General features: G+C 36.4%; 4 protein-coding genes across 6 annotated transcripts; 2 read left to right on the top strand and 2 right to left on the bottom strand.

The window, feature by feature from the left end:
• Window positions 1-410: 410 nt before the first annotated feature.
• ddb1 (damage specific DNA binding protein 1) lies at window positions 411-47,556 on the bottom strand. Its single transcript, XM_005805537.3, has 27 exons — window positions 47,386-47,556; window positions 45,061-45,209; window positions 44,707-44,823; window positions 44,336-44,557; window positions 43,176-43,290; window positions 41,963-42,060; window positions 37,272-37,430; window positions 35,645-35,728; window positions 34,923-35,039; window positions 31,824-31,926; window positions 31,063-31,138; window positions 30,856-30,964; window positions 26,067-26,245; window positions 23,837-24,000; window positions 21,918-22,025; window positions 19,326-19,533; window positions 18,964-19,059; window positions 18,655-18,766; window positions 16,831-16,954; window positions 14,327-14,491; window positions 13,705-13,799; window positions 10,019-10,189; window positions 8,475-8,584; window positions 7,644-7,813; window positions 3,620-3,722; window positions 3,023-3,146; window positions 411-997 (listed from the first exon to the last, which is right to left on the bottom strand). Exons 1-27 carry the CDS (start codon window positions 47,444-47,446, stop codon window positions 914-916), a joined length of 3,423 nt encoding a protein of 1,140 aa, XP_005805594.1. The 5' UTR covers window positions 47,447-47,556; the 3' UTR covers window positions 411-913.
• A 715-nt stretch (window positions 47,557-48,271) lies between these two features.
• Window positions 48,272-59,601, top strand: cfap70 (cilia and flagella associated protein 70). Of its 3 annotated transcripts, none has more exons than XM_023331908.1 (26): window positions 48,272-48,411; window positions 48,544-48,730; window positions 48,847-48,942; window positions 49,103-49,188; window positions 49,577-49,768; window positions 49,903-50,085; window positions 50,249-50,343; window positions 50,699-50,771; window positions 50,914-51,051; window positions 51,471-51,620; window positions 51,738-51,824; window positions 52,002-52,093; window positions 53,043-53,103; window positions 53,211-53,393; window positions 53,529-53,660; window positions 53,737-53,865; window positions 53,973-54,106; window positions 54,315-54,430; window positions 55,258-55,440; window positions 55,535-55,674; window positions 55,954-56,106; window positions 57,000-57,161; window positions 57,329-57,418; window positions 57,700-57,801; window positions 58,216-58,263; window positions 58,645-59,601. In XM_023331908.1, exons 1-26 carry the CDS (start codon window positions 48,331-48,333, stop codon window positions 58,762-58,764), a joined length of 3,213 nt encoding a protein of 1,070 aa, XP_023187676.1. In that variant the 5' UTR covers window positions 48,272-48,330; the 3' UTR covers window positions 58,765-59,601. The 3 variants fall into 3 exon arrangements, with proteins under 3 accessions (XP_023187676.1, XP_014326690.1, XP_023187677.1); XM_014471204.2 differs by having other exon boundaries at window positions 51,735-51,824; window positions 58,645-59,600; XM_023331909.1 differs by lacking the exon at window positions 51,471-51,620 and having other exon boundaries at window positions 51,735-51,824; window positions 58,645-59,600.
• On the bottom strand, window positions 59,593-63,515 carry LOC102222702 (transmembrane protein 138-like). The gene is made up of 5 exons (XM_005805536.2): window positions 63,438-63,515; window positions 61,842-62,393; window positions 61,531-61,702; window positions 61,145-61,220; window positions 59,593-59,712 (listed from the first exon to the last, which is right to left on the bottom strand). Exons 2-5 carry the CDS (start codon window positions 61,967-61,969, stop codon window positions 59,600-59,602), a joined length of 489 nt encoding a protein of 162 aa, XP_005805593.1. The 5' UTR covers window positions 61,970-62,393; window positions 63,438-63,515; the 3' UTR covers window positions 59,593-59,599.
• A 947-nt stretch (window positions 63,516-64,462) lies between these two features.
• Window positions 64,463-83,366, top strand: cd151 (CD151 molecule (Raph blood group)). The gene is made up of 8 exons (XM_014471206.2): window positions 64,463-64,640; window positions 68,134-68,218; window positions 70,758-70,949; window positions 77,953-78,027; window positions 80,227-80,334; window positions 81,683-81,841; window positions 82,020-82,106; window positions 82,192-83,366. Exons 2-8 carry the CDS (start codon window positions 68,135-68,137, stop codon window positions 82,249-82,251), a joined length of 765 nt encoding a protein of 254 aa, XP_014326692.1. The 5' UTR covers window positions 64,463-64,640; window position 68,134; the 3' UTR covers window positions 82,252-83,366.
• The last annotated feature ends 38,530 nt before the right edge of the window (window positions 83,367-121,896 follow it).

The following is a 121,896-nucleotide window of genomic DNA, read 5'->3' as shown; positions in this document are numbered from 1 at the left end:
GAAATGCTAAACCCAACAGCACTAAATCAGTTTAATCAATTCTTCGAATTCTTTGTGTATCTTCGAATATTAAGCCTGAATCACACAAAAGGCTTACTGATTTCATTTGGCTTGTTGATTGGACCTGCTAATATTTATTTAAATCTTTATTAGCCCAAATTTCAGGGCCATATATTTGAATGTAAACCTTTGATTTGAACTGTATGTTTTAAATCTTTATTTAGCTGATCATAAAATATTTGATTCTGTCTATAAGCAATATTATATTAATTTTATAGGAGACATTTCAATAACCTTAAGTACAGCAACTAATAATTTTGGAAATTAATTCAGAAGTGTCTGTTTGTGGTCTGATAAAACACAGCAAACAATGACGATTAATCTAGAACAGATCAAAGACCGAGACACAGAACAATACTAAAGCAAGGTTTATTAGAATAAACAAAGAAAACATCACAAAGACAAAATATCTAAAAATCTATCAATTTCCTCATTTTATTTCTTATACAGTGTGTTTATTTCAGACTTCAATAGCAAACAGCCGATAATGTGAGGTGAAGAGGATTGAGAAATCTTTAACCTATCAGAAACTGCCACAATTATCTGGGAGCATGGATGTGTCGAGGAAAGCTTCAGGTTGTTCCTTTTTATAGCTACATCCCATCACACACGCACACGCGCACACACGCCAACACAAACACACGTTCAAACTCACTCAGACCAAGGTCGTCACTTTGGCCGGTAAGCATTTCACCTGAAGAGCCCCACACTCGTCACGTAGCACCCTTCAGGTTCTGAACAGCCGACAGCTCACCGAAAGGTCAAAACACTCACACACACTGTTTATAATTATTTACACATCTGTAAAGCCCAAAGCGTTTTAGCCCCCACTCCCTCAGAACGGTGAAGGGAGCTAGTGGATCCTCGTCAGCTCCTCTACGATCTTAATCACCTCATCCACTGTGGCTTCACGCTTCATGCCGCTGCCGTCATCGATCTGAAAATGAAAGACAACGAGCGGTGAGCTGAGACGAGTCCCCGCTTACGAGTAGATGCACGAGCAGCAACCGACTACGTCCAAAAATATATCACTTAAATGAAATGTTATGCTCCTTTCCATTGTTTTTAGAGCTTTATTTCTGATGTTTTGAAGTGAACACCTAAACGCTGGGAATCTTTTATGTTGCCCACACAGACAACATACTGCAGCTTTTTCCCTCTGGTTTATTTTTTATTAATCGCACCAAAAGGTAAATATAAAGACTTTTCCACAGAGACAGGAACTATTTATAATTTAAGCACTGAACAGTTTTGATGATTTAAAAAAAAAAAACAATTCGAAGTCTGCTCCATTTAAATGTAACCTCCTTATAGCTGTAAACTGATGTCAATCTGGATTTGTCTGTTAACTTAACCATGAAAATAAAGAGATTTCACTCCAGATTTTACACAATTGCAGTTAAACTAAAACATAAATACTTAAAATATGCATATATTCAGTTTCTCTGTGATGCAAATTAGCTACTGCAGCTGTGTTTAAAGCAATGTTCCACTTTAATTTTGTGGGAGGAAAAAACTAACATTTTATTGCTATTATCAGCTGTTCTTCACAAGAAAACTTAACAGATATTTTTAAGGCAAAATAATTTAAATATGTCCTTCAAGGTTCAAATAGAGAGCAAAAATGGTGCATCCTGGATTTAAAAAAGAAAGGTAGAAGGCAAGTCTTACTAGTCCAATGAACAAGATTTACGTACCGCCTCAATAAAAGCAGGAGCTATCAATTGTGTGGATGTTCCATAAAATTCAGCAGAGGAAAGCCTTCTCTTTCTCAAAAAAAATATGCCTGCAGAACCTTTCATAATAATAGTTAGAAATGGAACCAGAACCATGATGATCATGGACTTGTTATGTCACTCCATTATGTGGCAAAACATCTGCTGACCACATGCCCAAATATTGTAAAATCCAACATGAGGCTAACTAGTAGCAACAGTTTGGGTAAATTAGGACATGAACCAGGACAATGTTTCAAACAGGGTGTTGCAGTGGCCCAGTTAAAGTCCAGACCCCCACCGACTGACTGAAATGGGACATTAAGAGAACTGTCCAGACATTACAAACTTCCAACTTGTAAGTTTGTAAATAATTTGAAATATTTTGTTTTGTAATTTCTGCTCTGATTTCTGATTCATACAAAAGTTCTCCTTTATTTACCAACTTGTCTGTCAATTTAAAAAAGGTTTTATTGCAACTCTTTAAGTTAGAATCGACAAATTTAAGAACTATGTTTTTAAAAGCCAAGCTAACTCATCCACTGGCAAAAATTCCAATTTTCTTCCCATTTCAAGATAAGAGAAGGAACCAAGAGAGAAACAGAAGCTTCAGGGAGCAGACTTCAAGAAAAGGAAATAAATGGCGATCCATTTCCTAAATTTGATCTAAATTGTTTCTTCTCTGTGGCTTTGGGTTTAGTAGTGTGTAAACAAAACAATTTGGTTTGTGAATGCCAGTGTCCAGACAGCAGAGTCCACTTCAGCATGTCACATATCAGGGAAGGACAGCTGAGGCCAAAATGACTGGAGGTCTTTACCACTAAAGTGAGACTCAACAGTCAAATCTTCCCCCAGACAGTTTAAGAGAAAAAAGCACACATACACAGAGACAGAAAAAAAGAAAAACATCCAAGCAAAAAAAAATAATCCTCTTTGTGGATGATTGACTGTCAGTCAGCTTGACAGACAGATAAATAAATACCCTTGGGAGATAAATATCCCCTGATAAAAATTATATCGCTATAAACAGGGGACGGGAAGTTCATCCCCAAGAAACTTTTTAAACATTGAATACAATTTTATAGAACTACGCTTGATTATTGCTGGAATGTTCTTAATTGGCTTTCCGCCGACCAAACGAACAAACAAACCAAAGAACATTTGAAAAGTAAAAAGCAAATGTACATGTTAGAAACATGATGCGAAGTGCAGGTGATTTGAATTGAAAGAGGAGAAACTGCGCCCACCAGTAGAGTGCTGACGACCTCCTGCATCTTTGCCCGACTGAGATCCAGGAAGCTTTCAATCAGGTCCCCGTCGATGAAGCCTGTGCCCTGCTCCGTCTTGCGCTCCGTATGGAAAGACCTCCAGGTGTCACTTGGTTAAGGATAAATCATTACCAGGCAGCCGTTTCAGCCCGAGGTCAGCCCTTTGGGTGTGACCATGCTAACTTTACCTCAGGCAGATTTAATAAATATCCAACAGATGATAACGTGTTCAATGCACCAGATAGATGATAATCATAGAGGCCCTCTTGAGGCCCATATTTTATAAAGAAAGAGTGAGCAGAGGGCCTTTGAGTATTAAATAAAATAATGATTAAATAAAACCACAGGGTAGCAGAGTAAATTTTCTCTAAAAAAAGAAATTTGTTTATGCTGCAGAATGGAAACTAATTATTTGAGCATTAAAAATGTATCAATTGATTGTAAAGTCAGATAAAAACATCATTATTGCTTTGTTGTTCTTTTTCAGGGCCGTCACCAGCGCAACCCCGGCCAGTCCAGGTCACCTGATCTGTGGTCACAGATGGCTACTGTACACAGGAGTTCAGGAAAGGATATAAGCTGTGCTCGATCTTGCCCACGCTTTTGATGACTTTGGTGAGGCGGTTCTGTAGGTCAAGCAGGAGGCTGTACCAGCCCTCGGACAGAGACGTTACCAGACCTAAAAAAAAAAAAAAGCACACAGATAATCTTTTATAAAGGTGTGAAAGAGCTGTTCACCTCATACTCTGTCATCAGCCAAGGGGAAGAGGGAAATGTCATGTCTGCATTCATTAACAGTTTTTTTTTTTTTAAGGTTTTGTTGGCTCTAGTGGCCTTTATTTGAAAGTACAGTAGTCCAACAGGGAACGAGGTAATGAGAGAAGGGGAAGACATGCGGTTAGCGTCACCAGACCGGGAATCACACCAACGACTAGCGACCACCGCCACGAGGACTAAACCCTCAATATGTGGTCGAGCTTTGCCCCTGCGCCACCACTTCACCCACATTCATTAACAGTTTTAAAGCTGCAGTAGGTAACTTTTGTGAAAAATATGCTGTTCTCTTTTTTTTTAATAAATTTGTTAAAACGGTTACCATGTTGTGAGAGTACGAGACAAATAAATTGTGAAAAACAAGCTCCTCTAACACCTCTCTGTGGTGCCATCTGCAAAACTAAACCACTCCCTGTCAGAAACAACCAATCAGAGACAGGAGGAGGGTCTTAGCACTGTCAATCTTACTTATGTACAAGCTGCTCACACCTTCATCCCTTTCTCTCTGCTAGTTATTTCTCCGCCATTAGCACAGCTGCAGCACAGATACGAGTTTGATTGACAGCACTAAGACACGCCTCCTGGCTCTGATTAATTGTTTTTGATCAGGAACGGTACATTTCTGCAGATGGCTATAAGACCCCTTGGAGGAGCTGAAGGAACTAGATTTTTAATAGATTATCTATTGTACTGTTAGAGCATAGTGACAGTTTAAAAAAAAATATGTATAAAAACAATTTCAAAAAAGTTACATAATGAAGCTTTAAGGCTTGTGCAAGTGTCCCTCATATGTTTTAGAAATGCACTCACCTCGATTTCCATTATAAACTTTAAAGATCTACCTGGTAAATGTTTGTTGAACAAAACCTTACCAATAGACATTTTATCTTTTTTTTTTTTTTTTTTGCTTTTGAGTACATTTTTTAAATTATTTTAAAAAGCTGGATTTTTTTTCTTTTTTAAAACAAAATTTCCATTAAATAAGGTTTATCAACTGATTGCAAACACTAGCAAGTAGCTGTTAAGCTGCAGAGTTTGTTTTTCTACATGACACCATGAGCGGGGTTTAGGAAAACGACAAAGCAACAATTATAACAAATTAAACTAATTATTATTTAACAGCTGGGGTTTTAAAGGCCAAATCCTATTCAATACACATATCACTTATTTGTCAAATATCTATGTTGGAACTAAATTTTTGTAATTTTACTGTTCTTGTTTTTTTCAGCCTTCTAAAATCAGGGCTATTAATTATAGACAAAAGAACAGTAACTTTAGGATACAATTTCTTAAGAGCTTTAAACTGGTGGTAATACTTTCAGATGTACATTAAGTGAAAAAATTGGAAACAAAACCTGGGGAACTGTTTGAGAAGACAAGAGATTTCCACACAACCCCAGTTCATTTGAGGCTTTGATGCTCCCATAATTACACTGGTATTAAACTGCCTAATGACACGCGAAGGGGGGGTAACCCTGGCAGCTGTTTATCTGTCAGCATCTCAGCAGTGGATGGAAACATGAATGTCTTGCTTGCCTGGAAGTTCAACGCAGTTCAAGTGAGCAGAAACGTAATGTATCCACATTATTTGTTTGCCATCTTTTTTGTCTGAACCAGTTAGTGACTAAATAAGAGGATTTAAAAAGACATCCTGTCTGTGAAAAAAATGACTGTAAACTGACTGCAAAAATTCAGAAAACAACATGATCCGCCAAGTTATTTGAATTTTCTCTGTTGTTTTGAAGACATAAAAATACATTTATGATAGATTTTTTTTAAAGATACGATCAAATAATTTGGCATGAGAATGAATTTCTGAGTCAACACGCAATCTCTGATTGTGATCATCTTTAGACTGCCATATCGGAGTTTGTACAAAAAATAGTCTTTGAAAAGTTTGGATGCATATTGGCTGTTATTCTCTTTTAGGGGAAATAATCCCATCGCCTTGCAGCTTTCTCTAAGAAACATATCATACATCACAGCATCTCGCCGAGCGATAAGACCAGCAGTGGCGTTTTATCTTCATTACACGCTAAAGCTCATTTTAGTTTGAGGGTTAGGGAGAAAAAGTTCTCACAGCGAAGGGCGACAGTGGTTTTCATTTCCTGTGAAACTTTCCTCTGAGACGTTTTAGAGAATCACAGGAGGTGCAGAGGTGAAATAATGTGCTGTGTTTTGGTGCTGTGGGAGTGCTGCTGTGTCCAAATGACGAGCACTCCCTGTTTTTCATCTCCCCGTCATCACTGCCAGGCTGAAAGTTACTGGTTTCAATCCAAGTAATGAGAGGTGAAAACGTGTCAACTGACAGTGATGAAGGTTTTACGTCATTGCTTGCTTGAAGGAAAAGGATTTGAGGGATCTTTGTGTATCCAATTAGTCTTGATACCTCTCTGCAGCCTAAGGCAAATGAATTCCCATTATTCACAAAGTATGTTAAGAGTTGGATTTTATTGTTAAATTTCAAGACCTAAACACTGGCTTCTAAAAGATTGTGAATAGGTTTTCTGCTGCCAGAAAATGAAAAATATCTGCCAGCAGAAGCAAATAAAGTTCAGCGATGTTTGGGATTCATCCTGAGCAGCACGGGCAGAGTCTTAGGAAAGAAATAAAGCCGGGGAGTTTACGGCTCTGCAAACTAAATCCTGCTCATATCCACTGAATCAAGACAGGAGTGAGCTGAAGTCTCAACAGTGAATGTCACAGCATAAAATCGATAGCTGCTTGTATGTGGAGACACCACTGGCAGAGGGAAAACAAATTTAAACATTTGTTTGGGAAATCTTTCATTGACCTAAACAATGCTGGGAAAAACAGCATTGTTCCATGCACGGAAACAAAATAAGGAACTGGAGTTGATATGGCTCAAATTTATGACCCGAGCTGGACCCAGAACCAAAAGGATCTTAGTGTATGGGAGAGTTATCATTACAATGCAGAGAGACATTTTTATGTCCTGCGCCACCAAATAAAAACCATCTCGAGTCGTAAAGCATGTTCCTTTTCCTTATGATGAAAGTTCATGAGCGGAATATGAACCCTTTTTAATATAAAGAAAACTTATATTTTATTGCTTATGGTTTCTTTGGAATGATCAAAAATAAACAAATCTATGTCATGACATGGTATAATGTCATATGCAGTACTACTACTAAAGCGCTTTGAGTGGTCAAAAATGACTGGAAAAGCGCTATATAAGTTCAGTCCATTTACCATTTACTGTACTACAATACTATGGTATGCTTCATTATTTCACTTATAGTTTTGGCCAATACAGTGTTGTGCTACATATTATAAACTACTATACTGTGCAACATTATACTACACTATGTTCAGCTGTACTAGCAATACTATACTGTGCCATACTGCAACATACTACACTCTCCCCTGCACATTTTAACTGTACACTGCATTGTACTATGCTACACAGTTCTGGGATACATTTTACTTGTGCAATACTGTTACGATCTTCTACAATATACAATATACATTTTGTGGAAAATCTATGGATTTACAATAGATCTCTGCATTTGATTTGGACAATTCTTAATGAATACCCTTCAGACCCAAACAAGAATGAGTCGCTGCAAACAGGCCAAAGAGCTGCATGCAAGCAGCCTAATGTCAGCGGTTGCATGCCTCTGATCTAGTGTAAAAATTGTGATTAAAGTCAGGTAATCCTGAAATTAGATGCTTGCAAAAACCATTAAACATGCTAACAGGGTGCTCTCAGCAAGAAAGAAAATGCTTGAATATTTTTAAAACATCCTAGAAAAAGAAAAGAAAAAAAGAAAAAAAAAAGGTTTGTTCAGATTAAGGCGCTTACCGATCATGCCGTTAACGGTGCCGAAGAGTACGGATCCCTGGGTGGGTGTGGAGCTCTCCCCCAGGTTTTGTAGCACCAGTGAGCCATGGCAAAAGACATTTACAAACTCGCCTAGGTGAAAGACCCCGACCTCCTGAAGATGCTGGCGCTCCTCGTCGGTGGTGGCCGCACTGAGTGTGGCAAGGACAAACGGAGAGAGAACAAACATAAAGACACAATAATGTCAAGGTCATGACTGGAACTTGTTGGGGGGTCAAACCATCGATCAATCAAAAGGAAAACAAGACGGGCAGAGACATGAGAAGTGTTGGAAAAGGTCAGCACATGATAGAGAGGTAATGGCTAAAAGTCTGAGAAACAGTGAAAAGAGCAACAGTAACAGAGACGTGCTGCACAAATAAAGGTCAAAAGCATTGAGAGGTCCACTCTGACATATTAGATGGATAATGAGTGAAGGCATGGATGTAACACAAGATCCTTCAGACCTCATCTTTCTTCCTTTTCCTTAACGTCAACATTCAGTGAAATTGCAACAGAGGGAAAAAGCAAGAGAGTGGCTAAAAGCTTGGCTGCAAGATGAATCATAATTTCCAGTACTAATGCAAGGACAATGCTGCAGTTCATACCAATGATGTTGGTCTAAAAGCTATCATGGGACTGTGTGTGTGAAAGGAACAGCATCCTAATGACAGCATCAGTCTCAGCGAGAAGGTATTGGGCAAAGACGATTTAGGGGCATTTCTGATCCGCAAGAGCAGCTATGTTGGAATATAATGATGATAAGAAAATGATCATTGAACTACATGCAGGGAGAGGCTTTGCCGTTCTCACCTATCTTTTTGGCAGACGAACAAGTTAAAGGCGTTCTCTGCTCCCAGGAAGTTGTCATCGTCTAGAATTTCCACGGCACTCATCCAGTTTGGATTAAAATCACGGGCAATCTGTGGAAAATATATGAAAAAAGACATAAATATGCAGGTTTGTCTTAAGAAATATACCTTTTAAGCAAAGATAAGCCAATGCTAAACAAGAGTAAACTCTCATCAAAACCCCTAATTGTTGCTGATTATTAACTTTTGACTTCTGATTTATACTAGAATTTGCTTTTATGTCTATTGGGGCTGAAACAATTAATCTGATTAATTGCGCTGAATTGATTATTGAAATAATTGTCAACTAATTTAGAAATTGGTTAATTGACAACTGGATTATAAAGACTCAAAAAGGCAATTTTGATGAAAGAACAAAGTCAGAGCAGTAATTAAGCCAAAAGTGTACAAAACATATTTGAGTAGAACATGTTTGTAAACATGTTCTACTCAGAATCCATCAAGTGGCATAGTTTTAGCTTCAAATTCTTTAATAATAATAGTAATAAAACATCCTATTAAGCACCTTGTTTCCCTCCATATTTAGCAATTATTCTAAAAAAATAGTCAGCAGATTAGCCCTACACTGTACTGATACCAAGTCAAGCAGAAAGGGCTGATTTTTTTTAATAGTAGGTTTTTAGCTGCAGATGTTTCCTTTGCTACAAATGATCAACCATACACTAAAGGAATGTTATGTTATTGCATTATAGGCACAAAAAAAAAAATCGCTTATTTTCATATTTCAGGAAGGTATTGAATAATTTGTTTATTTGCATCTTTTAATATTCCACAAAAAAGGATTAAGTAATTCATAAAAAAATCTACAGAATGTGCGATTAGTCAATTAATCGTCAGAATAATTGATAAATTAATTGATTACTGAAATCATCAGTTGCAACCCTAATTTCTATTTCTGTTTTTATATTGCAATTTTTTAGGAGAGCCAATCAATTAAATAAAAAATATAGCCAGGCAAAACTGTTGCTTTCTCTGTGCAAATTATAATGAACTCCTTTAATACTGAAGAGAGGAAATCTGACACATAATCAATAGATTTTAAGCAAAGACCTGCTCTATAATTGCGCAGGAAGCCTGTGATGGACACACTATATCTGAGGAGACAGAACGCTCTTTCATCGTTCTCCCTAATGAGTTTGTAATGTGTCCAGTTTGTTTGATTTGTACAAAAGCTCAACTGTAAACTGACAACTTTAGTTAGTTTCTAATGATTTGTTTCTCAATTTTGCAGAAAAGGTGCAAAAGAGTCAATTGACAATGTGGAATAAAAAAAACTAATTAAAATGTTTTACTCATATAATCTGCACAACAAAAATTAAGAGTTAAGGTAAGAAATCTACACCGGAGCAGAAGTTAGTTCATAGAATAAAGCACTATGGGTTGAAAGTGAAAACTGCTTTGTGATTTTGTATCAAAGCAGCAACACGCAGTCTTCAATTTCCCCACCTTTTCCAAGTCTTCCAGCAATTTCTCCTCACATCTCACCTCTTCAAAGTTGCCCTCCATGGGTTTGTACGCCAGCAGCAGGACAGACCTCATCAGGTCTCCCACCAGGATGAAATCCCCTTTGGTCTTCAGGTATAGCGCCATGATGTTGTTATAGTGGTTGCACTCGGTCCTCAGCTCCTTCTCGGCCGTCCACTCGTACAGACGGACCTGAAAAAGAAAGGCAGCTCTCATTTTAACCGTTATTGTAGTAGTTATTCTTGTAGGATATTATTAACTTTATGTATATTTCAGTTTCACACTGATTAATGTGTCTGAATCTGAGGTCAATGTCTGCTTTATAAATGAACTTTTACTAGTTAATGAACATGTCATGCTGTGTCAGAAATTGATGGGAGAGCCAGGGGTGTGTCTCAACTAAGTGTTTTCACTGCATTACTGTTCGTTTTATGACACCAACTGTCATTTTCATATTAAATGCAATTCTTAATAAATTAGATCAAGCAAAAGGTAACATCATAACTGTGCCCATCATATATGACTATTGTGAAAAGCACCATGTTTCCTTAAAAAAGTTCATGACCAATAATTTTAGAAATTGAAAAATACATTTTGGAACTAGGAATGGCAAATATTCAATTTATTATTCACTGGTGTAAAAAAAATACACCAAGATTTAGTTACTATAATGGCAATTAAAAATGCTTTAATTATATTTGCAAGCACAAACAACTGATCTTTTAGACATTTACTTTTGCTGTTTTAGTCGCTTTTAGTTTTATTACAGCACAAATAAATGCTGCGCTTGAGTATTAAAATGTCCCTCAAGGCAAAGTGTTGTGTATATCAATGCTTAAGTTGTGATGTAGGGGCCAATTAGACACTAGTTCAGCATAATTTGAGAGGAATCCTTGATTGAGAGGCTCAGACTATGTGCAGTGAGCCAAAAAGAGATGAAATACCAAACAAAAACAATATTAATATTAATATTAAACAATAAGCATAATAAATTCTTAAACCATTAGTGCTCACCCACATATGAAAAAACAGAAAAAAAATAAATAAATAAATAAATAAAAGGGGAGTGTAATCTATATTTTGTGGAGAATAGAATGAAAAAGTCATTGGATAAATCAACCAGGCTTCAATTAAAGCACAATATTCTGTCATTTTTTATAAACTCGTCATTTTTAACAGTATTCTTTGATTGTCTTCTAATCCCCGAAACCAAAATTGAAACATTTACTTCTCCAACTTCACTACAGTTTGTGTTTTTTTTGTTAGGTCTTTCTTGTGCTGTAAACATCTGGGAGGAGATTCAAGTGACAGACTGAAACATTGAGTTTTTTTTCCCCCTTTATCAGACAATTAAAATTAAGACGTATGAGAATTCATGAGTGTTTGTACATAAGCCTCAAAACTCTCAAACCTTTTAAGCAACTTATTTGTTCTTCCATGATCCATTTATGGTCTATGTTTCAAATTCAATAGTCACCAAACTAAAATACAAAACTGTGGAGACCAGAATCCACTTATTTATTTCTCTTTAAGTCAGGGGTCCCCAAACTTTCTCCTGTGAGGGCCACATAACTTGTCCCTTCTCTGATGGGGGCCCGGGGTCAGTTTGTAACAGAAAAAGTGTGACGATTGTAAGAGTGCTAAACATAAAAATGTATTGTTTTTCAGAAAGCACAATCAAATAACCTTTTCTGGATTCTTCAGAGAACAAAAGTCAGGAAATAACACTATTTATGAAATAAATAATAACCAAATAACACTGGGTTCTCCACATAAAAAAAAGGGTTAGGGTCAATTATATGCATGTATAAAATAGTTACTAACTAGTAGTTAATAATAAATAAAGTTCATTATTAAGGAACATTTATTTTATTGCAAAAGTCCAGCTTATCAAATAAAAATGCACATATATGAAAATACTCTGGTATTGTTCAGGGGGCCGGACCAAATGTGGAGGCGGGCCGCATCTGGCCCGCGGGCCGTAGTTTGGGGACCACTGCTTTAAGTGGACAATAATAGTGTATTTATGGACAGCTAATTCGGTAAAACAGTTTCTTTCACATGTTCAGCAAAGGCAGAGTAGGAAAGAAAAGCAGTCGGAAGTGAGAGACTTTGAGCTCCAGAAATGTGAAATCCATGACAATTGTATTCTTGATATCTCTAGATAAAGCTCCCTTTCATGTTTTTAATCCCTTTAATCTATCTGTAGCTGATCATGGATGAGTGTGGTATTATGGGGCAGCAGGGGAAGACAATTTGTTTCACACTATGTCAGGTGATTTCATTCCAATACACATGGGATGGATTTATTTAGACATGGCAAAATATAATAAATAGAACAGTGCTTTTCTGCTTTGAGAGATCATGTGCCTCTTAAAATAAATCTAGGAGAAAAGAAACAGGTCACCTGGAGCTGAACCCACAAACGCACAGCAGAAGGAAAACAGCAAATAGTTTGTTGATGCAACTTTTTTTTCTATTTTTTATCTTAATTAGGTCAAAAATAACAGGATGTAAAATGTTAAGCTTTATAACCTCTACAACAGGTCAATGAACATTTAAGACAATTTAGGTGGAAGTTTGTAGACAGTTTCAAAGATAGAACCAGATGGTCCACTCTGGAGCTCCAGATTGAGCTAAAATTAGACAAAAGATTTAAGAGAAACTTAAAAAGCACAAAATATTTACAACTTTTCATTTTCAATTGTGTTCAGGCTCAAAGCTGACAGTAGTTCTTTTTATTTCTACTAACAGTGAGAAATGTGAATGAACAAAGGCAGAAAACTAAGACAAAATCATTGAAAAGTGATATTTGCTTTTGGAAACAACTTCAGGCATCAACTTATGTCCTTTCAAGACATTGTGTCAGTAACATTCCCAGCTCCAACTGCGTTCATAAAGTGAAGACTTGTATGGCGATTTATCTAGTGAGCAGGAGGACAAATGTTTTCTGAGCGCAGTAGCTGGGAACATAACAAATTAGGACGCCAGTGTTATATTTTGCTGTATTTCACCCTGGGTGGAAAATTATCAATTTTGGAGAAGAAATTGTTAAATGAAAACACTTAAAATTCTGGCAGTGTTTAGATAAACAGCTCTAGCTGTCAAAACATTAATGTTCATATACAACCAGATCGCAGCTGCAGTCAAACACTCTTAATCTGGCTAAGAGATGAGAAAAAAAACCCAACAAGATGCAGCAGAAGGAAAGTGGGTTTTGATTTAAAGCAACTTCTGGTATTTTGTAATGAAATGTAAGGCACAGCCTTGATAAATGTTTTGTTCACCTCCTTGCATACTTGATATTCCTGGCAAAAGTATTTATGGAATCCAATTTCTGTGTGGCCATTAAGTGACCGCAGATGCATTTGACATTTTCCTGTTAAAGAAAAGTCTTCTTAAATTAAGAAATGAACCTCATCCTAGATCTAAAAATAGTCCAAAGGACACTGCAAACCCACATGACAAGCCATCATACAAAGATGGTACTAATTTTTATCTTTGTAAGTGAAGCCTTAAAGCGGATAACTTAGTTACCTGCCGTAGAAAACATCGGACATGCTGATTCTAATTTACAGAAAATTTTAGGCTGTAAAATATTAGATTTCCCTTTAAAATATTTTTGTATTCTATTTTAGACTTTAAAATATTGTTAAAACAATATGTGGAGGAAAAATCTTTAGCGAGAGCTCTGTACCATCACTTACTGTGCTATTTATGCTGGCCAGTAGTTTTCCATTGAACTCCACCATAGAATAGACAGCTCCTTTCACTTCCTTCTCAGCCACGGTTTGCAGCTTCCCTGCAGGAAAGATCAGTCAGTCAGTGTTCATTCAGTGAGCTTTCAAAGTGCCACACATGCAACGCTGAGTTAAATTAGCACCTACAAGGTCCTAGAGAGAACAACTGGGAAAGAGATGTGAGAAAAATTTGAAATTGAGACAGTGCTGCATTCAGAATATAAGGCGAGGGTAAAAATCAAGAGCTGGACTAGGATAAACGACATACAAGCAACGCATTTTGTCAGGAACAGTGTGTGAAAGATAAAAAAAAAACAGTGCTGGTGAGAGGGGGGAATGTTTGAGAGGAAGTGATAAGAAAATGATTGAGTGAGAAGGGAAACAGGAGCCCAGTAGGACACAGTGTTCTTCCCTAAAATACAATATAGAGTGCAGGGAGGAGAAAATGAAACGGGATGAAGAATGGAGAGAACAAAGCAGGCTGATCTGGGTGAGAGGACAAACATGAAAAGATGAGAAGAATCAAAGAGCGCATTCGGGCTTGTTTGCTGAAACCGTAGAAAAAGCTAAGGGAAGCTCGGGTACTGACCGTCGGTGTAATGGAAGACAATGATTCGACCCTGCTTGGGCTCGGGCTCCTCTGGGTAAACCATGGCCGTGCCGACGATGAAGTAAACAGATGGGTCTTTTCCCAGACGACATGACACAATGCTGAGAGAATACTCGCTGGGGAGGAACTGATGGGCATGAAGGACTGGCACAAACACAAAACAGGAAAAAACAGGGCAGAGTGTGAGAACAGATCGAAACTTCTTTATGAAGCTACTTAAAAAGACTAATATTGTGTCATGAATTATCCATGTTAACTGTAGTGACATACAGTATTTGATCACTAAAAATCAAAAAAGGCATTTTCTGGATTATTGTGACATATTTGTGTTTTCATACGAATAGAAATGTGGCCTCAGCCAAAACGAAGGACCACCTGCTCATGCGATTCCACAAAACAAACACGAAACAAGCAAAACATGAGTGGTCCTTGGTTACAGGTCACTGCACAAGAGCCTTGAATAAAAACTGCTAAACTACCTCATTAAATGCTGGAAAGCCTCCATTCAATAAAAGAAAAAAAACAGATTTCATTTAATGGTATGTCAAGTTCAGAGATTTTATTTGAAAGCCATATCACCCTTTCCTACCAATAACCCTTAACCCTCTATGGCATGGCGTTGCCCTCAGGCAACAAACCACATAGCTGTACCTCACATTGCTCCTTTATTTTATTTTTTGGGGGGCATGATTTTTGACATATTTTTGTCCAAAAAATAGTTCTTTTATGAATATAGTTTTTGTTTGATTTGTATTTCATTTCTCATAATCAGTGTAGACAATCTTGGTGTTCTAGACCAATGTTACCCTGAGGCAACAAACCCAAATCTGGTTCCAGGAGGTGTCAGAGTCCGATTTTATGATTGACATGTAATTAGGGACCACCAAGCTCCCAAAGAATGCAGGAAAATATTTCTTCCCCACAAAAATAAAAAGTCATGCCATAGAGGGTTAAAGTTTGTTTTTTTAAATCACATTAGAATCAGAACTCAAAATGTATTTTATTGGCATTTATGTAACACACCAACAACATGCATAATTGGGACGTTAAGCAAAAATAATGGGGACATACTTTTCAAAAGATAGAACTACACACCAGTGACTTTTAAAGGCTTTTGGCTACTGTGTGTTTATTTAGGGGTGTCAGGGTAACAGAGATTAATAAGCACACACCACAGAGATTTATATTTGGAAAATAAGTTGAATATCACATAATTTTGCACCAAACATAAATTTATGAACTACTTTGTGTTGTTCAATCACATAAAACCACTCAAAAATATATTAATGTTTGTGATTATGATGCAACAAAATGTGAAAATGTTAAGAGGCTATAATCTTGGTGTCCAACACAGTGAACAACAAGATGCCAAAGTGCCGTTGAAACAGTCAATTATTTTTTTTCAATTGGTCAGTAACACAAAAAATATTAAATTATAGACTATAATCAAGGTCAAAACAAACAAAATGTTTATGGGAAAGGAAGGATTTCTGTTTATTCATTAACCGTAAGCTGTCAATGTTCATTTACCATCACAAAATAAAAAAAAGAATCCTACAGCACACCTAATTTTATCTTCTTATATGGTCAGGTTGCCCTCTTTATGTGATGAGTTTATCTACAAAGTCCCATAAAGAAATGACTCCAGGAGAAGGAAAATCGCTTCAGAGCTACTTATTTAACTAAATTCATATTGAGGATCCCAGAAGAGATGTGCCTCATAGTTTCTGTCAGAGAAGATTTGGTGTCGGGTGCATTGATTTACTTATTATGCAAAGACAAATGCATCTTCGTTTATCAATATGTTCTCTGAGATATTATTTATCAATCTCTCCTTCACTTCTCTCCACCTGAGAGGCGTTTTAATAGCTTCATAGCTGTTTTCTAATGAAGATTGGCCAATAACACGCTGAAGTAAAAGATATATGAAGCGGCTCAAGAATCAAAATTGATGTCCTCTGCATTCGAATGCATCTCACATCAACAGTGTAGTCAGCTGCAGATACATTGTGCTGAAACAGTTTCTTATTTACATATTGTTAACAGGTGAAATACACTAATTTATGAGGGTAGGGCATCAACCAGCCTTTTAAAAGGAAGTCTTGGTGCAGAAATAAAATCTGCAATGCAAAACAGAAAGGAGTAGGAAGCAGTCACCTCCACTTGGCTTCCCTATAAAACGTGTTCATCATTAATTTAGAAACCGCATACAGATATATGCGTACTTTTCATTCCTGGTATTAAAGACTGAATAAAGAATCAACACCAAACTGTAGTAAGTGGTAAAAATAACCTAAGCATTTTAAATGTAAGAGATTAAATAAGGAAAATTTAGTTGATTAAAACTGCACAGTCCTTATGAGATCAGGAAAATTTAGTTTAGATCAACTATTCCTCCAAGCTGAGAGCATTTAGCCACTAGACGATTTGCTTGGATGCAGCAGCTCAGAGTTCAAATGGAAATGCAGCCTCGGCTGTCTCACCTTCAAAGGTGTGTTGATCCACGACGAGCAGACTGTGAACCTCAACCTCCTCACCAAAGGAGGTCTCATGTGGAGAAGTGCTGCTGGGGAAGAGTTTGCTGGAGCTCACGCTGCTGGAGAGCGCCTGTAGACGTACGAGACGGGATGCAGAGAGAGAAGTGAGGGCAAAGACAAATGTGATACATGACAAAAAAAAAGAACCCGCACAATACACAATGTGTCTGCGTGGGAAGCGCCAACAGCAGAGTCGGCACCATCTGCAGCAGCAGATGTGCGGCATCGAAAATCAGGTAAACATCATTCTGGTCATCAGATGTGAGAGGCTCGGCGGCGGTAAACACAAACAAATGAAAGTACACACCTGTCCCCTTTGGAGAATCTATAGATATGAGCAGGACAGGTAGCACATGCGCATGGCTGAGAGGACTTTTTAATTAACTCTCCAGCTAATCTGATTGCTTCGAAATGCTGGCAAATAATGATTTAAATTAAAATATTTAAAGTTGACTTAATTAGGGAAAAATGCTTTCATAGATGGCTCTGTCCGTATTGCGCTACGTTCTTACTAAAAAATGGTTTGAGGTACATCTGGCACAAAAACAGCAATTCTGTTTCTCACATAAGGAAGATTTAGACAGACTGCTTGCTTTTTTTTCATCTGCCAAAGTATATTTGGCATGTCATTTAGACGGAAGATTTATCTACTAAACCATATGCACATATTTTTCAACTTGATTATAAAAAATCAAGTCTGCTCCAAATAAAAATAGGAAATTATGCTTAATTAATGGGAATAAACCACTGAGCTAAAATATGATACTTTATAATTAAGGGTATTTTCAGGATGAATCAGGAAAAGTATTTAGCATACACAAAACAGTAAATTTATTTTCATAAATCATTCTCACAACAAACTGTGAACTTCGGCCTATTTTAATTTGCACGGATGGAGCCCTGTCTCCAAGACAAACTTGTCACAAAAAAAAAAACAACACAATTTGACTGACTCTCCTTAATGATGTTAAATGCCATTTTTAAGGGTTCTTTGGCAGGCACTGAGGCTGCTATGTGATAATTATGAACATGACCTTCATTATGGAGTGCTTACCAAATAATATTCTGATAATGCTGTAATTCAGAACTAACAACATGGGCTTCAGACTAGGAAAGTTGTCTCTTTTCCAGCCTGAACAATTGGTAGAATTATTGCTCCCATTACCTTTGTGTACTCTGCTTTTTTCCCACCATGGAAGGTTTATTTCAGCAGCTCCAGCTGTGTTTGCTCCTGTCTTCATCTGAACTGAGCCACTAAACTTGACTTATTCTTCTTTCCAACAAAAAAGTACAACAGGACCAACAATTCTCATCTTAGCTAGGCTTTTTTGAGGTTACGATCTTTGAGTAATCTTTATTTCCCCACAGTAGAAGGTTGTCTTTATTCTGGCTGTAATCGGTGACAAAATTATTGCAGCAAATTATTTCTGACACAGAAATCCTCATCTAAGTTCATCAATAGCAAAGCCGATATTACCTTAACATATTCTTCTTTTTTACCTGTATAAAATTCTATTTTTCCATCACTGCTCTATTTAGCTATTCCTGAACATAATCTCTGCTACAGTTATTGCTGGCAATAATTTTGTGTACTCTGTTTTATTCTCCATATTTATTAATACCAATTTTTTAAAATCTATTTTATCTGTATTTAACTCGTATATAAAAAAACAAACAAAATGTATTATGAGACATAAAGTGCATTCAAGTTTTTTCAAGTCAGCCGGATTGCTTATATGAGAGAGCAAAATCAGTCCCATGATGCAGTACCTGTGTGCTTGCACTAGGTCGTACAGCAGACGTTGTGCCGCTAACATCCTGGATCTCCACCCGGCTGGACAGAACCCCGAAACATTGCGAAACCTCCTGGTAACAGATCCGCCTGATAGTGAGATGGAGACAAGAAATTAGCATAAATATAAGCTAAAGTAGAATAGACAATAAATTGAGCAGATTTTGCCATTAACAAGGCTGAAAAAATACACCTACTACAAATGAGAACATATTTTGTCATAAAAGCTGTTAAGCATTTATTTTGAGGGTTTTTTTTTCAACTTATTGTTTGAATAGACAACTGACCTTGGAGACTCGTAGAGGGGAACTGTGCGAATATGGAGTTTTTGAATTTCGTCAATGGTGCCGATGGTCAGTGTGCTGTTGTTAGCCAAAGCCAGACTAAAGAAATCACAAAAAGAGAAGCACCAACAAAAATAGAAATTTACAGGGGAGAAAAGAAAAAAAAGCAAAAAAAAAAAAAAAAAAGAGGATAACTGTTGCGTGTCCTACAAATCCAAACAGACGGACTGTATAGGTCAATGCAGTCTCCAGAAAACACATGCAGAAAGCTGCGTATGCTAAAACAAAGTGCTCATATAGATCACTCTAAAAACAAACAGGAAGGAGAGAAAACACTGTTATAGCGAAAAAGTTTCCCTGCTGACCTGTCTGGGTAGCCCTCAGAGTTGAGTGGGCACATGTAATTGACTTCCTTCAGATTTACGTTGGAAAACACCAGCTTGTGGTTGGACGAGTAGATAACAGTGGGCCGGTCGGAGCAGGCGAAGACGTTTGAGGTGGACAGCGATCTGAAGGTCCGCAGCACGGTGGGCTGCGTGCCAAGAGTGACCTTCTTACGCTCGCTGAGGGCCCCTGGGAAAACAGAATGAGGTCAAGGCGTATATTTAACTCTAGGTGGAAAGGTGGCTGTTCTAGTTGTTGTTAAGGTCGGAGGAACAATTTGCAGTAATGTTTGTCCTTGTGTGCTCAGCGAGCCCTGAGCTTTGTTTAGAGCCACCTGCCTTTACTGGTTTTATCTCGTTTTTAATTCGAGTGCAGTAAAGGCATATATAGCATACTCAGCATAGGGCCTGGCTCTGTCTTTTGATGTTCTGGTCTTCTCTCCCCTCTAACTAACATACTATGTCTGTGATCCTGTGATCTGAGCAAACCAAAGTTAATGAGTACATTTATATGCACACTCATACTGCAGTTTCTGCCTTGGTTTTATTCAATTTAGAGCAAGAAGTTTACATGAAGAGTGATGTGATTATTTTCAAATCCCTGTGTACGTTCCTGCAGCATTACCCCAGTCCTGAGTTGGGGTTTGAACAGGAGTTTCTTACCGTCTGCAAACAATCAGAGGAAAAATGTCTACTCATTGTTTACTTGGCTGAAAGAAAACTCATCTGCAACTCTGGTATTTGATTGGTTGTCAACAACAATTCCAAAGTTGCAGCACTTTTCTTTAGTCATGAGGCAGAATGGTATTTCAGACAGATGATATGACAATACAAAGTCATCTTGTGCACTGAGGAAATTATGTTATAATCTGTAATGACAATAAGATGCAGCTCTAATGGACTACATTTTAACACTTGACTGCACTTTGAAATCTCATCACTTGTTAATGTCCTGAAGGGTAAATAAAGTTGGATGCAACTTATGTACCATTTAATGTGCAAATAATGAAACAAGAACACACAATTAATCTGGTTTACCCTGAGAAGTTCATAACAGTTCTCATAATTAGAAAAAAAAATAGGAGAATTTTTGTAATTCTCATAATTAGAAAAAAAAGCAGCCAATCGAGTGTATTCAAACAACTCAAAATTAATTTACAGCTGGTGAAATCTGTGGTAAAATGTCTTTTTGTTGACAATTGTCCTATTATATGCAGTTAAGTGGGTACTTTGACAGGATGAAACCGTTTTACTGGCATCTATTGGCTTCCGAGAGCCACAATAGAAGAGTGAAATGCATCTTACTGAACAATATATTTACCTACAGGCAGCTTACAGTTAGCTGAAATAAAAACAAACAAAAAAAATAGGGTGGACCAATAAAAAATGTTTATACCTCTGTCCAAATTAAAGGAAGATTGAAAACTGCTCTTGTACCTTAACAAGCTACTCGTTACAGTTTTAATTAGATGAGATGTGCTTCGTCGTCATGAAAACAAACACTAAGGTCAAAACTGAATGTTTTAAACTGTGACTTTCATGAAGAATTTAAGAAACATGCTTTCTAAAACCTTCACACTGAGAGAGTCGTGTCCTCCAGCTGCTAAGCAACAAATATGATGCAGTTAGGGAACTGGCTCGAGGATTTAAGCCTGAACACTAAAATGTACTAAAACTGGCCTTGAATGCTATGAATTCTTAATAATGCTGCTCCTCTGTTACTCGGTGTGTAAAATATAAAATGTTCTTCTAACACATTTCCTGCAAAATCTACAAAGATGATGCAGAGTGGAAACTGGAAAAAAATTAAGTTAAAAATATGAAAATGAGTTTAGGGTTTTCTATTTCAACATCTTCTCCTGCTGCACAACATTTATGAATTATTTACATTTATCAATGCCATGGATCTTATTCTCCACATTTTATCTATATATTGAAAGTATTCCTGGTTTAATGCTTTTGTATTAAACCTTTAGTGCATTGGGCCACTGAGTTAATGCTGCCATTGACAGCGTAATATTTAGAGCTGCAACAAACGATTACTTTATTAATAAATTATATCAATTATTCTGATGATGAATTGGATTAGACAACTGGCACATTCAGCAGACTTTTTATTTAATTATTTAAGCCTTTTTATACATTACTGGAAATACATAAAACAATGCAAATTAACATTGCCTTTTTTGAGTCTGTCTGCTTTAGTTAATGACTGATTACTAAATTAGTTGACTATTATCTAAATAATGGAATAATCTGATTAATCCTTTCAATCCTAGTAATATTTGTTTTCCATTGAAAGCACTCCTGGCTCAGAGCTATAATTAATTATTTATAATCAGATATAAAGTTCACATTTTCATCTTATACAGTGCATTGGGATGACGTCTGTTGGTAACCAGCTTACAGATACTGAAGTTCTTGGATTTCTAAAGCCTTTAGAGTTATTTTGTGATAAAAGCTTCACTGGTAGTCCTACAGTTCTGATTGAAATAATATTCCTACAAGCAGATCGATCTAAAAATGCAACATTCTCAGATATAATGGGCAGAGACTTTGTGTTGGTGAACCTACCAGTCTGTAGGTCAAGACCAAAGTAGAAGAGTGCTCCATCTCCCAGGGCACACAGCAGGTAGTAGCTGCCTTCAAAGGTGGTCATTAGGATGGAGCGAGGGATGATCTCTGAGGACATAAACAAGGCGCTCATTTAGTTTTCTTCTGCAGGGAATAGTTACATCATCATGCCGCTAAATGACTGCCACACAGTCTTTGTGAGAAGAATTTTATAGGGTTTCTTTATAATTATATACTGCAGGATAAACTTTCTTCTTTCACTTTGTAATGTTTTCTCTGACTCAAAGCCTTTTTACATCTGTGGAACGTTCTCTAAAAAGTAGCAGTTGCATCATTAACTTTGAAATTAAGAAATTTGATCATTCTAAAGAAATTATGTAGCAGACCAGAAAACAATATCATCAAACAAGAGAAGAAAAAAAACATTCAATGGTAACAAAACCAGCAAAGAGTAAAGATGGGCAAAGTGTTTGAGAAACAGTTCTCCGCCTTCAGTAAAATAATAAAAAGGTCAACTTTCAAAGTGTTACATAAACTTTCTACTTCAAGTTTTCCAGTCCAAGTCCTGCAGACAGGCTACAGGATACCCTTCTTAAAGAGAGAGAAAAAAATTCAGACAAGTTTAAAAGGCTTAAAGATTAAACAACTGCCAGTCAAATACAGATGGAGAAACTGCAGCAGCATAGAGGGAAAGCAGGAGAGCATTGCAACAGAAAGGTAGAATCCATACAGCATCCCTCCAGCATGTTTTAAAACCCATTCTGTCCAGCTAGTGAAATTTTGAAACAAATTGAGTGATAAGCTAAAAACACAAGCATTTTGTTTTCTTCTTTTTTAATTACCTCTAAAACTGAAGTGATTAAAAAAAATCCTTCTTAAGCAAACTAAAAATGGTTTGAATCACAAATAGCTGCACGAGCAGGCTGCAGTGTCTGTCCTAAGGTTTACTTTAACATTTATCTTTAAAATGAAGGGTATAAAGTCTGCCTCACAAGATGCTGCCCACATCCTGAAAGGCAAATAAATCCTCACGAGCAGACAGAGAGTCTCCTCCCTGAGGCTGACAGAACAGCTCGCTCCTATAGAGCTGCAGCCAAAATCATTCAACCTCACACAGCAAATAAGGTTTATTGGGAAAAGTCTAAATTATTCAAGATTTTTTAAATATACATATTACAAAATAACTGTAAAAATAGTTAAATATTACAAGAAGGTTTATCAAAACCAAACCCAAGTCATCATTTGGCTTTTAATGATGACTGAAATCCCAACATTATTCATAAGATCACATATAAGACGTGTTTCATGGGATTGAGATCAGGACTTTAAGATGGCTACTCCAGAAGATTAAGACTTTGTTATTCTAAAGCCACTCTGTAGCTGTGATCTGGCAGTTCTTCTTCATGAAATGTAAACAGAAATAGGATGAGACTTTAGAAGTTGAAGGATTTCTCTTTGCAAAATACCAAAAGCTATTTTTCTCATTTTTTATTTTTCTCCCTTTTTTGATTTGCATTAGACTTCACCTGCACATTCACACCTCCCCAAATGAACCAAACTTTCTAGTTTCAGTTTCATTAAAGCAGACTAAATAGGCCTGGTGTGGACACACCCTTAATGTCAGACTAAGATAAAGAAAAAAAGGTTAGTCTTCTTACATAATACATGTAAACATTTCTGTATATATGTGTATGTAAAAACATGACATAATAATCACACAAATATGATATTGGTTTGTTTTACAAACCTTTAGGTGTTAATATCCATGTTGTTTACCCTTGGATCTCTGATTTTGCAGAACTAAGCACTAAACTATGCAACATAATACACCCAGCTTCATTTGACAACATCTCCACCTGCCCTCATGTCAGACTGATTTCCCTTTTTCCAGTACGCTCAGCTCTATTTTCCCCTCTCACCTCCGCCCAGCATTTCCTTGTGCAGAGCTGTGAAACAGGGCAGTTTGAGCACACGTGCAGAGATATCGGTCCATAGTCCCACAGCGCAGAGCGTGGACTCGTTGCCACCCTCCCCGAGAGGTGTGATGTCCAGGCAGGCCACCTCATGCTCCATCGCTATGGTGCTGAGGAGTAGGAGGAGGAAATGAGAAAATCATAAGCTTGCTTCCACGCAGGTTCCATGGAGGAGTGTGTGTCCATGACAGCAGACAGAGATGCATAGAGATAGTTGGGGATAACTGTGTTAATGACACTGAGCAAGACTTTCGACACATTTTTTATCTCATGTGAGCTGGAATTTGTTAAATATTCAAACAATCAGATGTTCAGTCATACATTAAGGTTGGATTAAAAATTTAGGACAATGTAATTGTCTGTTTAATAACATTTCCAACTAATTTTTTTTTAGTTTTTCTCCAAAATGATACCGTAGGTATTAATATCTCAAACTAGAGGTACTTTTACAAAGAGACAAAAACACTGGACATACTGGTACAAACCAATAAAACATCTGTAATGTTACAATCTGCCCTATCTCACTATAAATTATCCAAATGATTCCTATAAGCAATGTAAAGATAATGAATATTTTCAATTTGCTGAGTACATGCGCTTCAATTGCTTCTGACAGGAGAGTCTTCAACATGTGATTAAGCAAACTAGGCCTGTGTAACATTCAAACTAGTTTGTGCCCCAGAGCAAACCAGCACGTTATTGATGCAATCCAAACACTTCTTCATAGCCCTGACGAGTCTCTTTTATCATTTTATTACTTACAAGCACTCAAACAGGAAACCAAACATTGTGCTTCAAGCGGCCCTGTTGGCCCTTTTACAAGCTGTTTCTCTCTCAAAGACAGGGAACAGAAAAAAAAAAAAAATACATTTTGTATTTTCTGTTTATTGGAAAGAAAAAGCAAAGATAAACATTTATAATGCACCATGATGGTAAAGCGTGGTCTGAAACACCTTGAAGCTGCACTCAGATAAAAACAACATCACGGCGTGCCTGAGGACCTCTTACCAGACCTTCAGGCTAACACAAAACCTCAGTCTTCAAACTGAAGGCAGGAAACTGATGGATAATGACACAATAACAACGAGTTTAAAAACATTTAACGTTAAAGAGCTACTTTGATGCATTTAATAAATAAACACCAATTCATTCCTTTTTTACAGCGGGAAGCTATTTCTACAAAAGGTATACCACAGAGCACAGTGTGTTCTCATTATACACTGCATACTAATGGATGTACAAGCATCACTCCCACCATCACATATTATGATTATGATTGTATCAGTCATACCATAGCTGATACAAGATTCATGCTTTTATTTGAGGCATTGGTTACAAATTTAGACATTAAAAGATTCAGCTTTTTTTTCCTAATAACACATCTGAAAACACATAAAATCTGCAGCAAGTTATTTGATCGAGCTAATAGTTCGGAATTACCAGATTAGAGACAAACAATGATTTGAACTAAATGTCAATGAAGCAAATCAGTAAAAAAAATTGTTTTTTCTTTGCAAATTGGATTAAAGCCACATATTTTCAACTAAAAATCTTCCATCACAATATTTATTAAAGATTTAGAAAGTATAAAGATTAGCAGATAAAGCTGTTCACTTGTTCATCATTTTATTTAATAAGAAAACATCTTGACATGAATTTTCTAGGAATAATTAACAGTCTGCAATCTGTGGTATTAACTTGTTTTCTTAATATTAGTTTACACAAACAGCAAGAAGATGAAAATAAATATTGGAACACTTTTACTTATTGGACTGATACCAATATGTTAAAAAATGACTAACATAGGTCAAAACAGATGTTAATGCTGACGAATTGTGTATTTCTATTTAAAAATAAATACATAAATAAAATAACTCCTCCAATGTGATTGCATTAAAAAAAGTCAGCAAAGAAGAAAAGACAGTGAAGGCAGCGATGTGAAGACAAATCTTTGATGGCAGATGATGCCAAACAGGATGGTACAACCAGTTTTTGAGATAAATCACTATTTCACACAGTGCCAGGTTAGCATAGTTACCCATTATCCATTGCTAAGTAAAAATTCATATTTAAGACAAATTTTTGAATTTGCTCGAGCTATCTTTGAAATTAAAATTGTTTTGATGATCTGAGACCTTCAGCTGCATGTCGTAAGTGATTCCCCAAGTATTCCTACCTGATCTGTTTGAGTTCTCCAGCGAGGATCTGCAGGTAGTACAGGGCTCGTCCCACAGCAAGCACCACTTGTGTGTGATTGCAGGCAGCTACGCTGATATTCTTGCCCTGCGGCTCTTTCCATTCACTAACCAAGGCCTTGCTGTCCTGGACCACCAAGCGCACAGAGCCTGATGTGATCTGAAGGGACACCGAGACCTTTTAGGAACAGTAACTTGGCAGGAAAGAAAATTTAAGAGGAAATAAAGAGCAAAGCTTTTCTTGTGGAACTTAAGAATGAAATCTTTAAAAAGGAGAAAAAAAAATTAATAGAGTTGGACAGAGCAAAAATAAACAGCTTTCTATTGATTGTCAAAGGAGATACTGAAACAATGTTTTAACAGAATTACCTGTATAGCAGATACACACTGAATGTTGAAAACAAGTTAGAAGGAGAGTACAAACACACTGTTGTCTGATTTAATAGGAACTATCAGAATGTGCTGTCCTTTATTGGAAAATTAGGCACTTAAATCTGACAGTTCATCAAAAATGGCTTTTATTAGACTGCTAATAAAAGCAGTCTAATAAAAGACTGTAATGTTGTGTCTTTTTATATGAAATATATGATAAGGAAATACTCATCTTTGTTTTTTTTTAACAAACATGTTTATCAGTTGTTTATTTTCCCTCCAACTGTATCTGTAAAAGCTTGAGAATACAATGTCTGAGGCTAAAGCAAAACACATTTATTATTCTTAACTGTAATGATTTAAAAAGAGCCATGCAGCAATGAAGAGACAAAAACAAAAGAAAAGGAGCTACAGAGACCTCATTATTAGACTGCAGCAGGTACAGTGAGGAGTGGAACTATAAATGGAGATGTTGCGCTTTTTGAAAGGCCCATATTACGGTTGTGTAATGAGATGTGAAAGTAGCATATATTTGATACAGGATGCTAAATAGAATCCTTGAAATCAGCTGCAGAAGACGGAGAACAAAATGGTTAGGGTTCTAAGGTTTGTTTTACTTTCCATGCAAAAATGAAAGAGCTTGTTTTAATTTCTATGAATGTTTAAGCTATCATATTTTTTTTATTCATGTGATCTTTATATCCTGATGGTGTGTATCAGTATAGTCGCTAAATAAATTTGGAGTTTTATATTAAGCAAAATTGGTGCCCTTATGAGGGTGTTTTAACACAATCCTGCTTTAAGCTACAAACTTTCATCTCCAGGCTCACATACTGAAAATAAAATGCTACACAAGCTATTTCTACATTGTACACTACTTTGCTTTTTTTATTTATTAATAAATTTTTTACCATAACTTTTTAATTGGTAGAATGCATTAAATATGGCTGATTTTGCTGATATAAGGTAACAAACAATTTTGGGCAAGATTTGCCCTCGAGAACATTGAAAACAACATATTGGGCAATCTCCAACACTGTAATTAAGTGCCTTGCCAAAGAAATAACAACCTTTGATTTATTTTATTGGGAATTTTTCATGTTGCATATGAAATTTGCATTTTAATGTGATATGCCCAATCTAAGTAGCATATAATTAAAGTGGAACCATGATGAATGGTGGAATTGTATTCAGTTCCCCTAGAGTCACTACTTGGTAGACTCAATTTTCTCCTCATTCTTTGAAATGAATTCTTTCTTAACCTGAGATAGACTGGATGGACAGCTTTTATGAAAAGCAATTTACAAACCCGATAGTTTTGTATTTAGTTCTGGAGATTGACTAGGTCATTCTAACTTTCAACTATTCTCTTGTTTACACCAGGGATGGCCAACTTCAGTCCTCAATAGACATGGTCCTATATGTTTTAGATAGGTCCCCGTCGCCCAACACAGTAGAATCTATGGTTGATATACTTCCTCTGTATTTTATCAAGTTCTGCAGAGGCTTCATAATGAACCATTCATTTCACTCAAGTGTATGAAACCAGGGGTGAATCTAAATCACCCGATTTGCACCATTCCTTTGTGACTCTGGCTTTGTGGTTGCCGTCCTCCTGCAGAAAGAGCAGTTAGGCCAGGGACATTTTTCAACAACTTATTGCTTAATGTAGATGAATATGCTTTCATGATGCTGTTTGTTCTCTTACGTTTTATAATAAACCTTTACAGACCAGCTGTTTTCATACCAACACTAATTAGACAACTTATGAAGGGAAATAGTTGCTCCCTATTTGTGGAGGCTGAACATTTATATTCAGCCTCTTTATGTTGAGGCTGAATATAAATGTATATTTGTTATATGTTAATTTGTGAGAACAGCTTCATACCACTTATAATCGTCTTAACTTCACAAATATGAGGTATTTAGAGATGATTTATCAAAGATTTATGAAAGCTAGAACGTTACAAAACACAAAAAAGTTAAAGGAGTATGAATAGTTTTGCAAGAATAATGCTATAGTGATGATACTAATGGTTTATATCAAACTACCATCCTCCAAATCTCCTAAGAGAAAACAATGCAACCCAAGTTAGCAATGATGATAAAATGCCAAACGCAAAAGACTAGAGTCTTTGACAAACAAAAATGTGATGCTTTTCATCTGGAACAAAATAAATATGCAGCAAAACATCACGATAGAAATATATGTTGTCTCACAAGCGCGACACATATCTCATAGTTGTTGCATTTATGACCAGTTCTGCTGTTAGATCCACATTAACTTGTCTGAGCTCTGATTTGTCCCCTTTGAGGGGAGTACGTAGTCTTTTCTTGATACTCAGCAATGTTTAGAAGCTGCGTCTTTACATTCTGGGTGTTACAGAACATGCTGAGGAAGAAGGCACATTCAGCCTGCTTGAACCTGTTTACCAGAATAAACTGCACACCGTTTTTACAGCGAGGTTAATTAAAACAGCAAAGCTGGTGCAGGATGATGGACCAAAATAATGAGTTGCACCGATGCTAAAAGGCTGAAAAGGCCTGTAGAGTCAGGCATTATGCACATCATGCATTATAAACAATGCTTTCATGTTACATGAAATCATTTTATTTATAGTGTGGGGGACCAGTTGCTGGGGACTTTAGATCAAGGACCCCCCCTTCCATTAAAATGATTCTATTCTTGTTCCTATGAATATTTTGCTTTGTTTTATCATTAAAAAGCACTGTGATTCATTGTCCATGTGAAGCTGTACATTCATATAGATGTTGATAACTATTCTGGCTGAGAGTGAAAGGAGTTTAGAAAAGCATCACTTTGAACAGGCGCTTAGGGCAGCTTTGGGTCCTAAGTGCTTGCTGTGTTGAAGAAGCCAAGTAGTAGATAGCAGCCTGAGTGTGACGCACGTTGGATTATGGATGTTGTTCGTGTTTCGAGAAAAAAAGGAAAGTAAAGGAAATTTACAACAACCGCATGTCTCGACATCACTTTTGTTTGAGTGTGCAACAATAGTTCATACAAAAGTACTGCTGTGCACACAGATTTTTATGTACTTATATATTTAAAAAGACAAATTTCTGCACCCTGTTGCGGTTGATTCATTATATTGCTGTAAACAAACTACTACACAAGTTTTCTGTTATTGTCAATGTGACAGCTAAAGGAAAAACAAAATATTTCTCATTCTGAAACTTTAAAGATGAATTTAAATGAAAATAAACTATCAAAATAGTTTACATTAGCCCTGAAGGACAGAGGTGTGAAACCACTTTTAATACCTGAATAATATAAATAACTACTTTCATTGCGAGGTAGTAGAAATCTTAACATTTTAGAATATTAAAGCATGAGCAGAGCTGTCACAAGGGCCTAAATATTTATTTGTTAGAATGGCCTGCAGGAATAATCTTCATTAAAAAAAATACAGGTTTAAAGTTGAATTTAAATGAGGCACAATATTTATTACAGGCAAGTATAAAATGCATGAAATCTTTTTGCTGCCCTTATACTTTGGACTATCCAAACAAATCACTTAAAAATCTGATTCAGCATAGTGTTCATAAAATAATCAAAGATCACAATTAAATATACATATTTACAAATTAATTCTGGATTTTTGGGACAATTAAGTCGATTTTAAGTTGGAATGAGTAAAGATTGCAAATAAGATCAACAAACTTAAATTTAAATATTTTTAGATAGTCAAAAATAGACTTTAATAGACAAACAAAAAAGAATCAGATATATACACGAGTCATTCCTTGATGACATATCACTTTGTGGTTCTAATCTTAAAGTCACATACTGCCTGGAGAAACTGAGTGGAAAATGGTTTTGGGATCGGATTTTAAATAAACTGCAGTAATAATCCACAGATCTTTAATAATTAAAGCCTCGTAGGAACAGTAACCACAGAGATGCTTTCACTAAGGCTTAATATTGATGGGATCAGCAATCTTAATGGTTGTTGTAATTTATATCGGAGGATATAAAGATCCAAAGTGCTTTGGCACAACTTCACCAACTTTTACTGCATGGAGAGAGAAAGAAACCTGGTGATGCAACTCCTGCAACACCTGAAGTACTAAGAAATCCAGTTATTACCATTGGAGTTTGAGCTTCTGCCTTTAAAAAATAGCATTGATCCATTAATGAAGTTATTTCAGTTTTTATTTAAATATTCCAGAATATAAACTGTAAAATATTCCAACCTTATCAGCTCATATCTCTTAAAGATGCTTTAATGAGTCTTACTACCTCGGCCTCAACGAAAACACTGAAATCAGAAGGCTCTGCTTCATTTGTTTAACTATCCAGACTAAGTTTGACTGATTCTATTTATGTATTTGAATGCAAACAATGTAGGACTTTAAAATTCAGGATGGGTTACAAACCTGAATGAGTTGTTTGTGTGCAACATTTCCACAATAAAATGTCTGCTGGTTGTCCACAAAACCTGGCAGCTCGGTTTCCTCAACTTCCTCTCCGCTTAGCATCAACACTCTGGGAGGAAAAGAGGAGAAAAAAGTAACAATATACTAGATTTCTGCAATCAAACTTTATGCCATAAATATCCAGCAGGTTGCATAGTAGACCCTCACCTCGTCTGACCCACGAAAGACAGTACCAACATATCATCTGTCTCCCGGCCTGCCTCAGAGCGAAGTGGCCACAAACCTGGAGGGGAAGGATTCAAGGATAAAATGTAATTACAGCACCATTCTGCAGTGATCGAACTCAATCTTTAACTATTCTATCTGTTGGATGCAAACATTTTTGAAGATGAATCGGCTGCAGATTCTTCTCATAGAGCAAATCGATAGGCAAGTAAATAATTGCCCCTCCTGGCAAAACAAGGGGGCAGACCAGCAGCCGGGACTTTCGGGGCAGCTGGTGTCAATAAACAGCTGAAGCCTAACAAGTGCAGGCAGACCTTTTAGTGGCCTGTGTGTCTTGTTTAGGCATCAAACAAATCCTTAGAGAGGAACCTAATTTTGCAGGATTAAAAAGGTTGTTAAAACCCGACAGCATTTCTCCACTTGACAGTTTCCCCACAGCGGACGCCGGAGAGTTCTTCGGTTCACTAAATGGAAACAAATGTCGCCAAAACTTGACACTGGCAACTTTCCTGGCGCTTTGAAAGCAACATGCCAAGACCTATGACATGCTTGCCATCTGCTCGGTCTCGGGTGCCAGGCTTGGATGAGCAAACAGCTGGCACCTTGGCTGATGGGGCAAACAGATGTGCAGGTTGAAGTACCTCTACTGGCGAGTCAGCGAAGGATTAAGGGCTTGATAAAGTCAGAACCTTAGAGGGAGCTGCTGTATGAGACAGAGGATTCAACAAACAGGAGACACAAACCTTTGATTCCTGGCAGGTCGATGCTGGCATGCTCATGAATCCCAATGCCATTGCGGATGATCCGCAGAGAACCCTCCTTGAACGCTCCAGAGCATGTCACCAGCTGGAAACAATAGAGAGAGAGATAAAGTCACAGAATAACACCAGCTTGAGTTCTCCATTCTTAAATTCTAATGAAATCCATTCACTTTTTATGATAAAAGTGAAGATCGAAGGCTTTAATAACTGAGAATTAACTTAAAATGTGAGTGCTTGGTGACATTAGAAAGAAAGGCAAGTTAATGGATCAAATCACAAGCAATTAACTTCAACTTTAGTTAAAGTGAAAAATATTTCGGAAGCTGAAAGTCATTATTCTTTTTTCAGAAGATCTTAGTATTTTAAAATAATGATCTGTTTTTAATAAACAATAGGTCATTTCATGTGATTAGGAGCAGCTTACATTATATAAAGTAGTGATAGATTTTAAGTGTTTAATGATGCTACAACTTCAGCTAAACAAAAATGCCACAATTTAGTTTCTGAGAAAATGTAAATTTTACATTAGACCAATAAAAAACATTTTAAAAGATAAATGTGGTCATGTTATGACCCCATAATGTCAAAAATGCATTTCTTGGGCTGCTAGTCAGATGTCCAAAGTCCTCTTTTTGCATTTAATTTGGAAATTAAGGCCTGAGTGTTTAGAGGAAGAGTAGAGAGTCACACAATCCAAGTTTTGGATTGTGTTTGAGGTCCAATGTGAAGCTTCTGATGATTTAGGGATCCATGCCATCTGTTGATGTTGGTTGACTGTGATTTGTCACATCTAACGAACACCAGGAAGTTTCAACCGTCCCTCTGATGAAAAGCTTTATGTAGTAGGAGTTGGCACTTGCCCATGCTGACAAAATGTCAGAGAAACACTCTCCATCAGATTAGTGTCATATATAAAACACTTGGTTGAGAATTCATCATCATTGTCTTTTTCTTGGGTTTATTGGCAGTTGACAAACAACTATTTGGTGTGTATTACCTACTCCAACTGGTGAGGGATAAGAGTTAGAGTGGTAATATAGTTCAGGTGTACTTAAAATGATTATGATTATGTCAGTTTCTACAACAAAGGGGAGAATTATTTATGCTTGTATACTTCAATTTTAATACAGAACTCCATATTGAGCACAGATATTATTATAGTATTGTTTCATTTTCAGATATTTTACTGCTCAGAATTTTTTATGTATACACTATTAAAGTAATGTGTACCACCATACTGTTAAGATCTGCAGGAAAACTTTAAGAACTAAATAATATTTTGATTATTAATTGGTAATCCAATGAATTATTTGTATGCTACTTATTACTAAATCAATACTGAAGTATTTAAAGCAATTTTGAAACAGAATTGTAATCAAAATAATTAAAATTGAATTGTGAGGTTTTTAACAATACTCAACCCTTTGTGTAAGCCATGATTGTTAAAATCCCACAGAGAATCTACATAATATGAGTTTAAGTTTTTAAATTTATTTTTTAAAATAAAATACTTTTATGAGGAGATTCTATATAATTGACAAAATCTTCAAAATTTTGCACTGAAACAAATTAAAATGCAACATGTTGCTCCAGATGCATATCCCGGTAGAAGAGCCGTCACCTATCTGCATTTCAGCAGCTCTGTGCTGAATCAGTTCACTGCAAAGCTTCTGAGACCGTCATTAAGAAACATGACAGCATTATGATCCAACACCACAGAGGTTAATAAATCTGCTTTTCTGTGCAGCCTGACTGCAGTGCGCCTGAATGTTATTTATTCATCTAGTCATGGTACACTAACAAGATTAACACCAGGCTCACATAATCTCACCCTGTACCACCTGCCACCCAACAGTTTCATCTTGATGCAAATAGTCATGATGGATCTGGCAGCCCCCCCAAACATGTTCTCAAATGCCCTGACATAGTCAAATTTACTCTCAGGCGATGCCCAGGGCTCTGATAATCTTCTCAATTTTTTATTTCGCAAAAGCCAAATATTAAGCTGCACATCTGTGCCCATAATATTCTGCTGGGACTACACGTTGAGCTGCTATGCTTTTTTTTTTCTAAGAGAGGTCAAACTGCATTTTGTCTGGGAAATTGTGCCTCAGTCCTCTGCGTCTGTTTTTTCTCCCCATTAACAGTCTTGGAATGCGTGTGCATCAATTAACTGGGTAAAATGCTCAATGGATTTGCAGCAAATGGCAAATTAAAACAATTGGGATTAGATTTAGTTCTGGACCTCAACAGAATGAAATGAGACAGACAGTGTGTATGGATGAAAGCGGTACGTGGCTGATGGCGCACTCGTCTCTGCCCAGAGACTGCTGCCTTTGGAAGCGGATCCAGTGCCCTGAAGCCTGGAGTCGAACCCTGCCAACAAAACCTTCTGCACAGCATCTCTGTTTCCCTTTTCCCTATATTCCACTGCTTCACCAAGTCTACACAAAGTAAGACAAATGATCAAATAAGAAGCCTGTTTTTGCAAAACTATGAAATCTTGATGGGAATATATTATGGTCACGCCAAAGGCTCACACAATTCTTTAGTTTGTGGTTGCATATAAAGAATGGACTGGATTTTTGATGTAGCAAAAAAAGTGCAGACAAAAAAACATATGCCTGCATTTTAAATGTGACATTAAAATTCAATCCGGGTTAGCCTGGCTTATTTTCACAAAACACACGTTTGACATTTACTCAAGGTAAACCGAAATGGGGAATGGTTAGAATACATGCAGATGACTAATATGAGGTCTTTAAAGTTACAAAGAGTATTGGAAATACCGAAGGAAAAGATCTAAACAACAATCTACCTTTTGCAAATTGAACATGAAGAGCAATTGAGGTTTGTGTACTCGAGAAGCATTTTAACATTGAAAATAACCGCAATCCAAGGAAATAATAGCTGACCCAGCTTGGATGCCACAACACTAGATGAATATTAATGCAGTGCACCAAAATCAAGACACAAGACCCTGAAGGAGATGAGAACAAGGGAAGTTACAAAGTCTTGACTTTAAGATGAAAGAAACACAAAGACAGAATGAACCAAAATAAAGAAGATCTGGACATTTACCTGGCCCTGACCCTGTCTCTCCAGGTCCACCACACACATATCCACAATGGGCCCCAGGTTGGTGAACGTCTCCATTACTGTGACATAGGAGCCCTGCTCATTGCTGTCCACGTTAAGCTGCAGGAAACAAACAGTTCTCTTTACAAGCAGGACCAGAGGATAAATGGTGTCATTTTTTACTGTGGTTTTACAGACATCCAGTTGGCAACACTGGATGTCTGAAAATAAAATATAGCAAACTTCAAATGAAAGACTAAAGGTGTCAATGTTTAAACAAGGCATAAAATCCAAAAATATACTAAATATATATTTTAAAGTTTTCAAGGACTGATCTGGGATCTAAGGACTGGTCTGGGATCTAAGAGTTGGGGGATTTGGTCTGGGCCAACCTGTGTGTAGGCGAGATTAAAGCTGTGAATTGTGGGTTCGTGTTCAGACTTTATGCAACTTTATCTGTGCTGCTTTTGTCCGGTTTAAACACATTAAACTTCAATGGACATTTAAACCAGACAAATTGAAATTTATTGAACTCTATATTGTCTTATGTATTTGTTTATATTTTTGTGGCATGCAATGAATGCAGAATTTAGATAAGAAAATAACTGAACCAAAAAATTGCTTCTGATTTTGGTGGGAAATTTGATTCATTAGCGGCCTTAACCCCAATGTTTCGATAAACTTAGCGATGGATGAAAACCAGACTTTGTTTTCTTCCTGCTTACCTTCACAAGTTGGGAGTCTCCCAATCTGGATCCAACAAACACCACACCATTGTCCAGGTAGGTCAAACACTCAGCTATAGAGGTCTGCCAGCAATGAGAGATATACATACAATTCTATGTTAGGTCAAGCCAAAACTATAGTACTCATAAGTTTTGCTTTCCACAATTTCATTGTCAAAACTACAAAATAAATAAAAATCACTTTACATTCAATTCAATAATACCTTATTTATCCAAATGGAAACTAAATGTTGTCCTTACTCCTAACATCCAAGTATCTTCAGACTTCACTCATTCTGGATGGTGATGCTTTAGTCGAGAAGGATTTCCAGTAGTTGTCAGTCTTGCAATAAATCTGGACAAGCCTCTGACTGACGACTGTTGTTGTATGACAATCTCAAGACTGTACTGACATCCTAACAGCTCAATTTTCAAGCAATAGATAATATTTCACAGTAACTTTTAGTGAATGACACCATCACTAAAAGACATACAGTAGTTAGCAGCACTGCTAATCCACCTCATTTGCTTTCAGCGCTCCTCTTTAAATTTTTCTCTGGTTGTATGATTAGAAAGTCGGGCCGAATGAGACATTGGAGTTGGGGATATGATAGCTCATTATGTTCAATGAAAAAGATGGATGAAAACCAGTTTTAACTTCATGTGTTATAAATAAGAATACACCTGAAGCATCTTAATTTTAAATTTATAAGAAATGGGCTTATATAGAAAAACTGAAAAATGTTTGTAGAAAAGAACTTCTATCCAACTAGCCAACATAAAGGTGAGTTCAGTTAATGTATACAAAAACCTGTCTGCTGTAATTAGAATATGAACTTAAGTGCAAGTTAACTGTTTACCTAATGTAGAATTAGAAAAACAATTAGGATGTTCATTTCATTTTCTGGCATGAGAAAAATAAAAAAAAAACAGAACTGGTTTTGCAGTTTGTTTGGCAAACTCATTTACTGAGCATAAAACATGCATGATGTTATTGATGCAAAAATATCTGAAGACTTTTCTGTTCGACATTCCAATCAAAAGCTGCTCATGTCTGTCCAATCTAGCTTACAGTTCTACGTTTTGTTTTTTTTGTTTTTTGGAAAAGCAATCCATCTCTTGCTGAACACTCAGTCTGCTTGATTGCTTCTGCATCACTCAGAACAAGAAACGAGGGTTTTCGTCTCTCCAAACTCACAAGAAGGTCATTGCAAGAAGAGTGCTACACATTAAAAGCTGTATATTTCAAACCTGGGATGAGCTTTGAGCACGATATTAAAATAGTCATTGTCTAAAACCTCCCTTAAGTGATAATTGACAGTTTGGTAAAAGACACACGGAGCAGGCTTATTTTTTCCCCCTCATCTTCCGTATACCCAGCTAATGGCACACCCATTAGCTGCTCATACGGCTAATACCATTAAAGAGTCAATCGTAACAAAATCCGGGTAGATAAATAGTTGGAATAAAACCCAGAAGAGGAAAAACAAAAATCAACAAGCAAGATAATGGATGACCGAAACAGCTAGAGAAGCAAATGGGAGAAATGCCAGAGGACAGTCAGGTGGATAAACAGAGTGAAGACAAACTGAGATAAGGAGGCAGGGTGGAGAAGATAAATGAGCACCTCTCCCAGAAGCTCTACATGCAGGTCCTTCAGAGCCACGGTGCCGTCCATTAGCTCCTCCTTCTCCAGGAGCAGCATGAACAGACGACCCTCCATGTCTCCCAGCAGGTAGCGCGACCCATTGGGGTCCACCCGGTTGTGGCAAACAATGGTACTTTGCTGCAAGGAAAAGAGCAGAATTCAAAGAAATATTTCAAAAAGAAAATGAAGGGTTCATAGTTGTTTTAAGGAAAATGAATGAATTCACATTAAGTTAATCTGTAAAGGGCCAAAATTATATATAAAAAAGAGCATAAAAGATTGCTTCAGGGTTCATCTTCGAAGCCACATTTATAGGCAGTACTGTAAAAATGCATAAAAAGCCTCAATTCAAGTTCTTTCATTGTAGTAGGATAATCTCAGAATGCCAAATTTAGAAAAATGTGATCTTTAACTTGAGTTCATTTGTAGAGCAGGCCATGCCTTTCAAATCAAGTTTATTTGTAAAGCACGTTTCAGCAACAATACAATACATTAACCAACTATGATACATGAAACAAACATAACATTTTGAGATATACCATCATCAAAATAATATATATCAAATATAATTATCAATTTTTCAGCTATTATAAATTAAAACACTAAGCAGGTGAATTTTTAGCCTTGTTTTAAAAGATTGAACTTTGGGGGAGCCCACCAGTGATTTATGTTTTAAGTAAGGATAGAAACATGCTAACAGCTGTCACAAGTAATACTGGTCTGAGGACTAGTATTTATCCTTTCATATCCAACATTGAGGAGGATAGCAAGGGTTAACAATCCTCCATGCTCACTGTTACCAAACAACAGCAAGGAGGAGCATCCTCAGGTCACCATGTCTCCATAACAACCATTAGATGGTGTCTACATGGAAAGATTAATCATCTTATTACAAAGAATTCTGACACAAAAGAGCATTTTGAGTCATGCCCTCTGAAACAGAAATCATTTCCATATATGGGTGATGACAATAACTATAGTTACAAACGTGTCTTAGGTTTATTAACCGGATGGTAAAAATTTTCCAAACGCTCTTTACTCTGTAAATTATTGTGAAATCCCACATGTGTTTTGTTTTTTGCTCTGGGTCAACAGAATTAATTTTGATACATATCAGGAACAGCAACACAAGCTCACAACATTATTATTGTAATCAGCATTATTATCATGGTTACAGGTGGTTTTGGTGTGGATGGGTCTTTAGATACCAAATCTGTTTTCTCAACAGTCACACCACACAGAGAGCACAGAGGAGGAATTTTAAATAGTTTTTACCTCGGCCAGCTTTGGGATTGTTTGGAACTAGTGTCGAAACTGACAGGAACAAAACATAGGGAGTGGTTTGTTTGTGTTCAGCGGGACATGACTGCACACAGATACTAAAGACTCTGCCAGCCTTTCTGACAGCACTTCAGATACTCTTTCTTTAGCGCTGCTAAAGCAAAAGACTACTCCATGAGGCCAACGTACTACAATGTAACAACAGTCTCCTTTTTTTAATGAAACCATTTCTATTTTAGAAATACTTCTTTCTTTTGTAATAATCTAAATTCCCTTAGGGAATCACCAAAGTACATTGTAGTTAAACTGTTTTTTCTTAAATACTAGCTGTATCAGATTTTATACTTTAGTTTTAAAAATAGTTTTAAATTCAAATTGGAGTACAAGAAAGAAAGCGACCAGTTCAGAACTGCACAACTGTAAAGAAAATGAAGAAACAGTAATAGTTATTTAAATACTGCCAACCACATACAGAATTTGAATACAAATGTACTCAATTATAGAACTTCCTCTACTGATCTGATAGTTTTATCAATTCAAAATATTCCTAAAAACTCTGTAGAGGACTTGTTCATCTGATTCAATGTTGAATCCCTTTCTAAGAGAGAAACAACTTTTCCATTGTGGTCATCCTCTCACCATCTTTAAAACTACAACATTTGGCTTGTTGACAACAGCATGAGACATTTTAAAGACCCCAAAATACCTTTAGTGCCCTCTGCAGGACAAGGTATGCAATACTACTGCACATAAAGAGAGGTGCATTTCTACCAATTAGAATATTAACACAATGTTAATAAATTACAAGCAGTTCAAATCAAAGTGGTACTTGTGCTCATACTGTGCGTGCTTTACACACTCAATGACATATTTTAGGCATCTGGTTGTATTATCTTTTAAGATCATGGGATCAAGCAAATAAAAATCCAACATTTAGTTTAAATATTACATGAGGCTAATCAAAAGCTTTTTGGTTGTTGTTTTTTTTAAATGATGTCCATGTATTGTACAGTATATACTCAGTACTTGGTCAGGGCACATTTTGTATGAATTACATCCTCAATGCAGATGCAGGTATGGATGTGATCAGTCTGCAGCACTGCTGAGGTGTTAAGAAATGGTTGCTTGAAACAGCTTACAGCTTGAAACAGCTTGAAAGAGTGTTAGCAGGGGGCTAGCATAAAGTGCTCTAAAATGTCCTGGTAGATGGATTTTCTCACTTTCAACTTGACAGAACACAGTGGACCAACACCAGACATGGCCTGCCTTCCAAATCAAATCATTACCAAATTTCCACTCCTTTTCTTCCTAACCCTGACAAGACGCTTCTACACATCTCTTCTGCAACTCCAGTTGCAGTCAGTCCTTGTTTACTTCCACAAATTCTTGAATTCACCATATTTTTTTGTCCCAGTTGTGTGTGCATCTTTTTTTTTTCTACAACACTTTTCCTTCCACTCAACTTTTTATTGTTAGGCTTATAAGTTTAACTTATTGAATTAAAGTACTAAAATTTATTGATATCAAAATCATATCATATATAGCAATGTTTTTGCTCAAGAAAGCATTTGAGAATGCTGAAAAAATGTACTTAAAATTTTATTAAAATCTACAGTGGTCCCAAAGAGGATTTTGAAACAAATTTAAATTTCCCTTACAAAAACAATAATGACAGATTGCTCCACTTTTCAGAAGAGGATATTGCTGTTTCACTCTCTGCTGTCCAAGCCGAGACAATTTCTCCTTTACCTGCATGTAGAATTGTTAACTTACTATGCTGAAACGTACTGTTTCGACATGAGCGTCAGAGGTTTTCAAACCTTTGATGCACATCTTGGCTGAATCAAAGTTAAACGCCTCATGTATAATTGACTGCATCATGTAAATTTGGCAGACATTCCTTCTCCGTTTTCACCTTGGGGCTCCAGGACAACATTTTATAATTACCTGGCAAGAAGTGTAGTTTCAGTCAACTCCAATGATTACAAAAAAAAAAAACATTCACACCTTTTCAACATTTAAAAATAAACTGACAAGTCAAATTTACCCCTAAACCTCCTGCAACACACCTGCAAAATGAAGCTCTGTCAACACGTGTAGCAGCTGGAAAATCCCAGCGGCTGCTGGATGCTTTTAAAGATAGAAAATGCCAGCAGGATGCCAATTTGAGATCATGAAAGAACAGATGGATCAGATGGGTCTGAAGCATCAGTCCTGCCCCCCTGCCCCCTTTTGTTCCTGCTGAAACCTTCCTAAAAAAACGTTTAAATACCAGACCAAAAAAAACCCCAAAAAGTTAAAAAAAATAAACAAAAAAACCCACTCTAAATAGCTGCTTTGTGTGTTTAAATTACATTTCTTGACACATTATGATAAAATAAACAAGCAGATCCCTGAAATAATTCCTGTAAGCTGCTGAGACAAGAAGCAATTTTTTTTCTCAAAATGTCAAATGTGAGAATCACAGAAAGGCTGGCGCTGCATGAATAAGCCTTCAAAGAGGCACAAACGCCCTCCACTCCTAAGTCAGACTGATAAGTTACTAAGCAGCAGAGCCAAAGGCCTCGACACAAAGACACAGGAGGATAACAGCTGCGTAACTCCAAATTAGAGGCTTCTACATCAGAAGAATTTAAATGTTCTTTCCAAAATTTATGAAATCCTGGCACTCCAGCACACAAAGAGAACAGCCTCTAATTATAGAAGCAAGCGGCTGCTGAAGAGCTCCTCTGGGCATTGAGAATGTGTTCCGAGTGCTATAGACTGCAAGTAAATCTTAAGAACACTAAAACCAGTGCGGGAAGTGGAAGTTATCTGTAAGGAACTGCCTCTGGATGGAATTTAACACCAATTACCATATTCTTAATGAGTAAACATATTCACTACAGGCAAAGACACAAGAATATGTCCAAATGATACACAAACACATCAGATAATTCTGATAGATACAGTTTCCCACTATAAGCTATGAACATATGAATCAGTTATACAAAGACAATACAACAGATTTCAGACATGTTTTTGCCTTGGATGTAATATCAACCCTATTTTTATTAATAAAGTGTAGCTAAGGTTTCAGTCAGCATAACTGATTATGCCTTAGAGGAATCAAATAACTAAAATTATATTTCAAGTATCAAACAGCTTCCTCTGCAGATGGATTTAATAAGATTTTATTTTGTTTTTCCTCCAGTCTGCAGGAAGAAAACACAACACTGCTCCCAGTACTGTGAAACTCTGTTATTTTTTATTTAATTTCTATTATAAAATGTCACCTAGAGTCATTTATTTATCTGGTAGTGCAGAGCAGAAAAAAAGTCAGATGTAAAACATTTAGCAGGTTTATAATGAACAGTTTGATGAAAACAGAACATTTTGATGCTTTCTACCTTGATTGTTGGTGGGGCAATGGCCAGGTATTTGTCCCCATTGTGGTAGGTGATTGACTCTTGTCCTATGATTATAGCGCCACCAAATGGCTCCGGCACTAAAACACAAGCACAAACAGTAAAGGAATTATTGCTAAATTCCAGCATTTGCACAGAATTTTTCATAAAAAATTTAGAACGTTTCCAAACGCAGATGTTCTGTTTTTTTTTTTTGTCAATTTGCAGCCCATTTATGATTATATTTAGAACACAAACACCTAGGATTTTAACATGTAAACTGCAAATGCCATAATCCCCCACCCCAGAACTTTAAATAAAGAAAGAAATAAATGAGACTGGAAGTAACGTGTCTTACTTTACTTAAGCATCTGCAAACACATGAACGCACTTGGTTATAAGGCAGTTTCACCCAAATGAAAAATAGAAATACACAAATGACAATAGTCTGAGTTGCTCATAATTCAATTTGGTTTCCTTCCAAAAGGACTACAAAGCACATAAGAAATAAATGTGCTGCACAGTCACTGATCACAATTTATGCATCAAAACATGATTCTCTGACCATTATCTGATTTATATTAACTTCACAAAAGTGCATTAAAGTACAGATTGTTGATTCATGTATTTATTAAGTAAAATGTTTTAGACTGTGATTAGGGATGCTCCATCAGATTTTTTGCCACTGATTCTGATCACCCATGACTGCCGATAACTGCCGATCATCTGGATTGGTTGTTAATTTTTTGCATTGGGTATAAATGCTACTGTGTGATCTGGCACTAAAAAATGATCTGGTAATAAATTCAACTAATTTAGACATAAATGTGCAAAATATTTGTACAGAATACACCAGATGTTAAGTTAAAAGGACAACTGAAAAACCTGCAATCAGTAAAATTGTATTTTAACAATAAGCTTCTCAGTACCATAAATTATACATGAGTCAAATAAATCGCGTAACACTGCCTATATCAAATAATGTCAAGAAAAATTAAAACATTCATTCACAGTCAAATGCAGGTTGCATCACAATAAACAATCCTGAGTTACTGAATCAAAACTTCCTGAGAGCATGGCTAGGTGATTAATGCTGGTTCTGATTGGATGTTTCTAACTTCGTTTCATTTGGATAGAATTTTTTGTTTTAATGATTTAAGCTTGAAGAAAATGAAACATGAAATCAAGCCAACTGACACTTGCAGTTCTGATTTACCTGGAATAACCATGGATGCTTCAGCCTCGACATTCTCCTGTTTCCAGGGGCCCTTGTTGAACTCCTTCTCTCTCAGAGAAACTTCGTACGTCTTTACATGACGTCCTTGAGGGTCCTAAGACAAACAGGAATGGTTAGACTAAAGTAGGACACAAAAAGTTCATGCCACTAAACTGATGATTAAAGCAGTCAATATTGTCCAGTAAATGTTTAAGCAAATGGAAACATTGTTCAAGTTGTAGTTTCAAAATGAAGGAAGGAGGTTTGAGATTGGGGACAAAGTCTGGAAATAAAAATATTTTGACATGCTCCTTTTTCTGTTTCTATCCTAATCCAGGCATAAAAAAGACTTAAACAAATTGTTTTCCACACTGTGTAGGAAGCCTGAGCTACTGCTTGGAGCTGCAGCCTTTAAAATATTTCACCACTTAGAACATCACTATAAATAGTAAGCACAGTTAGGTTTCTGGAGGTTGATATCTTGTTATTTTACACGTGAAGAGAGAACAGTAATTTGTCGTGTTAAACTATTACTATCTTTTCACACTTGAAATATCACCACCTAAATCTGTGATGACTATTACACTAATTCAAGGAGTACAAAAACATAGTAACATTTCCAATCAGCTGACATAAACTAAGAATCACTAGAATGACAATAATTCTGAAGTCTATTGTGACTATGGTGATAATTTCATTCATACGTTCATGTACTGTCTGATACCAAAACAAACCACTGTGACCCCTGCAGACCTGACATTCCAGGTGCTTGCAGCAAATCGATCCACTTCCTGGTAATGCTGTCCAACTTCTGCTGTTGCTGTTTTGTCTTGCTGTTAGACGCTTTGGCAACCGACAAACACTTATAATAAACAAATACCCGTATCTATTGTGTAACCTATTCTTATCTGAAGAGTCTTTTTTTTTTTTACCCCTCCAGGGGGTCTTTTGTGGGCTCCAGTGTCCCTTATATGACAGTGGGCTGACAGGAAACGGGGAAGGAGAGGGGGGAAGACATGCGGTAAATATCATCGGGTCCGGAAGTCGAACCTGTGACGGCCGCGTCGAGGACTCAAGGCCTCCAAATATGGGTCGCGCTAACCACTACACCACCGCGGCACACCCTGGAGAGTCTTTTTTTAAGTTGAACCTCACAGTACCTGGTAGATGAAGCAGACGGTTGGAGCCTGGCAGCCATACAGGAAGTGAACATCGATGACCTGCAGCTCCTCCAGCCGGATGTTGAACGCCTTTAGCTCTCGGTTGTCCCGGTCCAACGGGATCACCTTGAACAATCCGTCGTACAACCTCAGACCGATCATGCGGCATTCTGGGTCAACAATCCCAATAATCCCTGTTTCTGATGGACGTCCAATGCGATCCTGAAGAAAAGGTGTGGAAATGATTGAGGTTGGGCAAAAATATTTTAAATTTGGCAACTGCTACTAAATAGCAAAGCTTGTAAACTTTCCCCAATGTAAACACTTCAAACCCCCCAAAAACACCAGAGTACTTTTAAGGCGTTACCCACCTGGACGTTGCCATGGGCACGGGTGATGATGTCAATACTCTCCCCGTTCTGTTTGTATTCCAGGATACATGCATTGTACTTGGATGTGAGAATGAACAGCAGGTCTTTGCTCTCACCCTGGCAAAAAAGCAAAAAATATTCAGCATTTTATTAACACGGTTTGGTACAATATAAACACGAAATAAGATAACATGAGCTGTTGCAGAATTTCTGAAAATAGACAAATGGAAAAGCCAACTTAGAAATTACTTTTAAAAGCCTATGAACTTGCTTTCCTTTGTCTTTTTAATAGATAAATGAATGTAACCGAGAAAAGAAAACTTTAAATGACTTATGCATTTATGTAATTCCAACCTTTGGACGGAAGAGCTCCATGACAGCAATTTTGCCATACATGCCAACTTCCTTGACAGGTCTAAGTCCCTCAGCTGTGACCACATAGATCTCCAAACGTGTGTTTTTAGCGATGAGCAAATTAAGGTCCTCAGCAGAGGTGAAGTGACCTGCAAAAAACATTGCAACATTTACAAGACGGATATTACATTTTGTTCAGCAGAGAAAAGCGGTAAAAAGTTTTTGACACAGTTATCTGTCAAAAACTGATGGTCTCTCTTTCACAGCTCTGGTTGAGAATTTTAGCTATATAGAATAGAATAGAATAGAATAGAATAGAATAGAATAGAATAGAATAGAATAGAAGTACTTTATTCATCCCAGCAGGGAAATTACTTCGCAGTTACAGCATAGAGACAAGACACAATAACAACCACCACTGAGTAGTAGTTATAGATAAAATAAAAAATAAAAATAAAATATAAAATGCTATTAATATAAGAAACAACTTAAGAGCAGTCCTTGCAAAGATTAAAAAAATGCAGATATGTATATGTAAATATATGTACAGCAAGTGTGCCACAGTGCAGTTGTGCAAAATCGGACTGATCAGTGCAGAACAATGATTTAGCTTTTATTGTACAGTGAGATGGCATGTGGCAGGAAGGATTTCCTGTATCTGCCCCTACGACAGCGGAGCTGGAGCAGCCTATGTGAGAAGGTGCTCCGCTGTCTGTCCACTATGTGGTGGAGAGGGTGCTGTTTATTGTCCATAATAGACAGAACCTTCTTCAGTGTCCTCCTCTCCACCACAGTTTCCAGGGACTCCAGCCTTAGTCCCAGTACAGAGCCAGTTTTCCTGATGATTTTGTCCAGTCTATTAGAGTCACATTTTAAATGAATGAATTCATTATAAATGAAAACAACCAAAAATAAGGCTGTGCAATTTTAGAAAAACATATAACTGCAATACTTTTGCCTACCAATGCAATACCAATATCTATTATAATAACATCAATTTTTCCTTAACTAAACTGTGCCTACAAAGTTTTATGAGCTTCAATTTCACAGCCACTACAAATAGTGGTTGTGAAATTGATTTGATCTACCAATCTTTTATTTGTAGATTAAATATTTGTAGATAGTTGGCCATCAGTTTTTGACAGATAATATTTGATCTACAAATATAGATCAGTTGTGGGCATCCAGAGCAGTAAGAGTCAATCCCAATAGCTTGATATATCCCTATTGTGCAGTATTTGCATTCAAGACATTTGAAACAATATGAAAAAGAAGACACTGCAATAACTACTGAATTGATATATTGAGCAGGTCTATCAAGACTGCAGATAAATTTCATAACAAAACTCACACTAAGGAATAAATGTCTCAGCAGAACACTTTAACTTCTACCTGAGTGAAGCTCCAAGAAGGAGCTAAAAGAAACCCCTAAACCCCATGGTTTAGGGGTTTGTCTAAACATGGAAATATAATTTAGAGGCAATTTTACATAATGAACATATTGTATAAGTGTAAAAGCAAACCATAGTACTTCATTCACAGAGAAAAGAGAAAATTTTAAAAAAGGTGTCAGGAGAGATCAGAACCCGAAGACCTTCTGGCAGATATATGTTTTCTTAGTACTATATGCAGTCCCAAATACCACTCAGACATTAAAATACAGTGTGAAAACGTGTAGTTTTACTCTGGGCTTCCATCTGACTTCCGTATTTACTTCCTAATAAAATAAGCGCATAATTTTATAATGTAAATGTAGATTGTTTTTCTTGCTCTAGTACACAAATTTCTCATTACTTTGTTAATAATTTCTCATAGAGTAACTGCGTAAACCGAGTCATTATCTAATGTTTAGTTGAAAGTAAAAGAAATCATGCAAAGTTCTAAAAAAATAAATCGCAAAATGTGAGATTATGTTTGATGGAACGTAATTTCGAGCATTGTTTCGACTTTCTTATAGCCTATTTTAAGACAAATGAGATTCCCAAGTGTTATCAGAGTTATGTTTAGAAGATCGGAGCGGTTATGTGCAATTTATTTATATGCTGGGTAAGTCGCTTTTTATTTGCTGTTATATAAAAACAGCTAGCCAAAAATAATAACCACGATGTAATTCATCGTATTTGCGTTGCAGAAAGAATTACAGATAGCCGTGCCGTACACTGCATATAAAGCACTCAGCCTAATATGACAGGTAAACATTTGAGCTAAAAACCAGAAGCTAAGTGCTACAACAGGCCTGTGTGGAGCGCCATGGCTGCAGCGCGGGAGCTCAATTTGCCCGCAGGTTGCCAACGTCCCAGTCCTGCACGGATCAGTCATATTTACCTGTGATGCAGGCGTTCACTGCCGTGGGCTTCTGCGCTGTTACCACGTAGTTATAAGACATCTTGAGAGAAACGGACAACAAACACCGTTGAAGTGTTTAAATCTCACACGAGTGACAAAATCATTGATAATAAAACTTCCGGAAACAGTTGGGGAAGTCGTTTAGGTTAACGACGTGCACTAATCCAAAGTTGGAGCGCCCCCTAAGCACTGGAGGGTGTTTTACACGGTATGTTTGAGATATTGGTGCACTTGTCACTCAAAATCCAAAAATGCTTAGGTTTGCCTTACTCTACACAGATATTATTTAACATGGTTGGTTCTTAGGCACAGAAGATCATTTCTAGGACGCTGTGTAACGAAAACTTTGTATGCTTTTTTTTTCTTTGTTTATTTTGGTATTGTTTTGATTTATCCAATAAATCACTGCAATTTACCAAGACATGTAAAGTCGACTAATTGTATGCAAATGCTCAAAGTATTTTATTTTATTTTTTTATTTGAGGGAAATATACGCGGTAATGCTTTTTGAATTTAGTCGGATTGAGAAACAGTGACACCTGCTGTCACGTTAGCTTAATTACAAAATCTAAGATGGCAAAACTCTTTGTAGCTTTTAGTAAAAGTAGTAAAAGTAGTTTTACTAATACTTTTTCTCTAAAATGAAAAAAAAAATTACAACAATCCCTTTTTGTCTTTCTATTTGAGGAAAAAGTACCATTGCCCCAAGATGATCAGTAAAAATATAGGCTATTAACGACTTTGTAAACTGTTGTAGTCCACTTTCACACCTTGTGATTTTCACCTCACAACATCGTTGTGTGATAACCGAGGCTCTTTGAACCCACCATTGGCTGAATCACTGTTGCCATGGACACGTGTTTATTCGGCCTGCGATAGAACTTAACTGAAAGCGTTAGCTTGTTAACTTTATCTCCGTTAAAAATGTCAACAGTATGCACATCTGAAGAGACGATAAAAACAATTGTGTCGATACAGATAACTGCAAAATGTGGACGTAACATAGTAAGTTCGTTGAACTTTGGTTAAATTGTAGTCACAACTATCTATCTGTCTGTCTGTCCGTACGTCTTGCTCGACTGCCCAAACGGCAGGAATATTCTTAAACGCTATGTTATATGTTGATTTTGTTTTCAGCAAGGGAAGAAGGGGGACAATTTGCAGAGTTTCCTGCAGGTTTCGGTGGAAGAGGTGAACCTGGGGGAGTCAGAAAAGAAACATTCCAACCCTGCGAAACACACTATTGATTACGACTTTACCTGCAGCTATACCCCACCAAATGACGCCCAGGCTTTCAGTGAAATTCTCCAGAAAGCAATCACATGTAAGCTTAATGTATCAAATATACCACCTAATGTCATCCATGTGCCTCATCATCAGTAGTGTTTAATTCGTTTTATGTGCAATTACAAGTGCAATAGTTTTATATTTTGTGATCAGTTACACTGGTGGAGGTCCTGCATGAGGGGAAAAAAGGTGAGCTGAAGACAGCGATACTGGGCCAAGCTGTGGTGGACTTCTTCCCTCTACTGCAAGGTACAGTTTCTCCTCTAAGAAATTTTTAAACATTTCTGCTCTGGTATGTCAAAAGAGTGAGGCTTCCTTTGAACCAGATGTAGGTGGAATAAACAGAAACTGATTTTGAAGAATGAGGAGGGAGGACTTCCAAGGTTTTAATGACTCTGTTGTCCTTCAGGTCAGTGCACCTTTTTAAGTACAGTTCCAGTCAATCCAATGGTCCATCCTGCGATTAAAGAATCTCGACAGGGCATCCACCGTAAGGTTAGTTACTCACTCAACAATTATACTGACGACACAGAAACCTGTTTGCAGTTTAATCACACTCATAATATTGTTGTCATTTAAGATGTCAGCAGATAATTTAACATGCATTAGGTCACTAAGACATTTCAATCTTTACATTGTCCCACATTTATTTAAGCAAAAATACAAATTCTGTATTCAATAGATTTTTTAATTCTTCCTTTTATATGTATAGTACATCATGACTTGAGTAGTATTGTATGTCTTCAGTATTTGATAAAGTGTTGTTAAATATTTTGTTTAGGGTGGACTTCAAATCTCAGGATATAAATTCAATCGTATTTTACTTTCTAAATATGTCTATAAATGCTAAACAGTGGTTGCTGCATCATTTTATTCCATTTAGCAACCAACCCTGGATGTTTGTGTCAGCGTGTCGGAACCACTGCTCACTGAAGCCGAATTGTCAACCTGTATCATCATGAAGGTAACTGTGGAAACAGCGTATTCATTGCCTGACACATGGACGCTGCCGTCTGGCTCAGCTCACAGCCCCTTCGCATACTTCGCTGCCCTGGAGGTTCCTCTAACTGCAGAAGTGAGTTCTACTTTTGTATCCTAATACGTTGTGTTACAGCTATTCCATTAAAAATGTACAAAATGACAAATCTATATGGTTCTGTGATGATGAATTTTAAAATATGGGAATATTTCCCTCTCTCTGTGTCTTAGCATGATCAAGTACTGATGTTTTCTGAAGGCCATCTGAAGCCAGGGGGGCAGAGGGAGGGCAAATGCCGTCGGAAAAGGAGGCCCCTTCAGACTTTATTGGTACCAGGGAATCAGTTTTTACCTGGGTCATTTTGCCAACCAGAGCCCATTGATCATGAGGATGGAGAGCTAACTGGTTTAGAGGTAACAACAGACACAAGTTCCACGTGTGACTTGAAATAGCATTTTTTCATTTGAATTTTCATTTACTAGTACCTTTAAACAATTGTAGAAACAAGCTTAGCTATGGCCATCAGAGTAAGGTTTGAACACACAAGGAAATTTGAAGACCTGAATTTTTATACAGGACCAGCCATTTCGTGATGAGGCAGAAATTACAAAGAACAGAGTGAGCTGGGACACAGAGATTCGATGCTTCCTGGATTCCAGTGGAGCTTCCAGGTCAGCTGGACATTCAACTTTTTTTTTGCAAAGTGAAAGTCAGTAATGAGACATTTTAACCCTTAATTGGTTTAAAATCCTAATACATTTGTCCTTATCCTTAAGAACAAAAGAGATAATCTCTCCCCCAAACTAAAGTAAACTTAGGTTTTTAACAAAATTCAGTTTCTAGAAAACAGTAAATTTTGCTCCATGATTCAAATGGAGAAAAAATAGTGCTACATTGTGAACAAATTAAGAAATTAATGTCTTATATTCTGAAACAAGCTCATTGGAATACACCTGTTTAGGTTGAGATAAATTTTAAAACATTTATTTCAAACTACTGAAAATGGTATTTTGATTATATTTGTAGATTGAAAGAAAAAATCACAGAGAGCCGACTGTGGCCAGTGGAATTAATGAGGACTTTGGTTCCACTATCAAGGGTAAAAAAATATTTTCCATTTGCTATTGATATTTTAGTACTGCTAAAGAGATATCTGTTTGGGGCAAACAAAGTGGCAGAGGTTCAGTTAATCATACTACTGCTGAACTGCAGATGAATGTTTTAATTGTCTCTGTTTGTAGTTAGGTGATGAGAACCCAGAGATCCCCTTCCATGGTTTGGCATTTGTTGACATGGGGCGGTTGTTGTACCCTGGAGTCTCCCGCATCAGAGGAGCATACACTGTTCATCCTTTCTATGAGAGTGAACTTCTGAACAAGGTCTCAAAAACACTGTCAAAGTAGTCATTTTTTTTGTTTTTTCATCTGTATAGCTTCTAGTGCTGGAACTTATATTGTCTATAAAGCATTATATTTCCATATATATGCAAGCCAAATCTTTCAGCAAGTGGTGCCAAGATTGTGGATTAATCTTCCTCCAAAGATACATTTAATTGACTCTGTGAATTCAAAAAGAACTTGTAAACTTTCTTACTTAAATTTTGCTTAATATTTATTTTCTCTGTGTTTTATCTTACGTTTAAAAATGGGTGTTTAATATCAATAGTTATTTTCACTTTGTCATAGTTTTGTCTGTGAAATGGGCTTACTAAAAACGTTACTTTCTTATTTACATTTATTTCTGGTTTCTTCTTTTACTTCTTGTTAAGATGAACTTAGTGTTGATTTTAAACTTATAGGCCAAGCGGAAAACCAGTGTGTTAAAGGAGCAGGCTAAAATAGCAACTATCCAGGCCAAATCTCGAGTAAGCTTAGCAGTAGCAACTCCCAAAAAAGGAACAAAGAACTATGATGCAGGCAGCAAGGGAGTCAAGGACCAGTCTAAAAAGGTCAGAAATGTGTTGATTGTCAAGGATGAATTATTACTGCAAAGTTAAATTTACATTTGCAATGAGAAATGTTTTGTTGTACATGTAACAATGTGAAGTTTTTTAATATGGCAGCAGAGTGTCCTTCCATCCAAGGCCACCATATCTGATGAAACTCCTGAAAGTGGGTTTGAGCCTGAGACAAAAGTCAATGTAGAAGGAAATGTAAGTTTCTGATGAAGCCAGCTTGGTGCTCCAGCAGCACTGACAAAAACATGATGTTATTAAGTATGCTGTGCTACACACTTTGATTTTAGTTGCAGCTTAGAGCAGCAGAGAAACATTCAAACTTTTGCTTTGTGGATTTTTACTTTAGTCTTTTATCTTTGTTGTCATTGACAGATGTACTTGGAAGCCAGAACATATGTTATTATTGAGATGTCCTTGAATAGACCACTGGTACCAAAACCATCCCCTGAGGAACTGGCTCGAAGGTAATATGCATTAACACAGTTAAGTACTGCAATTAATCCCCATGTCAGTAAGCTCATCTCTTGTGAAAAGTTTACACCTTAACACACATTAAATAAGAAAAGTTTAATAACTTCTAAGGTTCAGAAGATTTTCATTTTCTTGAGACAGTCACAGTAATTGTGTAATAATGTGGGTCACTTTTATACTTTATTTCTGCATAAAGAAAAAAAACCTCATACTTTATTTGATGAGTCAGAATTTGCTATTATTATTTACTTTCTTCATTTTGTTTTGTCAAAAAATGTGAGCTAGCTTATATGTTTTCTCAAAATATAGAAGCACACAAGTAAAGACACACAAGTTGACTGGACAACCATCTTTTATGTATTCAAAAATGGAAGTAATAAAAGATGTGCCATATTTCAAAAAACATAATAATGATTACAATTCATCTGAACAAAGAAACCAAATAATTTAATAAAAACTCATTCACCACATGGAGAAAAAAAATCACTGCAATAGTAATATGTTTATTTCTGTTCCTTTCCCCCCATCTCTCTCAGTATATTCTCACTTATACAGAGATCATAATTACTCAGACAGCTGCTGTAATTGTGTATTTGCACATGAGGAATCACTTTTACCTGTCATGGCTCATCCGGTTACCATGGAAATGAAGATTTTACGAATGTGTAATGCAGAAAGAAGTCCAAGTGGTAATACTGAAAGACTATGCATTAGTTCTACTGTCAAAACATTAAAAAAATATCCATCATGACACCTTTGAGGATCATTGGCGTAATCTAATGAGTTACCAACAACTCTGGTAATGATAGAGTCAATTTGGTTGCATGTTGGTTATGCAATTAGAGGAAACATCTGGTAAGATGTCGGTTTACTTCCTTATCTGTCTTTCTTTTTGTTCATTTCTGAATATGAACTTAAAAGAAGTGTTTCCAAATCCTGCAGGGTGAAGGCACTGATCCCCCCCAAACCCAAACGTCCAGCTGGTCCTAGCAGAGCAGAAAAGGTGAGAAACCCAGATACATTTCATTAAAAATATGCCTACAGTATGCCTTGCAGTCAGGAAAGGTTTCTCATTCTCAGATTTCTTGTCTCTGATGTGTGCTCTTGTAGGCCGTGGTGGACTTTCACACCCAAGTAGGCAATGCAGTGGCTGCTGTCTCTGAACAGTTTGCCGAATTATTTGGAGCAAATAGCGAGCTGCAGGAAAGCCTTAGCAAAGAGCAAATTTTGGCTGAGGTGATGGGAGGTCTTAATGTCTCTGGAAGATACTTCACCTTCAAAGAGCAGATCAAGGTTTGAAGTTTAAAATGATTTTTTGGGCTGAATCTATGATATATGTATTAATAAAATGTTTTTGTTTTGTTATTTTTGTGAAGGATCTTCATTCATCAAATTCAATAAATATATTTGTGTGTTTATGGCTTATAGCTAGCAGTGGTAAAGATTGTACGTGACAAAATGCAGCGGTCCAAGCCTCTCACTGATCCTCAAGAGGTGAAAGAATTTGTCAGCAAGCTTTATGTCTACCTAGTGGATGAAATGCATGTGGCTCTCAACAAGGTATTACCATCGCCATCATTTGTTTAAGGATATTGTTTGGATTTTTTAGTGATCTTTATCTTCATCTCCTCTGCAGATTTATTCCAGTGATGTGGCAGAAGACTGCACTGATGGAATTAAGTTGGAATCTAGTCAGCTGAGACATTTTGCTAAAGAGGCACAACTTACAAGCAATTATCAACAGGCGGTTCAGTACTACCAAGAGGTACAAAACTAGGGAAAAATATATCTATGATATTAGACACAGCAGTGAAGGAAGCTGATGAATCTGACTGGCAGAGTAACTGGCATCTGTGTTTTTTTTACTGGAAGTTAGTGGTGAGGCACCCTGATGAACCTTTGTACAAGTTTGAGTGGGGAAGCCTGTACATGTTGATCGGGGACTACATGAAAGCTAAAGAGTGTTACCATGATGCTGTATCCACCCAGCAAACACATCAGCCCAGGTTAGAAGTGCTTCATTTATGCTGCAGATTATGAATTTATCTAAGCAAAATTACGTTTTAATTAGTTAGGTTTGTATAGTTAGTAATATGTGTAAATGTTTCTCTCTTTGATGATCAAGTCTTAAAAAAACTGCAGAAAATCATCAACCTTTGTTGTTGCTGTATAGTTGGTAGAATAGTTTGTTTCTGTTTTTGCTTATTTGTCCAGCTTGATGATGTGTGGGGTTGTGGCAGTGTTGTTTGAACGTTACAATGAAGCTCTGACCTTCTTGGAGCGAGCCACCAGCCTAGAACCACCCAGTGTGGAGGCCTGGACACTGATGGGTCAGTTCACAATCAGGATTCTTCACCAATGTGGGGACCATTGGTGCTCATATTTTCCACAGTGGGGTGAAGTCTAGTGATCTACAACAATATTTGAATGATCTGTGCTCTGTCTGCTATTTTCTTAAATGCATTTGCTTAGACCTATATACTTACATTGATAGTAGAAAGTAGAGGTTTTTATTTGTTTTTGTGATAAATTCCTAAAGATTTGAACTTTCCAATGGAAGCATTGCTTATTGGTTGAGATAAATGTATTGTCTTTAAGTCAGTGCACTGTAGAGTCAAAGTGAAAAAAGTGGCAGACCTTTGTACCACTGTTATATGTTATGGAGGATCTACATACAATACAGACCAAAAGTTTGGACACACTTTCTCATTGAATTCAATGTACATCAGGATGTACATCAGGATGTTTGCAAAAATATAGGACATTTTAATAAAAATGTTGCAGTTTTTATGTTCAGTGTGAGATTATACTACTGAAATAAAACATTTAGATATGTAGAATGTTGAGGGTACTCTACAACAATTATATTTTGAAATTAAGCAATTCTTACACAGAAGATGCATACAATTTCTACATGACAATGTTTACAGAAATGCTGCAAACAACAGCTCAAATAAATTACAATGACACACAGATTTTAAAATCAGCAACATTGAGGTGTACAGTCCAGAAATTACAAATGTCTAGTGCAAATATCATTCTTAAGAAAATTATATCCATCTTTACTTAACTTTTAACAAATCGAAATTAAAAGCAGGGGTAATGTACACACTGTAAATATTGAAACTTTACATTTCTGTTGGGATCTGCCTTCTAGGTTTGCTCCATTTAAGTCTAAACGAAGCCTTCCTGCCTGAAAGAGCATTTCTAGAGGCCAAAAAGATTCTTGGGGAAGAGGAAGCAAACAGGGCACATGCAGATGACAACACTGAGGAAGTGAAGGCCCAGCAGGATGAGCATGAGACAGATAATCCTGCACCACCTCCAATGGCTGAGCACGGTGAGGTGTAACATTACAGCAAGCATCCAGGCACAAGGTAAAATATAAGCCACACATAACAGCGGATTTAAGACTAATGGCGTTTTTCTGACAGACCCTGAGTTCCCAGACCACGACATGGAGGAAAGCGGAGAGACCTCATCTCATAGTGACAGATCAGCAACTCCAACTAAACTCACTTCTTCCATTTTCACACAAACAGTGAAGTTCTTGTTGCAGAACAATGCCCTACAGGTATTCATACCTGTTTGATTTAGCAGTGTATGATCCCACACCTAGAGGGTCCAATTGTTTAAATACCGTCAAATCATTTGTCCTCTCTGAGTCATAGCAGTAACAGTGTTTGTGTTGTGTTGAAACATAATGGAAAGTCCAAAAAATTAGATTGATATATTATTCTATTGCAAACACTGCATCATTCAATACATATAAATTTGGATACTCACATTCTGAGCTGTAAAAATCAACAAGATGAAATAAATAGTTTTAGAACTAACTGTGCTCTTTTGGTAGATGGCAGAATACGCTTTGACCCAAGAGCTGCTGGGTTCTAAAGGAGGTTGCAGTGTTCCCTACTATTATAGCCTAGCCCAGTTCCAGCTGCTCAAAGGTGACTACAGCAGTGCTATTGACAACCTGAAAGAAGCATTGTTTTACAACAGTCAGGTACGTCCACATTTTCTTTCTATTGATTTAAGACAAAAAGACCACTATTATGTAGTTTCCATGTAGTTTCTGTAATAGTCTATTTTAGTGACTCCTTCTCTTTTATTTTAGATTTAACATAAATCTTAAGAAATAAATTGCACATCACAGTGTTTTATATGATGTTACGTACTCCTGAACTGTCTGAGATGTACCACAATTCTTTAAAAGTCCCTTTTAACCTTTTCCTTTTAAAGTGGAACATGTTTAGAAATGTGTGAACTCAATAAAAAGGTGAAATATCACCCTTTGGTGCACAAAGTATTTCTTCTCCAGTTGTAAAATTCAATTTTACTGCTTTGTTGTTCTCAGCAAAAAACTTTAAACCTTTCAATTTTAAGATTGGATCAGCTACAAAATATGTTTGGGTAATATCATGGCCCTTTTAAGCAATAAAAGAATTCTCCTTCAACAAATAACTGCAGTTCTGCAGTTATTTTTGTGCAAATGTTGTACATTTAGATGTACACTTAAGCCTCCATTTCTCTAATGGAGAAATGGAGGCTAATGTATTAATATACATTAATATTATATTCCATAAATATAATATTAATGTAATCTACACCTTTTTAACTTTGATTTCTTAAGATTTCAATCTAAAGTTAAGGTAACATTATTCAGAAAAACTGAAAAACATGTATTTTTAAGTTGGAAAATGGGATTTAAGCTATGGATTCTGCTTTCTTATTTAACAGCAAATGACATTTGTAGGGTTATAAATTTTCTTCTGATAAGAAAACAACCATATTTTATTCATTATTTTATGCCATAATCTAGCACAAATGTTTTCAAGGTTTTAGACAAACACATCTACAGACAGCTAACCTTAAAATAATTGTCCATGGTATGATCAGAACCCAGATGCTTGGGCCTTGAAAGGTCACTGCCACTACCTGCAAGGCGCATTTACTGAAGCCCGGGAGAGTTATGAGTGGAGCATGGTCTTTCCAGAACCACCTTCAGACACTAACATCGTTCTCCTTCGCCTGGGAGCTATCTATATTCTTGAGGAAAAGGTTAGATGTCGGTAATTGCATTTTGACATGAGCTGTAAGTGAGATATAAGATTAAATTTTTCTCCACAACTCTGAAATAAAACAGTTTTGCATATTTTTTTAACATGTTTCAAAAAATATTTCTCTTTTTTGTCACTAACTCTATGTTTATGATATTTATTCTTCAGTTTATGCAAGCCAAAGAAGTCTTCCTGCAGGCATGTGAGCAGTCCCCATCGTGCCTGACCTGGTTGGGCCTTGGCAAAGCCTGCTACAGGGTAAAAGTTCACATTGGTAATAATGAAAAAGTGCTTTTAGTTAAATTTTCTTAAGCTTATAAATTAGTTTCATGAAGATTTTCTATATTGAACAGGTTTAAAATGATATATTATGAAGTGTTACATTCTGTTTAGAAGAGCTGGTGACAGTGGAGATAAACACACCCAATTTAGGAAAATTTTATTTATGTTCTGTCAAATAGACATACGCTCTTATTCCTAGGAAAATAAGAGTCTTGTTGACAGTGAAAAAATTCAAGCCTTGGTTTGTTTTTGTGTAGTTGGGGGAGCTGTGTGTTGCTGAGGAAGCTGTAGCTGTGGCCACTCTTTTGAACTCAGCAAATGCAGAGGTGTGGGCTTACCTGTCTTTAATCAGCCTTAAGGTGAGTGATTACTACGCTTTAAATCCACAATCAGTTTCAGTTCTGGTCCTACCTCTGTGGAGGGTTTGCAGGACAGAATATACCAGAATGTTTTTGGACAAATTTTTTATATTTTTTTTGTACTTAACAAAAACATTTTCTTACACTAACATGGGGGCAAAGCTTGCATGACCCTGAAGCTCAAGTCAGAAATAACTCAAAATAGTGGATGGGGTTTGTTGTAAAGCTGGAAACGGACTTTGAAAGACTTAAATTAGTTCATTTAAAAAAATCTTAGTTTAATTCTAAACGACAAAAAAATACAGTACGTATGTCCTGTAGTCCACTATTATAGTTTGAATTGAAAATAAATGTTTTTACCTTAACCCTTACTGTCTACAGCTGCATTAATCATATACTTTGACTTTTTTTCAGTCTGGGCGACTAGAAGAGGGGGATGAATATTATAAAAATGCAATCAGTGTAAGTGAGTTTTTTCATGAAGATCTTCTGTTAATGCTTTTAATGACTTACAATTAGCTATTTCAGTATGTTAATGAGTAGATTTATTAACACACACTAACACACCACACAATCCTGACAACAACTAAGCAATTTCCCTTTGAGGATCAATAAAGTATATCCTATTCTAATCTATTTACTTGTGAACATTGTGTCAGGTGTTTCTGATGTTCAGATAATTTTTCTAGACTTCTTCAGTTATCTTTCCAAGTTAATTGTGTGAATACACAGAAACTGTTGCCCTTCATAGCATAGTTACCCAGAACATTTGCATAGCATTTTTTGTAACAGACAAACAAAAAAACAGTGTTTCAAACTCTTTTTTTTCTTCTTAATTCATAGTTTGACCTGCAGGACTCGTCCCTGATTGAAGAGATCAGTGAAGCGAAGCATCAGACTCGGATGAGTAAACTGGCATCATGCTTCAATGCAAGTGCTCAAGCACAGGTTGAAATTGTTTAACCTAACACATTTTATGAAGACAGCACCGCATTAGGCATATATTTCAGATGAAATTTTATTGCATTTTTATTGCGTCTTGAAATAAAACAAATGAATGTGTCAAAAAGGGGGCTGATCAAGCCATAAAAATTCAACTCAGAGCAGCACAAATAGTCTTAAATTCATATAAAACTATTTAGTTTTTTCAAAGGACTGCAACAAAAAAATGTAGTTTCAGAAAATAAAAAGTAGCATTGTTTAATGAAATTTATTTTTGCAAAAATCAGTTATCTGGTTTGTACATCTGAGATTCTGTAATTCTGCAAACATGTATAAAAGAAATGTGAAAATTACAATGCAATATGTGATTATACATGGTCATAAACATTAGGATAGCATTTAAAGTTATGTTGTGATATGTTCTGACATAAAGCTATTGTGTAAGTAGCATATAACATACTGAATATGATAAGTTTTACAAGATATTTCTACACTGTTTAGTGAGTAATTTTACAATTTCAATACATCCCTGAAATACCTTAAAATTTGGCACAATTCTCCAGAGAAAGAAGATGTCAAATGGATTATATTTTTGGGCTGTCATGTTGAACATTTTCTCATGTTTCAATAAATACATTTCAGGCTTTCATTTGTGTTTTCTTCCAGTTTGTGAATTAGTTATTTCCTAAATTCTAAAAAGATGCCAAATAATCTTTTCCTCAACCTAAAAAAAAGGTGAATTAAAACAGCCAGAGTTTGTTGAGATTAAAACTTTTCAGCATCATTCATGGGTAATTTCTTTACTGTGCCACTAGAGCTATGGCTTTTGGTATCATTCTGTAGATTCCTCTGCAGATCACTGCCTGGACCGAACAAACACTTCTCTCAGCCATGGTGAATCCTCATACAGACGAGGGTCCCCCAGATACTCTGCGGTCCGCTTGTAGAAGTAGTAGTACAACACAGAAGCTACACAGATGGAAAACAAACAAGGTTAAGAAGGTAGTATACTTACTATAAAACTTCTCCAAACATATCGATGATGCAATTTGAGCACTTTTTTATAATCATCAGAGGCATAATTCTATAATAATCTTTAATTGGAATTGTTAATTTTACCAGACATCCAGAGACAAGGGTAGAGTCAAAAACAAGAATGCTTTAAAATATGCAAAACCATCCATGTTTACTTATTTGTATGAGGTAAATGGTATTTTAAAAGGTGGATAAATGATTCTATTAATGTTTAAGGACAGTGCCTTGTATTATATTAAATCTTTTCATACTTAGTATTTCATATGTATTTTTGGAGCTCTGAAATAACAAACCAGCACAAAGTTCCCACCCCCCTCTTAGTGCCATAAGTCTTTCTCTATAATTACAACTGGAATACTTTTGGATGTCTCTACCAACTTTATAAAGACCAAAGATTTGTCACATTTTTCTTTGCAAAATATAACAGGTACAATAGGGACTGAATACATAGTAATTCGCTATGTCAGTATATTTCTGAAGGTGCAACTGGCATGAAATTCCCACAATTTGTCATAAATAATAGCTCCAGTCCAAGAATGCAAAGAAATCAAGCTATAGATGTTCATAAGTATAATGTTAACAGAAACTAATACATTTGGTGTCTCTCACAGTAATTTAAAAAATACATAGGAAAAAAAGATTGATCATGAAATTTATTTAATACTTCAGGCAAAAGCTTTTGTTTTTGCCTGAAAAAAAAGCTCATGCATGAAGAAACTAGTCACACATATTGCTCAGATGTGATTGAGATCCATTCTTCCTAGCTTCAATTCTTTCCATTTGGGATTGAACAAGATTATATTATCTTGTACTAAATGAACATGACTGTTTTGTAATGTACTGTTTTGCCTTTTTACACCTTTTTTTCTTCTTATGTTCAATAATTTTCCTCTCTATAATACCACCTTATTACACTGTGGTTTGATTTCTTTGCATGTGAATGTATGAGTTGATACCACCATCTGGAGAGAATTTTATGTCACTGGCATCTTCAGAAATATATTTACAGTTGTGTTTTTACTAACACAACTTATGATAAGTTTAATTCTTATTTTACGAGCTGTAATTAGTGTTTTTTTCTTCCAGTTGGATATGATTTTGCTCAGAGATTTCAGAGTAAAAGAAGCTGAATAAATACATTACGAAGTGACATATATTTAAGTTTTGCTTACAATTGCAAAGCAACTTGCATTGGTCTGTCAAAGCAAGTACAAAAAACACTTTGAAGACACTGGGTTGTAAAATCAAAACATTTGAAAATGTTCAAACAGAGCAAATACTTTTGCAAGTCCCTATAATTTCAATTTGACATTAGACTAATATGTTTGGATAACATTTTTAAGATGTAGAAATTAAATGATCTTACCAGATCTTTGAAACACAAACAGCACCTGAAGACCATCTGTCCAGATAAATCGGTTTGTGTTTAGCCAGCGCAGATTCTGAAATCAATGTGTAAGAAAACATAATTAATGCCATTCCTTTAGTTAACCTGCAATACATGTAAAGCCATGCTGCACTTGTATCAATCATAACAGATAAAAAAATTGTGATGAAAGATCAAATGATCAGCTGTCTTTTCTTTTCCCGAAATCAAAAATTCGGTTTTTGCTCTTTATGTGTTTTTGTTCGTTCTAAATAGTCTTTTATACAGGATTTCTTCAGAAGATTTTCTTGATAAAACAAAAAGAAAACATGTATCAAACTTGTATTTATTTTTATGTTGTTGTACACATTTGTTTGTGTTTTTACCATAAGCCAGGAATGGAGTATGATACTGAAGGTCAGGTAGAGAGCGGAGAGCATTATCAGGGCTCTAAATCGCTCCAGCAGTATGGCAACCAGGCCAACCTGGAACACGTAGGTGTTGAATAACATCAGCAGAATGATGATCAGGTTAAATAAGATGCAAATGTCCTGCATGCTGTGGAAAGGAAATATATTTATGTAACTGTCAGCCATAAGAACAACAAGGACAAAGTTCTCATTCTGGTGTCAATATAAGTGGTCTGTTTTACTCTTACTTCTACCCTGCTGAAACCTTAAAAAAAAGTTTGACTCACATGAAAAGCACCAACTGGACTGCAGGTTCTGTCCTTAGCAGTTCACTGAAGGAGTTGACAAACAGGTCAAAAGAGAGCAGACTGAGCTGAATCAACAACACAAGGGAGTAGTTGCTGGCATGGAGCATCTCCGACCCATAGGCTGGGTGCCCAGGTGGATTGTGGTTCCACTGTGGATCCAAGGCTGCAGCTCTCCCTCAATCCCACCACAGAGAAACATCAACCTGGACGCGGCAGGTTTGACAGTTTGGATGCCTCAGTGAGGCATTCAAATGGTCCTGCTCTCCCAAATGCAGATCAAGTCCTTTTGATATGACATTAGTGCTTCATTCCATGTTGTTTGGTTGAATTCAGTTTACTTTGGAAAAAGAAGCACTCTCAAACAGGAAAGCAAGTTTTGGTTTGGAGATGAGCTGCCAACCATTCAGAGATGTCAACATGTTACATTTGACTGGAACAAATCCCGCAGATGCAGCCGTGCAGTTCAATCTGCAGACTTGCATATCAGAACTGGTGAGACGTCATTGTCTTGATTAAAAAAGGGCAGATGTCCTGTGGAAGGAAACAACAGATTAATTCAGTTAAAGGAGTTACACCTTTAAACTGCTGTAACTTACAAAAAACATTTAGAATATTTTACATTTTGCATGCTTTTAAAGACTGAGGAAAGAAAGCTAGAGTTAAAAGGAATCTATACATGCAATAAACATATGTTGTAATAAACGCAACATATGTTTACGACATTAAATTAAATGAAACACAATTATTGACAGCACTTAGAGCATCCAAACCAAGAACTAGGTGGAAATTAATTCAGTTTTTAAATATAAAGTTAATTATCTCCATAGACCAATTTTCTGTTGCAATTAAAATTACTTTTTAATTGTCAAACAACAGCTTTATCCTAATTTATTCCAGGACTAAAAAAAAAATAAAAACATAGGTTGTCTTTTGAAGATTAAAGAGAAATCGAATCCTGTCTTCACTAATATTTCTGTTTCTCAGTGTTATTTTTGTGGTCCTTGCTTCCTCTCATGAAGTTATCAATATGGAGCTGTTACAGTGACACCTGGTGGATCCTCTCACGGTCCCAGTATTTATAGCTCGGCACGAGCATGACAGGTGTGAGAAAGATTAGGGGTACTTCCAAACACTCGGCCATGGAGGAGAAGGCTACTTACTCTTGAAAGTTGGCCTACACAGATTTTATGTTAGTGGTATTAGGGGCTTTTTTGCACATGAAACGGCACACAGACCACATGCAGGCAAATAAAGGCATCTACATTTTTAGACGTATCATACAGCACATCAGACATTTTTAAAGAAGAACTGGAAATGTTGTCTTACACCTCTTTCTGCATACACCTTTTAATGAAAAATATTGTAGCTGCCCTTACGTGAATTATTCACCTCAAAAGAATAGCAATGTAACCAAGCAAGCAACTATTGTTAGTATGCTCTCAGCCTGCAGTTTTTAGTACTGTTCTACTGCATCTCCTTATTTCAAATTTCTTTGAAACCTTCAATACATAGAACATGTAATATCCTACCATCTAAAAATGTACAAACAAACTTATGCCAAAACAAAAAACAAACCTGTACTGGAGGGTTAATTTCAGTTGTTGAAGTTCTCTGTGTCTCTCTGAGGGACGCATGTGGCCATAAACAACACAGTGTGCCACAGACTGACAGCTTGTGTCCTTGCAGCAGCTTTTATCCTTTCATCTCTCTAATAAACACGCAAGAGATTTGTGTCATCATGCGCTTGAGGACAGTCTTTTTATACAGACTCATGTACCAGCAGATGATGTTAAATTTCTGTTTTTATGGTTTTGTCAATTGAAAAATTTTGGATTTGTTTTAGTTCTCAATCAGGCCATGGGGAAATGTATGGCAAGCATGTAAAATCTCAAGCCTGATTAGATTTCCTACCTGCGCTGTTTGTGTTTCATTTCTTTTATAGCTTAAATGTTTCCATAAACTAGTGGATTTCTTCTTTATTTTCATGTATATGCCTTATATTGACTTGTTTCGCAAACCGAACTGATATTTTACAACCTACACTATACTATGCAGGATACAGTTCATGTAAATCCAGGTGGACCGTTTTCTAGGTCATTCTGTCACATTTAACTTCAAGATTACGGTAAGGATTCCAGCAAACTGGAGTCAAGCTTTAAAGTAACTGTTGTCATCTAGTGGTAAGCCTGTACTATTACACACAAGAAACACAAACGGTTACATCCAAATAACTTTGCACTTTCCTTTCCCAATTGTTTTGTTCTTCAGTAACAGCATAAATGCATAATTCAGATACACTCGAGCATGTGCTTTGTTGATTTGCCAGATTGGCAGCTGCATCAATGAAACTTAGAGATATGTATGACCAGAAATGTGATTGACACAACGTGACCACACATTCTGCAACCACTGAATGGCCCATGTGAAAAATGACTGCCAGGAGATGAATGCTGGCTATAATCAGAATTATAACTTTTTTGAATTCTGAGATTAAAAAGTCTGAATCCTCTGCCGTGTGGAAGACTTTCCTGCCACGCCTGATGAATTCCATTCTTCGCCTCAGGACATGAAAACCAAGAAACAAGGTGGCATAGGGAGGAGTCTCCTAAAGCAGCTCCAGCCTCTTTTTCTGAGCCTAGCACAGATTTTTTTTCCTCCTATTCTCCTCTCAGCGTAGCTTCTTTCAGCTAAACGTGGAATGAACATAGGCGACGTTTAATAATATATCAATCATCTATTTCATCTCGTTGTAGTAATAGAAGACAGAAGAAATAGCAGGTGAGTGAAAACAGGAAGTAGTGTGTGGTCAACGTTAGCCCAGACTGCGGGTTAGTTAGTAAACACTACAGACGGAGCTGCTGTCGACCTTGGTTTAGTCATAGACATAATGTGGGTTTAGTTACTGAAACGTTCCGCAGTTTAACACAAAAACTGTGTCTTCATTAGTTTTTACGAGACTGTTCAAAGTGGGCGGCGTTGCTTAAAAACAAACCATTTTCCCTGCTGGTTATGTCAGCCCATTCAGCTTTAGCGCTAGCTTGCACAAAGGTTGGCTTTAACAGTACAGAAAACTGTTTTTGTGTTCTGGAATATAGTCATGTAACCAGCATTTTGGCGGAGACATTTGATATACTGGCATTAAGGAAAAATTTAAAATGTTAATTATAAGACCAGACCCTTCAAGAAACTTCAGGAAAGTTGTACTTTGTGTTCCATTTAAGTTGTTTTATGCATGAGTCATTGGAGCCATATTTTTAACTTACTGCTATTTGATCTGTGATTTAATTTATAAATGTTTCCGTTTATCGTTTATTTGCATTTTGGAAGAATACACCATGCTTGGTATATCAATGTTTAACTTATGACCTGGGTAGAAAATGATCACTTTGAGTAGAAAAACCAACACGTCAACCCCGTTTTATTGATCCGACTGACGCTCACATATATTAAAAATTACATACATCAGCCAATATGTTATTGGCTGAATATTATACTTCGGTTGCAATGCATGCAAGTTATGCTACTGACATATCCGCCCTCGTGTATGTTTTTAGAAGAAAAACTCGAAAAGAGGTGAGAAAAATATTATGGCAGTTTTAAGCAACTTATTGCAATTTCTCGTTTTCCTGATGTTGCAAAATCTGGAGTAATGTCTCTTGCTAGTTTGTAAAATATCCAAAAGTTATCAAGCAAGCTCAAATTTGTACATCAAAATAACTTGATAGACTTTGCTACAATAAAAAATGCATTTAAAAAACCTCATTGTAAAGAATACATCTTTACAATGATTATCTTTTTTTTCTTATTTCTTGTTGAGATTTTACTTTCTTTAAAGTAGAACTGGCTTTCATAATGCCATACCATTGATATGATATGCAAACAGATTTGTTTTTTCCTTTTAAAGTTGTGACTGCTCTTTTTTTTTTCTCTCTAAATCTAAGCCATTCTTTTCTTTTGTTAACATTTATTCTGTGATGATCTGGTGATGTCAAGGTATAAGGTAAATTGAGTTACATCAGTGAAAGCAAAGTCTAATCATGCAGAACATGCATTCCACAATTCAAATTATTTTTTGTCGGTCTATAGTATGCCTTAATGACAGAAAGAGGCTAATGTATCTAAAAATAACAACATAAAACAACTGGTTTTGAGGCCAAATCAATGACATACAAGTGCTACATTAGATTTTAAGTACTACTTTAAAATCCTGATTATTTTGTTAGACATAATTTCCTTGTGTGACTTTTTTTTATATAAACTATATTTCATAATTTTTTATTTAATATTATTCACTAAGTAATCAGACAGTATCTCAACTGGAAATTATATGTGATGATATTCTAAATAATGACTTAATTTCTAATATATGTTCCCAGTCATACATTCATTTTTGTTTTTCTTTCTTTTAAGATATAAATAAATGGTTCAAACTCACATATTTTGATTTTATATGTAACTATAGCAAATCACAGTTGAAGTGTTAGATTATTAGGGCATTAATTCTTAAAGGTGACAGTGGAGGCGAAATAACTGGATTGAAAGGATTGCTGAATTTATCATGTGTCTTGTCTAATTTGTTTGACTAAGGAAAGCTTCTCTTGTGCAGGTGTACAATGGATGGTTAGTCTGGCATTGTTTAAGACACTGTAAGTCTTCAAATAAATCCTAAGAGCTGAAAGTATGGTGCTGTTGCAGCTCTGTCAAACAGACAGGCGGCACTGCCTTTAATAGAGATATTTCTTGCCTAATGCTTATCTGAGTAATGAAGAAAATGCCTAATTAGATCCACAAACCATCCAGATTCATTTGAAAGAAAAGCTCACAGGCATTCAAACAGATATCTTTATTCAGCAGTTTTCGTGTTGTGCACTGGAAAGAAAAGACAGCGTTGGCAGTTACGTCTTGTTTGAATTTAATTAACAGGAGCACACTAAAAGGCCCCACTGTAACAGATGGAGAGCAGCCACACTCTGTCACTCTGTCATATGCGTGGCCACATAGAAACAGACTGCATTGTAAATGTGGGGGTGGGCAAAGGAGAAGAGAGAGTCAGGATGAGACAATGAAGTGGAGAAAGAGGCAACACGAGTTTGGGCTTGACTGGGAAGTTATCCAAGAAAACTGTGGGTTTAAAAACAGCTAGGTGTAAAGAGCACAGTTACCAGAAAGGCAGCTTTAGTCATTGCAAAGTGTATTATTCATTACTCACTCCTCAAACCTTAGCATGTAGGGCAACTTTGATTAGACGGTTCTCTAATTAGAATATTGTTAATGTGTTTTTAAAATGGATACAATCAGATTGGTTATATTTCAAAACTTGCCATTCATTTATTTCTATAACCTCTTTATGGCTGAAGGTAGTGCTGGACAAGAAAACAACCTCAGTAATTTTTTGAGCAATAGAAAACATCAATAACATTGATTAAAAATAGGTTTTAAAATTTAGTAAGGCACATAATGCATGTGGTCCAGCAAGCAGCACATGAGATCACCATTATTTTTACAAAATCGACAAGAGATTAGAAGTTATAAAAGAGATTAAAGTATGTGTATGTATAGTATTTTCTGAGCATGTTTGCCTTTTTAAAAATCTAATTACTAGTATAGAAAGTACCATTCGTAATCCATAAAGTCCAGCAATTCTTAGGAAGTTTTGATTTTAACAGTTTTTTTAAACTCTTGAAATAGTATCTTAGAGATGAAATTGTTAATTTAAGAACATAAAAGTTAGTGAAGCTTTTCAACATTAGAAGAAAACAATGTTAACTTTTGTCCCTAAAAGAGTAGATGTCCAACACCTGAGAAGTGGGTGATTACTCATTAATTCCAGCCTGTTCCAACCTTTAGCTCTTACTCACTTCTTAGTCATGGAGCTGTCTGGATTCAGATGTAATAACTCAACTCACTGATTCTGCCCACACTTCTAAAGTAATTCTGACTTCTCCACAGTCAAATTTAACAGTATAACAATTATTTTAGTAAAAATTGTTCACAGTGACTGTGAAGTTAGTTTTACTTGAAATTGTGTACTAGCTGTGGAAATAACTGTGCAAATAACTCCAACTTACCGGTTAATTTAAAAAAAGTATTTTTATAAACATCATTGTCAAATATCATGCCCTTAGATTGGCATGTACTTGATAAGTTTGGGTGCTTTTTTTATTGAATTTTTATTGTATATTAATAGTGGTATTTGTATTGTATATTAAAAACAAATCACAAGTTGGCATCACAGTTTGATTATGGGTGTCTGTCTACTGTTTTTTTCCAGAATGGGGGCTTATGAGGAGAAGAAGGAAGCATGTGGAACTGTCTGCCTGAAATACCTCCTGTTTACTTTCAACTTTCTCTTTTGGGTAAGTTTCCATTGGGGCACGCTGAGTTGTCACAGATGATTTGGTAGTAATGTCTCTGCAAATATGCACTGTTGGTAAAAGTACATTTGACTTAAACAATTTTAGCTGAGCTGCTACAGATTGCTGGATTTGGAGTGGAAAAGAAATTAGATGATCAAAATAGTTATTGTTTAATACCTAAAGTTGTCTAGTTTAATCTCACTGCTAATAGTATAGACATCTAACAGATTTTTAACTGTTTTTGTTTCAATATTTACTGCCAACTTTAGATAACCTGATCAGATTGATCTGGATTGTAGAAAAAATATTTTAATGCCAACAAGCAGATTTTCTTTTTTAAAACTTTGCCATTAAAACAACTTTTGACATTTACCAAAAAGGAAGACAACATAGCAGAATTCACATTTGTTTGCACAATGTGGTTTAAATATAGAGATGCAATCAACATAATGAACAGGTCTTCCTGATTGATTTGAATTAACACTTTCCACTCTGTGCATACGTGATAATGAATCAATTCTCTCTATTGAAAATAATGGTGTAAATTACGTGTAGTTACATGAGCAAAGATGTCATAATATTTTTTCACTAAATCAAAACTGAACACTCATGTCTTCATCATTTGTATTCATAAAACATATGACCTTAAAATTCAAGTAGGTGTCTTTAGATCTTTTTACATTTGTCAAGAGCTGATTTGATTTTTGAGAAATAATGTAAAGTGTTTGTGAAATTACTACATTTTTCATGTGTATTTACAGGGTTCTTATGTAATCCAGAAATGTATGGAAATGATCTGTTATTGTTAAATATGTAGTAATTATGTCTAAAATATGGATTAAAAAATACACGTGATTCTGGACATTTAGTACTTCTAAAATGTAAAAAAAAATATTTAGTACATGACTCAAACAAGAAACTTGCTTTTAAATTGAAGAAAAACAGAAAAAGATTAAACACATTTTCATCAACTAAACCTAAAATTAAAGTCTTAAACATTATAGCTTTAGAGTTTCTATGAACATTACCCTAAAATTAACAGAAAAATGTGAAAAGTTAAATCTGAAACTATAAAGTATGCACATTGTGTGGCACATGTGTGCATGCAGACACTGAACAGAAAATATAAACTTGCTTCATTCAGTTACTAGTTGTAAGTGATATTACTCTTTGTGGGTGCCTGTGAGTTTCTAGCATGTTTTCGTGAGTGGAGAAATTCTCTTATCCAACATGAAATTCAGATGTTCCTCTCACTGCCACTGGGTGTCACCGATGTGTGAGCTTCAAATATTTGTGGATATGTTCTAATAATCCAATTGTTTGGTTTTTAACTCAGAGTTTTTTTTAACTCTGTTAAAAATTTTAACTCTTTTAACAGAGTTAAAAAAACAGAGTTTTTTTTTAACTCTGTTAAAAAAACAGGGTAACCCTTTTCAACCTTATTATTTTAAAGCTTAAACCTGATTCTCTTTAATTCTAACAGATTAAGGCATATCTTATTTATGTTTCTGTTACAATGTGAAGCATCTACTTGTACATGCTTTATATTGCTCAGATTTTTCAGTTCTTGCGTAGGATTTTTTTCCCAGCCATTATGTAATTAGTGAATCAGTGTTAATTACCTTAGATTGATGTGACTCTTTTTTCTCTCTTCTTAATTGTGACAAGTATTTGCTTTCAGGATCTTCCTATTTTAATTTGTATTTGATTAGTTTGTCTTGTTTCATGCTCAAAAACATGCAAGCCAAATCATTGCTTTTAAAAGTTGTGAATACTTACAAGACCACAGTTAAAGTCCGTCTTTTTTTGAGAATCATTTTCTCCATGCAAATGTTTTGTCCTTTGTTTCTGAGAAGGAAATTTATTTTATATAATTGAAAATGCCTTGTTGACCTTTCAGATTTTTGTCCAGCTCTGTTAAACCTTGTTCACTCTTTCAAATTCAGAGCAGAATTTTTATTAAAATAACCACAAAAAATGTTTTTTTACCTGAACATCAGTGTGAAAGTTTTACTGCCACCTTAAACTCAAAGTTTAAAAGGCACTAAAACAAAACTTATGCAATTATTGACTCAAATGCAGCATGTGTTTTAATCCAATTCTGAAAACTTGTTATTAACTAATAGAAAACTTAAGGATACCAAACAGTCCACTTACTTCATTTTAAGCACCTAACAGAATGAAGCACAGGTAAATGAGAAAATCTGGATTGCTTTGCACTTTCTGTTAACAAAACATGACTGCCGCACATATCCATCAATTTGTTCCATTCTGTTATTTCAGTAAAGAAAATAAAACTCAAGTTCTTGTCTATACTTATTCTTTAGATTAACACATCTTGTGCTAAGCTCTGTTTTTGTCCTTTAGATTCTTATTTAGACAATGTGGAAATTGAAGTAAACTTTTTCTCTCTGGAGCTAAAGTTTCCTCTCAATTATTGCAGTTTTTACTGCTTTCTGGACCAGAACGTGAGTTGTTTTGCTTTTACGCTCTGTCCACTGAAAGAAACCTGAATCCATCCTGTGCCTTTTTCTCCCAGCTGGCAGGAGGCGTTGTGATGGCAGTGGGTGTTTGGACCTTGGTGGAAAAGAGCGACTACATAAGCCTCCTCCCCTCCAAGACCTACGCTGCCTCCGCCTACATACTGGTCCTGGCTGGAGCCATTGTCATGGTAACAGGCGTGCTGGGCTGCTGTGCCACTTTCAAGGAGCAGAGGAAGCTGCTGGGAGTGGTAAGAGATCACACCAAGGTAGAAAGATAATGGAAGCTGCATGCAACTTCAGTGCTGTGAAAATATCACAATGTGTGAAACAGAAGTTGCTTCTGGTGTACAGCGTCAACAAAATGAAATCAGAAAATACAAAATGTTTTTTCTGCCACTAAGCACAACTGTGGAAGCTGAGTTTGTAATAATGTGGAGTGATTCTTGGTTTTTTTTTTCTTGGCATGTGAAAAGATTTTTCCTTACCGTCAGTAAGCCAAAACGTATTAAGCAAATATTAAAACCACAGTTCTATTTTTCCAGTACTTTCATGTTATGAGATCCCAGCTAATATATTTCTCTTCAAACAAAACAGACATTTGGACTCGGAACACAGACTTGGCACAGAGTCTTCCAATAAAACCACCTCCCAACAATCCCAAAACAGTTTTCTCATACAGACATTTAACTCTTGTGACTTTGTTCCAAGGGTGAAATGGGGGGACGATGTGGTTAGAACCATTGCCTTGCAACAAGAAGGTTCCATGCTGCTTCTGCATAGAATTTGCATTTTGATAGAGAGCTCATCCATGTACGGTTTCCTTCCCACAATCAAAACACATGACTGTTAGTTTAATTAGGTTTTCTGTATTCCCTTAGGTATGAGTATGTTTGTATTGTTGTTTGTACTTCATCTCTCTCCATTGCACTGCGATGGAAGCTTTTTACTTTTGAATAGTGACCAGTTTGAAATTCTTGCTAATAGACATGACCATATTTGGCCATATTTGACTTGTGTCCATTCAGTTGTAAGCACAAAAATCCCATCTTTTTCTGATCATTGATCATACCCTGGTGCTGTCAGGATCTGCTTACCACAATGTGATGGAACTTCTCTGACCTCTGAGAAGAGGTCTACTCTAGTCTAGTCCCATCCTTACTATAGGTTGGGGACTTTCACCGCTGCTCTCTGGCAACAGCCGCAGATTCCCCCACTTATCTTCCCTGTGATGTCGTCCATCCAGCTTTGTCTTTGTTTTCCCCTCAACCTCTCCTGTCTATTCTGTACTAGAGAATGTGGGTGGAGAGGTTCTGGGCCTTGGACCAAAGCAGTGCATCTTCCACCTTTTGACAATTGCCACAAAACCCTGCTTAGCTAGAATTGTAAGCCAAAATAAAAAATGTTTGTAGAAAAGATTTAAATAGAGCAATTATTGGAGTGTCTTTGCTTTTTAAAGGTAGGCTGTTTTAGAGCTCCAGGTCCACTACAGAAAAGACTTAGTCACCTCTGGTTTTTAGTCTGGATCTGAGGGTATCTGAGAGTATTTGACCAGTGGATCTAAGAGCCATCGGTCTCTTCTTGAGAGGGAATAAGATCAGATAAGCAGTGTGGTGCCAAGCTGTTAAGACTTGCAGGCCAACAGTAAAATATCCAACTGAATTCTGTAAAAAATAGGAAGCCAGTGCAAGGATAATGTAAAAGCACCTTTTGCTTTCAGACAGGAGTCAAGCTGCTGCATTGTGTACAAACTGCAGATGCATTAGCAATGCCTGATAAACACAAACATACAAGGAGTTGCAGTGATTCAAGCAAGATGTAAGAAAGTCACTCTTCAAAAGGGGTCTAGCCCTTAATTTAATTTTGTTTAAACTATGATAAATAATACAGTTTTAATTAATTGTGAGCTACTAGTCAATTTATAGCTACATTTTCATTTTCTTTCCTCATTTGTTCCTACAAACTTCTCAGTGTTTTAACTTAAAACTTGATATACTGCTCTTAGCTTCAATCTATGTATAGCAACCTAAAAAATTCCACATTAATTTAATCAATTAGATTTTTAACTCAGGAATTTATTTGCATGTGACCTTTTCTTTTCCAGTGTGATTTCAATGCTTGATACTTTCTGAAGAGTTGAGATTACAGCGATGAATCAGCACGAACGAATATACTTGTCGGCAAGGAGAGATGCTATCTGGATTGTTAATAGAGGTTGAACATAAAGACAGGAAGGAGGGGGAGAGTGGAAAGGTAATTGTTTTTTTTTGTGTGGGTATGTGGGGGTTCTCACCTGTTTCTTGCTGAGAGCACACATGCACTGATTGGCACCTCTGTTGTGTAACCTGAAGGTCACAAGAGCTGATGTCTTCAAAATGATTCCCTCCACAGCTTCACTGCAGTATTTTGCTGCTTTAAGGCCTAAATAGACCAGCTGCTGTTTCTTTTGATTAAAGGACTTTTAGGGAGGATATAGATGATGTTTACGCTACATAGAGGTCAGGAGAACAAAGATCCAAAGAGCAAACTGCAAGGGCCAGGCTAGGGAGATTTGGTGAGTTTCTCCAAACACTTACTTTCATTGTATTTATATTTGAAAGAAAGAGAACAGGGAGAATAATGGCACACAGTATTCGGTGTGTCTTTATTTAAATTCTTCAGATTAAGAATTTAAATGGAGTTTAATTCTTAGTGGCTAGATTCAGCAGTGGAAGAGCTAATTCATTCAGTTTCTCTTATTTTTTTATTCTTGCTTACACTCAGTGAGATTTTTGCAGAACAGAAGATGTCAGCTTTGATTGTGCTAGTTTTTCCACTTTTTTTCTTTTTTTAAGGAATAATTAGTTTAAGCTCAGTTTGTCAAATTGCATGGAGAGTAGTACGTTTAGCAGAGAACAAGAAAGCTCAGTTGAGTTTAGAGAGATCTGGCCCATCATTTTAAGTTCTTAAATTTCCCATCCTTAAATTTGGAAATTTCAGAGTTTATAATCTATATTTAAGAAATACAAAGAAACTCAGTAATGCTAACATTTCTTATGTATGCTAATATAAGATTCAATGTCTACACATATTATATGATATTGTCTTTGTTTTAAAGTATTTATTTAAGAAAATTGTTTTCACAACCACTCCCCTTCTTAACGCTGACTTCTGCTTCAAAGATAAATAATTATTAACATTTTGAGTTTAGATGACTTATCGTAATTTTCATCATGTCTTTATAGTTTTTGAATAGAAATTAGACCTGCTCAAAACTTATTGGCAAGTAAACGCGTTCAAAAAATTCAGTATATCTCATCTTGTTGTTTTGTTTTTTCTGTTTGCTCTCTTATATACTTTTGTTCTAACTTTTTAAATGTTTTGTCAAAAAATGTTTCCCTTGAATAAAAGACACACATTTAACATAATAGCAATGAGACATATATTAGCTTCTCAAAAAATATTTGAAACATCCAGTGATCTTTTGCAGATTGGTAACTTAGTTCTCTACCAAATCTAACAAGCAAAAAATGTGTTCTGTTTCACAATCTTTTTCTCAATATCCATGTCTTCTTTGTTCTTTACCATCTTTCCTTATCTAAATGTATTTTTTGTCTCCCTTTGCTTTTTATTGAATGTTTTTATCTCGAGCAGCAGGCTGGGTGCAGAAGCAAAGGTTAAAGAGATTGCTGCTTTGGACTTCATTCTGGTCAGAGCTGCTGTTCAGAAACCTGATGAGCCTTTTGAGACTAATATGTTTACTGCTCATGAACCACAAATGAAAGCCGTTATTGAGTCAGCCAGGGTCTTTGAACAATCGCCTAACCTTGGATGCATCATGCCCAGATCAACTCTTGGGATGATGTGATATAATAAATGCACAGGATTAAATACACTAGGTCTAAGAAACCTTAATTGGATAGCAGATATTGTGTGAGCTGAAGCAGAGTCTTGGTTTAAAATCTGTGAACACATTCTGCTTGTGCCTGTGCTCCTTGATGCATAGTGAAGAGTGGAGATGAGAGTCATGAATCACAGAGAAGGAATGAAGTTGTCAGGTGGAAGATGGCCAGAAATGGAGTGCATCAAGGTGTTGTTTTGTATGTTTGTGTGACTTTAGTCAGGTCCAAAACGAGGCAAATTTGTGAAATAAAGTGTTCTCTTTAAATTTTAAAGCATTAGCGTTTTGAAGTTGTTAGTATTTCTTCATACAAAATGTTTTATTTATGAAATTCAGATTCCAAAAAAAAGCTGTCATTCAGTATTTGTATTCTCCGGGAAATCTGAGTGATCATAATTAATGAATAATTTACAATATCTTCTTAATCTTGACATATTTTCAGACTTTAGACATTTTAGACCTCACAATAAAATCTCATCCATAATTATACTTGTAAAATGCTCTGATTTATGCCTCTGTAATCTTCAAACTTTTAGCCAAAATACTTTATTGATGTTGCACAAAATGTAGGAAGTTTCAACTAAATTAATAAAAATTTTATCAAAAAGTTAATTGAAAGTCACAAAAAAAATACCAATTGAAAAGGGATTTTTTTAAATACACAAATGTTGTGTTATATCATATTATGGTGTATATGTAACTTGACAGATATCCAGCGGACAGCCATCGACACCCTGTGCATGTAGTGTAAGCTACAAAAGGTCTTTACTAAATATGGTACCTGTTCAGGGAGCTGTATTGAAGCATATTAATGGAACATTGAGTGGAAGGAAAAAGTGTGGTAGATAAAGGTGCACAACAACCAGGATAACCACGGCCTCTTTTCTATCAGCTGAGCCTACATAGTCAAATTCAACATTGATAAGAAATACAAAGAAAATATTTTTTTCAGACATACAGCTGTTACACGATGCAGTGCTGTGGGAATCAAAGCTTCAATAGGATTTTTGCCATGAGTTACACTGTGCCCTGATGTATAGAGGGAGAAGGATGGTGGCTCAGATGTAAAGTGACAGTCTGTGAGAGAAAATGGGCCTGAAATCATGAGAGGCCCTTTTAAGTCTTTGCACTCAGTCATTCAGTCTCTACAGGCGACTAAAGGTTGAATATCACACCCTGCATATCTACTGCAGTCTGTAGAAGACAGAGTAGTTTTTATAAGGAAAAATATAGACCTATTGCCTTACTTTGTTGTGTACTTACACTTTAATTATAGTAATACAAAAATCCATCTTACTACTAAAAATCAGAAACTATATGGGAAAACTCCTAATGTTAAAATAACCAGACATAAAATATATATTTTTAAGTATATAAGTAAATGTATAGATAAATAAAATATTAAAAGAATAAAAAGCTATTCTTGGAATTTAAAATGTTACAATTATATGTTATTTTCACATTCTAAGATATATTATTGCGATAACCTAACTCTTGGGTGAAATGTAATTTCACACTAACACTCAAACATCCTGTGTTAAAGGCCTTGTTTTCCTGGTAATGTCCCAATCAAACATTGTCAAAATTATTACATTGAACGTTTGTGTTTTGTTGAACTTCTAAACGTTTCCCTTCTTCAGCATTCATAGAGCTGTTCAAAGATTTAATCTGGCTGAGCCATCAAAGTTGGAGAATAAGTCCACCACGAAGCTGAATTTCTCTCTGTGATTGAGGCGGACAAAGGGAAATTCAGGCCAAGCTCTTGGTCAGATAATATCGCTTATTGTCTCCTATTCTGAAGAGGGACATGCTGCTTTTTCTTTTGGCAAGAAATGACAAAGCCTCGCTCTCCCTCCTTTTTCCATAGTTCACGAATCAGATGTTGATAATAAACTCTGAACAACAAAGCTCTCTGAATAAGCAGAGATTATAACTGTGATAAATTGAAGGTTTGAAGCTCTATTATCTATTACTTTGAGTCAAACTGCTGAAAATTCAAATTGTCTGAAAAGGAAGGGGGTTGTTTTTATAACTTGGTTTTTATTGTATGTCATCAGGCTTTATTTGTAGCACCGTTGTACATGTAATATGTACAATCATATTTTCATGTTTTTTGGGTTTTTTTTTACTTGGATGCCCACTGAATTTGCATCATTGCTTAATTTTAACACCCCACAATTTTGCCCTGCATCACTTTCATTGCAACATTCCCAAGCAAATCCCTTCCCTCTAGAAATACACAAATGGCAACAAATTAGAAATGGGTATTGGTTAATATGTGCCCATTTTACTTTTGGATTACCTCATATTAACACTGATATGTGTGCAGTAACTGTATTACTGTATACAGTCCTAAATGCAGAGTAATGCCATATTTCTGTTCCTTATAGCTTCCCTTAGCAGCTGAAGTTAGGAGGTATAGAGAGAGACACTTGAGTCTACACTTCTCTTGTGTGCAATGTGGGTTTCAAGGAGGTGAAACACACATTGCACACAATAGACTGTACAGTATATTCTTTAATAGGTTCAGTTTTCAGTCTGACAGTTCACACAATCACACACAGTTCACCAAGCACTGGCTAGAGTTCAGTGAACTGTTAGAAAAACACTTTGTATTCTCCAACAGTCATGAGTCAGTTATGCAAAGATTTTACAATGTTACAATTAAAAAACTAAAACTGCAATAACCTTTTATACAACTGCTCTTTGGGTTTCAAGTAATTTTATTTTGTTGAATCCCTCCATTGTGGTCTGCTTGATGAAGATTGGAGCAGAGACATTGGCTGAATCCTCTGTTGCTGTCAAAATTGTCTTAATTGCTAACGTTAAAGAATCAGCAAGGTTTCTGAAACCTTTCTCTGTTTCCTTGTGTTGTTTCTACCAGGATATATTGGCAGAAAGTGTGCCTATTTCATTTTCCCCGTGTTTGTTTAAGCATTTTCATCTACACAACCTGAAATAACAAATCTGGGTATCCTATCCTCTGTGTGGAATACAAAATAAAAGCTATTGTAATTGTTTTCAGTATATCTGCTAGTATTACTAAATAGTATTAGTGCAGATTAGGGATGCTTTGTTGGTTGTTAAAATCTTGTACCGTTGGCCAATGTCTAACAGTAGTATTTCTAACTCTAGACAAAAAGAATGCCTCCAAACTTCTTTGTTAAGTTTTGCTACTTTTGTAGCACTGCTGCAGCTTAAGTAAGGATAACACAACGGTTTTGTAATAGAAAAACTATTTGAGATAAATCAAGGGAAGCAGGATTAGACACAGCCACTGAGCTGTCACATGTAATTTATTAGTAAGTTGTCTCTTCATCTCATTACTGTCCAATAACTGTGTGTTCCTTCTCCTCTGTTCTTTCTGTACTCAGTACTTTGTGCTGCTTCTATGTATCTTCCTGTTGGAGATCCTGGCTGGTGTCCTGGCCTACATCTATTATCAGCAGGTAAGCCATATTTATCAAATAGAATGAATAGAAAATCAGCTACTTGCATTCTGAAAATTGGTGTGCAAAAAGCACTAGATATTCAGATGAATATCTCAATACAGTACAATTTTGAATCAAACCTTAATAAATCTACATTGCAGCTGTTAGTAGATGTGACTGTACTAAACAAAAAGTGATCATCTGGCATCAGATGAGTTTAAGGTGTGTAGCAGTACAAAGCGTGCTACTATAAAATCAATAGAGCATGCTGGCAGTGTTTTGTGGCTCTTAATCCAAGCACGCAGTCAAAAACCTTGTAACAGAACATAGACAACTGTTTCTTTTCCCACATGGCTTGTGCTCTGCTGTAATCCTAAATGCAACAAAACCAGCATGATAAATGAGATTGCTGGAAGGAAACATGAGACAGCCCATTAAAAATATGAATATCTGACTGCCCATATTACTTGTGGTACATTTAGTCCAAATGGAATGAAAAATGCCTCCAGTAGTATACACATCAAGGCTGAATGCTTTGGCAGCACTTTGAGACCATTTGTTTGAACTTTTATCACTTATACTAGCAACAGGTTTAGGCTTTATTTCCACACCTGAATGTATAAATATTTGGTTTATCTCATTTTAGCTCATTTAAAATCCAAGCTGAACCTCACAGCCATCTCAGTGTATTATCTTCCCTTCACTGTTAACATGAGCAAATAAGATGTGTTTTATCCTGTGTTAGCAATGTTGACTTGACATTACTCTTTCTCTAGAGCTAAAGTTGGATTGCTTGTAGCTCAGCAACTGGAGAGTCTTGAAGTGTATTGCAATCAGTGTAGCTACTTCAATTATTAAAAATATCCAGTTTATCAGCAGCTTACAAACATTATTGGTTCATGTCTTTCTCTTATTAAGGCTTGAAACAATATTCATAGTTTTAGGAGCTAATTTCTCTCAGATAGCTCACAGCCAGTTTTCCCATTACATGACCTTGTTTCCTTAATTTCATATGTATTGAAACTTATATCTTTGAGTTATTCAGGAGTGACATATACACTGCATGATTTTTATAGGATTGTGCAGTTGTATCTACTGTCATTTTTTTAGGGACCATTGCTGATGTCTTTCTATGTTGGCATTGTGCTGATAAAAACCTGAGTGCTCATGCTGTGTTGCATTTCCCTCAGTAGATGATTTCACATCACAACTGAGGCAATGCTCTACCAGTCAACAGTCTTCTTGTTAAATAAACATGTTTCCACCACAGCTTACTGCTGTTGATGCGAGAAGCGGCCATATTGAAACACAAAGTTGGACTTACAAATTGTAACTGGTCATAGTCAGAATCACTCCCACTTTCCGAGTGGGCAGTCCAACGTCAAGGGGCGTTCCTATTATTTTTCCAACTACCAAGTTTTAGTTTCCGACCTCCAACTACAAATGAAACGCACCGTTAGAGAAGCAAAGTGTTAAGACATCTGCTTTTATGGAGGAACTCGCCTGTGTTTGATTAGCTACACCTGTCTTGTTCTTTCCCTCTTACAGTTTCAGAATGAAGGAAACTCCTTATTTATTTGCTAGATATTCCATAGAAAACATTTAAGCTTAAAAAATCTGGGGAGCTGCAGGTATTTGGTAGCATTAACAATGTTGTGATTGCTGTGCCATACGGTCTCTGGATGTTTCCACTTCACTCTGTTTCCCAAACTGTCAACAGGTATTATGGAAATCTTAACACCCGCATTTCACTTTCCTATCTTCCCTTCCATCCTCTCCTTTTTTGTCATCAGCTCTCTGTCTATTGTCTCTCTGTCTCCATCTTCCATTCATCTTTTCATCATTCATTCCCTTGATATCCCCTTCATGCTTTGATTTCCAGTGGTTCCCCAGCTGGCTTGTTGCCATAGAAACTGAGCCCCACAGACCTCCTGCTCCTCCAGTGAGCATTTTTCTGCCACTGCTTAAAGAATAGAGAGAAATACAGACTTTATTTTCCTTTATACTGGCTTTACTTACTGACTGCAGAACTGCCATCTGTGGCATGTATTGATACAATAGAGGTTTTATCCCCGGTATTACTTGTGTGCTATATTTAGTAAACTTGGCGGTTGCAGCTAATTCATCACTTATGTTCATGCTTTGTGCTCAGACGCCTATTGTAATTGTACTGGGTAGCTGCAGCATTTATATGTGGCTGTCTGTTTGGATTAACAGCTGAATGATGAACTAAAGCAGAACCTGAAGGCCACTATGACCAACAAGTACAGACAGAGCGATGAAAACGAGCACATCACCAAGGCTGTTGACAAGCTACAGCAAGAGGTAAGTAGATGGATAAATGCACAGATGGTCATTTCTACAAATATTACAGAAAAAAGTTGCCATAATTTTTTGGCAAAACCTGAAAATCTATAAAACTCTATGAATATGATGGCTTTTGGTTAGGTTTGTCTGTGTACCACCAAAATTTGCACAGTTTCTGATTGGACTGAATTTTGCTTACCTATAATTCTCATTATGCTAGAGATTTTTATGACTGGTTGAGTCAAAACAAATCTGATTCTACTATTTATGTCTTCAACTAATCCTGAAGGACTTTTCCACTCTTTGTGGAGGCATTCTACCCCTAGCTATGCCATTTGTCAGCAGGAAAGAATAAATCTCTGATGTAGATGGAACTGATTAGTTTATATCACATTGTGTGTTTTTCAAACCCTTTGTGGTTTTTTATATCCTTAGGGTTGGAAAAGTTAACAACTGGACTTTTGTCCTTGTATACATTGATGTTTTATGTTTTGCCTCTGATGTTCTGGATTATTAAAAATATAAACCAAAGGTTTTTTTTTTTCTTTCAATTGACACCCAAGTATAGCTAAAGTGTTTTGCAAAATAATGCTTTTGCAAAACACTTTTGCAAGTGTTTTGCAAAAGTGTTTTGCAAAAGACATTATTTTGCAAGTGTTTTGCAAAATAATGTCTTGTTATTTTGCAAGACATTATTTTGTCTTGCAAAATAATGCTTTTGCAAGACAAAATACAGTATGCTTGTTTTTATGATTTGTGAGAAAGTCTGAAAAGTGTGGCATGCATTCATACTCTGCTCCCTCTAACCAATACTTCTTGCAATTAGTTTCAGTTGTATTTACAGCTGCAAGTCTTTTGTCCAATGTGTCTAAAAGGTTTTCACATCTAGAGACAGAATTTATTTGTCTGTTCTTTGCAAAATTTCTCAGATTAGATGGAGAAGTTGTTACGGGTCCGTTCTTTCAGATTAACGGACACATTAATCTGAAGTTATCCTGTGCCAATGACATATTTTGCTTTATGATAAATTGTCCCAGATAATATCTTTGTTAATGACACTATTTTCAAGTAATCTACTGATAATGACATTTATCAAGTTTCTCAAAGGCAAAATTAAAGTACATTTTAATTTTGTTAACAACACTTAACATCAGAAGATATTTTAAATATCCAAAATAAAAATGCAACAACCAAAGAAATTTATAAAACTAATCTATCCTTTGTACATATTTGCAGTTTCTCTTACATAGAATGGCTTTATGCTCGAGTTGCTTTTTCCGGTTTCCCTTGATTGTGACAGTTTTATATGTTTTGGTTTGATTAAATTTCCTAGTTCAAGATGCATAACTTCCTTCTTTTCCATCAGTTCAAGTGTTGTGGGAGCAACAACTCAACTGACTGGGTGGAGAGCAAGTGGATCCGCAGCGCAGATTCAAAGGGCAGGAAGGTCCCTGACAGCTGCTGTAAGACTGAAATTGACTTATGCGGTCAAAGGGATCACCCCTCCAACATCTACAAGGTGGAGGTGAGAACATGTTGCGTGCTGAGGGCAATTCAGCTGTATTTCTGTCCTGAAATTTCAGATTAGACAGTATGTGCTGCAGAACTGTACTGCGTATATAGCATTTGTTTGAAGTGAGACTTTAACAATACTCCCACATGTACTGATGTAACCTGAAGCCACTGTTTGTTTTTTCATTTAGGGCGGTTGCATCAGCAAACTGGAGAAATTCATCCTGGAACATCTGAAGATTATTGGAGCTGTCGGCATTGGGATTGCATGTGTACAGGTGAGTGTGTATATATTTATTCAACTTAAGGAGGTATTCAGTAAATATAATAACCTATGTTACCTTCCTTCCCTCTGGTCTGCAGATTATTGGAATGGTGTTTACATGCTGCCTATACCGAAGTCTGAAGGCAGAGCCATACTAAAAGAGTGTGGGTGAAGGAGGCAGCCTTATTAGCCACGTACTATACTCAAATAGCTCATAGGTTCTTTCTTTATTTTTTACACTGGAGAATTAAAGAAAATGCAAGGGATCTAATTACACATCAGAGAATCCCATTTTAGGAAACAAAGGGTGGAAAAACACTACAAACCTTTTTTATGCAATTAGTGCACTCAGATTGCAATCTCTGTCTTGTCTTCAAAATCACAGCATAGGGAGGAAGAGCCTCTGAAAGGAGCCAATGGGAATTTTAACACAGATTGTTTAAATTAGTTAGGAATAGCCTCCTAGAGACTTAGGCAATGTTGTTTTCTGCCACACTGATTCCCATAAAGTACTTTTAATACACATGGGATGGCTGGTATGCGGGAGAGTGGCGTAAAGATCAGTAGAGTAAAACTGGTACTTTGTAGAAAGTGTTAATCCTGAATCTAACAGCTTCTTTATACCAGCATTATGGGCTATAATAAGCTCAAACCTTTAAATCTGACAACATTTTGTGTCAGTAGTAATGCAAAAGTCATGCATTTCAGATTAGAGTGGCCTTTTAAATATTTAACATTATTGCAAGTCATTTCAGGATTTTACGTTTTGCTTTTACTTCCTGAAGTGTCTTTATAATAAAAATATGTTTTTAATCAACTCCATTGCATGTTATTAGAGCGCTGCTGGATTAGTTGGTGTCTGTCACAGCTCATGTGCTGTTGGACAGTTGGAATGTTTAAAAGCTAAGTTAAAATAAATTATGCTATGATGCATGCAAGAATAACGTTGCTTGTAATAAAGGACCTACTGTTTTTGATTTTTGCCTCTTTTTATATAACTATGCCAAAGTTATAAACAACAAAATTAAGCCAACTGTATCACATCAGTGGTACTGATGTTTCCTTTTTGATTGTACTTCTTAAATTAATGTTTTGCTTACTTTTTTTTTTTACAGCTTGACTAGCATTTTGTATTTAACACACCTGTAAGAAATTATTTCCACACATTTGGTAGTGATCATTTAATGTGTGCCTTAAGCGTAGCACTGAATTAACCTACTGTATTTTTCTTTCGATTGTATGATGTTCTTTGAATAAACACTGATCCATGCTATTATTTGTTTTTGTGTGTGTGTTTCCACAATCAAATCTGTGCTGCAAAAAACTTAAGAGTAGAGCCACCACTGGGCAACAATCTTTAAGAAAACATGCAGATGTATAATGGAAATCAAGTGAAAAATCTCGACCTACGGTGTCTGAATACAAATGGAAATATTTTCACAACCGTATATCCTCTCCCATCTATTAAAGCTAAGATATGCATTTTTTATAATTTTTTATGTTTATTAAAACTATGTTGTAACATTATGATATAACATGGATAATCTGTTGCAAAAAATCAAGTTTTGACTTCTCCCAGGGTAAACAGAAATAAAGGTCTTAGCGGTGGCAATCATGCTCATGTATGCGGTACTTACACGTATAATCAGACACTCCTTACTCTGATTGATGCATTTTTTCAGATGGCAATAGCATTGGGAGGAGGTAGAGGAGCTTGAATTTCTTTCAGATAATCTGTTTCATACTATCACACCATGGTGACACACAAATATGTATTTTTTTCTCATAAAAGTGACATACCCCAGCTTTAAGTGCCACTTTGTTAGTCTGCAACATGAACTGCATTGAATTTTAAGGTTGTAATGTAGTAGCTCTTCAGTTAATTTGATTTAGTCTAACAGACTGTACGCTCTCACAACACAGTTTACAGACCACGTTGAACCAAAAATTACATTATTTGCACGCAATAAAACAAAACCACGTGGCCGTAACCAGTGGACCTTACACAATTGGCACCAGCTTACAGGTACATTAGTGTATTAACTAAAAGGCTATTCCCTAATGTTACAGCTCTGTGTTGTTCTGATGGTGATGTGGGATGTGAGCCACATTCCCGACAGCTGCTCAGGAAGTGTATAATGGACTTGATGAGAGTTCCTCTGTTGTCGGGTACAAGGCCAACTTGTTTTGAGTCGAGGTGAATGTGCATCAGTGTCATTATAGCGAACCAGCTGCAGTTACTGAGTGCAAACACAGTGGGGCAGCACTCTCCAGGCTTTCACTACCACAAACAGCACATTGATTAAAACAGGCAGTTAGTGTGTGTGAAAAACACCCAGAGGTTGTTGTGGATTACTGCCTTCCTCGCTCAATTACTCGGCTCTGTATCCTAAAAAGCACAGCAAAAAGTGACATGTTGGATGTGTTGAGGAAAATGCAAAAATCTTAAATAGATTATCTGGCTTGCAGTCAAAAACAACATCCATAATGAATTGTACTTCCATTTTAAACCTTGTATTTAAGCTTAAGTCTGTATCTGAGATATAAAGAGAGGAATTCAGATTGTCAGCTCATTGCTCAGTACTCCTAATTTCCTCTGAGATGGCTAACAATCTAAATACAGCTGTTTTCCAGTTAGTGTGCCTGACAGTGTTACCACAATTCCCCTCTGTGTACCAGCAACACGTGTTGCATAAAAGCCACAGGAATCAGTGGTCACACTACCCTTGAAGGTGCTCGTACAGCGTTCTTTGTAAAAGCTGAGTCATCCTGGGCAGATTGAGTAAATTATTATTTTTTTCCTGCTGTCTTTCATGAGGGAGATTCTTTCAGCTTTTACAGTTTTCATTCAGTGTAAGTAGCTGAACACGTGGCGGTTTGTACAGGGAACTTTTCCAAGGATCAGACATCTGTGGAATGCAGGTCATCCATCTTGCTCCTGACACGGTCATTGCTTTTCCTTGTTCCCTGAATCTGACTGAAGATACAAGGCAAAAATGATGACGACCCTTTCACCAAACAGCGTGTCCTGAACAAATGCGTCCTACGAAAGGAACGATATAATAAATCTTCCTCTGATTCTGCAGGAGAGCAGACATCCTCGCCCGTTATGCTTGCATCCAGTGACAGCCTGCATACAGACTCGCACAAGGGGTATGCTAATAATCCCAGTGCATGACATTTTCAAAAATATCTCCTCCACTTCTCTCTGAGCAGCTGTCCATTCAGTGCATGTCACCTGCTGCTTCTTGGTTGTGTTCAGTAGAAAGGGATGCTATTTTCGGTATACGCAGGGCCTCACAGACCCTTTACCTTCCACCTTTTACCTGGGAGGTGATGAGAGGAGCAAGCTGGGATCTGTAATGCAGTTTGCTTGCAGCTGGTGACAAGAGGATGAACATGCAGGCATTCGTTTCCACGGTTACCCAGGAGCTGTGGACCCCAATGGTATAGAGACTGTCTAATCTCATGTTGCACTAAAAGCTTTATAATTTTCTGCTTAAATGAGGTGGGGGATTTATCCACTGGGGTAACAAATTAATTTTCTTTTCTATTTTACTTAGTTTCACTATATTTTGAATATGTTAAACTATAACTGGCATATTTACTAACCGTCTCAAGACCAATGGGCCTTATGGGGGCCAAGCCTGGTCCTAATACGGTAAACCCTCTTGTTTAGGGCTAGGGTTTGAATTTAGAGGTAAGGTGTGAATTAAGTTTTGGTTAAGGCTATTATTGAGAATAAACTAGTAACGGTTAGGTTTAGGCATAAATGCAATTACTAAGATAAACGGAAGTCAACTAATGTGGGGAAAAATAGTGCGTCCTTGTTTTTGATACAGTGTAAAGACCAGTTTTCCAAATAGTAATATGTTGTGAGGACCGACTGCTCCTTCTGGGGCCCCATAAAAAAAGGTGCCGTTTTTTGGACTATGGGTTAGGTTTAGGACTAGGGTATGAATTAAGTTTAGCTTAGGTTTAGGGTTAGACATGTACTAGTAATGCAAAGTCCCTGTGAAGATAGAAATCCATGCTGTGTGTGTGGTGTGTCCATGTGTGTGTGTAGGTAATAAATGGAAACTTGGGTCTGTAGATGGCAGCAGTACTCTGGAACAATATGTCTCAATAAAAAAAGGAAAAAAGTGTGTTTTTTCTTGGCTTTCAAAAGATGCCAACTGCAATTGAAATTAATGTGAAATTGAGGAATAAATTACACAATAAGTTGGAAAAGTAGAAGGACGTATTCACTGTTTGTGGTCCACTTGTTGTGTACTAGTGAGACTCTAAAGCCAGATATTGTTTCTCAATATTTTTTTTCAAGGTTTTCATACAAAAAAATCAGAAAGATGCACAGAGGTTAACAAAAATGCATCAGCTTCTAATTTATTTGTATTATGACTTTAAGTTTGCTGCACTATGAGCTCCAATAAACATCTTGCTTGCTTGATTATTTTCAATCGCTTTGACTCAGTTAGTACAAGTGTTATAAAGTGCTGACTCAAGTTATTTAGGTTGAGAGAAAGGAGGGGGCTGATTATATAAGTCATTTACATTTCCTCCAATTGGGGAGTGATTGCCTCAGCGAAGTAAACGGCTGAGCCTCGGCAGCTTTCAAGCACCCTCAGGACTGAAACTAGAGAGCTGCGGGGAATAAAGCCTCATGCTGAGCTGCCTCTCAGCTTCTAGAAGTTGTCAATGGTGCATCTGTTGCCACTAGGAAGAACACGGATGGGGTAAAAGCTGCTGTCTGCTGACAGGAGGCTTGAACGTGGCTTTTATCCCCCTGCATGCTGATACCGTACTATACACACCGCATCCATCACACGCTCTGTCACTCACTTGCTCACACAGGCTCAGTTAAGCTCGACATGTTGAAGCTTGGCATTTCAACATCTGGCCTCTCCAGCTTTGACTTCTTCTGGGTCACACCCTCATCAGGCAGTGGAGATTCTGAGTCTTGATGCCTCAGACCTCCTAGCTGCATTTTGATCTCACTTTGGAGCAGTGGTTACCGAAAAATAAAACAAATCAATGCTCATAAGTTGTTTAAGGTGTTTGTCTTGACACTAGGCCCATGTTTAACTTTTTAATAAAGTTTGTGCTCTACTGCCTTGCATAGCTGGCGCTGCAACGCTAATCCACTGTTACTGGCAGAGTTTGCAGCTGAAAGGTTTTGGAAGCACTGTTCTTGGAAAATTGGCTGGATGTGTGCCCAGTCGGATAGCAGGAGGACTTCATCTGCAGATCTGGAATGAGGAGAGTGTGAAGTCACTGCTGATATAAATCCACAATAAAAATGGTGCCTGACATTATCCAAGCACATTACCTGAAGAACACGGAGCGCATTTTCGTTTTTAAAATACCAGTACTTTTAGGGGAGCCAACTTTCAGGTTTAACAGTGTCGAGCTATCGGTTGGTTACTGTGAATAGCGGTTACCTGCAGTACCTTGCAATATTCACACCTTATGAGTATTGCGTTATTCCATAAGTTTCATACACTTATGAAAGTTTATGTATTTTTTCACCTTACAATCACAAATCTTCATTTATTTTAGGTGGGTTTTATGTTCTACACAAGCAAAAAGTAGTAACTAAATTATCCTTTTTTAAAAAGTTAATAATCTGCATTATGTTATGAGGGTGCTTTTTTTCAACACGGACAAGAACTCTGACTAGATTTGATGGGAAGATGGAAAGAGCTGAATACAGGGCAACCCTGGCGTAAAACCTGCTAAAGGCTGTGAAAGACTTGAGACAATGAAAACAATGACTGAAGCAAACAACCAAAGCATTAGTTGAATGATTTAGATCAAGGCATATTTATTTGTTTAAATTGCCTAGTCAAAGTTTAGCCCTAAATCTAACCAAAACTGTGTGGATGCACTTATAAATTACAGTTCTTAAAACTCTAAATTCAAACTGACTGAACTTGAGCCACTTAGAAACGAAGAATAGGCAATAAGTTAAACAAGTGGGACAGTACATACTAATGAATGCACAATATTGTTGTAAATGTACTGAATTTAGCAAAAAAAAAAAAAATCATATTGTGGTCATGTTATCATCAAAGACATGAACTATCCAATAAACTACATAAAGTTTACAGGAGGTCAGCAATATTTCCCTTTTAATCTCTACATAAATCCTTCCACTGAGATAAACCCGGTATGCATAACAGTCTGCAACAGTTTCTCTTTCTGGTTGACCTTTCATTACTGAGCTGCAGATTCAATATTTGATCCAAAAGCCCCTCAGGGGGGTTTGCTCCGCAATATTGGCACAGTTATACAGTCGGTGTTCTGTAACAGTTCCTTTGCTGAAAACAAGTTTATCCAGTTTTTTTATGTTTATGTTTTTAGGTAATAAACACAATATGCTATTTATATTATTTCAATTATTTGACTAAAAAGTGAAAATTTATCTAACCCAAATTACAGATTAACAGTTGTCTGGATTGTATGTAATCCAGACAGTTCAAACTATTGTAAAGTAGTTTGCAAATTGAAGAGAACTCTGGAACAATTTTGAACAATCTTATTTTCTTGGTTGATGAAGCTGAATATAATTTCCTATTTTCATTTTTAAAATTAAGTTTAAGCTAAGTAGTAAATTAACATCTTACATTGTCCAAGTAATAATACCTCTTAATCCTTTTCAAGCATGACCTCCACAAGTTTAAAATATTTTATTGTGATTTTTTTGTGATAAACCAAAGCATAATAATAAAACTAGGTCTCAGCTTCATAATTCTCAAGCAAAAATTTGAAAAGTGCAGCTGCCTGATTGAATATTTTGCAGAACTGCCTTTGTTGTGACTACAGATGTAAGCCTTTTATGGTTTGCCTACTAGCTTTGCAATCTGGTGACCATCTTGCCAAAATTTCTTAATTAAGTTTAGCTCTAGCCCCTAATTTATCTTAATTTGAGCAATTGCATTGTAGCTTTGACTGTACGTTTAGGCTCATCATTACACTGCTGCGAGGTAAACCTCCCACTCTGTTGCTGATCTTTTGTATTTCGCTACATCCGTCTACCCTTGAATTTTTTCTAGCATGAGGCTGACACTTTGGTGGTGGGAATAGTGTGTTTTCCACTACATAATTTAATGTTTTGTATGAAGCAAAAATACATTACATTTTAATCTCATCAATTAATCTTTTACATGCTGTGCCTCCTACATGAAATGTGGAATTTACAGCTCATAGTTATCTGATCAACAGATTCTCCCTACCGAGCTGTGGATCTCTGTAGCTCCTCCAGAGTTTAAGTACAAAATGTGAAAAGGTTTTAGGGCTATTAATAATAATTTTGCATAGCATTCATTGATAATTCAAACACTTGTTGCAGCATCACAGACTTCGAAAAGTAAATTTTCCTTCCCCAGATGGCATTTTCATTAAAAAATAAGATTTTAACAAGCCAGTACTAAGCCAGATTCTGTTGTCAGAAGAAAGTTAAATTACCTTTAAAAAGTCATTTGATGTAAAATGGATATAAATAGACTAAATTTAGAAAATAAAAAGTTCCATGGCTTTCGTGATCAAGCAATTGTACTTCGTGGCACTTTCCTGGTGAAATAAAACCTTGTGGTGAGAAAAAGTGTTCTGTTTGGCCACTGATGTCAGAGCTACAGGCAGGAAAGGTCAGCAAAGAAACATTTGTTTTGCATCGGGATGCTACATCAGTTCTGCTGGTGAAACCAAAGCAGAGGAGACAGACGATGGTACAACTCATGGTCATTATGGACAACACCTTCCACCATCATAATGAAACTCTGAGAGAGTTTGGCAGCTCCTGCAGTGACAGGCTGCTCCTCTTGTGGTGCGTGATGAAACGCAATTGCAATCTTCACTCGGCAAAGCTGCCAATTTATAATTCAATCATGCATCTCAGCTCTTCAACTCTCTGCTTTATGTCTTTCTGTTTCACTGTGTGAGTTTGGGTGTCAAAAGTATGAGGGGCCGTTTAGGACAAAATTTACGTTTTGTCTCTCACACACTACCAAAAAGTCTCGCATACTCCAAAAAAGTAGCCACGCACACTCCAAAAAAATACGTTTTGTCTCTCACACACTACCACAAACTCTCGCATACTCCAAAAAAGTAGCCACGCACACTCCAAAAAATTACGTTTTGTCTCTCACACACTACCAAAAAGTCTCGCATACTCCAAAAAAGTAGCCACGCACACTCCAAAAAATTACGTTTTGTCCCTCACACACTACCAAAAACTCACGCATACTCAAAAAAATTACATTTTGTCTCTCACACACTACCAAAAACTCACGCATACTCAAAAAAATAGCCACGCACACTCAAAAATTACTCACGCACATTCAAAAAATACTCAAATTGCGTATACACACACTACTAAAATGTCACACACACACACACAAACGTTAACTTTCTCGCTCACATACACTACTATCAGCTCGCTCACATACACTACTACCAGCTCGCGCACATACACACAAACGTTAATTTTCTCGCACACATACACTGCTAACAGCTCGCACACACACAGACGTTTATCTCTCACATACACAAGACTAAAGTTGAACACACACACAGTACTAAGACTCGTTTTATGTATGTGTGAGAGCGAGACTTTTTATGAATGTGTGAGAGTCAGACTCTTTTTGAATGTGTGAGAGCGACACTCTTTTTGAATGTGTGAGAGTTGTCACGGAAGAGGCGGGGCATAATTTTTGGATCAAACTGCGCATGCGTAGATCCTAAACTATAAGTTTCGATTGTTGACTCACTGTATGTTCTATTACTTAGTATATTTGTGCTTTTAAATATATATAGAACGTTTAACTTTCTTGTAGATTAAATGTGCTATAGAAATAAATGAATCTGATTGATTGATTAAAAAGAGCAAAATTGCTGTAGTACAATCTGTCCACTGGGTGCCAGTATTACAGGAATTATTAACCGGCGCCAACTAGTGCCGAAGAAGAAAGAGTTTGCTATACCGAACATGGCTAACTCTAATTCGAAACGAGAGAAAATTGGTTAGGCAGCTGCCATTTTAAACACCGCTCCGGAACGGAACAGAGATGAGAGTTCTGAATCTACTGTAGCACTGCGGGCAGTCGTTGAATCGTTTAATGCGCCTGTCAAAGTGCTGGTTGCCTCCGGAGAAGATAGAATGGTGTTTAAAATGGCAGCTGCCTGACCAATTCTCTCTCGTTTCGAATTAGAGTTAGCCATGTTCGGTATAGCAAACTCTTTCTTCTTCGGCACTAGTTGGCGCCGGTTAATAATTCCTGTAATACTGGCACCCAGTGGACAGATTGTACTACAGCAATTTTGCTCTTTTTAATCAATCAATCAGATTCATTTATTTCTATAGCACATTTAATCTACAAGAAAGTTAAACGTTCTATATATATTTAAAAGCACAAATATACTAAGTAATAGAACATACAGTGAGTCAACAATCGAAACTTATAGTTTAGGATCTACGCATGCGCAGTTTGATCCAAAAATTATGCCCCGCCTCTTCCGTGACAACTCTCACACATTCAAAAAGAGTGTCGCTCTCACACATTCAAAAAGAGTCTGACTCTCACACATTCATAAAAAGTCTCGCTCTCACACATACATAAAACGAGTCTTAGTACTGTGTGTGTGTTCAACTTTAGTCTTGTGTATGTGAGAGATAAACGTCTGTGTGTGTGCGAGCTGTTAGCAGTGTATGTGTGCGAGAAAATTAACGTTTGTGTGTATGTGCGCGAGCTGGTAGTAGTGTATGTGAGCGAGCTGATAGTAGTGTATGTGAGCGAGAAAGTTAACGTTTGTGTGTGTGTGTGACATTTTAGTAGTGTGTGTATACGCAATTTGAGTATTTTTTGAATGTGCGTGAGTAATTTTTGAGTGTGCGTGGCTATTTTTTTGAGTATGCGTGAGTTTTTGGTAGTGTGTGAGAGACAAAATGTAATTTTTTTGAGTATGCGTGAGTTTTTGGTAGTGTGTGAGGGACAAAACGTAATTTTTTGGAGTGTGCGAGGCTATTTTTTTGGAGTATGCGAGACTTTTTGGTAGTGTGTGAGAGACAAAACGTAATTTTTTGGAGTGTGCGTGGCTACTTTTTTGGAGTATGCGAGACTTTTTGGTAGTGTGTGAGAGACAAAATGTAATTTTTTTGAGTATGCGTGAGTTTTTGGTAGTGTGTGAGGGACAAAACGTAATTTTTTGAGTATGCGAGGCTATTTTTTTGGAGTATGCAAGACTTTTTGGTAGTGTGTGAGAGACAAAACGTAATTTTTTGAGTATGCGAGGCTATTTTTTTGAGTATGCGTGAGTTTTTGGTAGTGTGTGAGGGACAAAACGTAATTTTTTGGAGTGTGCGAGGCTATTTTTTTGGAGTATGCGAGACTTTTTGGTAGTGTGTGAGAGACAAAACGTAATTTCTTGGAGTGTGCGTGGCTACTTTTTTGGAGTATGCGAGACTTTTTGGTAGTGTGTGAGAGACAAAACGTAATTTTTTGGAGTGTGCGTGGCTACTTTTTTGGAGTATGCGAGACTTTTTGGTAGTGTGTGAGAGACAAAACGTAAATTTTGTCCTAAACGGCCCCTCATACCAAAGTGTTCTTCACAATGTGTTATAGAGATGGATAGTTCAAGACGTTTTGGCATTTTAAAATTGAAGCAAGATTACTTAATTGTACTGGAATAATCTGAAAATAGGATTATTTTTCATTATTTACAGTGATGAAACCATAGTTTCATTACTTTACTACATATAACTTTCAAATACTTTGCATTCTGTATTTTAAAATGCTAACTTTGGGGTGTTTTGCTATTTTGCACAAAGTAAATTATATAAAAGTTAAAACCAGTATTTACAAATCATTTTGTTATCTGGAATATTTTTATTAAAGGAAAGGCATGTAATGTATATGTCAGTTGAGGAGTTTATGAATAACTATTAAGTTTGATAAAGTCATGAAATGTGCATCTGCGGGAAAACTTTTTTAAGACTAAATACATTTGGTATCAGACACAGCAAGCTTAGCAAATTTACCTTTGTTATTTGTTAGACACCCCTATGTCAGATCATTTCATAGATGTGTTTTTTTTTTATCATGTGCTACACACAATAAAAAAATAATGGTAGAATTAAATAATTTAATTAGGAATTTCAGGACTCTCTTCAAAGTTCTAATAAAAACGTTTCCAGACTACCAGGCTTGTTTTAGAAATAAACTTATTTATTGTCTTCCTTACAGAGATGGTAACCTGTTATACACGTACACATTTTTAAAAACTTTTTTTCTAAGAGGAAATTTACAACACCATACACCAAGATCATAATTTTAAAGTAATAAAGTCAACAATAGAAGTAATTTAACCTTTAAAAACTATAATTTTGTGTTACCATTTATATTTTCTTCCTGCCCAGTGAGTCATCACCATGGAAGGACTTTATTTTCTCATATTACAGCTGTATTCTCGGTATCATATATTACTTCTATGTGGTGAAATTCATTTTCTGTTGGTTGCTTTTTGCTACATTTTGTGCGACAGAGTTTCAAATTGGAAAGTCTGTCGTTATATTTATTAATTTGCTATATTTTGTGGGCCCCCCTGTGTATGACGGGTATGAGAGGATTTCCTAAATTTATATTCATCTTTGTCAGTTCACTGGGTCCATGATGCCTCCCATCTGATGGGCTAAGCAGGGTAATGGGAGTTTGTGGATGATGATGGATGTTTCATACATACAACTGATGCTGGGCCTGCATGTTCTGGGAACATCCATAATGGCTCCCACAATAGCTAAATTGAACCATAGCTGTAAAAGATAATTGTGACATTGAATGAAAATTATATATTACACACAAACACACGCATATATTTTTGTCTTGCCAGTTAGTATTAACAAAGCCAAACAATACCTTTTTTATATTGATTGCATTTTTGCATTGCACACTAAACCTTGCTTTTTGCTTTTCCTTTATTTGGTTTAAGTTTACATTACTTTTGTACATTTTGGAAAAGCCCGGATAATGATGTCAGAGCTTTATAACCCTCTAATGACATCTGATGACATTTGAGTCAAATGGAGGCATACCAGTTGATATGCTTTATAATAACACCTCAAGCACACTTCTTTATTGTGGGATCTCATGGAAAAAGCTAAAGAAATTGACTAAAATATCAGAAAAATGAGTGTGGACCTTGAGAAGTTTGGTTCATCTGGGGTTACTTTTTCCAGATGCCTAAAGGCACCATCTGTTAAAAAACGTTTATGCAAATGTAAACTCTATGAGAATGGCTAGCCATCATGCTGCTCAGGCAGGAGACAGTTTCTCTGTTTTTGAGTATCATCACCAGAGCAAAAATAAAAGACATTGTGCAGGGTTAAGCTGGTGAGGAAGCGCTGCTATCCACAGTAAAATGAGTGATGTTCCAAAATCATCTGTAAAATGGCAAGTGCTTACAAACCTGAGAATGCAGTTCTAATTATGAAGTACAAGTGTGGCTGCATCATGTTGTGGGGATGTTTTGCTGCAGGAAGGACTGGTGCACTTCCTAAGGAGATACAATAATGGTCAAAAAGAATTCCATTTTTGAAAATCGTGATTTTGAAAGGTAAAAATGTATTAGTTAGCAACAGAAGTGGGATAGAAAAACGATAAATTGAGATTTTACAGAGATCATCTTTCCTTAATTTGCTTGGTACATACATCTTAATTCATTGAACTTTGATTCTAATTTTTTTCTATAAATCACATTGAATAATCATGTTCATGATTTGGCAGTGCAAATAAACTTGCTTTGCATTAACAGCTGACACTGTGAGAAGTTGTTCACAATTGTTGACATGTGTGTCTTTGTGGGTTATTTTAAAATCCCCAGTAAGACAAAAGCAGACAGTTATAGAGTGCCTGTTTTAAATGGTTCACGGCAGATCAAATGAGATTGTTTTATATCAGTTTGCAGAGTTACATTATCAATCTGTTAGCCTTGTTTTTATTGATGACAAGGCTTATTGAGATCTAAGTGTGGCAATGGATCTGAATGTTATTGAGATTAATTGTGTGTAATTGAATGTGTGGATTCTGTTTTTATGAGTAAAAAATGAATTTGAATTTCTAAAACACTTTCTGTCTCTACAGCCATTCACATTGGTTATTATACTGTAGTAAACTCGCATTTTGTTGCACTTTTTCGTGTGCCGTCAGTTTTTTTCTTCTTCTTTTCACGCAATCCCAGGAGCTGTTGATAAGCTGTGCCTCCAATTTTGTGTGTGTGTCATCTGCAGGGAAAAATAGATGGAGGAGGAGGAAGAGGCGAGGGTGCCGAGGGGAAGAGTCTTGAAGTTGGCGCTGTTGTGGTGGTGGTGGAGGCGGGGTTGAGAGTAGCTGGGGCATAAAAAGTCCACTACTATTTGTCACCGTCCATTTCAGCGCCTGGCTGTCAGTGGCGGCCGCCTGGATGCGGCAGTGAAGGCCTCTGGGAGCATCTCACTGTGTGCATCTGCCAGGCAGGAACGTGAATGCCTGTTGCTCGCTTTGCATGTGAATGCCTGCTGGAAAGTGGAAGTGGGGTTGGGGAGCAAGAGAATATTATTTATCCACAGTCACTGTACTTGTTTCACTGCCAAAGTAGGGACCTGAACCATAAACCAAGTGACCCCAATGATCCACTGTAAGTTTTTCTCTTATTTGGGGTTATTTAATACATACTTCAAGTAATTATAACACTGCAGATCATGGCATGTTTTACTGAAAAAGCTTTATGAGCTTCCTTACTCTTCCTTACAGTCTCTACTTGTTATGCAAGTAGAGACTGGCATAACAGTGGCACCGACAGCGGCTTATTAAAGCCTTCAGCTGTATCTGTCTCCAACATGACCTTCGCTTATGTGCACCTCATTTTGCCAAAAGTCTCCCATGCACCTGCAAAACGCTTACACAACTGCAAAATAAATAAATAAATAAATAAAAAACCCAGCACAAAATAGTATCACAGAGCATGTTTTCATGTGAAGGAACATCGGTCTAATTAATGTGAGACGGCATGTAAGAATGGACATGAACAGTAGCATGTCGTTTCCACAAATGCACACGCAGAACAAACACTGGTCATCCCAGAGGCCTGTGCTTTCCCACATGATTCATCTCTCTTGACACTCAGGTCATCAGCTCAACATCGTAATGAATGAATGAATGAACTCTCCAGCAGACCAAAGTAAACGGAGCTCACAAGATGAGCTAAGGATGTCTTAGTCAAGCTGTCTCTTGCATTAAGGTTATGTAACTGAAGGAGTGGAAAAGTGCATGTATGCGTGTAGCTTTGGTTATCTATATTTCTATATATATCGATATGGATATATATGTGTGTGTGGGTGTGAGTTCATCTTGTTTTATTCACAATTGCATTCTGACTTTGCTGTGCTGTGGATTACGGAGGAGTTGAATGACTTCAAAGAGTTTCTATTCCAAAGGTCATTATGAAATATTTTCACTCTTTTTTGTGATGTAGCAGGAAAAACAACATTCTCTTTTGTTCTGAATTTCTACTGGCTCCTTTGTTTTTTGTTGGCCAAACAGCACACTGCACTGAAGTATTATTGTGGGAAATAATAAGAGCTGCATAGTAGCCTAGTATGCAATCCTGAACACAATATCAATGTGTGCAGCAGCCATGGGCCAGAATTCGATTCTCATTGTATAACCTTGAGTAAAAAAGAAAAATACACTATCACCTTGTCTATACAATTTTAAATAAGAATGTATAACATAATCTATTTTTGTTTACAACTGAAAGCAAATATGATTCCTACTGCTGTTAAAAAGTGAAGAAGGTTTGAAGGAAAGCTAGGTAACTTACTTCAGAATGACCAGCAGTCTGCAGCAACAGGTGGAGGTGGGGTAGAGCTGCCTTACACTATTATCCATGTAGCTGGAAAAAACTCCAGTACTCCAGCACCATCTCTGATGTCTTATTAACTGGAAATTACTAATCTATTTGATTATGTCAAAATGGACATCATCAAATTTTATTATGTCAAATAGACATATCTTAATATTTTCAGTTTCATTTTGGTGACTGAGATGGTAATGCTTACAGTGATGCTGGGGACATTATATCCTCAGCATCTTGCATATAATGGAAAAAAAGAGAAGAGTAAAGGCAAGGTGGGCTTTCAGAACCAATATGTCCACAACAATATTTCACAATAATAATCTAAAATATCTATAATAAGATATTATACAGGAATAGTTTAGTCATCCATTGACAATGGCGATGTTCCCAGTGTATAAGCAAGAAGGACACACATTAAAAACAATTACAGAAACCCTAACATAAAAAGTATAAAGTTGTTAAAAAAATGAATATCCCAAAATAGATAATTGTACTAAAAAGTGAAATGTACATAATGTGAACTTGTTTCAAATATCATTTTTATTAGGCAAAAGAGCAGACAGATCTGCACAAATAACATCTGCAGAGATATAAACTGTCTTGGCCATTAACTGTGGTCGCATAAAAATAAAATATTCACTGAAATGTAATGCTGTCTGCGTCTGTTCTCATTTTTCACTGGTTTTATTGGGTTCGTTGGGTTTGTTGGGAGCAGAGCTGGTTGTACAGTCAAATAGCTGATGGGTGGAAATATCTACACTGGTCTCATTTATCCACAGAAGTAATATTGGCAAGCTAAGTCTCATGATTCAGTTTGATAAACGATATTTTATGATGTTGTGATCACAGCAGTTTAACTTAATGGCAACAACAATCTTCACAACAATCACTATGAAATAAAGCCTGATTGTACTTCATTCATTGTTTTCTGCACATAATTATCTCTTTAAATTTAATCATCTGTTTCCAATTTAGCTTAGATAAACAATTGTTCTGTCAATCTTCACCCTTTGTAAAGTTTGCTCAAAGTCAAAACAACATGTCTGCAGCCATTTTTAATGCTTCTAAGGTACAAAATGCGGTGGAATAAACTAAAAATAACTACATCAAGATGTAGTGGAGGCATACACTTCGGAAAAGTGTGTAAAAACTTTGAATGTCTCTCTGGTTTAGTATTTTCTGGGTACATTTTTTATAAATGTCTGAAGATAATTCTTCAAGTCAAACAAGAGGCTTTTGTGCCTTATGTATTAATACATAGAGATTTGTTTAACACTTGAAACCATTTGACAGATCAGTTCTTTTTTTCACTAATTCCTAATGTTGCTCAGATATTTTTAAGTTGACCAATGAGTTTCTGAAACTTGCAACAAACGTCTTTAGCTTTGTCTGTACCATAAACGAAGATGCATGTGACTGAGTGAAGCCAGTCGAGAATAGATTCTCACTCTGATGTGCACATGTACTATTGTTTGCTGCCACTGTCACTGTCTTTAGTGGATGGGGGGTTTATGGCTTCTAGCTTTGGCTACACGTGGCAGCAGTGAGAGACAACTGTGAGTGAGAGTAATGTTGAGGGGAGAAATATAACAAGTGCATGTGTGTGAGAGTGATTGAGTGTTTATATTTGGATCATGTGCCAGACTTACTGTTTGAAAGCTCTGAGGAAAAACACGTGATCACAGATTTCCCTCTCTTAGTTTTATTTCATTCTGAGGCTCTGAAATTGGCCCTAGGCTTGGAGATGGATACCTTAAAACAACAATGACTCTTTTGTGGCAGCTTGTTGTGTTTCGGACAGAGTCCGGACTCAACCAGGCAAGAGAAATGAAGCCTTTTAGAAGGGGCCAAAGGAAAGTACCTGTGTTTCTGTCACATTTCAAAATTATTACTCTAGCTCTCATATTCATTTTCTGCTGTGATTACATAAAATCCTTTTTAAATTCCTTCCTGGTACTGAAGTGCTTCTCATCTAGTTTTAATGGAGGTTATGAACCAATACTCAGAATCTGTCTTTATTACACTTTCATGAAATTAAACTTCTGACAGGATTTTTTTACAGCCTGAAGCTGTTAAAGCTTTGTGTCAGATACACAGTTGGACATAAATCTGAGATCCCCTCAATGTGTTTATTTCATTTTTAGCAAACGCTTCGGCGTAATTTTCTAACACTGCTATGCAGCAGTTTTACTTGGTCAGACTTAATGACATTAATAAATCGCTGTAAGCAGTATATCACAGGCGTTTTATATTAACCAAAAAACACAGGTTGTAGAAAGGCACATTGACAGTAATCAGTAGTTTAAAAGATTCAATATCTACTGTTATTTCAAAATGAATGGCAGCATGGTAAAAAAAAAATAAAGAGTATGTCCCAGATCAGACATTGTTGTCCCTGATATAGATTCAAGTTATTTAAAGTTAGGCATTTTCTGGCACCAAGTTCAAATTCAACACGGTGCTTGAGCTTATGAAGTCAATGCCGTGAATATGTTTGAAACCTCAGTAGCTTGTCTCACTTAACTCACTCACTTAAGATGTTCCAGATGTGGAATTATACATTTTTCTTGACAGCAACACATATTTTGCCCTAGTTTCCACAGAACAGATTTGAATGCTGTTCCAACACAACACTGACAATGTTAAAAAAAAGCCACTACACGACCTAACAACAAATCACTTATAGTGACAAGAAATTGCTTCCCTTTTGACAAACTTAAAAATGTTCAGATCACCACATTATTGTTAGACAAAGATAACAACACAAAGAAAACCCAGTTGACTCAGCTTTGTCCTGGTGGACCATTTTTACACATCCATGAGTTGGATCCTTGGATTTTTGCCCTATCTCATGAAGAAGAAAAAAAAGACTTTCCAGGAGAAGGCACTGGTCCAAATCACTCAGTCAACAGTGGAGTGGCCTCACATGAAGAAGCCATTTGTGTGCGCATGTAAAGGGCCTCAGGGAAGTTTGCAGCAGCATGTTTGTCATACATTTGACAACCACGAACGTCTCATTATTATAATTTATCGGCCCTTAAACTAGAATGAGCTGTTCAGATCCCCAGGGTTAAATATAACGTGCATCACTTAAATATGGAGGAGTGTCTGGTTATCTTCAAAACATTTTCAACAGTCCTCTTAAGTGAGGCTGATGTTTGCTCTTGTCGTGGTCTGGATTCAAATGTGTGAAAAGTGTAAAGGTAGATTAAATTTATTTTTTAAGTGTTCTCTTTTTGGGTTTAATAATTACTCATATAAGGTTAAAAATTATTGTAATTGTTGCTCTTACAAATTCTTAACAAGTTTTTACAGGTCATGCAACAACATAGCAGAAAGCTAATGAGTTCCACTTTCTGCTGACGGCTCTAATCATCCTGAAAACACACAAAATACATCAAACAAAATCATAAATCTGTCATTCTGAGGCCAAACACACACTAATAATAAAATACCTTAGCACCAGTCTCCTTCAGTCTGCTCTAGCTATTAAAGTACTGTAATTTGAAAGAAATGAATTTGAGCAACCATCTAATGATATCTATTTAATTCTCTTCTGAGAGCTCAGATTTAGGTCACACAGCTATTCATCAGAGAATCACTCTTTCAAAAACAAAACACACAAAATGTGAAGACAGAAAGTCTTCTTCCATCTCCGTCTCTTTTTGTGCATCTCAGTCTGTCTCTCTCAGTCATTTCCATTCTGTTTGCAGCTCAACGCCCTCACCCTTTGTCCGTACAACTCTGTCCCGTCATCCTATCCGCTTCGACAAGGAGGGTCTCGCCAGACGCTCATTTGGAAATGGGTTGGAGTTGCATCAGTGACTCAATTGAGATGCATCTGAGGATGTTAATCTTGCTCTGGGCTGCTAAAGTTGTTGGTAATGTGGCTGCGGCTTCTATCAGAATGGATGCTGTTGTCTGTTTTGCTCCAGCTTGCTCATTAGAGTCAATATGATGTGACAGTAAGGACAATCTGCGGTGCTATTTTCTTCATGCTCCTGCTCCCTGTTGTGCTGTGCTGCCAGACAAGTATTTATATTCAAAGTAGCTTTGACAGCTGAACTTTTCCAAACAGAAATGTGTTAAAGCTCATGACCAGCAAATTTTGACACATGGTGGTGTGCATTGGAAAACTTTAGATGAATGCGTTTTAAAAAAGCGTTTAAACTGTAATGCCTCTATGTTACATGAACTGAAGGTACTAATGTGCAGTCATAGTCGCCAGGACCGATACACTCCCACGGCAGTTTTATTAGGCCGAGTGCCAAGCAATGATGTAACCAGGAGTTGACCCCACTAACATTCAGTGTCAGGAAGGAAAGCCTACACATACACTCGGTGAGCTCCATGGATTTCACTGTACAAACACATCAACGCTGCACACGTCAAGATGTGATGACGTTGACTTTTAAACAATCAGTACCAAAGATGTGATAAAGAAACCTGCTCATTGAAATTGAATAGCAAAAGTTTATAGGATTTAATGTTAAACAAATGTCAGCAGTGGATCTAATAAATGCCTGATCATTTTAGATTGAGTTTTTATAAGCGAGGAAAATCAAAAATTTGTTTTGTAAATTAAAAACAAAATAACAACGAAACAAACAAGCCTTTGAACATGTATGATCTGCATTTTTGGCAGAATTTATCTAAAATTTTATTGAAAGACCAGAATTGGAGAAAACAAAGAGAGGCGTCAGAATATTAGTGCCAACAAAATATTAATTTTTTTCTTAACATTTTCACTGTGATAGATGTTTTCACTAACTACAGTCCAGGTCATAACTAGGTTAGATTCATATAACATAATTTTCTTCCAACAATTCAAATAAAACTTGCTATTTACACTTTAAAGTCACACCAAGCATAAATTATTTGCTGGAATAAAGGACCACAGTGACCCTATTATAGCTAAAATCCTTGAATACTTAACACCCCTCTGCCTCCTGCCTCTGCAGCAAATTCTGCTGGCTGTCTTTCTATTTCAGGGGTTGGAACAGCATGTCAAAGGCAACATTAAAGCTACTTTACAGTGTGATTGACCATTATTATCCTGCTGTGATCAAATTAATCTGAATGGGCTTGAAACAATGAATGATGATATAACAATCTGGGTGCCAGCCACTTGTCTTTGTAAAAAGGAAATCAATTGGTATTTGGCCAGAACAAACGCCTGCACAGAGAATCCAATGTGGTGTGACGGTGCATTTTGAAGAAACTGTAGTTTTATCATTTTAAACAAATGTTTCCAATTTCCAGTCAGAGGTTCAGTAAAGTGTATAGTTTTGTAACATTTTGAAAGTACTTAAGGTCTCTAGATGAACTTACCACCACTTTATGCTGAATTAAGGATCCTCAGGATCTTTTGTCTTTTTTTGTATTTCTTGATTGGCACAGAGATGTTGAGATCAGCTTCAATATACCCATTTATAATTTGACTAAGGGTTTTCACAAACATACAAGCTGCAGTACAGGAAAGCTCAAGTCAAAACAAATCAAATCACAGATGAGCATATCTTTGCATTTCACAGATAAAATTGAAAGGTCGGTCTAATTAGAAACGTTTTGAGAAAATGACTGATTCACTAAATCAATATCCTAAATGACCATAAACAGTTTTTGAGTATCACTTTCAAGAGCCTGGTGTGCATTTTATGTCTCCTGGTACCAGCAACAGTTGTACAAATATATCTAAGCATATTTCAAGGAAATTTTTACAAGCTTTAGATATCTGGGGTTTTGTGTTCTTATTATTTTATTGTAGTCTATAAGAAGCTTGTTAATTTTCCTGTGTTCATTATGGCTAGAATAGTTTGTTTTTTTGCATTTATATTTTCAGTTTATTTTCACATTCTTTTCCCTTTACATTCAAATGAATTTCCTTAGATTACCGTCTTGCCTTTCCCTTTTGGTTTGAAGGTCCTCCAGTTTATGTCCAGCTCCCTCAGTGTTAATTCATCTTCCTCCCTCAGTTCCCCTGCTTTCTCCCAGCCAGAGCTGTACCGCATTTCTCCTGATTGGCTCATCTGGTTCTTTGTCACTGTCCACCTTTGCTTTAGTATAAAAGTTCACTGCTGTCCATTGTTCATTTATAAATTCTTCATATGTTACACGGTCTGTTTCTCTTACCCTGGTTCCATGCTCTGTTCCCTTTGTGACAACTCTGTAAGTGTTACGTTTTCATTATTAAAAATTCTCCACTTCACCTTTATGCCTTTGCTTCTGCCTACATTTGGGTTTGATTAAACCAAACATGACATAGCAATGCTCTGTTTTGGCTGATGTGCTGCAATGCATTGAAATGTGTTCGCTCTGCATTTCTAAGTTACAGAGATTCATGTCTTGAATTTTATTCATTTGAATTTTTCTTGTTTTTTACCAGATTGCACAGTTTTAGATTTATACCCCCACTAATAAGGTGTTAGATGTACTTTGACAAGTTGCTGAGAATCCACAAACTTTTGAAGTCTTCAATAAACTAGCAAATGGATATTTTGCAGCCCTCAATGACAGAATTGGTACATCTCATTTAAACTGGTCGATTTCCTTGTATTGAGCTGGCTAATAAAATGTCTAGAAATTGAAGAAAAAACTTGAGGTTGAGTCTATGAGTGTGCCATCTTCAATATTAATGTTAGCCTTTATCTATTCCAAGCATGTTTTAACACCCAGCTGTCCAAATTCTAATAATCTAAACCAAATGGACAGTCTGAGATAAAAGGGAAATTGGTTAATGGAGAAAAAGGGACCGCCAAGCTCATTTAAAGCGCAAACTATGACCAGATCGTCTGCTCCAAAATCAGCACATATAAACTCAACTGGAAGTTAAATGTCTTTTGGAGAATGATTTTATATATCATGGATCTGTTTAGCAGGGAGTCATACAGAATTTTTGTAGAAATAAATACACCTATAAAGTAAAAGAGTATCTCCACATTAAACATGCATAAAAAGGGATTTTGAATTGATAAAGCCAGCTAGGATTAAACTTGTGTAATGGCTCCTATCTCAACCCTGTTCAGAATATTCAGATTATACTAAAAAGTCAATACTATGAAACTAAGCAATAAAATGAGCTCCACAGTTTTTAAGAGGCCAATATTCAGACTGAACAACAGAAGGATGTCAATTTCAAAAATTTGATTTTTCAGCGACATTTAAACAACTAACCATGGAGCTGTAAGGATACATTTTCCTGGCCTGTGTAATTTTAATCCCATGGGAATTATAGAAAATCATTCAACAGTGTGTACTCAATTCTTAACACTAGCATTCAGTTGTGAAAAAACTAATTTCAAAAATAGAATACTATAAGTTAATATATTATTGCTCTAGTGCACATCAAACTCCAGTCCTGGAGGGCCACTGGCCTGCAACTTTTAGATGTGCCTCTGCTGCACCACACCTGAACCAAATATTTAGGTCATTAGCAAGGCTCTGGAGAACGTATCTACACAAGAAGGAGGTAATTAAGTCATTTTATTCCAGTGTTTTGTACCTGTGGCACATCTAAAAACTGCAGGACATTGGCCCTTGAAGACTAGAGTTTGACACCCTTGCTCTAGTGGATGGCAATATGCCATATTGCCATAGACATATTGCTATAAGTCTATAGCAATATTCAAATTGTAATAGGGAACAGTGTGTCCTACAGATATTTATCAGTTCTATACTTTAATTATAAAATCCTTGACATGCAAATCCAAAGACTTTAATGTATGAGTGATTAGGTCAGCTGATAAATTATCCATGAGAGAGACCTATAATGTCTTCTGCAAATTGGCTCTTGCGAACAAAAGAAATTAAAAGCAGGTATTGTGACAAGCCAGATGAAGAGTGTAATATCAATTTCAAATCCAGTTTTGCTCACCATATCTTTAGGAAATGCACTAGATACATAGACTAAGTTAATTGTTTAAAGGAATTCCACAATTTTCAGACATCATGGTTCCCCTTTGACAGCTAACACAGCAACTTATTTCACCCTTTCTACAATGTTTTTGATGACAGCAGGGGGAAAGGGCAGAATGAGAGAGATTCATTGCAGGCTTGTGTTAAAATGGTTCTTCATATCAGAATAGAATAGATAATGGAATAGAGGACAATAGTATAGAATAATATCCTTCTGTTTTTTAAATGTGTGGCTAAACTTATAAAAATATATTCTTCAAAAAAAAAACATAACTTCACTGAATGTTTTTCTTTATGTAATGTTTTTAAACTTTTATTCTTGAGTGATGTGAAAAAATAACTGATGGAAAATTTTATTTAACTTTTAATGCTGTCCTTTTTATAAAAATGTTGGCTACTGAAGTGCTAAAACATTGGTAAATACTATAACTGCGTAAAATGTCAGTGTGTTTCAAGTCAGGTGATGAAACACTGTAGAATTGTAGAGGAAATTCACCCATTGTACTTTTTATAGATGTGGAAAATGTTGTATGTCAGATAGAGGCCAGACTGGTATGAATGTGATGCATCACAAGTTAAATATTGTTTCAAGTTGATTTAAGTAACATTTTCAAACGTTCTGTTAAAATATAGTTTAAGCCTAAAGAGAGATTACGTCTATAATCATTTTGAGTTTCATCACATACAATACATTTATATTTAATTCTGGGATAAGCTACTTTATGCTTCAAGATTTCTGAATTTGAAAAGTGTGTGTCGTAGATTTATTTTGAAGTTTTGTAAATCAAAACCATTCAAATTTGCATCAAATGAATTTCTGTGTCCCTTTTTAGCCTGTCATGATGATGTAGTATGATGCAAAGTAATAAGAAGCATGAGGAGTTTCTCATCTAATATCTTGTGCAATTACTAGTAGATTTGTTTCTTGGCAGATGCTTCAGTTTCTGCTGCAACAACACATGCAGAGTCTGTTTTAGCCCTCAAAATTGTTGTGCATGTCTGTAAGCTAACAGTGCTGAGGCTGCCAAATATCCCCACTGAATGATATAAGACGTGTGGCTGAGTGTCAGCAAGGTGTTTGGATGAGCTTCTTCCGCTGAAGTTGTTTTGGTTACATCATCATCAGGTGAATGAGTGCCTGAACTGTGAAGTTAGTGTTGAGACATTGACAGCCATTCAGCCAGACAGCTGGAGGTGTCCGTGTGACTTCACTGTAAGGAATTGTTCATCTCACCGTTACCACTTTTTGACATGATGCTTATCCTAAGCCAGTGCTAGGGCTGGTTCAGAGCTGGCTTGTTTTTCAACAGCTAGAGAGTTCCAGTTGCATTTTTGTAAGTTCCACATAACTAAGGAAATCTTTTGCCTCAGAAGTAAAATGTTTTTATGAAAAGAAATTCAGATGTTTTTTATTGTATGTAGGAAGGCTTGAATATGAATAGGAACTCTTTTGTATGTTGCAAAACATCTTTTGTATGTTATGGTGCTATATCCATCCATCCATCCATTTTCTGTACACCCTTGTCTCTTAGAGGGGTCAGGAGGTGCTGGTGCCTATGTCCAGCTAACGTTCCGGATGAGAGGGGGGGCACACCCTGGATAGGTTGCCAGTTTGTCGCATATGGTTTTCTAGAGAAATTTTAACGTCCCAGAAGAAATGTTTGTGCTAATGGCAGAGAAACAACTCACAGTTACAGAAAAACTGTTTATGCAATGTCATTGGTAGCCATGCTAACTATCATATGCATTCACAACAGGTACCGTTGTGGGTAAGAAGCTGTAGCATAGCAGCGAGTGAGGTTTACACAAGGTAATTGACCGTGTTAAAACTCTCCTCGTGGTTCTGATTGGTTGCTTCTAACCAAATGGTATATTTGTGCAGATCGCAGTAGGACCACATGGAGGAGGCAGAGGAGCTTTTTTTTTCACCTTATTTGTCATATTAAATTGTCATGACATAGTAACAGTTTTAACAAGATAAAAAACATTTTTGTAAAAGTTACATACTGCAGCTTTAAGGGATCAATAACATTTTATCTATAGATATCTAAATGAATTGAAATCTGTATACAAAATTGTAATATATAATCGTGGTTTTTGTTTCACTTTTTTATTTTTACTTATAAAACTCACATTTGTGAGTTTGCTCTGTTTCAACAGTTTTTGTCAGCGATCCCAGGGCTGGACAGCATGCCAGGCAGCATCATATTGAGCAGAGGAGGCAGGTCCATTCATCACTGGCTTATGTGGTTCCCACAGCAAATAATAAATTGGCAGTTGACAGATGTGGGTCGCTTTCCCAGCCAGGATGATAATCGCCAGCTATGCCAGAATCAGTATGCTCATGGAAGGTCCAATCGGTGCTAAAACAAAATCATTTGGAATAAGTACAATACATTATAGTAAAGTTAAAGCATTTTCATCTTAAACATTTTAGACATGAGGAAAACAATGAAAAAGTGAATAATCTACAGACAAATTATTGTGAATATTCATCTACCACATGTCTTTTAATGAGAAGTTAAAATGTCTAACATACAGATGAACTAGAAAACAAAAATAAAGGGTTACCACTCCACAGCAGAATCTGTCACTTTTAGAGATTTGGCCTGGGCAGAGCAGACCGGCTTGGATATGTCCCAAGGATCACATTGTTACCAGGCATGTTTGGAGACTTGGTCAAGAAGCTGGCATCTGGCAGTTTTTAACAAGTTCAGAATCCCACAGGGGAGGCAGTCACCAGCCAGGACTGCTACATGCTTATGAAACTTACATCCTTATGAATATGAGAACCCAAAGCATGCTCTATAGAAACATAGCTATGTGACATACAGTAGTTGCACATAACAAAGAGAGGTTACTCTATTTGTAGTCAGTTTTAATGTAACACAATGTTTTATTCACAAAATCACACACCAACCTAAATAAAGTGACCAAATTTACAAAAGTAAATGCATTTCACAGCTCAGCCTTTTGTAGGGGAATGAAATCCTTACTGGAACCTTCAATATAGGGTGGATTATTAAAATATTTAACAAAGACTAAGTCTTCTGTACACATTTACTTTTGTTCTAGACCTATTTGATGTGTAATGTTACTTTAGTTTGCATCATTTGCTAAAGCTGAAAGCAATCTGTTGGAAGGATTAAACAGTCATACTTATGTAGCTTTTAGGACATTTAGCTTCATAATGATCTTGAATAAATTTGATGGCAGATACTTGTACTTACTCATGTCCTGTTTGGTATATGTTATTTATCCTCTGTTTTACTATACTTTAGTTCCTTTGTGGCATGATTTAGCATTTACATGGTGTCTCTCCCCATCCATTCAGCTGCAGTTCATTCAATTAATTAGACTCACTTTTCATTGTTCCATGAATCACTCTTCCTTATATGAATGCTCTCTCTTTCATTCATTTCTTACCAGATCCTGCTGTTGGGTCCAGTCATGGTGCCATCTTGCTTGGCTAGTTTTTTTTGACTGGTGGTTGTTGTCATTAATGTTTCTGTGAGACTTGAACTTTCTTAAAGTATTACTTCTCTCCAAGGGGGTAATTTCCTTCTTTTTTGATTGTTAATTATTGATAATAATAATAAAAAACAGCCTCAGGCTACTGCAGACACACACAAAAAACTATTGAAGTAGAGGGAAATTAAATAGTTATTTGCAATTTGTAATCTCCATTGGTTCAATAATTCTGACTAAGTTGAATAGAGTTGGCATAACGGTGTTAAAAATAAAGTTAAGCTATGCTAAGCTAAATTGGCTAATTGTGTGACTATAAACATTTCCCTGTGCCCTAAGACATTGTAACAAACAAATCTAATAAAAAAAATTTGCACACTATACAGGTACATGTGTTTTGTACAAGATGTGTTTTGTTTAGGTAAATCATTTTGTTATTCAAGTTTTGGCCTACTGCTCATTTAGAGCATTTAGATCAAATTGTGATTTTAGTGTGCCTCAATACACAACACTGGATAGGTTTACTAAAACATTTTACCAAATTAATAAATGATTATTAATTTATCCCATTGCTCTCCTACAGTTAAACATTATTTTCACAAGCAATATGATGATTATTGCATATGATTAAATAAATAAAATACATTTGATAAAGATTATAAGTTTGCAATGTTTCTGGATATGGTTTTAATTTAGTGATGGATAAAAAACACTCCAGCTCTGTGTGGGGAAATCATGCAGCTTTGTACCCACTTTGAAAACGAGCTCAAAGCCTATTAGAGACATTTAATTTTCCCCATTGACAAGTTTAGGCATTTGTTGACAGTGACTAATTCATCTATTGAGTGTGAGCTAAAGGACGTAGCACACAATGTGAACTCAGATTATCCCTCATTTCTACAAGATGAAAATTGTCTTGTCACATAAAACAAGACAACAAATATGCCCCAAATACTCTTGCTGAACCATGTGATTGAAAAATATTGTTGTCAAGCCTTAGGGAATTCATCTCCAGGGGAGTTGTACTGTATTAAATCTGTTTTAAAGAAAGTTCAGAAGGGAGCAAAGATAAAGTCCTTGATCTACAAATCAAGCAAAAAGCTGACAAACAATCAAAGATACAATGTTGCTGTTTCATCTTCAGCACATCCTCAGTGCACTCTATTATATAAGATGTCGTGAGCAGCTTTATCGCTGAATTTTGTATTAAAAGTGGTGGAGTAGGTTGTTGAGGGACTGACATGAATAGGATACATTATGCTGAATCAACACTTTAGCTTGTATTAGCCTCAAAAAGAAATCTGTCATAAAGCATGGCTTGATGATCCATCCCTTTTCTGAAACCCTTCTCACATGTTTACGCATAGTTTACATTAAACAGACAAATTTATTTAAAACTTGTTACCTCTTATATACTTTTGTAGCTCTTTACAATTTTCCTATGCAGAAAATGAGTCTATTAGTGAGACAGAGAAGTTCCAGTTAGATGTTTTCATGAACTCATGGGCAGCAATGTCACTTACATTTTAGGCTATTATGCATTTTAGCTGCTCTATTTTTTTAAGTGGAATAAACGTACATGATCACTGAATTCTGAGAATAAAAATTGGATTCATAAGTCTTTTGCAGATTTTCTCCAGTCCCCACAGGATAAAAGTTATTCAAAATTAACATTTGTTTAATTGTGCCAGAGCAAGTTCCAAAGAAATAACATATAATCTTCTGCCATCATTCTGATTAACTCTTCTTATGATCAAAAGCTTGTTCTTTTTCATTCCTAAAATCAATTTTGATGTGTATGTGGTACTATTCGCAATCTGGAACACTTTTGTGTGGAAATAAGTAAGAAAGTAACCATATATTTGTTTGAAGTAAAGCTGATGCATTCAGTTTCAATTTTAAGTTTATATTCTACCTAACCTTGGCTTAGTGCTTGTTGATTTAAAATACCAATCTTGATTTTTGTGACTGCAGTCATATATTTTTTCATGTTTATGTTGTTAAAAGAATGCAGTCTAATAATCAAGGTGGTTCATCAACATAAACAAACTTACAAAAACTCAAGAGAATAGTCCAAGAAGGAGTAGAAGAACTGGACGGGTAGAAAACAGACTTGATGACGGACGTAAGAATAGGAATGATCTGCCAGGGAGTGAAAGAAACTGGTAGAATTATAGAGGCTGAAGATGATGATCAGTAGTATAGAAACCAGCTAAATCTAATTAACAAAATGCAGAACAGCTGTGTTGGGAACTTTATTGAGGGTACTGAGAGAGAATAGTGATAGTACTCTGTGGAAAAAATAAAAACTAAATTAATAAACTCTATGAACAACATAAGTCAAGAATAAGTGGCAATTTTAGTTTATGCATATGTTTAAAGAGAATCTAAAATGTTTTTATATATTTGCATCCATCTTGTTTTATAGATAATAATTATATAAAAAAAATTCCCTTCTCACCCACCGCGGGTGGTTCTTATCCTCTGAGCTCGGGTCCTCTACCAGAGGCCTGGGAGCTTGAGGGTTCTGCACAGTATCTTGGCTGTGCCAAGGACTGCACATTTTTGGACTGAGATGTCTGATGTTGTTCCTGGGATCTGTTGTAGCCATTGGTCCAGTTTGGGGGTGACTGCCCCGAGGGCCCCAATGACCACAGGCACCACTGTGGTCTTCACCTTCCAGGCCCTCTCCAGTTCCTCTCTGAGGCCCTGGTATTTCTCTAGGTTTCTCGTGCTCCTTTTTCCTGATGTTGCAGTCGCTTGGTATTGCGACTGCATATATATATATATATATATATATATATATATATATATATATATATATATATATATATATATATATATATATATATATATTGTTGTTGCACAACACCCCCCCCCCTCCTTTCTGTCTCTACTCTCTCACTCTCTGCTTCCTCTTCTGAGAGGGGAGATGTGCTACCAGCTCTCCATCTAACGGGTTAATTGAGTTTCCTAAATCTGCCGGGATTTACCCTGTCCAGAACTGAAGTAAACTCTGTTTAAGCTGGTTTCGAGAAACGATTCGCCTGGTTTCTGACGGCCAACATCCAGGTGTCCCACCCTTCTTCCCCCTGTGAATTAGCCAGACTGAGCAGCCTACAGCCAACTAGTTTCACAGAGCACACCTGTTAACGGTCGCTCGTTCTCTATTTTACAACTTGCATTTGTTATTGAACCAGGTAGGTTTTAGTGACTCGGGCGAGTCCCAAGGATGACGTTTTAAATTTGGGCTACCAGCAACCTAAAAACATTTTAAACTTTTTCCTCTCCAGAATCAAACATCACAGCTATTTTACAACCATCAAAGAACTTTAAGGTGACTCATTAACTGAATGTCCACAACATCTTTTAGATTTTCTTTATGCTAAATATTTTATTAGTAAGGCATTTTTGCAAGGGTCAGTACAGCTTAATTCAGTAGCAGAAATAATCAAATAAGTAAAATCAGTCATCTAGTCTGTCTTTCCCTACTGCTGACACTGAGAACTAAAAAAGGGAACCTTTGAGAGAGACGGACGGAGCCTGGCGCCTCGAACCCCAGACCTGGCACGACGACGAAGAAGGTGCTGCAGCAGGAGGAAGACGCCGATCGATGAAGGCCAGGATCTCCGCAGGTCTGATGATGAAGAAGGTGTTGCAGCAGGAGGAAGATGTTGATCGGCGAAGGCCAGGATCTCCGCAGGTCTGATGATGAAGAAGGTGTTGCAGCAGGAGGAAGACGCCGATCGATGAAGGCCAGGATCTCCGCAGGTCTGATGATGAAGAAGGTGTTGCAGCAGGAGGAAGATGTTGATCGATGAAGGCAGGAATCTCTGTAGGTCTGATGAGCTTCTTCTCCGCATGGATGGTGAGGTCACACAGGACTTGGTGCTGGCAGGAAGGAAGGCACCAGTTCTTCTTCTTTGTCTTTGCCTTTGTCTTCATCTTTGTCTTTGGGGTCTGAACCCAGCCGATGAGAGAAGTGCGATTTGAAGCCACAGGTTGTGGGGCTGACGGGTTGGTCCCCATGGCCGGACAGTCTTCGGCTCCGTGGCCCCGGCTCTTCTTCAGCTGCAGAGTTCTTTGTCCATCTCTTGGCTCGAAGCTGCCCGGAGGATCCAACGAACGGTTCCTCTTTTGCACCCACCTTTTATAGGGTTTATCCACCTTTTGGTGCGTTTTCATTGGCTGTCTGCTTAGACAGATGATCTCATATCCATCACTGTCTTACAGACATTATGTCCTAATGTCTGTGCTGATGTCTCAGGGTTGCTCAACCTCCTATGTCCCTTGCCTGCACAACCTTTCACCTACTCTCTAAATAAGGCGTTGATCATCTCTGCTCTCCTGTTAGTTCCTTGCCTTTCACCTTTCACCTACTCTCTACCTCCAACATATCAGTGATGTTTAATTGCAGTTACACCTTTTACACCATTTCAAGTTCAATGTCAAAATCACATTTATATCACATTTATTTTCTTTAGCTTCTCTGATTTAGCATTCATTTATAATTTTATAACCATAACTTATATCACATTTATTTTCTTCAGCTTCTCTGATTTATCATTCATTTATGATTTTATAACCATAACTTATTAATTATACTTATTATAATCCTAATGTGAGTTATTACAGATGTTTTCTGAAAAGAAACCAAGAATAATCCATGATTCTAATTATTTGATGCCAAAGTTACAGTTACTTGTTTTTCTTGTAAGTGTTCCCACAAATGTAACTGTAAGTATTATTACAAGTAAACCAATATTAATATAAGTATTTTACTTTGAATCTTATCAAATTACTCAAAATGTTTTAGATTTCATTCTTTAAAACTTTCATGCTTTAAAATAAGGAATAGTCTCAGCTATTTTTATAAATCTGCAGGCTGGAACTTACTTCCTCTTTTTCCAGGAAACCTGCTTTTCTTGCTTCATGACTCTCTCTGACTGACTATGATTTCTTATGATTAAATAGAGAAAAGTAGAATTAAAGCAAAGTTTGCATGAGACAAAAACAACACACACAACCAGATTTATTTTATTGACACTTAAGTCTACTGTTGGGCCTAGATATCACTTGAGTGATTCATTTTAAAGATAACTTTATTTATTATTACTGTTAAACTAACTTTATTGACACTTAAGTCTACTGTTGGGCCTTGATGTCACTTGAGTGATTCATTTTAAAGATAACTTTATTTATTATTACTGTTAAACTAAAATCTCCAGCATGGGGAAGTGGGATGAGCTCGGATTTTCTTGACAATATATATATATATATATATATATATATATATATATATATATATATATATATATATATATATATATATATATATATATATATATATATATATATATATATATATATATATTTGCTGGATCTTGCAGAAAATGCACATCCTGAAAAAAGTGTTGTTCAAATAAAAAGTTAAGGCTCAAAAATGAATATGAAATCAATGTCCATAAATAGTGTCTGCAAACTTCATTTGTTAAAATTCTCAGTGAAAAGCTCTCCATGCCTTTCCTTGAGTTTGAATGTGCTATGGCTTAATAAAACAAATACTTATTGTTAATTTCTAAGCTGAATGTTGAAGTAAATCCTCTTTTAAATATCAGCACCTGATTTATTTAATGTGTGTTTGTTCTCCTGTTCATATTATGGCTTTCTATTACTGTATAAATGTAACTGCTGCAGTAGTGCACTAAGCTGGAGATAATAAGTCAGTGTCATTGTATGTCCTCTGAGTGCCAGTCCTGTTTGCTTTTCCAACAGATCTGCTTTAACTTTGTTCCTCATGCGGTTATAGAATAAAAAACATCAACAGCAAAGATGGTAATATGGAAAGAAATCAAAAATTCATGAGGGTTGTTTCACAGAAAAGGCTGGGATCTTTGGCACTTTTATTAAGAGTTAGTCATTCACAAAACATTAATTAAACCTCTAAAACTAGTCTCAGTTCAATGAAATTGCACATTTTGAAGTTTCTTTCCCATGAAAATAATCTTTTCATGCCTTAAAGTGGCTTAGATCTAACACTACCCTCTTACCTCCTTCAGTATGCAGAGATCAATAAATATGCAAATGAACTCGGCTTCATTTCTCTGCTGCTTGCCTGCAGCCCTGCCATACTACCCCTCTCCATACTGTATCCAAAGAAGCTCAGCCACACTAATCATTCCAAAGCACTGGCCAAAACCTTCAAAGTGTATTTTCAAGTTGAAGAAGAAAATTTGAGCGCAAGCACAGAAGCAACACAGAACAACAAACACTAAGACTGACATGAAACCAAATAATTGGAAACAGAATATATGCAAACAGCTTCACTACACTATCAGAAAATATAAACTTTCAGTATTTTGTTTTTATTAGTTTGCTTTAATTTTGTAATAGCAGTAATTGTGTAGTGTCTCTTTAAGATACTTTAGTATTGCTAATGACGTCACAAGTATGCGCCACGGCTTCTCTGTAGAGAGCGTGGGAGAAACGTTCTAGACGGACATGTTAGCTTTCTTTAGTAATGTTACGGGTTGTTTGGACTCTGCTCATCTTCATGTCTGATACTGTAGCAGCCGTTCAACCGGGCTTGTAAGGTTGGTGAAGAGCGTGTTTATTAAAAGGCAACACTGTGGAATTCCCAGTACCAGTGTGGTTGTGAGTTTTTGACCGTCCTGACGAATCTGTCACCTCCTCTCCTCCCTTAAATACAACCCAAGCCTTACAATTTGCAGCTATTTTAGCTTCAAACAACCCCCACAATTTCAGAATTTTACACAACTTTGACTGTTTTTTGTGAGTAGCAACTGAGCAGCTATTTGTGAACATAGCTCACAAATCTGATCAATTTTCAACTTTTACCAATATTTAAATCTGCAGCAGATTTCAATATGATTTTTTAAATCTATTCTTGTTATAAAACAAGAATATAATAAATGGAATGCTTCCCAACACACTGAGCTAAACAAAAGACACGTTAAATCTATTGCTGATGGATATGTTTTCGTGAGAAATACAGAGATGTCCGATCCCTATAAAACTTTAAAAGGCTGAAAGTGTTGGATAACCACAGCTTTGACTTGAGCATGGCTACTCCACCAAATTTCAAGGCCTATTAAGGACCTGCATTATGTTCTGATACCTAAAGTTTCACAACTGCAGGTCTCAGTTTAACCACAAGTACAAGGTGTGTATTCTGTGTGTCACTCTAGGGATGTTCAATGCTCTGGATTTGCACTTTAAACCTAAATAATCTCTTCAAATTGCAAATCAGCTTGTTTATTTGATTTGAACACTTGTCCTTTCAGCATTTTGTGGAGCTGCCTTTAAGGCTATAATTTGCATAAGAGTGTCTGTGCAATCGCTTTGTCATTACATGTGTTGGGAAAATATACAATTTATTGTAATAGGTCAAATTTGAAGCAGATAGAGAGGAGTTTTTCAGTACCAATTTTTAGGCTATGTTGCCCTTTTCTAAGTTGGTGCATTAGCAAAAGAAGACATTTCTATATGTTTTGAGTACAAATAAAATGAATCAGCACCTCTTAAGATCATCACTGCTCTTACTTTGCTTAAAAGATGCATAGATTAGTCCTGGTGTTTGTTTTTGAAAAGATATAAAAGAATATATCAAATATTTAAAGTAAAAAAGCTGAAACAAGTGCCTTCAAGCAGATGTACTCATTGACTCATTATATAATTTGCGCCTAGAGCAAAAAAAGACAATACTTCTTCTGCAAAGTAAATCTGGAGATTTGGACCAGCACAGCACCACTAAATCCTGCCAGTCTGCCGCTTCACATGATCAATAGCCATGAACAGAAGGGAACTGGAGGCTTGCTTTGCTAAACTTTCGTAACGTGCCAACTCATTTTGGTTGGCTCTTCCCATGTAGTCTTTCATCTTATTGGTCTTATCTCCAATTTATTCATATGTGTTATAAATAAACTGTCAGCTGAGAAACTGCAATACAAAAGGAGACCTGTGCAGACTACTGAATATGAAAAGAACTCACAGAAACGCATTTTAAATCATACAGTCCTTGTTGAAATTCAGATAAAAAGGCACGTATTGTTTTTAATTTACAGTCTGGTGGCAGTGGCTATCTGTATCTTGTCTTTGTTTTCCAGGAACATCATCAATGTTGATTTATTGTTTTGGATGTCAAATATCTCCTGAAATTGATCTGACAGAAGATCAGTAGAGAGTTTCATTTAATGGACAGATTCAGGTGACTCAGTTTGAGCATGCTGCCAATTGACTTTCTTATAGCAGGAAGCTTCTTCTGTTGTCATTTTATATATGAAAATAGTCTAATGAACAATTGAACTACATAAACTGAAACTGTAGAAATTATCTCACCTTGGATGGCCTAAGCGGTGTTGCAATTTGCAGCATTTACCCTTCACTTTTCTTTAATCTACCTGGTCTAGTCAACCCTCTGTTCCCAGCCTCACAATCTCTGTCATATGTAACTGATGGGTGCATGAATAAAAAAAACACTGAAACATCATCGATTCGTTGCAGTAACAATGCAAAAAATGTAATGCTTTTACAGAAGGTAATCCATTGAACATTAGCCATTGCACAAGAATATTTTATATTATCGTAATAATAACAAGTAACCTTAACTCCAATTGTTGCCTTTATTTATTACAACTCTGACTGCAAACAGAGCCACTTCCTTTGAAAAGTGGCTCAAAGGAAGCCTCTGACTGTTGTATGACAATCTCAGGTTTCTGTAAATATTTTCATTTTATGAAGAATTCAAGTTCTAAGGCTGCCCCTGCGTCATTTCCCAGTAGAACACATCCAAAACACTAAAATATGTTATATTGACATATCTTATGTCGATATGAATATGTTCAGGTTATTTTACTTGAACCAGGAGGATCAAGGCCTTAGCAGAGCTCCTAAAGCAGGTAGGCCATATAGCAGTCAGTGAGGACCTACTGCACATAATAGTTTTACTCAAAACTTTCAATAATTTAAGATCTTTTGTTTTAATGACCACCAGTCTTTTTGTTGGAATGACTGAAATTAGCAAGTGAGATCTCACTGAGTCATTGGGAAGAGGGTACCAGCTTGCTTAAAGCTGAAAATAAACAATCAGATCCAAACGTTGTTTACTTTGGTTTTTATACTCAAATAACACTAAGTATTATTTTTGTTACCCTCTAATTACTCTAATTATAGCAGCAATATTACATTTTCTCATCAAAATTTTTTCTTTGGTATTCTCTTTATTTTTTTTTTAATGTGGTGTCATATTGCTATTCTAAAAAGGATATGAAATATGATTTGAGATTTTGGGTTGCGGTTGCGGTTCCAGTTCCACCATCAGCTCCTCAGAGCTCTCTCTCAAAACAAAAGAGAGGGGCTGCATATATGCATTTAAATTGCTTCATCTAGTCCTTGATCATATTTTTATCAACTTTTGGCTGTAGCTGACTGAGCTGAGCTCAGCCATTGAAGTGTGAAGGTTCTCAGAGTACACATTTAAAGTGACAGCCAGATTGTATTTTATTTTTACTTAACGGCCACTCGTCTCAATGCTGGCAACTTTGAGAAATCATTTATGTTGAAATTATTCCCTACGAAATGTTAGAAATAATATCAGATCTAATATATTGGTTTTAAATAACTGCTATTGCCTTATAAGCTGAGATTCTTTTCTGGGGACAGTTTAACAAAGCACAGGCTGTACATGAAGATTTGTTGACAGGTCTGTGAAACCTGACATTTATACTTATGGGACTTGATTCAGTTTGTTTTAGGTTTCAGAGACAGTTGATCAATTTATTTTTTACTTTTTATTTTAAATAATGTTTTTAAATTATGTATTTTGTTTTCTGTAAGATCATATGTTCATATGTCTTGCCTGAAAGCATTTATCTTTAATTATTTATTAGCCATTTAGCTACTGGTTTTAACTCTGTATTAATATTTCATTAGTTTTAATATTTGTTTCAACTATGATTATATTTAAGCTTCATTTTATTTGTGTTTTTGTTGGGAGGGCTACACTGCAGATTGCATGGACGTAATGAGCCTGTCATAACTTCTTATTGATGAGTCTGAACAAAATACCCTGTGATATGTGTTGTGGACTAAGTCAGAATTTGGTAGGGAATGAAAAAAAATACAAAAAGTATTTTTTCACTTTATTTTTGACTACAGCTCTGTTCATGGAGAAATACTCCACTCCATGTTCCCAACTTAGAGGCAGACATCCAAACACTTAAACTAAAACATGTTGCATTTTGAGGCTGAATGGTAAATGTTGTCAAATGTTATGATTTAAACAATTTGGCTTTATAAAATATTTATTTTCTGCAAAATCTATTTAAAGATTGAGATTAGGATTTGGACTGCACTATGATATGCTTTGTAGAACTATTGCTTTGCAGTAAAAAGGTCCTGGATTCAAATCCCATCTTTATACATGAAGTTTCCATGTTCTCCTTTAGCGTGTGTGGGCTTAGATTAAAAGTGTCCTCAGGTATGAGTGTGGATGATGGATGGGTTAAGGTTTTGCACTTAATCTCAAATATCTTTTTCTTCTTTTTTCAAACGTGACCCAAAACGCTTCTTTTCAAAATGGTATGAAGCAAAATATTCACACCTGACATCTGAAATATGGGGATTGAAGTTTCTAAGTAGCTCTGTGATAATCATTATGATTGCAGGAAATAAGCAGTACTCTACACAGTTTATTATCTGCGTGCTTGTTTGACTATTAACGGTCACTTTCTCTTTATACTTGTAAATCTGTATTAAACCTGGTCTTTTATTCATCTGTTCCTCAGATTTTCAAATCCGGGATAACTGAGAATTTACACCGATCTAAGGTTAGTCCAGCATTTTTAGTGCACATTATACTCTGCTCTGTTTATTTTGTTGCTCCATCAAATACTAATTTATATGCAAGTAATGTTGTGAAATGGTGGAATAATTTAAACAAAAGGCCATCTGGGGGTCAATCAAAAACACCATCTGTGGAAGCCAAAGATTATGACTTTTATACCCAAACATGTGGTCAAAAATGACTTAGGTAGACAATTTTAACAACACACATCATTAGACCTTAATTAGTAAATTTGACTTTGGGGATCTGGGGATTTTCTATCCACCTGGTTGGGTTTGTCAACCCCTGTCGGTGTCATTTCAACTCAAAACAAAAAGTTAGAAAGGCTTTCGGTTACTGTAAAAAAGTTAAATGTCACATTAAGGTAGTAAGTGCTCATGTTGTTGAAATGACATTTGTAACAAGTACATGCTTAATTGCATGTATTAAGCATGTACTTAAGAGGGAGAAATCTCTTCTCCCTCTAAAACCTCCTTTTTATAAAATAATCCTGCTGAAGCTTTTTTTTAATGTTTACTACCTTCTCAGCATGGAGGGAAATAATTCACATACTCATCTAATGTTCCAGTTCCCAATTCTATATAAATGATGTACTCATATTAATCCATAATTTACTATCCATTTGTTCAGAAGTTTTTATTTTCACAGGGTTCTGCCTTTCAATAACCGTCCAATCTTTACACTGCAGTTCATCTTTTGGTTCACACTTACAGCTGTTTTACCCATTTTGAACAATTTAGTCCAGTTCATCAACACATAGGATGTTCTAAATTTTATAGCGGGGTAACAATTTAAAAAAATACCAATTGTAGTAATTCTCATTAGAGTATTTCTGAAACCGAACTGAAAAAAGAAGCAAGTTTATAAACAGTTTACAGAAACAATAAACCCCAGAAAAAAACACTAAAGTAAAAGCAAAACCGTAATAAAAATAAAAAGCACAAGAAACTCAAAACAAAAAACAACAGTAACAGAAGTTGAACCCCTATGGGTTGATCAAGATCAATGTGAAGTGTATATAAACTAGTTTAAAGTGACAGACATTTTTAAAGTCTTCTTTTTTAAACTCTTGTGTTCTGGATTTAAGTCAGACTTTTGTGGTAGTTCTTGAGCCTGATATTTAAAGGAAATGGGGAGAAAATCTGCTTGTGGCTACTGATTGGATTGACCCAGTAAATATTGATTCATTATTAGTTTCAGATCTGATCTTTCTTGTTTTTAGATAATTAGCGACACACTGCCATGTAAAATTTTTTAACAATTTGAACTTTTTCACAAATTCCAACAAAATTCACAGAATTTTGTGAATTATCTGTATCTAATTCACAATTAGATACAGATAATTTTTGTATCTGTATCAGATACAAAATTTCTTTGTGTTGGAATTTTAGGACCAAGAAGATGTGATGTTTCAAACTTTTCTTATGAATAAAACCCGGCAGCTGTTATTTTTAGTGGAAAAATAATCAATTATTTTGTAAGGCACTGTACCCACGAGCTCCAACATGCCAAGTTCTTCATGATATCTTCAGCCCTGTGGCTCTCAGGCCCTTTTTTGTAGCCAGTAGGTGCTTATTCCATTTGCAAATCCAAAACATCAGTATTTCTGTGGTAGGAAAACAATAATTAAAGTGATTTTTCTTTGCAAAGTGAAGAAGAGGCTGGTTTTCCTGCTTTGCTTGTGTTGCATCATCAAAAGTAGCAGTGGTGACTGTTCTTCCCACCTAGCAGCGTTCATGAGCCCCACTACTATCGCACTGTCTCCTCATGTTGAATAAAACGGACTGAGGAGTATCTAAAGGCTTATCACTTGCATTGTGTTGCCCTGGATTCTGCTTGCCTGTGTTATGTTCATCCCTCTCACTCCTGATCCACATTTGGCATGGCTGGATGGTCATTTTGCCAGGGGAGAATAGGAAGAGATTGTGTGCAGCCCTTCAGTGTACTCTCCCCTCATGTCTCTTGATGTGGCTGTGGAGCAGAGAGGCAGCTAAGTAGCAAACTATAAAGAGGTGACTGCTTCCTGTTGATTAGGTGAATAGAAATTCACTGCAGTGTCCGCTGTGGTGTTTACTTCCCTCTGCAAACACAAAAGTCAGGCTGGAAGTGTAAATAAAAAGTAATTGTCTCCATTTGTTGTTTTGTTTTTTGAGATAATATGAAGATTTAGCTCTGTGATGGTGAAACTCTATTTCACTATTCAAACTGAATGAGAATCGTCCTTCTAAAGTGAAAGAGTGTGGCCTATTCTCTGCTAAAACACTATTTGATGAGTATCTCTTACCATTATGCTTCAGTGCGTCTGAGCGTTTCTTGCCTCCAGACGCAGTGAAGAGAAAAGAACACATCCTGCAGAACTGACAGAGTTTATTCTTTTTACTGTCAGAGCTATTTGGAAAACCACTGTTCTTTGGTGACAACGAAGGGGGTTGTCAGGCAGAAGCCCTTCAATTTGTGAAGTGAGCTCTGATTGCAGGTAAAACCACAACAGACTGAAAGCTTTTCTGTCTTTTTTTTTTCTTACATGGATATTCACATAATTTCTGCTGGTTGGTAAAGAGGATCAGATTAAAAACCATTTCTGTAACATTACCTTCACAGCATGCTGTTTGTCAGCTTAGTGGGGCTCTCCGTCAAGCCCTGCCGCCACTGGTGCTGCACATTTTGCAGGTTT

This window comes from Xiphophorus maculatus, chromosome 4, assembly GCF_002775205.1.
Source record: "Xiphophorus maculatus strain JP 163 A chromosome 4, X_maculatus-5.0-male, whole genome shotgun sequence".
In the NCBI taxonomy this organism is placed as follows: domain Eukaryota; kingdom Metazoa; phylum Chordata; class Actinopteri; order Cyprinodontiformes; family Poeciliidae; genus Xiphophorus; species Xiphophorus maculatus.
Note: the sequence above shows the minus strand (reverse complement) of the source record. Positions and strands in the feature narration are given on the sequence as shown.

What these genes read in the sequence shown, in the direction of transcription:
- ddb1 (XM_005805537.3), bottom strand. Translation starts at nt 47,446, where the DNA reads ATGTCTTATAACTACGTGGTAACAGCGCAGAAGCCCACGGCAGTGAAC. An exon ending in TCTGAGGGCTACCCAGACAG is followed by an intron (nt 19,060 to 19,325) that starts GTCAGCAGGGAA and finishes TGATTTCTTTAG; the next exon opens with TCTGGCTTTGGCTAACAACA. An exon ending in TGGAGGGCAACTTTGAAGAG is followed by an intron (nt 8,585 to 10,018) that starts GTGAGATGTGAG and finishes TATTTTCCACAG; the next exon opens with ATTGCCCGTGATTTTAATCC.
- cfap70 (XM_014471204.2), top strand. Translation starts at nt 48,331, where the DNA reads ATGTCAACAGTATGCACATCTGAAGAGACGATAAAAACAATTGTGTCG. An exon ending in AGAGTGAACTTCTGAACAAG is followed by an intron (nt 51,052 to 51,470) that starts GTCTCAAAAACA and finishes TTAAACTTATAG; the next exon opens with GCCAAGCGGAAAACCAGTGT. An exon ending in ACCTCCAATGGCTGAGCACG is followed by an intron (nt 55,441 to 55,534) that starts GTGAGGTGTAAC and finishes TTTTTCTGACAG; the next exon opens with ACCCTGAGTTCCCAGACCAC.
- LOC102222702 (XM_005805536.2), bottom strand. Translation starts at nt 61,969, where the DNA reads ATGCTCCATGCCAGCAACTACTCCCTTGTGTTGTTGATTCAGCTCAGT. An exon ending in GTCCAGTTGGTGCTTTTCAT is followed by an intron (nt 61,703 to 61,841) that starts GTGAGTCAAACT and finishes TCCTTTCCACAG; the next exon opens with CATGCAGGACATTTGCATCT. An exon ending in GTTTGTGTTTCAAAGATCTG is followed by an intron (nt 59,713 to 61,144) that starts GTAAGATCATTT and finishes CCATCTGTGTAG; the next exon opens with CTTCTGTGTTGTACTACTAC.
- cd151 (XM_014471206.2), top strand. Translation starts at nt 68,135, where the DNA reads ATGGGGGCTTATGAGGAGAAGAAGGAAGCATGTGGAACTGTCTGCCTG. An exon ending in CTTTCAACTTTCTCTTTTGG is followed by an intron (nt 68,219 to 70,757) that starts GTAAGTTTCCAT and finishes TTTTTCTCCCAG; the next exon opens with CTGGCAGGAGGCGTTGTGAT. An exon ending in AGAGGAAGCTGCTGGGAGTG is followed by an intron (nt 70,950 to 77,952) that starts GTAAGAGATCAC and finishes TTCTGTACTCAG; the next exon opens with TACTTTGTGCTGCTTCTATG.